The 144,179-nt window shown below is 44.3% G+C and overlaps 7 protein-coding genes and 1 pseudogene across 10 annotated transcripts in view; 2 read left to right on the top strand and 6 right to left on the bottom strand.

Moving 5' to 3' along the window:
• Window positions 1-1,414: 1,414 nt before the first annotated feature.
• On the bottom strand, window positions 1,415-2,347 carry LOC136509600 (MYB transcription factor 69-like). The gene has a single exon (XM_066504348.1). It carries the CDS (start codon window positions 2,345-2,347, stop codon window positions 1,415-1,417), a length of 933 nt encoding a protein of 310 aa, XP_066360445.1.
• Window positions 2,348-33,140: 30,793 nt separating this feature from the next.
• On the bottom strand, window positions 33,141-38,124 carry LOC136509561 (MYB transcription factor 69-like). The gene is made up of 2 exons (XM_066504325.1): window positions 37,957-38,124; window positions 33,141-33,920 (listed from the first exon to the last, which is right to left on the bottom strand). Exons 1-2 carry the CDS (start codon window positions 38,122-38,124, stop codon window positions 33,141-33,143), a joined length of 948 nt encoding a protein of 315 aa, XP_066360422.1.
• Window positions 38,125-65,537: 27,413 nt separating this feature from the next.
• LOC136506953 (uncharacterized mitochondrial protein AtMg00810-like) lies at window positions 65,538-66,041 on the top strand. The gene is made up of 2 exons (XM_066501829.1): window positions 65,538-65,744; window positions 65,871-66,041. Exons 1-2 carry the CDS (start codon window positions 65,538-65,540, stop codon window positions 66,039-66,041), a joined length of 378 nt encoding a protein of 125 aa, XP_066357926.1.
• Window positions 66,042-68,059: 2,018 nt separating this feature from the next.
• LOC136509378 (MYB transcription factor 69-like) lies at window positions 68,060-68,992 on the bottom strand. The gene has a single exon (XM_066504196.1). It carries the CDS (start codon window positions 68,990-68,992, stop codon window positions 68,060-68,062), a length of 933 nt encoding a protein of 310 aa, XP_066360293.1.
• Window positions 68,993-80,472: 11,480 nt separating this feature from the next.
• On the bottom strand, window positions 80,473-85,321 carry LOC136508680 (uncharacterized). Of its 4 annotated transcripts, none has more exons than XM_066503425.1 (8): window positions 85,095-85,321; window positions 83,313-83,411; window positions 82,975-83,100; window positions 82,743-82,885; window positions 81,508-81,644; window positions 81,258-81,407; window positions 81,122-81,181; window positions 80,473-80,917 (listed from the first exon to the last, which is right to left on the bottom strand). In XM_066503425.1, exons 3-8 carry the CDS (start codon window positions 83,040-83,042, stop codon window positions 80,741-80,743), a joined length of 735 nt encoding a protein of 244 aa, XP_066359522.1. In that variant the 5' UTR covers window positions 83,043-83,100; window positions 83,313-83,411; window positions 85,095-85,321; the 3' UTR covers window positions 80,473-80,740. The 4 variants fall into 4 exon arrangements, with proteins under 4 accessions (XP_066359522.1, XP_066359524.1, XP_066359525.1 ...); XM_066503427.1 differs by having other exon boundaries at window positions 82,975-83,091; XM_066503428.1 differs by having other exon boundaries at window positions 82,743-83,020.
• Window positions 85,322-87,250: 1,929 nt separating this feature from the next.
• LOC136506556 (uncharacterized) lies at window positions 87,251-90,039 on the bottom strand. The gene is made up of 4 exons (XM_066501470.1): window positions 89,635-90,039; window positions 87,893-89,520; window positions 87,505-87,813; window positions 87,251-87,422 (listed from the first exon to the last, which is right to left on the bottom strand). Exons 1-4 carry the CDS (start codon window positions 90,022-90,024, stop codon window positions 87,320-87,322), a joined length of 2,430 nt encoding a protein of 809 aa, XP_066357567.1. The 5' UTR covers window positions 90,025-90,039; the 3' UTR covers window positions 87,251-87,319.
• Window positions 90,040-114,689: 24,650 nt separating this feature from the next.
• Window positions 114,690-118,325, top strand: LOC136506531 (uncharacterized; annotated as a pseudogene).
• A 16,908-nt stretch (window positions 118,326-135,233) lies between these two features.
• Window positions 135,234-144,179, bottom strand: part of LOC136506952 (uncharacterized) — a 9,075-nt gene continuing 129 nt past the window's right edge. Inside the window, exons 1-2 of the mRNA XM_066501828.1 lie at window positions 144,135-144,179; window positions 135,234-137,258 (exon numbers count right to left, since the gene is read on the bottom strand). The exon at window positions 144,135-144,179 is cut by the window's right edge and continues 129 nt beyond it. Coding sequence (XP_066357925.1) covers window positions 135,234-137,258; window positions 144,135-144,179 — 2,070 coding nt within the window. The remainder of the gene's footprint in view (window positions 137,259-144,134) is intronic.

Raw genomic sequence — 144,179 nt, 5'->3', positions numbered from 1 at the left:
TTCCCACTGCAACTCAGTAAAGACAGTTGAGTTCAGTTTTGTCATTTCCTCTGCAGAGCTCCGGCCAACGTTGATGCTTGTGCTTTGTGTGTGCTTTATTCTCTCTTCTTTTTTCTACCTCTAGCCATCGTGTAGGGTCGGCAACATCGGTGAGCAGTCGGTTCACCCGTGTGGAAGTTCAGGGGCCAGCATTCTTTCTGCACTAAATTAATGTGATCAGGGACCATCTGCTTGCCGATCGAGACTGCAATTGCTTCGCCTCTCTGTAGGTTCGTTCTTCTATTTATTATTTTTTCCTTGAGTAGTACACCTCTCTGCAGCTTGTATATATCTAACAAAATAAAATAGTATGCTACTGCGTACTGCCAAAAGATACAAAAGAAGCGCGGCAACAAGTCATGGAATGCATGGTCTACTCCATGCTTGCTAGAGAAATGGAGCCTATCTCCCACTCAATTTTAAGTTCTTGTTGAGGTCAACTTGGGTACCTATTTCTTATTTTCTTGATTAAAAGGCCACCTAGTTTATTCAAGCTTGGTTGATTTTCCTTTTTATTACTCCATGCTCACCAGGCATAGGTATAAAGTATAAACTTTCACTACAGACATACATAATTAAGTAAATTTACATTTATTTTGTTTAGAAAAGGAAATAACTCTAGCTCTATCAATGGACATATACAAACAAAACACTCATTCAACTGATCTGAAATTCTGAATGCATCTCAGTTATGCACAAGGAAAATATCAGATACAAGTAACGTAATTACATCATCTTGACATGCTTACATATCATTTATTTGGTCATAATTGCTTATTCATGTTACTATCTCTTAGAGCATGACTAATAATACAACCACTGCTGGCTGGATGTACATTTACAACCCTAGCTGGTTGTAAACTTACATATCACTTCTCTTCTCTCTCCTACATCTTAGCATAAAGTCTACTTACAACCCTTTATCAGAGCCTATTTGGTTACAAGGGCTAATTGTTTAGCCAGCTAAAAATTAGCTAACATTAGTCCCAGCCCATTCAAACAGGAGACTAATATGTGGGCTAATTTTTAGCCAAGCCTTCAACTAGTTATTAACCAACTAGTTGGCCAACCCTAATTAATTTATGCTAATTTTTAGCTCCAGCTAATAACTAGCCAGGCCCGTATACTTGCTCTTATTTTTGTGACTTGTGATTGCCAGTGTCAAACTATCTACACAAGTAACATGTCACTAACTAGATGGCGGTGCCTCTTACTTGGGAATTTTGACTAACTATGCATGTATTGTTCTTGTCTCATGCTTGTGTAAAATAAAACGTATATGTAATAAAATTCTTCTAAAGTAACTTGCACCGACAAATTAACCTACCCAACTCGATCACGTGTATCGGCTATCATGTTCGCTTCTTTCTTGGAGCTAAAGCAGCATGCTGGGAACTGAGCAATAGCCGTCGGAGATCTCCATCTGCTCGGGGGCCTCGTCGAACAACCACTTCTCTATGGAGGACAGCTGCTGCAGCTTGGGCTTGTGGTAATCGCCGTGTCCCGTCAACGCCTGCTGCTGCTGCGGCGGCGGCATCAGCAGTGGCACGTCGTCGGAGATGGGTGGTAGTGCACCGCCGGACTTGTGATCGAAAGGGTTGATGTCGATGACCGATGAGGGCTTGATATTGGTAGCAGCGTCATCCTGCGTCTGGGAGCTCTTCATGAAGCCGTTGAGCAGCTTGGATATGTTGTCCATGCTGGAGGCGTACGGCGACGAGAAGGTGTCACCGTTGGTGGCAGCGAACGGCGGCGAGCACTGGCCGATGAATTGGGTGACCTCATCAGCTGGAGCTGGTGTGCTGCTGGCTGGGCGCGCGTAGCTGTCCTTGGAGAGGGTGATGTCATCATGATGGCAATCAGCATGGCCGGCGGCGGCAGTGGGTACCGCCACCGGTATGATGGAAGGTTCGGAGGGCGGACGTGGCGCGAAGATGGCGCCGATGGCTTGCTGCTTCTGGAGCTTCTTCTTGAGGTGGGTGTTCCAATAGTTCTTGATGTCGTTGTCTGTTCTCTGCGGGAGGTAAGAAGCAATGACGGCCCACCTGTTGCCCAGCAAGGACTGGAGGTGGACGATGATGCCTTCCTCGTGGGGGGTGAAGTTGCCGCGCCGAATGCCGGGGCGGAGGTAGTTGGTCCAGCGGAGGCGGCAGCTCTTGCTGCAGCGCATGAGGCCGGTGTTGATGGGCACGGAGCGCCAGTTGCCGGGGCCGTGCTCCTGGATGTAGGACACCAGGATGATGTCCTCCTCCGGGGTCCATGGCCCCTTCTTGATCCCCACCTTGTCGCAGCACGGCGGCCTGCCCATCGTCGATCCGGCCAGTAGCTTGTGTCTCCGGCGGACTCATTGCCGGGGCTATGCCGTTTTGTTTTCACTCATGTACAATGATTAATTGTTTTATGTAGAGAGAAGAGGGAAGAGGAGGGAGAACTTGACTCATGCAAGTAATAAGCTAGATATGGAAGCCTATACAGTGGTGGGCCTAGACATCAAATGAACATGAGGATTATTAGGAATGAGAAGGTACGACATGTGTAAGCAATAATAAAAAAATTATATAAGACAAATAAGATACAACTATTGTATAGCTTGATCTTACAACTTGACTTATAGCTAAACCCTCGGCTCTATTATTGGGCTTGCTTTATAAAGAGCGTACCCAGTGCAGAGAGCTCCCGCTCTGTGCGGGGTCTGGGGAAGGGTGTCAGTGGCAAGCCTTACCCTCGCCTGTACAATGCGAGGAGACCGTGACTCGAACCCGGGACCTTCCGGTCACAGACGGTAAGACTCTACCGCTTGCACCAGGCCCGCCCTTCATTGGGCTTGCTTTATATGTGTGTATATAATCATCCCTCCGTTCCAATCATAAGTCGCTTTGACTCTTTTGTACATCAAATTTTCTATGTATCTAGAAATAATGTATGTACATAACAAATTCAATATATAAAAAAAAGTCAAAGTGATTTATAATTTAGAACAGAGTGAGTATAATATTGCACATGCATGCTTTCCCTTTCTACAACACTTTGATGTTTAAAGCAAGGATTACCTAGAGGGAACTGTTTGATGTTGTTGACTATTACTGCTATTACTGTGTGTGAAATTTAAAGCTAGGGTTTCTAGACCTTTATTTGCACGCTCGATCACTCGAGGCAATTTATTCCGTCATGTATGAAAGAGGTCGCTAGAGTTGGATGACAGCTATATTCCATCTACATACTAATATATGGTTCTTGCAAATTCGTTTTTCACATTGTTATTACTTTGAAATGAAAACTTCATGATGTCCAAAAAAATAAAAAGATGGTTGATACGGTAGTTCCTTGCGGTTGAAAACTCTCGAAGTTTCTCCTTGTCTAGATTTTTTCATTCAAGCATTAACGATTATTACGCATAGTAGTATTTAGGGCCTCTTTGGCACGGCTTATGCCGGCTTCGGCTTTATCAATTTTGCGCAAATCGAGACACTGTAGCGTGAAGTCGTTTTGTAAACCGGGGTTAAAATGAACTAGAAGCCGCAAAAAACCAGTTTTTCTGGCTTCACCGGTTTTGGCTTCACTGGTGAAACCGTTTTGGATGAGCCGTGCCAAAAGGGCTTTAGTCGCAGAACATGAGCTGCAAGACTAGCTGTCAAGTGAATGCATGGACCCGGCCGGCCCACACACATGTGCAAGATCGAGTGCATGGCTTTGTCAAGTGATGAAGAAGTAGGTCCACCCTCATAACACGGCAATTTGCAGTGTATAGTAGGCCCACATATATACATCCATATGCATAATGCATTGGCATGCAATGCGCTTCCAGCCCACTGCAAATTATGTGGAGAAATTGATAGTTACTCTTATATTATATTATCTCCTACATACATTACGTACAGGTCAGAAATCGACACCCACACATGCATGCAAGATCTTTCTTCTTCTTCTTCTTATTCATTAATCATTTCTTACGTGGATCACAATAAAATCAATCGATCAGGATCTCGTTACTCTTGAATCTTGATGATGCCCTCCATTAATACTCAATGTGTGTGTGCCTCTCTCTACACACATATATAGCCCATAAAGTATAGACTATATATTATATACACACACACATGCTAGCAGTAACTGCTAAAAAAGCATCCGTAGAGACTTCTCTCTCTTTTTTTTAATAAGGACGGTTCAATCTAAAATAGTCTCTAACAGTAGTTTCAAAACAATCCTTATCTAGAAATCAATTTGCAGGGTGGCTCTAGATCCCATCGCTCCTATAGAAATCGATTTCTAGAGGCGGCTGGATCTATAACCGCCTCTGAAAATGAGCATTGAACAATAAAATTACATACTCCCTCCGTACTTAAAAAATAAAGTCGTTTTGGACGAGGCTTGGGTCAAACATTGAGAATATAAATCATGAATAACTTTTAAGTTGTTGAGTTTGAAAATGTGAAAGCCATATAAATAGATTTGTCTTGAAAAAATACTTTCATAAAAATATACATATATCACTTTTTGATAAATATTTTTATAAAAACAAGAAGTCAAAGTAATACTTTGTAGACCGTGTCGCTGTCCAAAATGACTTTATTTTTGAGTATGGAGGGAGTATTGAAATTTGAATTTTTTAAACAGTCTTGAACGGAGAAACTGCCAAAACGAAAGTTGAAGATCTCGAAAAATTATAGAACTTTGTAGTTGACAACTTTTTTTTATTTAAAATCATCTATCCATACAAAATTACGTTTGAAGTTCTCACATTTGAAATTTGAAATTTAAAACGACCTCGGATTGAGAAATGACCAAAACTAAAGTTGTAGATGACAAAAAGCTATACAACTTTATAGTTGACAACTTTTTTCATTTGAAATAATCAAATGAGTATAATATGAGAAGAAATCATATCTCATATGAACACAAGTGAGTATGGGGTGGAGTGGTTAGAAGAGTAATGCACAACGCGTGAAGTCGTAGGTTTGGACCTGCCGTGACTTTGTAACTTGAGCTGGGCAAAAAAAAAATGTCACGGTTCGATGATTTCAGAGATGGATGGGTAGGAACGGCCGCCCCAACCATCCCTACAAACCATCATGACCGTCCTAGAAAAGAAGTGAGCAGCGACGGCGCGGTGGGGCCAGAGAAGCGATGACGGGCATGATTGGACCAACAATAGCGATGGGCGCGGTGGAGTCTGCTCAGGTCCCGGCAATTGGAGCAGTATTTGTGAGGTTGTGCTTGATTGAGGTTGGCAAGTGCTAGCGCCCGGACGTTCGGATGGACACACGCATCCGTATGCCCGTGGCTGCTCTCCGTTTCCCGTTCTTGTTCCGTGCAGTGCACCCCAGTCGCTCGGATTCCGCGCTGCTCGGACAACTCGCCCCACCCACGCCGCCCGCTCACACGTGGGGCCGTATGAGCCCCTATGTGTCCCCGCCAAGCTCGAACTGCTATGGCGAGATGGAGGGAAGGGAAGGGAAGGGAGGGGAGGGGAGGGGAGGGAGAACAGAGGAGAGGGCGAGGCGCACCATGCGAGGTAGGAGCCGAAGCCCTGCTGCAGGCCGCTGTCCACCAGCCATCGGCGCAATTGCAACATGTGCAACACCTAATCTACTTTTAAAACATCATATGAAACATTTGCAACATACGTACGAAGACAGATGAAACACTTGAAATATGCATCTAAAACAGTTGCAAAAAAATTGAAAACACTTGAAAAGTCATTGCAAAACATACGCAACATCTAGATAAAATACTTACAACCTATGTGTGAAACATATGCAACATCAAATATTAAACATAACTTGCAGCATTCTTCTAAAAACACAGATAAAACATTTAGAACAGACGTACATGTATAGCCATTGCAACATATGCAACATCCCGATCTATCAGGATCTCGTTACTCTTATCTTGATGCCCTCCATTAATACTCACTGTAACTAGCTATATTGTAGTATATATATGTGTGTGTCTCTCTACACATATATAGCCTACAAAGTATAGAGCACGTATATGTAATAATATATTTATATTTGTGTATATATATAATAAACACACACATGTGAACAGTGCGACGGCACGGTGGGGCCGAGAGCAGCGGCTGACGGGCACGATTGGGCCAACAACAGCGACGGGCCTGGGCCCGCGGATTGGAGCATTATTTGTGAGGTTACGCACGATTGGGGTTTCACTTTCAACTAATTTACAGTTGTGATAGCGTGGACATTCAAAAAGTTTACTACCGCAGTCTACAGGAGGTGGCTCGGGATTTTACTGTTATTACGGTGATTCAACACGTAGTGAGCTAAATATATATTTTTTCTTTTGAAGCGAGGGTGATATATCCCCCATTTCCACTATTACTGGCATAACGGAAATACATCAGCAACTGAGACTGTTTATATATAGTGAGCTAAATAGTGTTATATATAAATATAAATATAAATATAATTATAACCCAGTGGATCCGATTCCGATCCACAGTACAGTGTGGTGTGGCCATGCCCTGCGACGGTACGTGTACGACCCTGCTGCAGTAGCTTGTGGGAGTTTGGAGTTCCACGTCCTCAGCCCAACCAGTCGCTTTCCTCCCATTTATTTATATAATCCCACGTGAGGTACTATTCCTAGTATTTACTATATATATATAGCTGTGTTATATACTCCCTCCTTTCTTCTCAACAAATAACTTTAACTATATATATATATATATATATAACATTAATATTTATAGTACATAATTAATATCATTAGATAGATATTTGAATCTACTTTTTAATAAATTTATTTAGAGATATAAATGTTGCATTTATTTTTCTACAAATCGAGTTAAATTTTCGGCATAGAAACCAACGGCGACACCTATCTGGGACAGATGGAGTATAGCTGTGTTCACACGGGAGAGAGAACATACACACACAGCCTCTTTCCAAGAAAAAAAATGCAATTTTAGGTATATTATAGGCTAACGTGTCTGAAGTTTGATCAGATATACAGATAAAAATATTAATATTTATGATATCAACTAAGTATAATATAAAAATATATCTTATGATAATTTAATGATACGTAGTTGATACTATAAATATTGATACTTTTCATTTGATATTTAGTAAAGCTCATGATACTAAAAACATGTTACTGTGTGCTAGAGTGGACGGAGAGAGTACTATTTTTCTTGGATAACCTTTTTTTTTTGTTCAAACTCGCTAACTTAGAGTTTAGTCAAACAATTTGAAATCATATATATATATATATATATATATATATATATATATATATATATATATATATATATATATATATATATATATATATATATATATATATATATACTACTCTGTAGTTGGTTACAAAATAACTTAGGCCCCGTTCGAGTGCCCTTAAACCCGGCTTGATCCGCTTCTTTTTTCATCCGGAACAGTATTTTCCTTTCACAGATTCCTCTAAAAGCCCTCCAAGCGAACGGGGCCTTATTCTATAGCCACTTTGAGTTACGATAATTACTATGTTAATTTACGAGATTATAGTAACTCATTACTAAGTGTTTTACTATAACGTTATGGTAAATATCCCTATGTGTTATAATAACCCAACTATCGTAAATATATATTGACATTATCGTAAATTAGTATATAAAATTATCGTAAATGGAGGTGGCTACAAAATAACTTATTTTGTAGCTGGCTGCTGAATATACTGTCCCTCTCTCTCTCTATATATATACACACATATATATGCACTTACCTGCCCAGCGCTCTAGTTAGCTAGTTATTATTAGCATCTACTTGTAATCAAGTTAGTGCAGCATGCATTTTTCGTAATTCATACTCTCTCCTAAGTGTGCTCATGTCGGATGACCTATATTTGGACCATACATAAATAACGAAAACGCTATCTTAGCTAACAGTTAGTCCATTCCGTCACACAAAACACAACTTTCGAGATACTATGGTATATACGTGCTATATCTATTCTAAATTATAAGGCATTTAGTTTGATTTTTCTAGATACATAACTTTTGTTATGTATTTACATATAATTTGGAACGGAACGAGTACAGTTGTGGGATTTAATTAAATTTGTCCTCCCAAAGAATGCAAATTCAGCCTCGATCTTGCTAAGTGGCGGGCCGGCGGCCCATGTTACACTAATTGACTATTACGATGTGTTTGGTTTGAGGAATGAGATGGTCTATCTTCTTCTCACTTCTCAATTTTTAATTTGGTTTGTGGAATAGAATGAGTTGATCCATCACCACATAATTTCTCACACGCTAATAATTAGTATATGCATGAGGAATAAATTGATTTCACCAACTTTCATGAATGAACTCATGATGCATCACCTCATAAAGTATAGGGTGACTCACCAAACTAAACACACCTGCCTAACATTGCACTTGTTTTAGATGGAGAGGGAGTATATATAATATATATATTCCTCAATATATTGCACTTCTCACTCCTCAATATATATATATTCCTTTAATCATTTGTCCTTATCGAAAGTACCAAGCACGCACATCAATCCACGCTCACTCCTTAACTATGTCTCCTTATTTTCGCCGCAAAACTAACCGTATAACAACTAGTAGCTACCTTGGTCAAATCATCGTACCTACATGTGTGCAACTTCGAAATACATCTACCTGTAAACATTAACCACAAAAGTACTACCTCAGGTCATAAAAATATGTCGTTGGGATTAGTCAAACATTAAGAACTACAATCATTAAATAAATTTCTGAATTCTTTAATTTGAAAACATGTAAGCTACATACATGTTTAGCACTGTATTGGAAATTGCTTCCAAACGTATTTAATTTTGATTAGAAAAAAGTTATACAAATAAGGTCTTGACCCTTAATTTGTCTTTTATAAGTTGTCATTTGCGAAAGAATCAGAATTATGCTAGTGGCATTTAAACAAAAATCATGCAAGTTTTATGTTCTAAACTTGTACATATAAGAGCATATCCAATAGTTAAAATAATTGATAAATCAATGAGTTTTCCAAGTGCCTAAAAAAAAGTTGGGAGCATATTTATTGGATTCCTTCAATAATTTTCAAAATCTCGTTCTTAAGTTAGAATGCAATTTTGTATAAGGAATCTTAGACTATTTTCAAATTACCCCAACCACTTTTATACTTTCTTTCTCTTTTTACATTTGCATTAGGAACCCTGTCCTTACTCGTTATTCTTTTGCAATTCCTTCCACCTCTAGATTGGCCGATTGATACATACACATATTTCCGCGTGATTGGATCAATTCTCCCAATTGCGGAAAGATTGAGAGTAGTTGAGATAAGGAGTTGTTAGAGAGTAGTTTTTTGTCAATCTTGCCAAAAAAAAAAGATTGGGAATGTGTTTTGGAAACTCTTAGAGATGCTCTAACATTGTTGGTTAAACTTTGTAAAAGTTGTATTTTTTCTATACAAAATATGCTTATGTTCTAGCATGGAGGGTGTATTTGAGAAGAAATCAATAGTCAAAGATACCCATAAAAAACCGTACAAAGTCAAACACGACTAACTAAGCTGTATATTTGAACGAAGCTAGTCCAAAATATATGTCGTTTTCATAATTCTTATTAGAAATTCATATTCTTTCGAATAAACCATTAGTGAAAGTGTTGCCACATACAGAACAGAACATGTACATTATCATTCAAAATGACATTCATTTTGAATCGAACAGAGTGGCGGAGCTTGAGGTTAAATTTAGAAGGAGCCAAACTGGAATGTACATGGTTTAGGGAGTGTAAGAGTGGCCAATTTAAATCTTCATTAGCAAAATATACTAAGATACGATAGCATCCTTTATAGAATTGCAAAAATGAGGAGAGGTCTGGCTCACTATGGCCCTAGTGAGCACAAAGCATGCCTCTAGACATACTTTAATTTTGTGCATCATATCTTGAGCACTAAAGGACCTACCACTAGGACCCGGAAATTGACGACAGAAATTGAGTGCAATATATAACAACTACCCCCTTCATCTATAAAAGAATACAACTATAAGTTACGTGTAGATCAAACTAGTCTAAACTTTGATGGAGTTTACAAGACCAGTCTCGGTGGGGGTTTCATGTTCCAGTTTTCAACACATCTATATTTTGGAAACAGTGCAGAAGAGTTTCATCCCCATGAAACTCTCTCTACTCCCATGAAACTTTTATTATTTCTCTCTTCATTAATACGGTGCCACATCAGTATATTTAATGCCCATAAAACTCTAATGAAACCTCCATAGAGACTGGCATAATAAATAGTATTAATATTTATGTCTTTAAAAATTTACTACGATAATACATCATTTCAACTTCAAATTATTTAACTTCCCAAAAAGCGAGAATTGTATTTTTTATGGACGAAGGGAGTATTTGATCTTTAACTCCTAGCTCTTTCTCACCAGTTATTAACATGTACTAACTCCGATAAACACGTTAACATGTAATTTATGTAACGCAAGCACGTCCAATTCTGATTTCAGAATCAAACTTCTATAAAAAAATATCAGTGAGCAGTCGACTCGTCATCTTAGGTTGTGAATGCCTGTGTGCATCGACTGAGGCGGTCAGGCGGACCTATCGATGGGAGAGAAAAGGGCTGATGCGCTAGAGGGCCAGAGGGGTATGGCATGACCGCGTGCGGACGAAAAGTCCCATAAAAAGCCTAGCTAGTACTCGTAGCCAATTACTAGTGTACATCATGTCATCTAGTGCTACTCTCCACAGTTAGGAACTGACTGTTAAATGAAAGAAAAGAAGTCTGACATGCCCTCCATTTAATCGCGTGTCATCGACCGCCCATACCCGTGCTAGCACTACTGCTGTTAGCAGATTTCGATTGCTTGTTGTTGTTGACCCTACATTGGTTATGTCATAGATATCATCGTCAACTAGTAGCTATGTCGTCGTGCAGGCTTGTGTTTAATCAATTTCTTCGTTTAATTAGACATGACTGCTGGGTTCTAAAAGTCCAAATAAAATGAACTACCAATAATACAGGTCTACCAGTCTACCTCTTTTTTTTTTTGAGGGAACAGGAGGGACTCGGACAGCATATTAGAAAGTAAACCCTTCGGACAGCAAACTTGTAACAGCTAGAACTCAAAAACCCTAAGTCCTATGGCTGTGAAATTTTAACACAAGGTGGATTAGTAAGTTATCTACAACTTTGTTATTAACAAGGTTTACAGTAGAGACCATTATCCATATGAAATCATCTAAACAATCAAAACTATACATGCAGTCTTGTATTTGAATGATAAAGCAATAATTAGTTATTTGTATACAATCAATGGCTTCTAAGCCTTACCATTGACATCAACAGTTATTATGCATCATAAGAACCATAGAAAACGTTATGCTTAATCACAATCTAATTATTTAATTGCCTTTCTTAATTTAATTAAATAATTAGGGTAAATAATAAACATATACCAAAGGTGCATCATAAATTCTCAAAAAATTTACAGTGGCTTACTAGTGCTACCAATAGACTACTGTAAAAGTTTTATTCCATTTTAGCAAGTAAAACATCCTATGCAAAAATGACAAGGCATAAAGGCATAAAATAGCATAAATAGAAAACCATAGTGAAAAGTGTCAAACAACAGATTTTATATTCTGATAAAATACTACACTTCCCAAGGAACACTACAAAATTTGGTTCACAAGATTTGGATCTCTACAACCCTACTTATCATTTTTTTCAAAGGTTGCAACAAAACTGAAAACAAATGAACTAGTTTTCTTCATCGAGTTACTGACAGCTAGAGCCTTTGGTTCAGTCGACCCCACACATCAGTTACGGCAATACAGAGCGCGGCGTGGGACAACCAAAGTTCGCCGACGGTGACCCTCTCCGGCGATGGCACCGACCCAACGGTGATCTCCATGACCTCCCACACCTATTGAGCTGACAAGTTGGACCTATTGACGGAGCTAAGCACGGCAGCGTCATCAATGGCGGCACGACAGAGCAGGACGACAGCGCTACACCGGCGGTGACCGCTACGACTAGATCTAATGAGTCTACGAGCTACTGCACATGATGGCGGTTCTACAGTACCAACCACTATGGCGAAAGGTGGTCGGAGGCGGTGCGGCCACGACGACTTACCGAGCGCGGTTAGTAAACAAATGTGGGCGCGGTGAGACTCTGGGATGATGGTGGAGTGGCCACGGTGCTTGGCGGAGTTGGCGCAGTGCTCGGTGGAGTTGGCGCGGTGCTCGACGGAGTTGACGTGGTGCTCGACCGAGGTGGCACGGTGCCCGGCGGAGTTGGCGCGGTGCTCGGTGGAGTTGGCGCGGTGCTCGGCGGAGTTGGCGCGGTGCTCGGCGGAGGTGCGACGTGACTGCTGCGGTGGCGGAGGAGCGACGTGACGCGGCACAAGGCGAGTAGGGTGGCCGGCAATGGTGACGGCAGCGCTGTCCACTGCTGCGTCTGCTGCGGGTGGGCAAAGGAAGAGGCAGATAATGAAATGGGAGCGTGGGGATGGAGCGGGTGAGTGCTGGGGATGATGAAGGCGTGTTGTTGCTCAATGTGGCCTGGCTGCTTAGATTGGTGGTGATGCACGGCTTCATTCCCTCCACGTGGCGGCCATGCTCTGCTGTCGGTCGGCCACTGAAGACCGAACGAGTTGGCCATCAGAGCCCCGAACCGAGCCTAATGACGTGATTTGAAGCAATTAAATCTCCTAATCCGTAGCTTGTTAGTGCAAACGACCTAAACAGAACTCGTAGCCCTAAGTACCAGCTCCAATTACTCTTAAAGAATCATGTGCTAAATCTCAACCAAAACCGAGTAATATCATCACCAATGTGAGCTTGTTAGCCCTGTCAGGGTTTATGACTTTGAAAATTTCTCTAAGTGCTTAAAACAATAGATTGTTGAATCTTGTGAGTCTAATTCAAGCATGTTAGGAGCTAAACTAGTCTATGACCCAAAAATAAACGTTGTTTCCCTTACCAAATACTACAACTTTGCTTTAGTGACCACCTCCATGCAAAGTATCTAGCACATAGTTCAAACTTGGTCAAACATGCTACATTTAAATGATGGTATACACTTAAACTTTGGCTTAGTGACCAAATTACCCTTAACCATGGATATCAAAGTTGTTCATAATGATCTTCTAAACATGTTTAAGCTATTTGTAAGGTTACACACTCATTTCATGCATTGGTCACACATAGAGCTATCCAGGCCCACATGAATAGCATCACTTAAGTACTTGATTAGTCAAAATGATCTTCATGAACATTGTTCCACTAGTCATCATAAGTGTAGCTAATATGCTTTAGTGACTCACATCCATCATTTACATGTATTCACTCATGATCATATGCATAGATACAGGGAAACATGAAATAATAAGCAATGTTGCAAATGTTTCCATTACATGTTCCAATTGTAAAAGCTTAAATATGAATGCCTGGTGCTCATGCTCATGCAATGCAAGTCAATTTATGTAAGGCTAACTCCTAGGGTGTTACAGCCCCTCCCCCTTATAAAAATCTCATCCCGAGATTTGCAAGACCTACCATTCTTGGAAAAAGGCGGGATAAACTTCTCGTAAATAATCCTCTTGTTCCCATGTAGCATCTTGTTCACTGTGATTGTTCCACACCACCTTATAGAACTTAATGATCTTACTCCGTGTTACTCTTTCCATCTCTTCTAACACTCGGATTGGCTGTTCTTCATAAGTCAAATCTGATTGAAGCTTCATGTTGGTGGGTGCAATAGCTTCTTCAGGTACACGAAGACATTTCTTCAACTGAGAAACATGGAAGACGTCAAAGATTGCACTCATCTCTAGTGGAAGTTGTAACTTATAAGCAACATTTTCTTTTCCGTTCCATAATCTTGTATGGTCCTACATATCTAGGCGCAAGCTTCTTTTTCATTCCAAATCTCTTCACTCCCTTCATGGGTGATACCTTCAAGTATACATAGTCACCCACTTCAAAAGTCAGTGGTCTTCTTCTTTTATCAACATAACTCTTTTGTCTCGATTGAGCTGCCTTTATATGTTGTTGGATAATACACACTTGCTCTTCAGCTTCATTGACAAAGTCAATACCAAAGTATCTCCTCTCATCGGGCTCAATCCAATTCAACATAGTTCTACATTTTCTGCCATACAAGGCTTCAAACGGAGCCATCTTGATGCTTGCTTGATAACTGTTGTTGTAGGAGAACTCAGCTAAAGGTAACCATTTCTCCCATGAACCCTTGGAAGATATAACACAAGCTCTTAGCAAATCTTCTAAGATTTGGTTCACTCGCTCTGTCTGTCCTGAAGTTTGCGGATGGTATGCCGAACTTCTGATCAATTTAGTCCCCAAGGCTTGGTGTAAGTGCTCCTAGAAACGAGCTATGAACTATGGTCCTCGGTCTGAGATTATGGTCCTGGGTACTCCATGTAGCCTCACAATCTGAGAAACGTACAACTCGGCATACCTCCTAGTTATATACCCTGTGTTAACTGGTATAAAATGGGATGACTTGGTGAGACGATCTACAACGACCCATATGGAATCATGACCTTGCTGTGTCAATGGAAGGCCTGTGATAAAGTCCATACTGATTTCTTCCCATTTCCAACCTGGAATAGGCAATGGCTGAAGTAATCCGACAGATTTCATGTGAACAGCTTTTACTCTGCTGTAGTTGTCGCACCTAGCGACATAGGCTGCGATCTCTTTCTTCATCTTAGCCAACAAAAACAGGTTTTCAAATCTTGATACATCTTACTACTACCTGGATGGATAGACAATTTGGACAAATGAGCTTCCTCTAGAATTTGATTTCTAAGTTCCCGGTCTTTCGGTACCACAAGTCGGTCCTCAAACCATAGTACACCCTTTTCATCTAATCTGAAATGTTTAGTTTCTTGCTCTTGCATCTTTCTCTTGATGTGACTTATACCTATATCCGTTTGTTGTAGCTCTATGATTTTGCTCTCAAGTGAACAACTGATAGTGATATTGTGCAGTACAACAGGATGTAACAAATTGAAGCCATCTTCCAACAATGCTTCCTCAGTGTGGCAATGAGATTTTCGATTGAGTGCATCGGCTACAACATTGGCTTTCCCAGGATGGTAATGTACTTCCAAATTATAGTCCTTAATCAATTCTAACCCTCTTCGCTGTTTCATGTTCAGCTCTGGTTGGGTAAAGATATACTTGAGACTTTTGTGGTCAGTATATATATGACATATATTGCCCAATAAATAATGTCTCCATATCTTTAATGCATGTACAACTACTGCGAGTTCTAAATCATGTGTAGGGTAGTTGACTTCATGTTTTCTCAACTGCCAAGAAGCATATGCAATAACTCTCCCTTCTTGCATGAGCACACACCCTAAACCTATACTAGATGCATCACAAAATACATCAAAAGACTTCTCAATGTCGGGCTGTGCTAAAATAGGGGCTGTAGTTAACAGAGTCCTGAGGGTGTGAAAAGCTGCTTCACACTCTGGTGTCCAATTGAACTTTTCATCTTTCTGAAGTAGCTTAGTCATGGGCTTAGCTATTTTGGAGAAATCCGAAATGAAATGACGATAATATCCTGCTAACCCTAGAAAACTCCGAACTTCATGAACCGAAGTCGGGGCCTTCCAATCCATGACCTCTTGTACTTTTGATGGGTCTACAAAGATTCCATCTCTTGATAAGATATGACCTAAGAAAGGTACTTTGCTCAACCAAAATTCACACTTGCTAAATTTTGCATATAGCTTATGCTCCCTCAATCTGGATAGAACAATCCTCAGATGCTCTTCATGATCTACCTCGTTTTCTGAATAAATCAATATATCATCGATAAACACGACCATGAACTTGTCAAGCTCGGGCATGAATACCAAATTCATCAGGTATATGAAGTAGGTAGGCGCATTTGTTAGTCCAAAAGACATAACCAAATACTCATATAAGCTGTACCTAGTGGAGAAAGCAGTCTTAGGTATATCCTCTGGCCTAATTTTTATCTGATGATAGCCTAATCTCAAGTCAATCTTGGAGAATACCTTTGCCTTTGCCAACTGATCGAACAAGATGTCGATGCGGGGCAACGGGTACTTGTTCTTGATGGCCACAGCATTGAGTGGTCTGTAATCTACACACATTCTCAAGGAATTGTCCTTTTTTTCACAAATAATGCTGGACATCCCCACGGAGATAACTAGGTTGAATAAGACCCTTGTCCAACAGATCCTATAACTGAATCTTAAGTTCTGCTAACTCATTTGGTGGCATTCTATATGGCCTTCTTGAGATAGGTGCCGTACCTGGCACTAACTCAATCTTAAATTCCACATCTCTATCAGGTGGTAAACCCAATAACTCATCTAGAAATACATCCAGAAACTCACAAACCACAGGGATATCACAAAGGGTAGTGGTTTGGATAGCACAAGCTAAGTGTTGGAGTTCAAAGTTGCGGGAGAGTGGTACTAGAAAAGCATTCCCTCCCTTGGGTTCTCTCAACATAATAGTACGAGTGCTAGTGTCAATGAGAACACCATGATCCTTCATCCAATTCATGCCTAAGATTACACTTATGGATAACCCGGGCAATATTATCAAATCTATTGTATACTCCCTCTCTAGAATAGAGATGAACATATTTCTGACTATCTTATTTATAGAAATAGTAGCCCCAGCCGAACTTATATTATAACCACCCTTGCTTACTTCAATGATTTTATGTTCATGTCTATATGCAAATGCTTGACTCATAAATGAATGAGAAGCTCCCGAATCAAATAAAACAATAGCGAGATGCTTGTTGACAAGAAACATACCAGCTGTGACAACTTTTCTAGCGGGCACTTCCTCAACCGCGGTATAGTGCACGTACCCCAGACGTGTCCTTGAGTTCGCCTGCCTCTGATTGTTCTGATTCTGATTGGCATTTTTCTTTGGGTGGGAGCATTCCTTGGCCCAATGCCCCACTTGATTGCAGTTAAAACAGGATTGATTACTCCTAGGTCCTATGGAGCTTCCCTGACCGCCATTTCCTTTAGGTAAGGCAATAGCGAATGCCTTACGGAATGCTTTCTGAGGCCTGCTGTTCTGAGCTTTTGGTGGTGGAGGCTTGAACTTAGGTGCAGGTGGACGGAACTATGGCCTAGCTGTGATAGGGGCTCTGGACTATGAAGATCCTGAGGCACCTACCTCAAATGCCCTTTTGCGACCCTTAGCTGTCGCATGCATGTTGTTATGATTTTCCTAGGTCAGAGCATCACTAATAAACTCGTTATAAGTGGTGCACTTGGAATTTGCCATGGTCTTCATCAGTTTGGTGCCCAGACCCCGCTTGAAGCTCTCTATCTTCTTCTCCATGGTATCCACAAAACCTAGAGCATACCTGGACAGGTTATTGAATGCATGCATATATTCTGTGAGGGTCTTGGTCCCTTGAGTTAGCCTCATAAATTTAGCTGCTTTCATGCGCATTAGGCCTAGGGGAATGTGATGTCCCCAAAAGGCCAACTTGAACTGCTCCCATGTTACTCGCGCATTAGCAGGTAGAGAGGACAAGAAATGTGTCCACCAGATCCCTACTGGTCCCTGCAACTGGTGGGATGCATACTCAGCCTTCAGGTGCTCGATGACTCTTAGCAGACGAAACTTTTGCTCAATGGTGTTGAGCCACTCATCCGCATGTAGTGGTTCCTCTACCACCTTGAAGATAGGAGGCTTTGTATCCAGAAATTCCTTGAATGTACTGTGCTGATTTGGCTTAGGCCCTTGTTGCTGTGGGTGGCCACGAGCGGTGTTCTGCGTGATGAGGTGTAGAGCTTCCTCCATTGTCCTTTGGCTTCCCAAGAATTGGGCAAAGAACTCCTGAGTAGACGGTAGTGGCGGTGGTGGTAAGTCACCATCGTTGCCATCATGGCTGCTACTAGCTCCTGCACGGGTGTGAGTCATCTGCAAAGTTGCAACAATAAGCGATTATTGGTTGATGTCAAAAGATTGCAGATGAATTTATAATAATGCCAAACTAAAATTACTGGAGACAATCTCAAATTCATACAATAAAAGTAGAGGCATAATAATTCATTCTCACAACATGACACCACCAATTTAATCACTTATCGGACTCATAACACGTTAATATTCAAAGCATGATCACTGATAAATCAACTGGAATTTGCATTAGCATTTAACCAAACGTGCGATACTCATGCAAATAACAATATTACATGATAATCCAGTCCCAACACCAAATTCAAACTACAGGTCCATTACATAACCAACGATGATACATTAAGCACTTCCACCAAGTACTACGCTATCTAATCCTCATCATGATCACTATCGAGGTCAGAGATAGGATCATCTCCTTCCTCAGGCTCCACTTCTTCCTCTTCCTCGTCCTCATCTTCCTCCATATTTGGACCATCTTCTTCCCCATCAAGGATTGGGTTCAGCTGGTTGTTCAGATAGTGCACCTCATGCTGAAGGTTCATCACTTGCAGTTGAGCCTATGCAAGCTGCTGACGTAAGCCCCTTTCGACATGGTCCTGTGCGCTACTCATGTTGTGGTGCCAATCTCGTTCTATCCTTACTGCAGCGACACGGTTCTCTGCTGCATCTCACTGGCGTCTAGCTATGGACACCTCAGCACGGGCGGCCTCCAACTGCTCCCATAGTCCTACAAGCAATGCTTGATAATTAGCCCTTGCTTCTTGGGCTGCTGGTCTCTATTGATCCACTTGCTCCATTTAGGCATGGAGAGTGCCCAAAGCTACATAGGCTTGGTCAGATTCCCATCGAGCTTTACTTGTGGCTTTCTTTTGCTTGCGCACACACTTCTTGAGTTTATGCTGTGCGGCTTTAGCTCTCATGAGCTTGTCCATGCAAGTGGTGTATGATTCCTGCCAGAAATCCCTAGTGTCCTGGCATGTACAAAACATCTTCACCACCGCAAACATTGCACTCATAGCGGGACTAGAGCTATTTGCCCGCTCATCCCGATCTCTGATCAATGCATTTTGGTTGCGTTGTTCCCATATTGTTGTGGACAGGTCCACCCAAGGAAACATACCCGCTGCACTGCCGGTAAGTGCATCCCCATGCTGCTGGCAGATTTGACTCAAAACCTCAAAGGCCACAACTTGGGCAGCCTCCCAAGGAGTTTTCCCTTCTGATTTCGCCTTCCACTCCTACCAGAAGGGCGTTTGTGTGCGGGCTGGTATAGTTAGCCGCACCTCGTACCATGGCTGTCCCTCCAAGTACTCTTCATTCCAATGATAAAGGGGCGGTTCATGGTACCCCGTAAAGTGCAAAACTCTCCACAGTAGGGTAGGCGTTCCAAAAACCATCAGGAAATTCTCACATCCAGCTGGTGCTGCCATCTGTACCATCAATATGTACAACTTTGTGTGAGATAAGGCCATAATGGATAAGATTTACATAACCGAGTAAGAAATTTATAAGGGGAGGAACAATGTAATTATGTGAATGGTAATTATCATGATGCATGCTCGTTCTGTACGTCCTCACAAACTTAGGAAGAATTATTTCTAACGACATATACGGTGGCATACATATGTTCTCTCATATATAGCGTAACTAGTCGAGCTACACGTTTCGTTGTTAGTGTACCTGCATAAAAGTTTCATTTCAGCCCATCCCATAATTAACTATGCAGAATGTAAATCTAAATACTTCCATATATGTATACCCATACATATACTTCCGTATCAAAGCTACCCGATAATATCTTATACCCACAATTAAATACACACCACATACACATGCAAGCATGCATACATAGTCGTACCGAAGCTAATTCTCCTCGACTGCACGCTCATATCTTGCGGTCATGCCACTCATCAACTTACCTTGGCGTAGAGGCATTTGATCCATACATTACCATTCAAGTGAATGGCATCCATACAATAGCACGCCGTATGGACGACGAAATTTAAAACCCCCAAGTTAGTACTTAAATAGCCACCTAATAGTCCTTAACTTGGGCATAAGGAAAGTGATCACTGGCACACTTTAGATTTCAATACCTATTTATATAGCTATTAGTTGCTAGAAAGGGTTTTGGAAAACAAAAACTTTTGTTTTAAATACACATGTGACAATTAACGTTGAACCTTGCTCTGATGCCAGCTATCGCAGAACCGACCAATTTATAAGAGTACAAGTACAATGGCAGCCCGTAAGCGGTCGTACTATCATACTTGAACCCATATAAACCCGGTAGTCCATCGAGTACCACGATGGGTCTCGATAAACAATTTACAACAACCAAGATCGTACATGATTCAACATACATGTCACATATTACATAAAGTTCACAGATACATTTTCATCATCAGAGTATGAAACAAAGTTATTACAAACCAAGTTTGATAAATAAAAGTGGAAGCAATTTAAGTTTGAAAGTAGCATTTGCCAACATAGTTTGATACAGTGCCAACATACGATCACAGTCCACAAAAGCATGTAGAGGGATTAATAAAGAAGCCTACCCAAGGCTTACTCCTCATCCACAGCGGGATAGAAGCAACTCTTACAATAACCATGATAAACAGTGCCATCTGCAACAATGGGAAATAAACCCTGAGTATGAGAAGGTACTCAGCTAGACTTATCCATCATAAACTAGAAATAAAATAACTCCAAGGATCATGCAAGGCTGTATAAATGGAGATAGCTTGACAACATTTTGCATAAAAAGCGATTAAATCCATTATACAATTATAATTCTGTTATCAAGTTAATTATGACTATCCATCTCTAAATTAACAACTATCCCAGGACAAACATGTGGTATATCATTTTAAGAGCATACACTAGTAACCATAGCCGGTATTGTAAATCCATGTTCATGCGAACCATCATATTCCATAATACAATTGCTACGATGTTGATACTAGCCAAGTTTCTCACTATCCGGAAGAGACGACGATTCGAATCGATTTCAACCAGCTAGGAATTTATTCCTAACACAAACCTAGGTAGACCAGATCAACGGTCACCCTAGGTCACCTTTGGTACAACTCAAGTACACATTTCGTGGGTTCGCCCAGCGCCGCACAATCAGGGACAACCAAATGCCAGAACGTTCAGGCCTAGCCTGCCCATGGGCTCAGTCTGGCTCCCCGCACATCCTTACTACCATCCAGAGTGCGCACTCTTACAGAGCGGGGCCTGGCCTAAGTTGAGCTACTCGCTTTTACGGTCGAAATGAGTTATCCGGCCAGCTAAGTGATAGGCATGCGTTCAATCTTGTCAAACAGGGCCAACAACGGTGTGGTCCTTAATCGGCACAAACGGAATCACATGACTCAACCTACGCATAGACTCCGCCCGGCCTTGATTTTCTTTTACCCCATGGTTCTTTTTCACGATAGCAAATATAGCCAACCGTGCTTCGGTATCCACCTATATCTCGCAGGTGACAGGAAATCACCCGACTTCTACCGGTCTAAGCATGGCTAAGCATAGATTCGATCCTGGACCTATATAGGGTTAAAGGTAGTATTTCTAGACAAGGAATTTATATGCATCAAGTGGTTCCAATCAATTCTTATAACCTAATGCATCAATAATAAGGACTTGAGTAATATTTTATAAAATACTGGGAGACTTAGAATGCTCCGGGGCTTGCCTTTCAGAAAGAAAGTTGGACGGTGATCAGGGCACTCCGGAAGCTCTTCTAGGGTCTGCTCCTCGCCTTCGGGAGCTGCAGCTTGAGGAATCTCCTGCTGGTCCCCTTCTTCTTCTTCGTTGAACTCCAGCAACGTTATCTCCTCCGTCGATCCTAGATGCATGAGTGTGACTTGAGATAGTGCGAATGCATTCATGTTGGCAAGTATAGTATGATGATACATGATGAATGGATTCTTGCAAGCATTCTTAACAATGTGGTGTTAAATAAATAACAAGTGCATCACATTTACTGAGCATGTGCATATCTCTTCTTGATTATTTAATCAACTAATTCAACAATGCATTTACTATATCACAAAACAGCAGCTACTTGTTTTACTCGTAACTGAAGTTCTACTTATCCAAATATGGTGATCTTGGACTTTCTAGAAAGCTTATAAAATTATCTATAACTTTCCTTTAATACTCTCACTGTGATTCAAGAGTTAAATTGGGCAAACAAATCATTCAATCAAATCTGTCCAGAAAGTAAACCCTTCGGACAGCAAACTGGTAACAGCTAGAACTCAAAAACCCTAAGTCCTATGGCTGTGAAAATTTAACACAAGGTGGATTAGTCAGTTATCTACAACTTTGTTATTAACAAGTTTTATAGTAGAGACCATTATCCATATGAAATCATCCAAACAATCAAAACTATACATGCAGTCTTGTATTTGAATGATAAAGCAATAATTAGTTATACAATCAATGGCTTCTAAGCCTTACCATTGACATCAGCAGTTATTATGCATCATAAGAACCATAGAAAACATTATGCTTAATCACAATCTAATTATTTAATTGCCTTTCTTAATTTAATTAAATAATTAGGGTAAATAATAAACATATCTAAAGGTGCATCATAAATTCTCAAAAAATTTACAATGGCTTACTAGTGCTACCAATAGACTACTGTAAAAGTTTCATTCCATTTTAGCAAGTAAAACATCATATGCAAAAATGACAAGGCATAAAGGCTTAAAATAGCATAAATAGAAAACCATAGTGAAAAATGTCAAACAACAGATTTTATTTTTTGATAAGAGTCTATCTACCCAACAACCATGTGTTTTATATAGTTTCAACACATGAATTTTTTTACACCATAGAAATAAGATCCAACAACCTCCACTCTCCTTCTACCTCCAGTCTTCTTCTACCTCCAGCCTTCTTCTATCTCTAGACAATCACAAATCATAAGATCACAAATCCACATATCACAAGAAACAATTTTTTTTCTATGCAAAGACAAGAGGACAAGCGAAACCGGCATGACGTTGCAAAACGGCCCGATTTGGACAACCTTCCAATACGGTTGGCCCATCGGTCCATTTTCCGTTGCTGTAGCATCAGGAATCCAGCCTGGGAATTCTGATAGCCGGGACACGCCCTCTGTAGAATTTCCTCAACACGTATAGTACTCGGCTACTCGCTCCTGTGACGAATGTACCGAAACCATCGAGGGAGACAGTTGAAAGAGAGAGAGAGGGAGAGAGGGAGAAAATTCATGTGTTTTTATGCTAAAAAACATGTGTGTTATATAGCATTTCTGTTTGATAAAATACTACACTTCCTAAGGAACACTACAAAATTTGGTTCACAAGATTTGGATCTCTACAACCCTACTTATCATTTTTTTCAAAGGTTGCAACAACACTGAAAACAAATGAACTAGTTTTCTTCATCGAGTCACTGACAGCTGGAGCCTTTGGTTCAGTCGACCCCACACGTCAGTTACGGCAATACAGAGCGCGGCGTGGGACAACCGAAGTTCGTCGACGGTGACCCTCTCCGGCGATGGCACCGACCCAACGGTGATCCCCATGACCTCCCACACCTATTGAGCTGACAAGCTGGACCTATTGACGGAGCTAAGCACGGCGGCGGCGTCAATGGCGGCATGGCAGAGCAGGACGACGACGCTACACCAGCGGTGACCGCTATGACTAGATCTAATGAGTCTACGAGCTGCTGCACACGACGGCGGTTCTAGAGTACCAACCACTATGGTGAAAGGTGGTCGGAGGCGGTGCGGCCACGACGACTTACCGGGCACGGTTAGTAAACAAATGTGGGCGCGGTGAGACTCTAGGATGACGGTGGAGTGGTTGCGGTGCTCGGCGGAGTTAGCGCGGTGCTCGGCGGAGTTAGCGCGGTGCTTGGCGGAGGTGCAACGTGATTGCTGCGGTGGTGAAGGAGCGACGTGACGAGGCGCAAGGCGAGCGGGGTGGCCGGCAATGGTGACGGCGGCGCTGTCCGCTGCTGCGTCTGCTGCGTGTGGGCAAAGGAAGAGGCAGAGAACGAAATGGGAGTGCGGGGATGGAGCGGGTGAGTGCTGGGGATGATGAAGGCACGTTGTTTAAGCAAATTCACATATATAAATTCACAAAACCCTTAATCGTTAATGTTGTTAACATTTCATGCAACATATGAAACATCCTATATGCAACATATGAAAGCTATTATTGCAATATGAAATGCATTTATGACATGACATTTGATGCTTATGCTTGATGATGAATATGATTAAGGTTTTAATTGCTTTTTAACATATAGGATGTTACAATCCTCCCCCCTTAAAGAAATCTCGTCCTGAGATTTAAGAAGCACCTAAAGCCTGGGGCTAGTAATGTAAAAGGAAATGTGTCAAACACATTAATTTGCAAGAAGTTCATAAAACAACAGGGATTGGTTTGGATATGACAACCGAGATCCAAAGTAGGTTGTAATTAACAAGGGATTAGTAGCCTCAGTAGAAACCAGGAAAATAAATTGCACAGAAGAGATCAAAGGAGTGAGAGCACATTAATTGTAGACTATAGTGGATCATGACCATAGACCTCGATATCAGCGAGCGCCCAACAACATTTCCTTATGGCTGCAGTCCACAGGAGACCCTAGGTTTCGACGCTACTTCGTGATCACGGATCACGATACCACAATAGGGCACAATTGTAGTAACTCTCGACCAACACATGTCGGGTTTTAGCGAAGTCAAGGAAATAGCACGTGTCATGGCAGAAGAAACCAAGACACGACATGCACAAGTTGAGGAGTCATGGATTAGTCCCAGGTTTTCGTATTGAGTTAGCATAGTAAATTAAGTGCATCCAGAAGTTCCCAAGGATTTGGAACTTATGGAGCAAGGATAATCAAATGGAAATTTATTAGCAAAAACCTGGCACATAACAAGATTTATTGAGATAAAATAGCTATAACAATTAGTAGCCGTTCCTTGAATGAAAGGAGGGAGTTTTTTAACATCATTATATTTCAACCTTATACGGATGATTTGGTGCATGCTCGTACAACGTTTGACAGAACGACCTCACCAAAAACAAAACGATAAGAACATACATGATGGCACATACATATGAGTCACTCTTACTATTATAAGATCGCTCAGCACTCTTCTTACTCGCAAGTTAGTATACCTGCAGAAAATCGTTGCCTCACAGCCCACCCCAACATACATCACCACTTGATATAGAAGTGGCGCCCATGCGATTAACGCTGCATGGACAACGCTGCATACGTGACTAACAATATTCACTTCCTGTACCTTCGCTTTACGGGACATGCACGGGTAAACACACCCCGGCTGTGCGACCATGACCACCATCGCATGGTAGATACTTACACCCTGTATGTTAAAAGGGCGTACCCAGTGCAGAGAGCTCCCGCTCTATGCGAGGTCTGGGGAAGGGTGTCAGTGGCAAAGCCTTACCCTCGCCTGTGCAATGCGAGGAGACCGCGACTCGAACCCGGGACCTTCTGGTCACAGGCGGTAAGACTCTACCACTTACACCCTGTATGTTACCATACAGAATCCACCCCGGCCTGGATCTGCCGCAGCCGCCTCCATTTCCACCCACCACTCCCGCCTACCCGCCTCGGTCTGGGGCCAACGGCCATGGGTGGCTGGGCGCGCGCTGCTTGGCCATGGCGGCCAGTGCGGCCGCGACCATGGCTGGTGTGGCCAGTCGCGCCTGTCCTCTGCCTGCTCTCGGAGTCCGGATTCGTGTGGGGAGCAAGCTGGCGCCGCCTGGCGGCACAGACTTGCAGCGTCGGCGACCAGATCGGGGGTTAGCCCTACAGTGGAGCAGGGCGCGCAGTATGGCCATGGGCAAGCCGACGGTGAAGCAGCGTGCCCACTTTCTTCTTTGCTCTCATTTTGTAGGGGCCCGCAGCGGCGCGGTACGCATAGTTTGGCCTCGGGCTTGCATTTTGCAGGGGCCCGCAGCGGCGCGGGGCTGCGTGTCTGTGGGCGTCGTGCCGGTGTGCGCCTCCCACCGTTTGTGGGTGAGTCCGGTAACGGCTCCGCGCGGTGTGGCGGCGACTGTCACATGCTGGCTGGTGCGCGCCTCCCACTATCGCGGGTGAGTCTGGGAACGGATCCGCGTGGTGTGGAGGCGACCGGCAACCCTCCTCCGTCTAAGGCATGATTGCTTGCCGGTGCGCGCCTCCCACTATCACGGGCGAGTCCGGGAACAGCTCCGCGTGGTGTGGCGGCAGCCGGCAAGCCCCCACTCCCCCCTCTGTCCAGGCGTGGACGTTTGCCGGTGCGCGCCTCCCACTGTTGCGGGCGAGTCTGAAAACGGCTACGCGCGGTGTGGCAGCGGCCGGCGCCTCCCTACGCTCCGTGCAGGTCAACGGGAGCACTGGCAAAGGTTTCTGGGCGAAAGCTCAACTCAGATCTGTCTGGGCTAGTGACAGAGTCTTCTTCTTGAAGGCGTCATTGAAGAGCCTTTTCATGCCGTCTCCTAGTTCGACCCGCTCAACACCTCGGCACAAGGATCGGGCGAAAGCCTTGCCAAGCCCCTGCCGAGTCTCCCCTTTCGACTTGGCTGACGATGATTACGTTGTGGCTTCATTCACCTCCCTGGAGGCATCGTTAAAGAGTTCATGTGACTTGGTGTTGTTCTTTCTTCTCTTTTTGCTGTATGTGCCACCGTTTGTACAAAATGTCTTGTAAAACTAAAACTATATAATGGGCCGTTTTGGGCCAATATATAAAATCTGGTGGGGAACGCCTCCCCCGTTGATCTTCAAAAAAAAAAAAATCAGAAAGTGTGTCATTCTGATCTTTACACTCTATTTGGGTCTCATATTCATCCAAACGGGTATGAACCCACACGTCAGCTCTATATCTTATCTCTCACCTCTCTCGTGACCATGGCTAGTTCATCGCGGCGTGCCGCTGTTCTGCCCGTGCCGTCCCGTGCGGCGGCGGCAGCGGCGGCTCGCCTGCGCGTCGGTGCTTGCCCGCGGACGACATCCCGTCCTCCTCGAGCGGCAGCAGGCTCGAGTGCCGCACCTTCCCCAGCACGCGCACCTCCCGCTCGAAGTCCTCGCGCGACCGCACCATGTTCGCCGCCACTAGCTTCTTCACCGCCACCACCCGCCCGTCGTCCCGGCCCGGGTTCTGTCTCCGTGTCCCTGCATGCGTTCCTGTGGCTGTCAGTCGCATGTGGATGTGATACGATCGATCCAATAGAAAACTCCGCGGCCGCATTGATCTCACATGCGGCCGAGCCGAGGCGAGGCCACTGGGCCGGATCGATCGCCAGCCGACCAGCCCTACAGCTACAGCTACAGTACTACAGTCAGCAGCACAGCACAGTACAGTTGATCAGGAGGCTGATTAGCTTGTTGATGAGAAGCGGAGAAAGAAGTAGCTGTGCTGATTTGCTTCTGAATGACCTTGTCCACGTACGGTGCAGTGCAGCGAGAGACGCTGTGCTGGACGCCTGGACGCTGGACAGCATGAGGAAGCGGAGCGTCGAGGGGAAGGCGGACGGGAGCGGGCCGAGAAGGCGTTGCCGGTGAGATCGAGGTAGCGGAGGGAGACGAGGCACGCGATATTGTCGGGGAGAGGGCCTGAGAAGGCGTTGTAGGAGAGGTCGAGCGAGCGGAGGGAGCCGAGGAGGCAGAGCGCGCCTGTGCGCTGACAACAGTGGCGACGATGAGGAAGAAGATGATCATTTTCAAAACAGTCCCTCATGAAGTTTGTAAATATTTGTGTAATTTATGTGTCTGGACGATTTTTTTTATAACCCCTCACCAATCTTTTATTTTATGCAATCGAGTCTTATCTTTGCACGTGGGCATGAATCTATACCCGTTTGGATGAATATAACACTCAAACTGAGTTTAAGGACCCAAATGACATACTTTATGAGTTTGGGGACCAGGATGACACACCTCTACAAGTTCGAGGACCGGCCATGAACTTTACTCTAAAACTAATGTAGAGATTGTAATATCACTTCTTGAACTTTACTCTAAAACTAATGTAGAGATTGTAATGTCACTTCTTAATCTCACATCATTCTCAGCACTGATTCAGGTCACTGTAATTTCAACGGCTGTGCAAGTTTTTCCATGGCAGTGACTTGCTGAAACTGATGCCCAAGCATGTGTAACCAGCAAATGCCATTTTTTCATGTGGTTGGTTGCGCATAATGAGTGCTGGACTGCAGATCGTCTTGCTCGGTGTGGTCTTCAGCATCACCAGAAATGTTTGCTGTGTGATCAGGAAGAGGAAACCATCAATCACCTGCTGGTTTCTTGTGTCTTCTCTAGGCAATTCTGGTTTGAGCTCTTACAAAAATTTGGACCCCAGATCCTCACTCCCCAACCAGCTGAGCCGTCCTTTGAAATTTGGTAGTCCTGATCTAATGAGATCGTCGCTGATCAGGATAGGCAGGGTCTCAATTCTTTAATTATTCTTGGAGCATGGTCGCTTTGGACCCAGGGGAATCGGTGTGCCTTTAATGGGGCTTCACCAACTCTGCAGGGTATCCTAACTTTAGTCCACGAAGAATCAAAGTTATGGGGTCTAGCGGGTGCAAAGGGCATAGCCTTGTTGACTGAACGGATACTTGATGTTGCCTAATTGGTTGTCTAATTGGTTGGCTAATTGGTCGTTCAACCCTTGTTTGTGAGAGTGTGTGTGGGTTTGTTGTCTCTGTGTGTGTTTGGGAGTTTGTGGGGGAATGGCTCCCGGTATTACGTCATACTGACGGCCGAACCTGTCTAAATCTTGTGTCTTGGTGCTTGTATTACCATCTCGCTCCTGATCTCGCTCACCTCTACGACAAATCTACCATCGTGGGACACTCCTCGGTGGACTGCCGAGCATCTTTTGTCGACAGTTGACGCGCCAGGTAGGGGCTGTGCGTGCTGTTTCCTTGTCGGGTGTGTTAGTTTGTGTGGGCTTGTTGTGGCCGTGTGTGTCGGGTGTGTTGAGGTGTTATCTTTGTTGTTTTGGGGTTTTCTCGTACCCCTTTTTCTTTCTTAATATAAAAGATATATGTAGCTCTCATGCGTGTTCAAGAAAGAAGTTTTTCCATGGCAGACAGGGTTGGGTCAATGACTGATCACTGATTCTTGGAAACAAGTCGTGACACGCAGACATACATATGTATATATATGTCTATGCACATAAAGATACTCACACAGCTAATAGGTATAAATACATGTTTGACTGACAAAATGAGAATAAAAACAGAATCTGTGATGTGTTTGTATGATACATTAAGAGAGTAGTTTCTGAAAAAATTGTTACATCAAGCCACTTATAACAGACTAAAATCCTTTTTGAATCAGTGCTATTTTAAATCATACGCCTGTTTTCATCACACCATAGACTTGCATCATAAACCTCGTAGTAGTTCTACATAGGGATGGCAGTTGACCTAGTGGGTGCAGGCGTGGGTGCCAAATCGCATCAGCGGTCTCATTGGGTCGGGGGCCAAAATGAAGGAGGGTTGGGTGTGGGTGCCAAATCGCATCAGTGGTCTCATCGGGTCGGGGCCCAAAATACAACAACAACATCAACAACCTTTTTTTTGTTACATCATCTGCCTTTTTTTTTTGGGAATAACATCATCTGCCTATTAAAGAGCAATTAAATAATTGATAATGACACTATCCTTATGTTATGGATGCACTTTCAGATGCATTGTATGCTTCTTCTGAGGACTGAGGGTATCCTCTATTAGGGGCCAACTGGTGTTAATTAAGGTTAAGCTTTGAGTCCATTGCCCTTGTGCAGAAGTAAGAGAGATAACAACTTATGTCTGTCAGTTGACGACTTTGTATGGAATGTGCATCTGTACATAAAACCAATGCAGGCTTCAGCAAGAAATAGTATATAGGTCTGCATGAAGAGAAGAAAGTTGAATCCTCTGCGCATAAAGACTCAATTTTATGTTGGTGTTGATGAGCTGTATGGTTAGCTTTGCACTATAGACTTCTGAATTGTTTAGAACTGATGATAAGTGGTCATACTGAACTGCCTGTTAGCATGTACTTCAAAATTTTGAGGAGTTAATGGTTTTCAGACGATTTGAACTTCAGAACCCAAGATTGAGTTTGCCTGTTATCATTAGTTCAGAACAGACATGTAAACCATTTTTTGATAAAACTGACACCCAACTTATCTAATTATATGTATCACTATGCTGCAAGAAGTTTCCTTAAAGGCAGTGTAGCTTGCCTATGGGCTATGGCGTCCAGAAGTAACATAAATTGACCACTCATGACTCATACTAAATTCCTATCTGCGGATTGGTTGTGCACTTGTGTTGGCACATTCCACTGGGGCAGTCAGTTACTACACGTTATGCATATTTGGTCCTGCCTAGGTCCCTCCTGTACTCTGATGTCTCTCTCTTGATTGAGATGTATGCTTCTAATCTATGCTTACTGTGCTCTCTGCAGGTACGAAGTTGTTGGATGCTTTGCATGGATAGGTTAAACATGCAGTTATGATGGCCTTGCCTTCAGTGGCGGAACTTGACTGGAAATTTAGAGGGACCACCACTTAATATAGTGAGAATACATGAGAAAGAGGGGATCAGTTCCATGCTTAAGCTTCAATTTAGCCTTGAGGCCTAATGCTTCCCCCATGGATTAGGAAAAGTGATGGGAGCCATGGCCCACCCTGGCCATCACTAAGCTCCATCCATGCTTGCCTTTAATCAACATACAACACATACACATGAAGATCCATCAAGTTCAGCTATTGTTTCATATTTTAGTTTGAATAACTGAAGAGTGTGGAAGGATTGCCTTTTCTGGCTTGGTACAGATGGCCCTCACCCCCTTAGTCGCTTATTTCTGGCAATGGCAAGAACACAGAAGGTTGCCGTCCTTCATTTGGTTGGAGACTTGATCATATCAGTTACCTAGACTATGAATTGACTTAAAATTCATGTCTGTGGTTGGTGCAGAACAAAGCCTCAACGGTGCATGCTGATATGATATCTGGTCCATGCCATCTGATATTCTGATCTGAGACATCTAGCTGCACCAAGCGAGCTGGGTCAGGTACTCTCATCAGGTGTGTGACATTGGGATTTCAGAGACAGGCTAGACGGTTGTACAGGCAGCACAATCAAAGCTTGAGATGTCGTCAGCCTAAGCTTGCTCTGTCAGGTCAGTTTTGACCTCATCTAACGACCTAATATACCTTATAAATTGGACATTTTTAACAAAAGAAATATACCATTGATTTGTGAAGTTTACACACGGCATTTTGTTGCAATTATTTATGTCAGTAGCATGCCAGACTCAGTGTCTAGTGGCAGCGGTTGTGGGTTCTGGCTTATGCTGTCTTTCAATCAGCAGTATGTGATAGCTTGTCTCTGTTTCTTGGCCAGTAGGTTTAGTTGCCTGTTGTGGATTGTAGGTTACTTAGAACTCATTGAGATATATCCATGGACTTTCGGAGTTTTTTTAATTATTTTTTTATTAAGCTCTCGGAGAGTTTTATGTTGTTCTTCAAATGACATAAAAGGGACATATACTGAAGGACACATCAATAATGTCTTAGTAATGGAATACTGTCATATATTCTCTGAGATACTGACGTCAGCGGTCTGAGTTACACCTTTGGATTCAGTTTGACATGTATCTAACTAGCAACGCATTTCTACTTATGTTGATGACTTGCTACTAGCTAGGCGACATCCATGCCAATAGTTTGCACTTTGCACAATGGTTTCAAGTATTCGTATTTTTCATTGCAAGTTATTGCATAAATGCTTTAACACTTGTTCAATTTTGCATGGAAGCATTGAACATTTGAAAGGAAAAGGAATGATTTGCACTAAATGAATGTGGGAGTGTGGGTTAGGTGTGGGAGAGTGGGGAGGGGCAGGGCAGAAAATAATAAAATAAAAATCAGAAGCTGGCAGGCTTTCTTTCTGCACAAAATGTGATCAGGGACCATCTGCTTGCCGATCGAGACTGCAGTTGCTTCACCTCTCTGCAGGTTCGTTCTTCTATTTATTATTTTTTCCTTGAGTAGTACACCTCTCTTCAGCTTGTATATATCTAACAAAATAAAATAGTATGCTACTGCGTACTGCCAAAAGATACAAAAGAAGTGCGGCAACAAGTCATGGCATGCATGGTCTACTCCATGCTTGCTAGAGAAATGGAGCCTATCTCCCACTCAATTTTAAGTTCTCGTTGAGGTGAACTTGGGTACCGATTTCTTATTTTCTTGATTAAAAGGCCACATAGTTTATTCAAGCTTGGTTGATTTTCCTTTTTATTACTCCATGCTCACTAGGCATAGGTATAAAGTATAGACTTTCACTACAGACATACATAATTAAGTAAATTTACATTTATTTTGTTTAGAAAAGGAAATAACTCTAGCTCTATCAATGGACATATACAAACAAAACACTCATTCAACTGATCTGAAATTCTGAATGCATCTCAGTTATGCACAAGGAAAATATCAGATACAAGTAACGTAATTACATCATCTTGACATGCTTACATATCATTTATTTGGTCATAATTGCTTATTCATGTTACTATCTCTTAGAGCATGACTAATAATACAACCACTGCTGGCTGGATGTACATTTACAACCCTAGCTGGTTGTAAACTTACATATCACTTCTCTTCTCTCTCCTACATCTTAGCATAAAGTCTACTTACAACCCTTTATCAAAGCCTATTTGGTTACAAGGGCTAATTGTTAGCCAGCTAAAAATTAGCTAAAATTAGTCCCAGCCCGTTCAAACAGGAGACTAATATGTGAGCTAATTTTTAGCCAAGCCTTCAACTAGTTATTAGCCAACTAGGTGGCCAACCCTAGCTAATTTATGCTAATTTTTAGCTCAAGCTAATAACTAGCCAGGCCCGTATACTTGCTCTTATTTTTGTGACTTGTGATTGCCAGTGTCAAACTATCTACACAAGTAACATGTCACTAACTAGATGGCGGTGCCTCTTACTTGGGAATTTTGACTAACTATGCATGTATTGTTCTTGTCTCATGCTTGTGTAAAATAAAACGTATATGTAATAAAATTCTCCTAAAGTAACTTGCACCGACAAATTAACCTACCCAACTCGATCACGTGCATGTTTGCTTCTTTCTTGGAGCTAAAGCAGCATGCTGGGAACTGAGCAATAGCCGTCGGAGATCTCCATCTGCTCGGGGGCCTCGTTGAACAACCACTTCTCTATGGAGGACAGGTGCTGCAGCTTGGGCTTGTGGTAATCGCCGTGTCCCGTCAACGCCTGCTGCTGCTGCTGCGGCGGCATCAGCAGTGGCACGTCGTTAGAGATGGGTGGTAGTGCACCGCCGGACTTGTGATCGAAAGGGTTGATGTCGATGACCGAGGAGGGCTTGATATTGGTAGCAGCGTCATCCTGCGTCTGGGAGCTCTTCATGAAGCCGTTGAGCAGCTTGGATATGTTGTCCATGCTGGAGGCGTACGGCGACGAGAAGGTGTCACCGTTGGTGGCAGCGAACGGCGGCGAGCACTGGCCGATGAATTGGGTGACCTCATCAGCTGGAGCTGGTGTGCTGCTGGCTGGGCGCGCGTAGCTGTCCTTGGAGAGGGTCATGTCACCATGATGGCAATCGGCATGGCCGGCGGCGGCAGTGGGTACCGCCACCGGTATGATGGAAGGTTCGGAGGGCGGACGTGGCGCGAAGATGGCGCCGATGGCTTGCTGCTTCTGGAGCTTCTTCTTGAGGTGGGTGTTCCAATAGTTCTTGATGTCGTTGTCGGTTCTCTGCGGTAGGTAAGAAGCAATGGTGGCCCACCTGTTGCCCAGCAAGGACTGGAGGTGGACGATGATGCCTTCCTCGTGGGGGGTGAAGTTGCCGCGCCGGATGCCGGGGCGGAGGTAGTTGGTCCAGCGGAGGCGGCAGCCCTCGTGGGGGGTCCGCCCAAGTACTATGGATTCTTGTTATAGTTTGAATAAAAATTCTGCTGATGTATGGCATTCGAGGTTCTGTCATGTTGGTTTTGATACAATTGCTAGAATGTCCAGATCTGAGTTAATTCCTAAATGTGACATAGTCAAGAATTCTAAGTGTCAAACTTGTGTGCAAGCAAAACAACCTCGAAAACCTTTTAAGGCATTAGAGTCTGAGAAGAATCTGGCACCACTAGATTTGATCCATTCTGATTTATGTGAGATGAATGGTGTTTTGACTAAAGGAGGAAAAAAGTATTTTCTTACTTTTATTGATGATGCAACACGTTACTGTTATGTTTACTTGCTGAAGTCTAAGGATGAAGCGCTGAACTATTTTAGAATATACAAGGCAGAGGTTGAGAACCAGTTAGAAAAGAAGATTAAGAGACTTAGAGATGATCGGGGAGGAGAGTATATCTCTAATGATTTTTCTAATTTCTGTTCTGAGCATGGGATTATCCATGAATTTACACCACCCTATTCACCACAATCAAATGGTGTAGCTGAGAGGAAAAACCGGTCACTTACAGATTTGGTGAACGCCTTATTAGAGAGTGCCGGTATGCCAAAGATGTGGTGGAGGGAAGCAATCTTGACTGTAAATTTTGTGCTCAATAGAGTTATCACCAAGAGAAGTGACATAACTCCATACGAGGCATGGAGGGGCAGAAAACCCAATGTCAACTTTCTACGAACGTGGGGATGTTTAGCGAAAGTCAACATTCCAGAGCCGAAGAAAAGGAAACTTGGGCCAAAAACAGTCGATTGCATTTTTATAGGATACGCTCAGAATAGTCCTGCCTATAGATTCTTGTAGTTAAATCCGATACTCCAGAGATTATAGTAGATACAATAATGGAGTCTAAGGATGTTACTTTCTTTGAGGATTTCTTTCCTATGAGACCAAGTAGCAGTACTTTAGAAAATCTAGATGCAACCATTCCTAACTCTGAACAAGTTGAGAACATACCTCTGCGAGAGAATAATGAGGAGGATAACAATTCAGACATCACTTCACGCAGGAGTAAGAGACAAAAGGTTCAGAAATCTTTTGGAGATGACTTTATTGTATACCTTGTGGATGACGTGCCTACGACTCTGGCTGATGCTTATGCGTCTTTGGATGCTGACTATTGGAAAGAGGCAGTCCGTAGCGAGATGGACTCCATCATGACAAATGAGACTTGGGAAATCACTGAACGTCCTGTTGGGTGCAAACCTATTGGATGTAAGTGGATTTTCAAGAAAAAGATGAGACCAGATGGCACGATTGAAAAATATAAAGCGAGGCTTGTGGCCAAAGGCTTTACCCAGAAAGAAGGTGAAGATTATTTTGACACCTATTCACCTGTGGCCAGGTTAACCACCATTAGGGTGCTCATTGCATTAGCTGCTTCCTATGGTCTACACATTCATCAAATGGATGTAAAGACAGCTTTTCTTAATGGAGAGTTGGAGGAAGGAATCTATATGGAGCAACCTGATGGTTTTGTGGCTAAGGGACAGGAGGGTAAAGTTTGCAGATTGTTAAAATCATTATATGGCCTAAAACAAGCACCCAAACAATGGCATGAAAAATTTGATCAAACCTTAACCTCTGCTGGTTTTGTTGTAAACGAAGCAGATAAGTGTGTATACTATCGCCATGGTGGGGGTCAAACAGTGATCTTGTGCTTGTATGTGGATGATATACTCATATTTGGGACTAACACTGCCGTGATTGACGAGGTTAAATCATTCTTATCTTCATGCTTCGACATGAAGGATCTGGGTGAAGCAAGTGTTATCCTGAATATTAAGTTGATCAAAAATGAGAATGGGATTATTCTAAATCAATCTCATTATGTGGAAAAAATAATGTGTCGCTTTGGCTTTGAGAATGCCAAAGTATCCCCTACGCCCTAAGATGCTAGTGTAAAGCTAAGGACAAATAAAGGCGAAGGGTTGGACCATTTGAGATATTCACAAATAATTGGGTCCCTCTTGTATCTTGCTGGTGCAACACGTTCCGATATATCTTTTGCTGTGAGCAAATTAAGTCGTTTTACTTCTAATCCAGGGAAGGATCATTGGGATGCACTGGAGAGAGTGCTACGTTACCTAAGAGGTACAATCGAATATGGAATTCACTATACTGGTCATCCATCTGTATTGGAAGGATATAGTGATTCCAACTGGATTTCTGATGCGGATGCAATTAAAGCCACGAGTGGCTATGTGTTTACACTAGCAGGTGCTGCAGTTACATGGAGGTCGTGTAAACAGACCATTTTGACGCGGTCGACCATGGAAGCTGAGCTTGTAGCACTTGACACGGCTACTGTTGAGGCCGAGTGGCTAAGAGAGCTACTCATGGACTTGCCACTGGTAGAGAAACCAGTTCCGGCAATCCTTATGTACTGTGACAACCAAACGGTATTGATCAAAGTTACGAGTACTAAGGATAATTCGAAGTCCTCGAGACATGTGAAGTGGAGGCTTAAATCTGTTAGAAAGCTGAAAAACTCCGGAGTAATTGCTGTGAATTATATTCGCAGTGAGAAAAATCTAGCAGATCCTTTACAAAAGGGCTTGCACGGACAACGATTTCTGTTGCAAACATGGACATGGGGTTGAGACCCATTTAGTTGCAAAGTAATGGCAACTCATTTCCTTTGATAGGAGATCCCTGATTTGGAAAATGAGAAAAACAAGTTACTGTTGTAACAGGGAGTACAGACTGTTTAAAAAAATTAAAATTACTCATGTTCCATGATATGTACTCTCTTCTGTATGGAAGGCTGGCTATTATGCCTTAATGTATTCTAGTGTCCACCGAGGGAAAAGGTATCGTCCTACAGGATACCTAAAATGAATACACCTATGTGAGCTAAACTGTTAGGTCGCAGTTCATGAGAGTGGGGTACTCTTTGGAAAGCTCATGAGAAGATCGAGGAGCAAGACCTTTAAAAGCTCCGTTTGGACTTGGCGTTCTTGCAGCCTAGTACCAGTTGGATCTTCAAGAGAAATCTGACAGCAAAAAGCTATGAATTCAAGGCTTAGTCCATTCACAAGCTGCTGGAAGATGGACCTGGTTGATCTCGGTGTAAGTTAAACCCATACGGGACTTATACTGAAAATCTGGTATATATAAAGAATGTTCAGTACAGCAGCTTTGGAATTGGTGGGGGATTGTTGGATTTAGGCCCATGTTTGGCCTAATCTGAAAATTCCAAAGCATGCACAACCTATAGTCCTATATTGCTAATTCAAGGAGAGGTTGCCTTGCTTAAATATTGGAGTCTCCTCTCTATGCAAAATAGGTGAAAATGAGAGAGAGGGAGACTGTTGCTACACGCACGTGCAGCTCGCGCGCATTTTTCGCGTGAAAAATCGCGTGACTTGTGACTTGCGACGAGCGCGACGCGTACGTGTACAGTAGGCTATTATTTGTGCAGTTTCTATTTTTTATGCTGAGCGTAATAGCGCTTCAATGTGATTGAAACTGCCGTTTTAAACAGTAATAAGGTATGTCAGTTTCTGCTGTTTGATTGCAGCATTTTCTGTCATTAAATTGGGCAATTTTTACTGCTTGATGAAGGGAATTGATGCACTATGAAGGCCTATAAAACCAGGAGACGTCCTGGTTGAAGGGTACGGATTCACACGCTCATCTTCCCACTCGCTGTGCTGAGCTTCTCGCTGCTGCGCCTCGTCGACCTTTGAGTTCGGCGTGCACCGGACTTGAAGAGAGCGGGATCTCCGAAACCACTGCCGTGAGACTCCTGCACGGGGCGGCAATCAGGTTTTTGGGCAGCGTCTACACGCGACCGCTTGGTGATCTGCAACATCTACTTCAACACGTTCGACTACGTTTTGCGCGGAATCGTTGAGTAATTTCCTTGTGCAATCCTGTTCTAGTCAGCCTGTTTACTTGTGTTATATGCTTGCATCATTTTTTATCTATGAGTTTTTCCTCCAAACAAAATCTGAAATGTATATTAGGCACATATTTCCGACAGCTCTTGCTGCAGCGCACGAGGCCAGTGTTGATGGGCACGGAGCGCCAGTTGCCGGGGCCGTGCTCCTGGATGTAGGACACCAGGATGATGTCCTCCTCCGGCGTCCATGGCCCCTTCTTGATCCCCACCTTGTCGCAGCACGGCGCCCTGCCCATCGTCGATCCGTCCACTAGCTTGTGTCTCCGGCGGCCGGTGCCTGGCTAGCTACCTGCAGCTAAGCTTCTGGAGTTGTGCCCATGAAGTGTGACGGTACGTTATATATAGGAGTAGGACGACTCGACGAGAGAGCTGCGTTGGAGTAGTGACGCTGAAAACCGCTGAATTTTTTCAGGGACACACAGGAGATTACGATCTTTTATAATGGCACACAGGGAAAAGTCTCATTTGTTTTCACCTCATGTCTAAGAGCAAGTACAGTAATGGTTTTGTTTTCACTCATGTCTAAGAGCAAGTACAGACGTACAGTAATTGTTTTGTTTTCACTCATGTCTAAGAGCAAGTACAGTAATGGTTTTGTTTTCACTCATCTCTACTATAAGGGACCAATCAAAACTATACTAGGTCTCCAAAAAAAAGTTCCCCACTGAGAGACTACAACCATTGTGCACCATCGAAATTGTACCCAAGATTACCATATCATTAAAATCTATGGATCCTAATCCTTTCTCACAGGATTCAACTTGATCCGATGGCCAACATTATTTGGATCTCCCCCGCCCAGGCTTCAACGCACGCCTCACACATCCCGCAGGCTACGGTAAAATGGAAACCAATGGAAGTCAATCAAGGCAAATAGGAAGGAGAGATCCGTGACTCCGATCAAGGCAATTTCCAGAATTGTCATTATAATGGAAAAACCCACGCCGAGCCCGACCCCATCTGACGCGCCCCTTCCAAAACTCTCCGTGCCGTTCTGGTATTGCTTCAATAAGGAATGGCGACAAACCTGCCAACATACCCACTCGCATGTTTTCGTCAAGAACACGTGGGACCTGGTTTGGTGACCCCACGTGTCAGTAGGAGCAGTGGAGCGTCTGCAGCGTGGCTAAACCTGGAAAGGTCTACCCCTTTCTTCTCATAAAATACCAACGGCGGCACCCTGGACAAGGAAGCAAAACGGGTCACTTAGGGCCCATAGAGTGGAGATCGATGAAGAGGTTTAGCACATTTGGTATCAAAGAGAGGAGTTAGACCACTGTGTTATAAAAGTAACACACTACACGCCCCGACCGAGTTTACAAAATAAACGAACCGACTTGACATGTGATTATAAAAATAAAAGGCCATTATGAAATAGAACACGCAACCTAGAGACAATTAGTTTTGTTCTAATTTAATTTAAAAAAAGATCAAATACATTTTTTTCTTTCATTTATCAAAAGTGAATTATAGAGTTACTTTAAGAAGCTATATCTACTTTAAGAAGCTTGGTACGACATCTTTTATTATTTAGGATGAAGTTTGCATGAAGTGGCCATGAAGATCTCCAAGACATGTTTAAGGACTTAGGCATATTGTAAATTATATGGTTAATGCGAGAAATAACTTTATTATGCCTTGTTACATGTAAGTGTTTCCCGGATTGTATATACATGGTCATATACAATTGTGTGAAAGTTGAACTCTGAAAAAAAAATCGTTGTTTGGTTGTTTCCATGTACATCCCTGAATGAAGCCGTAGCGTTAGCACGGACACTATACTAGTGTACAATAATTAATTGTTTTATGTAGAGAGAAGAGGGAAGAGGAAGGATAACTTGACTCTCATGCAAGTAATAAGCTAGATATGGAAGCCTATACAGTGGTGGGCCTAGACATCAAATGAACATAAGGAGAATTAGCACCCTGTTCGCTTGATCGTTTCTGTGACTTATAAACCGGCTGATGCTGTTTTGTTGTGAGAGAAAAACACTGTATCATGACTGATAAGCATGGCTAATTAGTATATGCATGAGGAATAAGTTGATTCCACCAACTTTCATGGATGAACTCATGATGCATCACCTCATGAAGTATAGGGTGACTCACCAAACCAAACACACTTGCCCAACATTGCACTTGTTTTAGATGCAGAGGGAGTATATATAATTATATATATATATTCCTTTAATCATTTGTCCTTATCGAAAGTACCAAGCACGCACATCAATCCACGCTCACTCCTTAACTATGTCTCCTTATTTTCGCCGCAAAACTAACCGTATAACAACTAGTAGCTACCCTGGTCAAATCAACGTACCTACATGTGTGCAACTTGGAAATACATCTATCAGTAAACATTAACCACACAAGTACTACCTCAGGTCATAAAAATATGTCGTTGGGATTAGTCAAACATTAAGAACGACAATCATTAAATAAATTTCTCAATTCTTTAATTTGAAAACATGTAAGCTACATACATGTTTAGTACTGTATTGGAAATTGCTTCCAAACGTATTTAATTTTGATTAGAAAAAAGTTATACAAATAAGGTCTTGACCCTTAATTTGTCTTTTATAAGTTGTCATTTGCGAAAGAATCAGAATTATGCTAGTGTCATTTAAACAAAAATCATGCAAGTTTTATGTTCTAAACTTGTACATATAAGAGCATCTCCAATAGTTAAAATAATTGATAAATCAATGAGTTTTCCAAGTGCCTAAAAAAAGTTGGGAGCATATTTATTGGATTCCTTCAATAATTTTTAAAATCTCGTTCTTAAGTTAGAATGCAATTTTGTATAAGGAATCTTAGACTATTTTCAAATTACTCCAACCACTTTTATACTTTCTTTCACTATGCATTGCTGGCTGTGTCGCACAATATACATGACATTAGTCTAGAGGTGAATTTCGCGGCCATTCCTGACTCTTCTTCAGTAATTCTGCTTCCCTTCTGTCAAATCTTTTTTAAGTTCTCCTTGCCTTTAATAAAACGCTGACCGAATGGTTGTCAACCTAACGACCAGCAAAACCAATTTTGCAACGCCTAACTCGTGCCTTACTGTATTTGGGTCTAACGATGATGTCCAATCCAATGTCAATCATGGTTGACAGTTGCCGGCTAACTGTTTTTAGCTATGTGGATGCATAAATGTCAGTTCTGTGAACAACTGAATCTTTGATGATGACTTGACATCCACCTACACATTGTCTTCTGGTACTCAGTCCTGCCCTCTTGCTTGATTTTCTTGTTGGAAACAGGCGAAGGTTATTATCTGTTCTTCATGTCAGATAGCATCAATTTGATTGCTAGCAGTAAAGAATTTCGCACCAAATAAATGTCGGTTCTGTGAACAGCTGAATCTTTGATGATGACTTGACATCCACCTACACATTGTCTTCTCGTACTCAGTCCTGCCCTCTTGCTTGATTTTCTTGTTGGAAACAGGCGAAGGTTATTATGTGTTCTTCCTATCAGATAGCATCAATTTGATTGTTAGCAGTAAAGAATTTCGCACCAAATCTTTAGCCCGGAGCTTTGGCTACGTAAAAGTTTCATGATTTTTTAGTTTGTCTCATACTGTAACCACACTTCCTTGTTTATGTTACTTTCTTCATGAAGATAAATAGATATCAAATACGATGAGTGTCAAACGTCTCTACTCTAGAATTCAATGATACAGGATCATTCTACATAAATGTTTTTTATGAGAAATCTTATGATATATGGAAAATAATGATAACCGTTCATCAGTCGAGATCTAATAATGGTTAAGAAGTGAGAGGTGCCTATTACAAGGTGCCTAATTGTTGGAGGATACTTAAAATTTGTGGACCAGGAACCAGTTCTAAAATTTGTGGAAAAGGAGGCACCTAGTCCATTTGACCCAAGTCCCAACGCTGCCAGCGCTGCACCTACTGTCACCACCTGGCTCCCGACGCTGCATCCCTGCATGCATGCGCTGCCACATCCCTCTCCCTACCAGCGGTGCCCCATCTCTCTCCTGCAGTCCTGCTGGCTGCTGCATTGAGGGATAGAATGGAATCACCTGCTGGCAGGGGCGGATCCAACGGGGAGGTGGGGAGGGCTCAAGCCCCCTACCCATACTGGAACAGTGGAACCCCTATGGAGCCTCCATGAATTTTTAGACAAAGTTCTATAATGTAGAGGGGCTGAGACTTAAGATCGAGCAGCAGTGTTGTTCAGCCCCTCCTAAAATATTTCCTAGATCTGCCGCTGCGTGCTGGAGCATGGAGCGTAGGCGGCACTGCAACGGTGCAAGATCAGCTGCACGTCTGGAGGGGAGCAGAGCAGCAGGGCTCAAATGGAGGACCAGCTGATCTGCCATACAGTTGATTCCTCATATGGCTGTTATCTAAGGCCTGTCTTTGGTTTTGTCTGATGAGATGGTTATAGTTATTCCGTGGGCTCATTCTTGTGGTTCAGATGAGATAAATTTGTGCGTTGACCTTTTGACCTTTGCTGGGTGATGCCCTTTTGACTTTTTGAATAATACCAATGCTTCAGTATTACAAGAAAGCATACAAACTTGAAACATGCATGCAACCGCATCAAAGCCCTGGATGATTATTTGATACAGCAATTTGATTGATGCTCTTTGTTGAAACTAGCGGTTTCGGACAGAGTGAGGGAGACAGAGGCCTCCGCCCGCGAGGTGTCGCCCTCGGGCGGAGGCTCGGGATAGGCACGACAGGTGAGCTTATGGGAAGATGGCACGAAAAGCTAGGGTTTCATTAATTCATTCACCAACCATCTGCACGGTTACAAGTGTTCCCTATTTATAGGGCTCAACTACTTCCTGACGGAATTTATTACAATGCCCCTCAACTGCTACGGTACATTCCTGGAATATTCCGCCACTGGTCTCTTGTTTGCGGGGCAATCCTGCCACACCATTTCCAAGTGACGGGCCTTCATAGGCGGCCGGCCCACCGTGCCTCGATCTTTGGCCCAAAGGCCTGGGTTCCCGATGCTGGCCTCCGTCTTCGGGGGCGCGCCGTCGCCTTGGCGGGTCTTCGCCGGTCCGGTCGGAGACATCATCCGTATGTCTCTGCCCGGCCGCGCGGGGGCCGTGGTTCCCGATGCTGGCCTACTTCTTCGGGGGGGCGCCGTCGCCTTGGCGGGTCTCCGCCGGTCCGGTCGGAGACGTCTACCGTGGGTCTCCGCCCGGTCGCGCGGGGGCCATGCTGGCGCGCTCGCGCAGACCACGGGCGCCTGCGCTTGAGTACCTGCACACACTTAGGCAAGATTGTTTGTTTAATTAGTTCAGAGGTAAGGCGGCCTCCGCCCTCATCGTCGGAGACGCCCGTGAGCTGAAGCGGGGCGGCGTTCGCCTAAGCATAGGTTGGAGATGTCTGTGCCTGGCCTGGGCGGAATTCGTGACAAGCTCGCTGAGCCTCGTGCAGTGCCCTACGAGCATAGCCAGGAAAGTTCCTTTAGTCAGCACCAGGTCTCTGCCCTAAGACGGTCGAAGACGTCTTGGCGACACCTCGCTGTCGGAGGCCTTCGCCACCCGCCGAAGCCGTGCTACAACAGTTCCCCCCTTTTGAGACCATGGTTCACCGGAGCGTGCCGTGAGCTCAAAACGCCTTGACCAAAGGCGTCCGCGGGGGCGGAGGCCACATTCATTGGCGTCTTCGAGCGAGGCCCCGCTACTTCCCCCCTGGCCCACTCTGGCGTGGCCGCTAGTCTCATTGAGAGTAGCCATTGGGCAGCAAATCTAGCCGTTGTCCTACGGTGTGGCCGTTTATGCCGTGTCAGTTTCCGTTGCATACCTTGCGACTTTTTCGGAGATGACCGTTGCGCGGCAGGCAAATTTTCCGAAGGTGACCGTTGTATGGCGGGAGCCGGATCGCCTGCCCGCTGCCTATATAAGGGTGTTGTTGGTGGCGCCCCCCCCCCCGCATTGCTCATTCGCTTTCGTTGCATTTGAGAAATTGCTCTCTGCTCTCTTCGCTTTCCCCTTTTGCCGCCCTCACGCGTTCTGTCTTTCTGCCTGCGTCTCGTGCTTAGGCTGCTGTCGCGGTGGCTTTCCTTTCCGCCTCTGCCCAAACTCGCTGGCCCGCCTTTTTCGTACCCTACCGCCACCTTCTCGGCGTTAGGGCCATCGGCTGGGGTGCGCGCTTTGAGGAGTGCATGCTTGCCTCTGCTTCCACGTTGGAGTTTGAAAAGCTGGTGGAGGAGGATTTGGGGAGTGTCTCTGCGTCTGTCGGAGACCTGATCGCTGTGGATTCCAAAGATATGGCGATAAAGTCTTGGGACTTTGGCCCCTCCTCTATTACTGAAGAGGCTATCACAGAGATGTTGAAGGAATCCTGTTTTCCTTCTTCCAGGGTAAAAATCCCTTCGCCTGGCCAGACTGTTCCGGAACCGGAGGAGGGATATGCGGTGGTCTTTCGGGACTTCTTCACCTGTGGCCTCCGCCTTCCTTACATCCCCTTCCTTCGCCGGGTGTTGGAGACCTTCAATGTCCAGCTCCATCATCTGACTCCTACTGCCTTCCTCACGCTTAGCAAATTTTGTTGGGCGTGCATTTCTTATGGTGCCGAGCCGGATGTGGACACCTTCTGCGCGTACTACGAGCTGCAGAAGCAGCCGAAGAAGAAGAAGGAGGTGCGAGAGGGCAAGGAGGTGGAGGTGACCTACCAGTACGGTAGTTGCACCTTTATGTCTAAGAGGAACCAAGGCGCGGACCGCCTGGAGATCTCTTTTTGCCAGAAGGGCAAGTGGGACCGCGGCTGGCTTGAGCAATGGTTCTACGTGAAGACCTACGGGGTCCGTAGCACTACCGAGGATGGTGCAGATGTCTCGGAGTATCCATTGACTTCAAGGATGGAGGAGATGGCGCCGCTCACGCGCGTGGATCTGCCGGAGGAGGTGTCTCCAGCGAGGGAGGCTTGTGATCAGGCTTTTGCAGCAGCGTGCCGCTACTCCGGTGGCCACGACCTAGTGGAGGAGATTATGTCCTCCAACTACTGGCCCCTGGGCAAAAACAACCTAGCCTTTCGGCTGGAACAGGTGAAGGTTCCCGTTTTTGGGCCGGAGGCCATGATTCCGTTCCCCCGCTTCGGTCAGTCTTTGGGGGAGGGGGTGACGGAGGACAATTTTGTCTCCGAGGTTGAGGAAGCCGCCATGGGGTTGGTTGGCAAGATTTCCGAGCGTGAGTACACATCTCGGATGGCCGTGGCTGGCACCATGCCACGACTCAATCGAGTTTTTGAGGAGGTCGGGATCGTCTACCGGGAGCGCGAGGTTCCCGCCGAGGTCCTGGCTTCGATTGAGAAGAAGAAGAAGAGGGCCTTCGCGAAGAATGTTACGGCAGAGGCCAAGTCTAAGAAGAGGAAGGGCGCCGTTGTTGCTCGGGTGCCCACAAAAAAGAAGAAGAAGAGCGGTGCTCCATTGATCGCGCCGGCCATGTCTTCTGCCGGTATTGCGGGCGTTGCCTCCGCCGACAGTGAAGACGTTGAGAGCTCTTCCGTCCCGTCAGTGGACACATAGGTTGCGAGCGGAGGGGATCGTGGCTCTCCTATAGCTCTGGTGTGCCCTATGAGCGGAGCTGTGAGCGGTGCTGGGCGTCTAGAAGCCAGCACTGCCCTGGCGCGCTCCTCGCATGGTGCAATGAGTGTTGGCGAACAGCCGGAAGGTAGCGCCGTCGAGCCTATGCCCGACGTTCTTGGTGGGCTGTGCTCAAGCTCTGAAGAGGACACGGAGGCCGTCTTGCGGTACGCTCCTTCGTCTCCTGCCGTTGCCACGCCTTCGCCCGTGCCGGCGGCCAACGTCGGGCAGCTGGAGGCCGTGCTTGCTGAGCAGGCCCCGGTGGCTCGGCCTTCTTCGTGTCCTCCACCTGTCAGGCCGCTGGCTGAGGAGGTCTGGCCCTTTGGGCCTTCGCCGCACGATATGGCGGAGACTTCTGCCCAGGGGGCGCGGCAAGCTACCCAGCCTGGGCTTTTTATGAGTAAGTCTGTTTGGCGTGCATTTTTGTGTTTTACTGTCTTCGCCTGGTTCAATTGTTTACGTATTGTACCAAGTGCTAATACTGTGTATATGTTGCTTTGTAGGTGATGTCATGGCTGGACTCCTCACCCCGGAGGAGCGAGCAGCCGCTGCCGGCGCTAGGTTTGGTCCGGGGCAGCCGGTGCTAATGGCGTCGGGTCCGAGTGAGTATAGAATGTTTTTATTTTGATCATCATTTGGCCTGTTGTTATTGTCTGTTTCTAATCTGCCCTCTGACCTGAGCTGTTGTTGTTGTTGTTTTTTTACGTATGCTCCTCCGACACCTCTATCTCAGGTTGGGAGGAGTGTTATCTTGCTGTTCTTGGAGACATCGGAGGTGGTCTTTGGCTGTTGGTGTGTTTAACGTGAGATTTGCTTTTCTCACCTTATTGTTTTGTGTTTGTTTATTCTTCTTTGAACAGATCGCTTCAAACAGCGTCTGAGGGACATGGATTTCTTCCAACTTCTCCGTGTTCATCTAGAACACCAGAGCCTGGTGCGTCTTCGGCGGTTTGCCCCTTTCCTTTTTTTGTGTATGTTCGCTTCTAGACTTGTTTTTGATTCTGTTGCTGATCGCTTTGGTTTTTCTCTCTCTGGTCGCAGGGGTATCACACGGCCGTTGTTATGGAAGAGCGTTGTACTCGCGAGGTCTCCGACCGAGATGCTGCGATTCAAGCGCTCAAGGCGGAAATCGAGCGTCTGGAAGGTGAAAAAGGGGGTATGTTCGACTCCCTTGCAGCTCTCCGCGTGTCTCTGGCGGAGAAGGAGCGAGAAAAGGATGGTTTGAGGGCCGATCTCGCCAAGGCCCGGGATGCAGAGGTTTTGTCCGTTGAGCAGGCCCATAGGGCGAACGAGCTGGTCGAGGGTCTCCGGCGAGAGCTTGCCTTTGAGAAGGAATCCGCAGCTGCGGTGAGGGAGCAGCTGTCTTTGACGACGAGGCGTTTGGACTCGGTCAAGGGAGTCCTTGCTGCAACCATTGGCCACTACCAGGCCACCGTCGCCGAGCTTGGAGGCGAAACCTCCGCTCCTCCAGAGGAAGATAGCGTGTACACCCTCACCTCCTGGCTAAAGCGTCACCTTGCGAAGCTCCCCAGTCTGATCAACGGCTGTACGAACTATGGGGCGCTAGCGGGAGTAGCGAATTATGCCAAGCTTTTGGCACACGGCGGGTGTACGCATACCGAAAGTATTTAGGAAGGAGCGCTGCCTGGTCCGGAGGAGCTCGGTGAGACTTCTCTTGGTTTATGAAAAACCTTGAGAAATTTCATTGGGCACTTTTGGGCTCCATTTGGGAGATCTGCTGCCCGGAAACTAGCGGCGGACAAGAGGGCGAAGGTATTTGTAGTCTTTGTAGCCGCCCCCTTTTCTTTTTGTTTTTTGTGAGGCTGCAAAGGCTTTCGTTGCTTGTGCCCCTGATACTCTAGCCTATGCTGCAGGATGCACAGAAGAGTCTTGCGGGCAGGCCTCCGTCAGTTCCGCGCTCGGCGACTGCAGTCGGTGCCTCCGCCGCTGGTGGCGCTCCGGTGGGATCTACGATCGGCGGCGGTGGTTGTCGGAGGCCGCAGGCGCCGTGCCCGCCCACAGTTGATGCGGGCTCTGTTCCAGGGACTTCCGCTGCGGCTGATGCGCCGGAGGTCTAGGCTCTTTGTAGCACTTAGTTGTTTTGGCGTGTATATTGTAGTCCAGTTGGACTTTCGTGAATAAAGTTTATTTTGTTCTGAATGGTTTTGTGGGAAATTTTAACCTTGCGCAGGTTTCGAATCGGGAGCCTGCGCAAGATGTTGCGCCTTTGACTCTCTACAACGATGGTATTTACGTGAGCGGAGAGCTTTGGGAGTATTGGCGTTCGGCCTTTCCCCGCAGCGTTGCGCGCGACGTGTTCGAGTCAGTTAAGTTTGACATAGACGACGAGCGCGTTGGGTTTACTCGCGCGCTCGCTTGGCGCGGACCTCCGCCACAATAGTTAGGATTTTATTGCAAGTTGGTGTCCTGTAAGAATGCTTCTTGACATTTTATGGAATACAAGACATGTTCACTTTCTTGATTGTTTGTGCGGTGGCTTGAGCCTGTTGTGCTAGTTTACATATCTCGTCTAGTCCCGAGCTTGCACACCATTGTCCTTTGCTTGGGCGAACGTGCGCGATACAGAGGTGGTGGCCAGGACCTTCACCCCATGTTTTCTCCTTCTCTGTGCTTGCTTGATGGCTAGGGTAGAAGTCTCCGTAGTTTTTCGACCGGCGGAGGCGTACTTGAAGTCCGCCTGGCGAGGCTTGCCGAATCGGTGTTTGATCTGACTGGAGGTTTGGCGCAGCTTGTGCAGACGGCGAAGACTTTTGATATTTCTTTAGCTGGGTGTTTTAGCTGTCTGGAGGTATAGGTCTCCGACGCTGCACACCCGTGGGACATGGTTGATTTTTGGAGATGGCGGGTTAGGTCTCTGGCATAAGGGGGATGTTACGAGATTTCGTGCGATATCCCCCTTCTTTCGTAGGCCTTTGCTGTTCATCACCGTGCCGTAGGTCCTATCTCTTTTCCCACTGCCTCCGACTGTCTACTGTTGCCTCCAATTTTATGAGTTTTCATACAATATCTATGGCCGACTTGGATATCTAAGGAGACCCCTGCCTCCATGGCTGTTGCTGTGGTTTTTGTCTGTGCTATGCCTTGCTCCCCCCTTGCGCCCTTGCGCCCTATGCTGACTGAGTTTTTAAGGGCATGGGGGAATCCGTTTTTATAGTGGGGTGGTGGCTTTTGGGTGTTAACATTTTTGTATGTTTTTAGTTGGAACGTATCTTGGCTTTAATAGCCTGTATCTTGCTTGAATTATTCGTTCCTCTTGAGATCTTTTGAAGTAAAGAGGCCTCGCGCCGTAGTGGTGGCAGCGTTTTGTCAGACACTTTCTGTTTTTGCTGTTTTCGATGGCGGAGACCTTCTTCCTGGTTCTAGTGCCACAATTTTGTTGCCCCTAATGCTAGGGGTGTTTTTTGTTAAGGTCAGAGGCCTGTTTTGCCGATGTTGTTTTTTCCTTGGCACCTGAATTTGTTCAGGTCTTCTTCGAGGGTCGGAGGCCTTTTTGGCCCCCCTTTTTTTTGACCTTGCTGCCTGACTTTGTTCAGGTGTTCGTCAAGGGTCGGAGGCCTGTTTGGCCAATTTTTTTTTACCTTGCTGCCTGACTTTGTTCAGGTCTTCGTCAAGGGTTGGAGGCCTGTTTGGGTAATTTTTTTTGACCTTGCTGTCTGACTTTGTTCAGGTCTTTGTCAAGGGTCGGAGGCCTGTTTGGCCAAATTTCTTTTGCCTTGATGCCTGACTTTGGACAGGTCTTTGTTAAGGTCGAAGGCCTGTTTTGGCTATGTTTTGCTACCTTGATGCCTGACTTTGGACAGGTCTTTGTCAAGGTCGAAGGCCTGTTTGGCCATAGAGGTCGTTTCAAATTGCCCATGCCTATGGCTGGCGCTTTGAAAGGATCTGTACTTTTTGTTTACCGAATATTGCGGCGCTAGAGCTGGCCGCTTTCGGTTTTGGGTTTTTCGAGCGTTCTTTTGGGGAATTACCTCTTTATACTTTTAGAGGATTTTTACATTGAGCCTGCCTCATTAAAAACCTCACCTCCGCTTGGAGTTCCCCTGTGAGGAAAAGAGTGTAGGCTCTTTTACATTTTGTTTTGATTGAAGTAAGAAAAAACTTAAAGGTAAATAAATGGAGGGTCCTCCGCTTATATTTTGCGGAGGTTGCCCTTTGGTACATCGCCTAGATGTAGTATCTGCGAAGGCTGTCAATATTCCAGGTGTGGGTTGTCGTGACACCTTTGCTGTCTGTCAAGTGGAAAGAGCCAGGTCGGCCTGCTGCCGTTGCTGTGTATGGGCCTTCCCATTTCGGTTGCAACTTGCCGACAAGTTGTGCGTTGGGTTTTCTTCTAAGTACGAGGTCTCCGTGTTTTATGTCTTTCCTTACCACCTGGAAGTCACTCCACTTTTTGGTTTGGGACTGATATTTTGCAATGTTTTCGACTGCTTCCAGTCTTATTGCTTCTATTGTTTCTTTTGCATATTCTTCATCTTGCAACATCAGCTGACTTGTTGTGCGGAGGCTTTCCTGCTTGATTTCTTCTGGCATCATGGCCTCTTCTCCATAAAGCAGTTTGAATGGTGTGAATCCTATTGTTCTTGAGACGGATGTATTGTGTGACCAAATCACTCTAGGTAATTCATCTACCCATTTTCCTTTGCGTAGGCCCAGCAATGTTTTTGATATTACTGAAAACACTATTCTGTTTGCTCTTTCCACAGCACCATTGGACTCTGGGTGGTATACTGAGGCGAAGGCTAGTTTTGTCCCTATGCTTTTGTAGAATTCTTTGAAGTTCTCTGAATTGAATTGTTTTCCATTGTCTATTGTCGAAATCCTCGGTACACCGAATCTGCAAATGATGTTTTGCCAGAAGAATTTCCTGATGGTTTCTGAGGTTATCTTCGCCAGCGGCTTTGCCTCTATCCATCTTGTAAAATATTCCACTGCTACTACTGCGAATCTGTTTCCTCCTTGGGATGGCGGTAATGGGCCGACCAGGTCCATACCCCATCTTTACAGCGACCATGTCGGAGGTATAAGCTGGGTCTCCGATGATGGTTTTGACTGCCCTGGAGAGAATGTTTGGCATGCTTTGTATGTTCTGACTATCTGCTCTGCGTCTTGTATGTGTGTTGGCCAATAAAAGTCTTGCCTTATTGCCTTTGCTGATAATGCTCTTGAGCCAATGTGTGACCCGCAAATTCCTGAGTGTATTTCTTGAAGCAACTCTATGCCTTCACTCTACGATATGCACTTGAGGAGAGACTGGACTACTCCTTTCTTGTACAGTACACCATCTAAGATTGTGTAATTCCTTGCTCTGGCATGTATTCTTGCTGCTTTTGCTTCATCTTCTTCGCTGGTTTTGCCTTCTAGGAATTCTGTTATCGCCTTTCTCCAATCTTCATTTTGCAGATGTAGTATTGCCTTTGGTGCCTTAGGTGTCTATGCAGTTGCCGGAGACTTCAAGATCTGTTAAAAAGTGTTTGGTGGCAGTGGCAGGTTGTTTGCCGCAGCCTTTGCCAATTCATCTGCCTCTACATTTTCTGATCTTGGTATGTGCTTCAGGGTGAAGCCCTCGAATCTCCGCTCCAAATTTCTGACAACGGATAGGTATTTGATGAGTTCCGACTCTCTTGCTGTGTATTCTTTCTCTACTTAGCCAGTGACCACTTGAGAATCTGTTTTGACTGTCAATGTTTTTGCCCCTAGGGCCTTTGCTTTGCTTAGCGCTAAGATCAGCCCTTCATATTCTGCAATGTTGTTTGTTGATTTGAACTCTAGCCTTGCTGTGTATTTCATTCTAACGCCGGAGGGTGCCGTTAGGACGGCAGAGGCTCCTGCTCTGGCTTGGCCCCAGGCTCCATCCTTGAATGCTGTCCAGCCTTGGATGGTTGGTTGTACCTTGGTCTCTGTCGGAGGTGTCCAATCTGCAACAAAATCGGCTAGTGCTTGTGATTTGATTGTTGTTCTGGGGACATACGAGATACCAAATTGTGATAGCTCTGTAGCCCATTTGCCTATTCTGCCGGAGGCTTCTTTGTTTTTGAGCAGGTCTTGCAATGGCAGCGATGTTGGAACTGAGATTTCGTGGGCTTGGAAATAATGCTTTAGTTTTCTTGATGCCATCAGCACTGCGTAGGCAACTTTTTCCACCTCCATGTAGTTTAGCTTGGCTCTAGACAGTGCTTCTGAGATAAAATAAACTGGCCTTTGAGTTTTCCCTGATTCTTTTTCAAGCTCGTGAACTAGGACTGCGCTGACTGCATGGTCGGAGGCCTCCACGTACAGCAGTAGGTGGCTTTCTGATTTTGGGACGGAGACCACCAGTGAGCTTGCCAGATACTCTTTCAAGTTATGAAATGCTTCCGACTGCTTGGGCCCCCACTCGAAGTTGTGTCACACCCAATTTTAAGGATAAAATTGAATGCACTAACTCGTGTGTGCCCAGGAATCAATCACACACACAAGCTGACAAATTACAATAGTATCATCACAGTGTCTCATACATCAGAGTTATAATAGAACTTAGTCTCATACATCACAGCGGAATAATAAAAATAGAATGAACTCTCGTGGCCGTCATCACAGGGAAGGTCAACTGGTTGACCACAAGCCTAATAATCCTCCGGGAAATCCTCATACCCGTTGTCATCTGTTACCCATCCGGAATTTTTATCCAAGTAAAGAAAATAAACAAGTGTAAGTACATTCCGTACTTAGCAAGCTAACATGGGGTTATGAAGCTCAAAAAGGATAGACTCTGGTTTACTGCAGTTAGCATTTTTAATTGGTCAAACTTTTATTCTCCAGTATTATCAAGTTATGCTTAAGCTCCCATTTAACCCATAAGAACATAAAACAAGGTCAGGTTTACCATATTTCATCATAGAACAACTTAATTGATCATCATCAAGTATTCAGTTATTCTGTGAGTTTTCCCGGCCGCTCGTAACCGTGAGCACGGCTGTTATAACAGTTTGTTACCCTCTGCAGAGGTGGTGCACATTCACCGTGAGTCGTGATCCCCATACGCCCGGGTTAATTACTCCCATGTCACTACCAAGGTGAGCGGGCAGGGTACACTATGAAGCCATTTCATAGGTTTCCCTAACAGGTTAGGGCTGCTAGGTTTCCTTGGCAGGCAGATGTAGGGACCCCCCTTTCCTATGGCACAAATCCATCGCGGCTATACTCATAGGAACAGAGGCAGCCCTATACCCAAAGTGGCAAGCCCCATTTGCGCCAAAAAGGTAACCTCTAACCAACTAGGAAAGGTCCTATTACTGAGCTAAAGTCAGAGCCATATGACTCTCCCGGTTGCACTGTCAGTCCCAGCTTTTGCCGACAGCTAAGTCCTTATGGAGGGCCGGGAGCAACATGAACAAAGGTCATTTGCACTTTCGCCCTATGGAACAGTTGTTATAATTCATGTTACTCACTTTGTTCCATAGTATCATTCATCTATAAGTATATCAATGTTCAGTTAGAGCACTAGCAATCTACCCATATGCATTTAACCCATAGGAGACAAGAAACAGGATAACAATCACTAGGATGTCCTTACGGGCATCAAATTTAGACACATGCAAATGAGTAATTGATTAAAGTGAAATAGGACATCAAGGAAGGCCCATGTTATACTTGCCTTGGTTCACAAACTCGTGCTGGTCCTGCTGGTCGTCGAAGAGTTCTTGGTCTCCAACGTTTTCCTCACCGTCTGAACGCGACCAACACGGCAACATACAACATTCCAAAAGCATTCATGCAAAGCAGACACTCCTATCATTAGAACAGTACACCAACAGTATTGAAATCAAAATAAAATGTTTGTAAAACTAATCTACGTTTCGCTACGATCACGCCAACGCGAAGTTCACGAAAAACGGAGCTAAAATACGAAAGTTATGATTAAAACGGGTTTTCCAATAGCCCTATATTTAATTAATTCTAATCATGTAATTAAAAAGTTCCAAACTTGACTAACAGTAGCTCTAACATGTAGCTTATGAAATTACGAAGCTAACGCGATTTGAATGGATCAATTTGGAGTTAAAACGACAATTCTATAAGCGAAACAGTTCGAATGGCAATTATGTAAATACTAAAAGCGTACTTTTGACTTAAGCCGATGACCTTACGCTTTCAAAACAAGAATGCGTAATAGGGGAAATGCGCTTTGGACTGTGGGTTCTATTACGCGAAAACAGGAGGGCTCTTTAGCAAAACCACCCGCGAAGGGGTATCGGCCAACGGTGGCCGTTAGATCCAGATCGGACGGCCCAGAACAGATGGGAGGGAGAGAGAAAGGGGCGCCGGCGGCCGGCACAGTGACAGCCACGGCGGCGCAGCCATGGCCAGCGGCAAGGACACGCTGGAGCACGCGGTTCCGGGGCTAGGGTTCGCCAATCGAAGAACTGAGAGCACCGGGGTTATCGGGGGAAGCAGGGGGGGTACGGCTAGGCCAAAAAGGTGGCCGGAGGGGAAGGTTGGAGCGGCGGCCGCCATGGCCGACGGCATGAAGCTCGCGGGCGCTTGCGGAACGGGCGCTAAAAGCCACGAAACTCGAATTGAAACGCATGGGGAGAGAGAGGGGGCCACGGCGAGCTCACCACGGGCGAAAAACGGAGGTGGAGACGGCTCGGAGACGACGGCGACGCGGACGGCGAGGTCGGAGGTCGGCGGGGCTCCTCCGTGCGGCAGTTGCGGCCAGGACGGGGCAAAAACGGAGCGGGGCAGCAGGGGGCGCGCGAGGGGGGGGGGCTCGGCTGCCATTTAACGAGGCCGAGGGCAACGGGAGGACGCGCCCACGACGCGCGTCGTGGCGGCAGTTGCCGCAGCGCCAGGAGCGGGCGGTTGGCGAGCCGCGCGGGGTAGGGGACGGCGCCGACAGGTGGGGCCCGGGCGTCAGCTGCTGGGCGCGGCAGTTGCCTGGTGCGGCGAGGCTGGGCCGGCACGGTGCGCGCGGCTGGGCTGGCGCGGGCTGGACCGAGCGGGAAAAGGGGGAGGCGAGCTGGGCTGCTGGCTGCGGTGCTGGGCCGCGGGGAAAAAAAAAAGAGGGCCAGCGGGCCGAATGTGAGGAAGGGAGGAATGGAAGGAATTTTCCCTTTTTCTTTTTATAAATAAAATTTTCAAACTCATTTTCAAAAGGTTTTTAGAATCTTTTAGCATTTGAATAAAACACCCGTCACAAAAATAAATACGCAATAGCATGAATGCATCACATGTTTCTATTCTTGTATTTTTCTTTTAATTTCATAAAAGAAATATTATTTCCTAAATTTGAAATGCACATATAATTGCATATTTAAATCAAATTTACTATTTAAAAAAAAGAATTCAAATTTTAGGGTGTTACAATGTCACACCCAATTTTAAGGATAAAATTGAATGCACTAACTCGTGTGTGCCCAGGAATCAATCACACACACAAGCTGACAAATTACAATAGTATCATCACAGTGTCTCATACATCAGAGTTATAATAGAACTTAGTCTCATACATCACAGCGGAATAATAAAAATAGAATGAACTCTCGTGGCCGTCATCACAGGGAAGGTCAACTGGTTGACCACAAGCCTAATAATCCTCCGGGAAATCCTCATACCCGTTGTCATCTGTTACCCATCCGGAATTTTTATCCAAGTAAAGAAAATAAACAAGTGTAAGTACATTCCGTACTTAGCAAGCTAACATGGGGTTATGAAGCTCAAAAAGGATAGACTCTGGTTTACTGCAGTTAGCATTTTTAATTGGTCAAACTTTTATTCTCCAGTATTATCAAGTTATGCTTAAGCTCCCATTTAACCCATAAGAACATAAAACAAGGTCAGGTTTACCATATTTCATCATAGAACAACTTAATTGATCATCATCAAGTATTCAGTTATTCTGTGAGTTTTCCCGGCCGCTCGTAACCGTGAGCACGGCTGTTATAACAGTTTGTTACCCTCTGCAGAGGTGGTGCACATTCACCGTGAGTCGTGATCCCCATACGCCCGGGTTAATTACTCCCATGTCACTACCAAGGTGAGCGGGCAGGGTACACTATGAAGCCATTTCATAGGTTTCCCTAACAGGTTAGGGCTGCTAGGTTTCCTTGGCAGGCAGATGTAGGGACCCCCCTTTCCTATGGCACAAATCCATCGCGGCTATACTCATAGGAACAGAGGCAGCCCTATACCCAAAGTGGCAAGCCCCATTTGCGCCAAAAAGGTAACCTCTAACCAACTAGGAAAGGTCCTATTACTGAGCTAAAGTCAGAGCCATATGACTCTCCCGGTTGCACTGTCAGTCCCAGCTTTTGCCGACAGCTAAGTCCTTATGGAGGGCCGGGAGCAACATGAACAAAGGTCATTTGCACTTTCGCCCTATGGAACAGTTGTTATAATTCATGTTACTCACTTTGTTCCATAGTATCATTCATCTATAAGTATATCAATGTTCAGTTAGAGCACTAGCAATCTACCCATATGCATTTAACCCATAGGAGACAAGAAACAGGATAACAATCACTAGGATGTCCTTACGGGCATCAAATTTAGACACATGCAAATGAGTAATTGATTAAAGTGAAATAGGACATCAAGGAAGGCCCATGTTATACTTGCCTTGGTTCACAAACTCGTGCTGGTCCTGCTGGTCGTCGAAGAGTTCTTGGTCTCCAACGTTTTCCTCACCGTCTGAACGCGACCAACACGGCAACATACAACATTCCAAAAGCATTCATGCAAAGCAGACACTCCTATCATTAGAACAGTACACCAACAGTATTGAAATCAAAATAAAATGTTTGTAAAACTAATCTACGTTTCGCTACGATCACGCCAACGCGAAGTTCACGAAAAACGGAGCTAAAATACGAAAGTTATGATTAAAACGGGTTTTCCAATAGCCCTATATTTAATTAATTCTAATCATGTAATTAAAAAGTTCCAAACTTGACTAACAGTAGCTCTAACATGTAGCTTATGAAATTACGAAGCTAACGCGATTTGAATGGATCAATTTGGAGTTAAAACGACAATTCTATAAGCGAAACAGTTCGAATGGCAATTATGTAAATACTAAAAGCGTACTTTTGACTTAAGCCGATGACCTTACGCTTTCAAAACAAGAATGCGTAATAGGGGAAATGCGCTTTGGACTGTGGGTTCTATTACGCGAAAACAGGAGGGCTCTTTAGCAAAACCACCCGCGAAGGGGTATCGGCCAACGGTGGCCGTTAGATCCAGATCGGACGGCCCAGAACAGATGGGAGGGAGAGAGAAAGGGGCGCCGGCGGCCGGCACAGTGACAGCCACGGCGGCGCAGCCATGGCCAGCGGCAAGGACACGCTGGAGCACGCGGTTCCGGGGCTAGGGTTCGCCAATCGAAGAACTGAGAGCACCGGGGTTATCGGGGGAAGCAGGGGGGGTACGGCTAGGCCAAAAAGGTGGCCGGAGGGGAAGGTTGGAGCGGCGGCCGCCATGGCCGACGGCATGAAGCTCGCGGGCGCTTGCGGAACGGGCGCTAAAAGCCACGAAACTCGAATTGAAACGCATGGGGAGAGAGAGGGGGCCACGGCGAGCTCACCACGGGCGAAAAACGGAGGTGGAGACGGCTCGGAGACGACGGCGACGCGGACGGCGAGGTCGGAGGTCGGCGGGGCTCCTCCGTGCGGCAGTTGCGGCCAGGACGGGGCAAAAACGGAGCGGGGCAGCAGGGGGCGCGCGAGGGGGGGGGGCTCGGCTGCCATTTAACGAGGCCGAGGGCAACGGGAGGACGCGCCCACGACGCGCGTCGTGGCGGCAGTTGCCGCAGCGCCAGGAGCGGGCGGTTGGCGAGCCGCGCGGGGTAGGGGACGGCGCCGACAGGTGGGGCCCGGGCGTCAGCTGCTGGGCGCGGCAGTTGCCTGGTGCGGCGAGGCTGGGCCGGCACGGTGCGCGCGGCTGGGCTGGCGCGGGCTGGACCGAGCGGGAAAAGGGGGAGGCGAGCTGGGCTGCTGGCTGCGGTGCTGGGCCGCGGGGAAAAAAAAAAGAGGGCCAGCGGGCCGAATGTGAGGAAGGGAGGAATGGAAGGAATTTTCCCTTTTTCTTTTTATAAATAAAATTTTCAAACTCATTTTCAAAAGGTTTTTAGAATCTTTTAGCATTTGAATAAAACACCCGTCACAAAAATAAATACGCAATAGCATGAATGCATCACATGTTTCTATTCTTGTATTTTTCTTTTAATTTCATAAAAGAAATATTATTTCCTAAATTTGAAATGCACATATAATTGCATATTTAAATCAAATTTACTATTTAAAAAAAAGAATTCAAATTTTAGGGTGTTACAAGTTGTCTCCGCCCCTTAGGGCTTGGAAGAAGGGTAGGCTGCGTTCTGCTGATTTTGAGATGAATCTGTTGAGCGCTGCTATTCTTCCCATCAGCTTTTGCACTTCTTTCTTGTTTTTGGGTTCTGCCATTGTCATTATTGCTCTGGTTTTGTCTAGGTTCGCTTTGATGCCTTCGTTGCTTATGATATATCCGAGCATCTTCCCTTTTGTGACTCCAAATATGCATTTTTCTAGGTTGAGGCGGAGGCCAGCTGTCCTGAGGTTGGCGAAGGTCTCTTGTAAGTTGGAGACATGATCATCCTTGCTCTTGCTCATGACCACTATGTCATCGACGTAAGCTATGATGTTTCTATCTAGTTGTGAGCCCAAAACTTCCTTTGTCATTCTGGCAAAGGTTGCACCAGCATTTTTAGGCCTTCCGGCATTCTGGTGTAGCAATATGTCCCGAATGGAGTTGTAAAACTTGTCTTGTCTTCGTCTTCTTTTTTCATCCAGATTTGGTGGTAGCCAGAGAAACAGTCGAGTAGAGAGAACCTCTGGCATCTGGTTGCCTTATCGACGAAGGCATCTATTCTTGGCAATGGGAAAGGGTCTTTTTTACAAGCTTTATTCAGATATATGAAATCTATGCACATTCTCATTTTGCCATTTTTCTTTGGTACCAGTGCTACGTTTGCAAGCCATTCTGAATACTTGACTTCCCTGATCACTTTTGCATCTAGCAATCTTTGCACCTCCGCCTTTGCTACCAAGATTCTGTCCTCCGATATTTTTCTCTGTTTCTGCTTTCTTGGTCTCATGTTTTCATTGATATCCAGTTCATGTTGTATGATGTCCCTGCTGACTCCTTGGAGGTCGGAGGCTGACCAGGCGAAGATATCCTTGTTTTTTGCTAGAGTTTCCATGAGCTCTTCCTCCTTTGCCTTGCTCAATTCTGAGTTGATTGTTACTTTTCTATCTGGTAACTCCTTTTCTAGAGGGATCAGCTTTGTCTGTTCTTGACCTGCCATATCTGTTTTTCCTCTGGGCATATCCGGAGGTTCTTGTTCTTTGTCTGCCAACTCGACTGCATTGATGTTTCTTTGGGCTCTGTAGATAGCTTTTTCTATGTTTCTTGCTTCTTTTTGGCTGCCTCGGACTGTGATAATACCATGGAGTGCTGGTATTTTCATGCACAGGTAGGCCATATGTAGTGCTGCGTTGAATTTGGTTGTGAATCCTCTACCCAAGATGGCATTGTATGGGTAATACAAATCGACGACGTCGAAGGTTATGTACTCGGTTCTAGCATTTGCTTGGGTTCCGAACGACACTGGGAGTGATATTTTTCCTAGTGCTTGTATCTGCTTGCCTCTGAATCCTATTAAAGGGGATTCAGAGGGCTGTAATTGATTTCTGCTGAGCTTCATTTGGTCAAAGGTATTTGCGAAGATGATATCTGCTGAACTGCCAGTGTTAATCAACACTCTGCTTATCTCCCATGCTGCTATGTTTGTTTTGATCACCATTGCGTATGTGTGAGGGTAGCTTTCTAGCTGGAGATCTTCTTCTATGAAGGTGATTGGGACTCTAGACCAATCTGTGTATTTTGCTATGCCTTGGACTACTACATTGTTTACCAGGCGGAGGTGATTCTTTTTCTGCTTTTTTGTTTGAAACTCCATTGATGATCCTCCGGCGATTGACAGTATCATACCTATTGTTGGCAGTGCTCCATGAGGGTTGACTTGGTTTTCTAGGTTTGGCTCATTTTTTGGTGTTGGGGGTTGGTTGTGAGGTGGTGGCGGAGGCAGTTGTTGCATTTGCTGCTGTTGCGGCAAATACTCGAACCTGCTTTGGTTTTGTGGCGGTTGGTTTGTTTCAAGGTAGGTTATGTGGGGAGTTTTTGGGTTTATGTAGGCCAGGCTTGCCTCCGACCTATAGTTGCCCGCCGGAGGCTGCTGCGAGGGCGCTGACCGCCATGCTGGTAGGAATTCTGGGTAATAGGCGGAGGCCAGTGTGGAGGGATGTATTTGGTTTGCGTTTAGAGCTGGGTACATCGGGCAGTACTGCTGGTGGCCAGTTGTGTAGGTGGTGTTGACCTCTCTTGCGTTCTGCTGTGCCGAAGGTTGGACGGTCTGCTTGTTCTTCATTCTTTCCTGTGTCTCCTTTGTCTCCGGACAATCTTTGGTGCTGTGCCCTGCGCTTTCGCCGTGAAAAACGCAATATGGCCTGCGTTGTTTCTGGTTGTGGTTTTTGTTCTAGTTTTTGCCTTGGTAGCCTTGCCTACCTTGGTTCCTGGTCTGGGTCTTCGGCCCTACTGGCCCTAGCAGTTGCCCTTGTTCGGGGTGAGGTTGACCCTCGATGCTGAGCACCTGCCCCTGGCCTGGTTTCTGATTTGATGCGTTCTGGTTCGCATAGCTCTTCTGTGAGTTTTTGCTGTTGTTTTGCTGTCTATTTTGACCCTGCTCCTCCAGCCTTTTCCGGAGGTCATTGTCTGATCTGCAGTACTTCTTGAACTCATCGTACAACTGTTGTATTGAAGTTGGTTTCTTTCTTGCTAGGTGTGTTGCGAATGGCCCGATTCAGAGCCCTTTGATCGCTGCTTCAATGGCGATCTCTTCTGGGATGTCTGGTGCCTTCGCCTTTAGTTGCACGAATTTCCGAAAGTTGTCGTGTAGTGTCTCTCCCTGCATTTGTTTGCACTGGAATAGATCTATGGATGTCAGCGACTGTGCTGCTAGCCCCTTGAAGTTTGCCAATATCTTGTCCCGGAGATTTTCCCAGGAATAGACTGTGCTTGGTTTGAGCATGGAATACCAAGCCAACGCGTCACCTTCGGCAACAATAACAAATGACTTTGCCAAGACGGTGTCGTCTCTACCGGCGGAGGCTACTGCTGCCTCGTAACTCATAATGAACTGATGGGGGTCTGTCTTTCCGTTGAACTTTGGTAGTGTGATTGGCTTGTACGCCATTGGCCATGGCGATTGTTGTATGCCTTCAGAGAGTGGGGACTTGGGGTCGATAGGCCTCCGCATCGCCTGAGATGGCATCGTGGTTGGGCTGGTCACTGGCGGAGGCATGTTTGCGGTTGGTGTTGCTACGGAGGCTGGGATCGCGGAGGTTGATGCTGGTACTGCATGCTGCATACTTAGCATCTCAGCATATAGGACTGCCAACTGCTGCCTTATTTCTGCTGCTTGTGCTGATGCTTGAGTGGCTTGCTGATTAGCTACGAATGCTGCTGCCATTCTGTCCCTCTCTTGTTGTGCTCTTTGCAACTGTGCTTGCAGCTGTTGTAGTTCTTGCTCGAGTGTTGTACCTGAGTTTGGTTGGGCCTCCGGATCTTGGATCTCTGGATGTTGGGGTTTCGGTTGTTGACCCTGGGCATCTGCTCTGGTGCCATCCTCCGCTGGCGAGGTTGCGTAGGTGCTACAGGTGGTGCGCCTAGGCCTTCCTCTCTGACCCGTGGTCGTTGCTGCTCTGGTGGTGGTTTTTCTTTTCCCTGCCATAGTTGGTTTGTCTTGGCCAAACCACGGTGGGCGCCAATGTTGAAACTAGCGATTTCGGATAGAGTGAGGGAGACAGAGGCCTCCGCCCGCCAGGCGTCGCCCTCGGGCGGAGGCTCGGGATAGGCACGACAGGTGAGCTTGTGGGAAGATGGCACGAAAAGCTAGGGTTTCATTAATTCATTCACCAACCATCCGCACGATTACAAGTGTTCCCTATTTATAGGGCTCAACTACTTCCTGACAGAATTTATTACAATGCCCCGCAACTGCTACGGTACATTCCTGGAATATTCCGCCACTGGTCTCTTGTTTGCGGGGCAATCCTGCCACACCGTTTCCAAGTGACGGGCCCTCATAGGCGGCCGGCCCACCGTGCCTCGATCTTTGGCCCAAAGGCCTGGGTTCCCGATGTTGTCCTCCGTCTTCGGGGGCGCGCCGTCGCCTTGGCGGGTCTCCGCCGGTCCGGTCGGAGACATCATCCGTATGTCTCTGCCTGGCCGCGCGGGAGCCGTGGTTCCCGACGCTAGCCTACGTCTTCGGGGGCGCGCCGTCGCCTTGGCGGGTCTCCGCCGGTCCGGTCGGAGACGTCTACCGTGGGTCTCCGCCCGGCCGCGCGGGGGCCATGCTGGAGCGCTCGCGCAGACCACGGGCGCCTGCGCTTGAGTACCTGCACACACTTAGGTAAGATTGTTTGTTTAATTAGTTCAGAGGTAAGGCAGCCTCCGCCCTCATCGCCAGAGACGCCCATGAGCTGAAGCGGGGCGGCCTCCGCCTGAGCATAGGTCGGAGATGTCTGTGCCTGGCCTGGGCGGAATTCGTGACAAGCTCGCTGAGCCTCGTGCAGTGCCCTACGAGCATAGCCAGGAAAGTTCCTTTAGTCAGCGCCAGGTCTCCGCCCCAAGACGGTCGAAGATGCCTTAGTGACACCTCACTTTCGGAGGCCTTCGCCACCCGCCGAAGCCGTGCTACAACACTCTTACAGTATTTTGAGTCAGTAGTGTAAGTTGCAAGGTGTTCTCTTATAATGTATGCTCATGCTTGATGCTCTTACAATGGTATCGATTTTCTGTTGTGCATATTTCTCTTTTGGTGGCACATTCCTGCACAGTTTTTGTCTTTATTACAACCTTGAATTAAGTCGTTAAAGGTCATATATGTACTTTTGCAATTGTACCTCTTATAGACCACGTTTAATTGGAGGTAGAGTCAGGCCTGCTGGGTACCTAGAACACTATTGGATGATCATTCTAGTAAAACTAAGGTGCATGGCTGGTCCTTGAACTTGTTAAGGTGTGTTATCCCGGTCCCTAAACTCAGAAAGTGGGTCGGAACTGACGAAAAACACTAGTTGAAAGGAGGCCCCCTGTGGCAGAACCACCCAAATTATGCTGGCCCACATGTATCTGTCATTGTCTTGAAGACCTCTGGCTGCTGTATACGAAAGCCAAATAATCCGGTAGTCTGTCGGGTGTTCTCGGGAACCCCGAATCATCCACATTTTACAACTCATACAGGACCAACAATGGGGTTACCACAACATTACAACATTGATACAAAAATTTCATACATCGGAGTTGCGGAAGATTTACAACATTAGGTTACAAAACTTGTTATGTACCTTTAAGTGACATTGGAGTTCCAAAAGTTGAGTAGAACTACGAAAGTAACTTAAGTGAAGTACCTAAGATAGAAGAGACGATCAGATCATGTCGAGCCCACCGACATAACCTCAATTAGCCGCACATGTCAAATCCTGCAACAGGGTTTAACAAACCCTAAGTACTTGAGGGTACTCAACAAGACTTACCCGACTAAAAGAAAAGACTCCAAGGGTATGAAGGCCTAAAGGAAGGTCTGAAGCAAGAGTAACTTTTGCAAAAAAGCTTACTACGAGTGAATCCTTACTTTCAATGTTTTAAAGATGTATTAAGTCCATATCAATATCCAGTTTGCACCTGATCTAAATCAATCACTTCTTTAAACATCTCAACTCATTTTCTTCTCATATCCATAAGTCATCATGTTTCATTGATTTACTACGATGCAGAGCAGTGATCCGGTTTCTTATTATCCGGGAGAGACGGCTATTCGAATCGATGTACATCTCAAAGTCCATATTCAAAGTGACGGGAGCCATACTCTGATGTCTCTCTCTTGATTGAGATGTATGCTTCTAATCTATGCTTACTGTGCTCTCTGCAGGTACGAAGTTGTTGGATGCTTTGCATGGATAGGTTAAACATGCAGTTATGATGGCCTTGCCTTCAGTGGTGGAACTTGACTGGAAATTTAGAGGGACCACCACTTAATATAGTGAGAATACATGAGAAAGAGGGGATCAGTTCCATGCTTAAGCTTCAATTTAGCCTTGAGGCCTAATGCTTCCCCCATGGATTAGGAAAAGTGACGAGAGCCATGGCCCACCCTGGCCATCACTAAGCTCCATCCATGCTTGCCTTTAATCAACATACAACACATACACATGAAGATCAATCAAGTTCAGCTATTGTTTCATATTTTAGTTTGAATAACTGAAGAGTGGAAGGATTGCCTTTCTGGCTGGGTACAGATGGCCCTCACCCCCTTAGTCGCCTATTTCTGGCAGTGGCAAGAACACAGAAGGTTGCCATCCTTCATTTGGTTGGAGACTTGATCATATCAGTTACCTAGACTATGAATGGACTTAAAATTCCTGTCTGTGGTTGGTGCAGAACAAAGCCTCAACGGTGCATGCTGATATGATATCTGGTCCATGCCATCTGATATTCTGATCTGAGACATCTAGTTGCACCAAGCGAGCTGGGTCAGGTACTCTCATCAGGTGTGTGACATTGGGATTTCAGAGACAGGCTAGACGGTTGTACAGGCAGCACAATCAAAGCTTGAGATGTCGTCAGCCTAAGCTTGCTCTGTCAGGTCAGTTTTGACCTCATCTAACGACCTAATATACCTTTTAAATTGGACATTTTTAACAAAAGAAATATACCATTGATTTGTGAAGTTTACACACGGCATTTTGTTGCAATTATTTATGTCAGTAGCATGCCAGGCTCAGTGTCTAGTGCCAGCGGTTGTGGGTTCTGGCTTATGCTGTTTTTCAATCAGCAGTATGTGATAGCTTGTCTCTGTTTCTTGGCCAGTAGGTTTAGTTGCCTGTTGTGCATTGTAGGTTACTTAGAACTCTTTGAGATATATCCATGGACTTTTGGAAAGTTTTTTTTTTGATAAGCTCTCGGAGAGTTTTATGTTGTTCTTCAAATGACATAAAAGGGACATATACTGAAGGACACATCAATAATGTCTTAGTAATGGAATACTGTCATATATTCTCTGAGATACTGACGTCAGCAGTCTGAGTTACACCTTTGGATTCAGTTTGACATGTATCTAACAAGCAATGCATTTCTACTTATGTTGATGACTTGCTACTGGCTAGGCGACATCCATGCCAATAGTGCACTTTGCACCATGGTTTCAGGTATTCGTATTTTTCATTGCAAGTTGTTGCATAAATGCTTTAACACTTGTTCAATTTTGCATGGAAGCATTGAACATTTGAAAGGAAAAGGAATGATTTGCACTAAATGAATGTGGGAGTGTGGGTTAGGGGTGGGGGAGTGGGGAGGGACAGGGCAGAAAATAATAAAATAAAAATCCGAAGCTGGCAGGCTTTTTTTTTGGTTAAGTAATCTGCTGCTCTCCTCTACGCGCGGCAGGGGCAGGCGCCGAAAGGGCTCCCCTGCTGCTGCACTGTAGCCGCTGCAGGGGCAGGCGCCGAAAGGCTCCCCTGTCGCACTGTATCCACAACAGGGGCAGGCGTCAAAGTCAGCCCTGCTGTCACATCTAATCGCTGTAGCAGCATGACAGCCGGACATTTCTATGTACTAGGATTAGATTGATAGAGTTGTATATATAGTTTCCCATAGCAACTCAGTAAAGAGAGCGAGTTCAGTTTTGCCATCTCCTCTGCAGAGCTCCGGCCAACGCAGCTGCATGTGTTGCGGACTGATCACGATGACGAATTCACTTCGGTGGAGTTCGCTGTGTACTGCGCGGATCAGGGTGTGGTGCGACACCATACCGCGTCGTACTCACCAAAGCAGAATGGCGTGGTGGAGCGGTGGAACCAGACGGTGGTCGGCATGGCTCGATCCATGATGAGAGGAGCTTGTCGTCGGCGTGTATGTGGATGACTTGATCGTCACCAGCACGCGTGCGGAGGATATCGATAGCTTCAAGCGTGACATGGCGGCTCATTTTCGAATGAGCGATCTCGGCGCGCTCACCTACTACCTCGACATTGAGGTGAGACAGGGGAAGGAGGCGCTCACCCTCGGTCAGAGCGCGTACGCCTCAAAGCTGTTGGAGCGGAGCGGCATGGTTGAGTGCAAGTCGTGCGTGACTCCGATGGAGGAGCGGCTGAAGCCGACGAAGGCCAGTACCGCGTCGAAGGTAGATGCAACACTCTGCCGGAGCATCGTCGACGGTCTGCGCTACCTAGTCCACATGAGGCCGGACATTACGTTCGCCGTGGGCTACGTCAGCCGCTTCATGGAGGATCCCTGAGAGGATCACTAGGCCGTGGTGAAGCGGGTGCTGCGCTACGTCAAGTGGATGGTGGATCAGGGGATCATCTTCCCCAAGACCAGCGGAAGTAGGCTGCAGTTCACTGTATTCAACGATGCAGACATGGTGGAAGACATCGACGAACGGCGGAGCACCTCTAGCGTGCTCGTCTTCCTCGGGTAGGCTTCAATCCCATGGCTGTCTTTGAAATAGAAGGTGGTGGCGTTGTCCACGTGCGAGGCAGAGTACGTGGCGGCGGCCACAGCGGCGTGCCAAGATGTGTGGCTGCGTCGGCTGCTGGGCGAGCTGACCGGTGTGGAAGCTCACCCACCAGCACTGATGGTGGACAACCAGCCCGCCATCGCCCTCGCGAAGAATCCGGTTCTCAACGACCGGAGCAAGCACATCGACGTCAAATTCTACTTACTCAGGGACTGTGTCGATGGAGGGCAGATCGTCATCGAGTTCGTCGAAACTGGTCGGCAACTCGCGGACATCCTCACCAAGCCGCTCGGCCGTCTTCGGTTCACGGAGCTGAAGAAGATGATCGGCATGGTGGAGATTCTAGGGTTAGCAACAGGATTAAGGAAAGAATTGTTAAGTAATCTGCTGCTCTTCTCTATACGCGCGGCAGGGGCAGGCGCTGAAAGGGCTCCCCTGCTGCTGCACTGTAGCCACAGCAGGGGCAAACACCAAAGTCAGCTCTGCTGTCATATCTAGTAACTATAGCAGCATGGCAGCCTGACATGTCTGTGTACTAGGATTAGATGGATAGAGTTGTATATATAGTTTCCCATTGCTACTCAGTAAAGAGAGCTGAGTTCAGTTTTGCCATCTCTGCAGAGCTCCGGCCAATGCTGATGCTTATGCTTTGTGTGTGCTTTGTTTTCTCTTCCTTTTTCTACCTCTAGCCATAGTGTATGGTCTGCAACATCGGTGAGCGGTCGGTTCACTCGTGTAGAAGTTCAGGGGCCAGCATTCTTTCTGCACTAAATTAATGTGATCAGGGACCATCTGCTTGCCGATCGAGACAGCAATTGCTTCGCCTCTCTGTAGGTTCGTTCTTCTATTTATTATTTTTTCCTTGAGTAGTACACCTCTCTGCAGCTTGTATATATCTAACAAAATAAAATAGTATGCTACTGCGTACTGCCAAAAGATACAAAAGAAGCGCGGCAACAAGTCATGGAATGCATGGTCTACTCCATGCTTGCTAGAGAAATGGAGCCTATCTCCCACTCAATTTTAAGTTCTTGTTGAGGTCAACTTGGGTACCTATTTCTTATTTTCTTGATTAAAAGGCCACCTAGTTTATTCAAGCTTGGTTGATTTTCCTTTTTATTACTCCATGCTCACTAGGCATAGGTATAAAGTATAAACTTTCACTACAGACATACATAATTAAGTAAATTTACATTTATTTTGTTTAGAAAAGGAAATAACTCTAGCTCTATCAATGGACATATACAAACAAAACACTCATTCAACTAATCTGAAATTCTGAATGCATCTCAGTTATGCACAAGGAAAATATCAGATACAAGTAACGTAATTACATCATCTTGACATGCTTACATATCATTTATTTGGTCATAATTGCTTATTCATGTTACTATCTCTTAGAGCATGACTAATAATACAACCACTGCTGGCTGGATGTACATTTACAACCCTAGCTGGTTGTAAACTTACATATCACTTCTCTTCTCTCTCCTACATCTTAGCATAAAGTCTACTTACAACCCTTTATCAGAGCCTATTTGGTTACAAGGGCTAATTGTTTAGCCAGCTAAAAATTAGCTAACATTAGTCCTAGCCCATTCAAACAGGAGACTAATATGTGGGCTAATTTTTAGCCAAGTCTTCAACTAGTTATTAACCAACTAGTTGGCCAACCCTAGCTAATTTATGCTAATTTTTAGCTCCAGCTAATAACTAGCCAGGCCCGTATACTTGCTCTTATTTTTGTGACTTGTGATTGCCAGTGTCAAACTATCTACACAAGTAACATGTCACTAACTAGATGGCGGTGCCTCTTACTTGGGAATTTTGACTAACTATGCATGTATTGTTCTTGTCTCATGCTTGTGTAAAATAAAACGTATATGTAATAAAATTCTCCTAAAGTAACTTGCACCGACAAATTAACCTACCCAACTCGATCACGTGTATCGGCTATCATGTTCGCTTCTTTCTTGGAGCTAAAGCAGCATGCTGGGAACTGAGCAATAGCTGTCGGAGATCTCCATCTGCTCGGGGGCCTCGTCGAACAACCACTTCTCTATGGAGGACAGCTGCTGCAGCTTGGGCTTGTGGTAATCGCCGTGTCCCGTCAACGCCTGCTGTTGCTGCGGCGGCGGCATCAGCAGTGGCACGTCGTCGGAGATGGGTGGTAGTGCACCGCCGGACTTGTGATCGAAAGGGTTGATGTCGATGACCGAGGAGGGCTTGATATTGGTAGCAGCGTCATCCTGCGTCTGGGAGCTCTTCATGAAGCCGTTGAGCAGCTTGGATATGTTGTCCATGCTGGAGGCGTACGGCGACGAGAAGGTGTCACCGTTGGTGGCAGCGAACGGCGGCGAGCACTGGCCGATGAATTGGGTGACCTCATCAGCTGGAGCTGGTGTGCTGCTGGCTGGGCGCGCGTAGCTGTCCTTGGAGAGGGTCATGTCATCATGATGGCAATCAGCATGGCCGGCGGCGGCAGTGGGTACCGCCACCGGTATGATGGAAGGTTCGGAGGGCGGACTTGGCGCGAAGATGGCGCCGATGGCTTGCTGCTTCTGGAGCTTCTTCTTGAGGTGGGTGTTCCAATAGTTCTTGATGTCGTTGTCTGTTCTCTGCGGGAGGTAAGAAGCAATGGCGGCCCACCTGTTGCCCAGCAAGGACTGGAGGTGGACGATGACGCCTTCCTCGTGGGGGGTGAAGTTGCCTCGCCGAATGCCGGGGCGGAGGTAGTTGGTCCAGCGGAGGCGGCAGCTCTTGCTGCAGCGCATGAGGCCGGTGTTGATGGGCACGGAGCGCCAGTTGCCGGGGCCGTGCTCCTGGATGTAGGACACCAGGATGATGTCCTCCTCCGGGGTCCATGGCCCCTTCTTGATCCCCACCTTGTCGCAGCACGGCGGCCTTCCCATCGTCGATCCGGCCACTAGCTTGTGTCTCCGGCGGCCGGTGCCTGGCTAGCTACCTGCAGCTAAGCTTCTGGAGTTGTGCCCATGAAGAGTGTGACGGTACGTTATATATAGGAATAGGACGACTGGACGAGAGAGCTGCGTTTTGACTGGACGAGAGAGCTTGCTAGCAACTACGTGAGCACAGCTAATTTGTTTTCACCTCATGTCTAAGAGCAAGTACAGTGATGGTTTTGTTTTCACTCATGTCTAAGAGCAAGTACAGACGTACAGTAATTGTTTTGTTTTCACTCATGTCTAAGAGAAAGTACTGTAATGGTTTTGTTTTCACTCATGTACAATAATTAATTGTTTTATGAGAACTTGACTCTCATGCAAGTAATAAGCTAGATATGGAAGCCTATACATTGGTGGGCCTAGACATCAAATGAACATGAGGAGAATTAGAAATGAGAAGGTGCGACATGTGTAAGCAATAATAAAAAAATTATATAAGACAAATAAGATACAACTATTGTATAGCTTGATCTTACAACTTGACTTATAGCCAAACCCTCGGCTCTATTATTGGGCTTGCTTTATATGTGTGTATATATAATCATCCCTCTCCGTTCCAATCATAAGTCGCTTTGACTATTTTGTACATCAAATTTCCTATGTATCTAGAAATAATGTATGTACATAACAAATTCAATGTATCAAAAAAGTCAAAGTGACTTATAATTTAGAACGGAGTGAGTATAATATTGCACATGCATGCTTTCCCTTTCCACAACACTTTGATGTTTAAAGCAAGGATTACCTAGAGGGAACTGTTTGATGTTGTTGACTACTACTGCTACTGTGTGTGAAATTTAAAGCTAGGGTTTCTAGACCTTTATTTGCACGCTCGATCACTCGAGGCAATTTATTCCGTCATGTATGAAAGAGGTCGCTAGAGTTGGATGACAGTTATATTCCATCTACATACTAATATATATATGGTTCTTGCAAATTCGTTTTTCACATTATTATTACTTTGAAATGAAAAATTCATGATGTCCAAAAAAAAAAAAAAAAGATTGTTGATACGGTAGTTCCTTGCGGTTGAAAACTCTCGAAGTTTCTCCTTGTCTAGATTTTTTCATTCAAGCATTAACGATTATTACGCATAGTAGTATTTAGTCGCAGAACATGAGCTGCAAGACTAGCTGTCAAGTGAATGCATAGACCCGGCCGGCCCACACACATGTGCAAGATCGAGTGCATGGCTTTGTCAAGTGATGAAGAAGTAGGTCCACCCTCATAACACGGCAATTTGCAGTGTATAGTAGGCCCACATATATACATCCATATGCATAATGCATTGGCATGCAATGCGCTTCCAGCCAGTAGCCACACTGCAAATTATGTGGAGAAATTGATAGTTACTCGTATATTATATTATCTCCTACATACATTACGTACAGGTCAGAAATCGGCACCCACACATGCATGCAAGATCTTTTTCTTCTTCTTCTTCTTATTCATTAATCATTTCTTACGTGGATCACAATAAAATCAATCGATCAGGATCTCGTTACTCTTGAATCTTGATGATGCCCTCCATTAATACTCAATGTGTGTGTGCCTCTCTCTACACACATATATAGCCCATAAAGTATAGACTATATATTATATACACACACACATGCTAGCAGTAACTGCTAAAAAAGCATCCGTAGAGACTTCTCTCTCTTTTTTAATAAGGGCGGTTCAATCTAAAATAGTCTCTAACAGTAGTTTCAAAACAATCCTTATCTAGAAATCGATTTGTAGGGTGGCTCTAGATCCCATCACTCCTATAGAAATCGATTTCTAGAGGCCTCTAAAAATGAGCGTCGAACAGTAAAATTACATACTCCCTTCGTACTTAAAAAATAAAGTTGTTTTGGACGAGGCTTGGGTCAAACATTGAGAATATAAATCATGAATAACTTTTAAGTTGTTGAGTTTAAAAATGTGAAAGCCATATAAATAGATTTGTCTTGAAAAAATACTTTCATAAAAATATACATATATCACTTTTTGATAAATATTTTTATAAAAACAAGAAGTCAAAGTAATACTTTGTAGACCGTGTCGCTGTCCAAAATGACTTTATTTTTGAGTATGGAGGGAGTATTGAAATTTGAATTTTTTAAACAGTCTTGAACGGAGAAACTGCCAAAACGAAAGTTGAAGATCTCGAAAAATTATAGAACTTTGTAGTTGACAACTTTTTTTTATTTAAAATCATCTATCCATACAAAATTACGTTTGAAGTTCTCACATTTGAAATTTGAAATTTAAAACGACCTCGGATTGAGAAATGACCAAAACTAAAGTTGTAGATGACAAAAAGCTATACAACTTTATAGTTGACAACTTTTTTCATTTGAAATAATCAAATGAGTATAATATGAGAAGAAATCATATCTCATATGAACACAAGTGAGTATGGGGTGGAGTGGTTAGAAGAGTAATGCACAACGCGTGAAGTCGTAGGTTTGGACCTGCCGTGACTTTGTAACTTGAGCTGGGCAAAAAAAAATGTCACGGTTCGATGATTTCAGAGATGGATGGGTAGGAACGGCCGCCCCAACCATCCCTACAAACCATCATGACCGTCCTAGAAAAGAAGTGAGCAGCGACGGCGCGGTGGGGCCAGAGAAGCGATGACGGGCATGATTGGACCAACAATAGCGATGGGCGCGGTGGAGTCTGCTCAGGTCCCGGCAATTGGAGCAGTATTTGTGAGGTTGTGCTTGATTGAGGTTGGCAAGTGCTAGCGCCCGGACGTTCGGATGGACACACGCATCCGTATGCCCGTGGCTGCTCTCCGTTTCCCGTTCTTGTTCCGTGCAGTGCACCCCAGTCGCTCGGATTCCGCGCTGCTCGGACAACTCGCCCCACCCACGCCGCCCGCTCACACGTGGGGCCGTATGAGCCCCTATGTGTCCCCGCCAAGCTCGAACTGCTATGGCGAGATGGAGGGAAGGGAAGGGAAGGGAGGGGAGGGGAGGGGAGGGAGAACAGAGGAGAGGGCGAGGCGCACCATGCGAGGTAGGAGCCGAAGCCCTGCTGCAGGCCGCTGTCCACCAGCCATCGGCGCAATTGCAACATGTGCAACACCTAATCTACTTTTAAAACATCATATGAAACATTTGCAACATACGTACGAAGACAGATGAAACACTTGAAATATGCATCTAAAACAGTTGCAAAAAAATTGAAAACACTTGAAAAGTCATTGCAAAACATACGCAACATCTAGATAAAATACTTACAACCTATGTGTGAAACATATGCAACATCAAATATTAAACATAACTTGCAGCATTCTTCTAAAAACACAGATAAAACATTTAGAACAGACGTACATGTATAGCCATTGCAACATATGCAACATCCCGATCTATCAGGATCTCGTTACTCTTATCTTGATGCCCTCCATTAATACTCACTGTAACTAGCTATATTGTAGTATATATATGTGTGTGTCTCTCTACACATATATAGCCTACAAAGTATAGAGCACGTATATGTAATAATATATTTATATTTGTGTATATATATAATAAACACACACATGTGAACAGTGCGACGGCACGGTGGGGCCGAGAGCAGCGGCTGACGGGCACGATTGGGCCAACAACAGCGACGGGCCTGGGCCCGCGGATTGGAGCATTATTTGTGAGGTTACGCACGATTGGGGTTTCACTTTCAACTAATTTACAGTTGTGATAGCGTGGACATTCAAAAAGTTTACTACCGCAGTCTACAGGAGGTGGCTCGGGATTTTACTGTTATTACGGTGATTCAACACGTAGTGAGCTAAATATATATTTTTTCTTTTGAAGCGAGGGTGATATATCCCCCATTTCCACTATTACTGGCATAACGGAAATACATCAGCAACTGAGACTGTTTATATATAGTGAGCTAAATAGTGTTATATATAAATATAAATATAAATATAATTATAACCCAGTGGATCCGATTCCGATCCACAGTACAGTGTGGTGTGGCCATGCCCTGCGACGGTACGTGTACGACCCTGCTGCAGTAGCTTGTGGGAGTTTGGAGTTCCACGTCCTCAGCCCAACCAGTCGCTTTCCTCCCATTTATTTATATAATCCCACGTGAGGTACTATTCCTAGTATTTACTATATATATATAGCTGTGTTATATACTCCCTCCTTTCTTCTCAACAAATAACTTTAACTATATATATATATATATATATAACATTAATATTTATAGTACATAATTAATATCATTAGATAGATATTTGAATCTACTTTTTAATAAATTTATTTAGAGATATAAATGTTGCATTTATTTTTCTACAAATCGAGTTAAATTTTCGGCATAGAAACCAACGGCGACACCTATCTGGGACAGATGGAGTATAGCTGTGTTCACACGGGAGAGAGAACATACACACACAGCCTCTTTCCAAGAAAAAAAATGCAATTTTAGGTATATTATAGGCTAACGTGTCTGAAGTTTGATCAGATATACAGATAAAAATATTAATATTTATGATATCAACTAAGTATAATATAAAAATATATCTTATGATAATTTAATGATACGTAGTTGATACTATAAATATTGATACTTTTCATTTGATATTTAGTAAAGCTCATGATACTAAAAACATGTTACTGTGTGCTAGAGTGGACGGAGAGAGTACTATTTTTCTTGGATAACCTTTTTTTTTGTTCAAACTCGCTAACTTAGAGTTTAGTCAAACAATTTGAAATCATATATATATATATATATATATACTACTCTGTAGTTGGTTACAAAATAACTTAGGCCCCGTTCGAGTGCCCTTAAACCCGGCTTGATCCGCTTCTTTTTTCATCCGGAACAGTATTTTCCTTTCACAGATTCCTCTAAAAGCCCTCCAAGCGAACGGGGCCTTATTCTATAGCCACTTTGAGTTACGATAATTACTATGTTAATTTACGAGATTATAGTAACTCATTACTAAGTGTTTTACTATAACGTTATGGTAAATATCCCTATGTGTTATAATAACCCAACTATCGTAAATATATATTGACATTATCGTAAATTAGTATATAAAATTATCGTAAATGGAGGTGGCTACAAAATAACTTATTTTGTAGCTGGCTGCTGAATATACTGTCCCTCTCTCTCTCTATATATATACACACATATATATGCACTTACCTGCCCAGCGCTCTAGTTAGCTAGTTATTATTAGCATCTACTTGTAATCAAGTTAGTGCAGCATGCATTTTTCGTAATTCATACTCTCTCCTAAGTGTGCTCATGTCGGATGACCTATATTTGGACCATACATAAATAACGAAAACGCTATCTTAGCTAACAGTTAGTCCATTCCGTCACACAAAACACAACTTTCGAGATACTATGGTATATACGTGCTATATCTATTCTAAATTATAAGGCATTTAGTTTGATTTTTCTAGATACATAACTTTTGTTATGTATTTACATATAATTTTGAACGGAACGAGTACAGTTGTGGGATTTAATTAAATTTGTCCTCCCAAAGAATGCAAATTCAGCCTCGATCTTGCTAAGTGGCGGGCCGGCGGCCCATGTTACACTAATTGACTATTACGATGTGTTTGGTTTGAGGAATGAGATGGTCTATCTTCTTCTCACTTCTCAATTTTTAATTTGGTTTGTGGAATAGAATGAGTTGATCCATCACCACATAATTTCTCACACGCTAATAATTAGTATATGCATGAGGAATAAATTGATTTCACCAACTTTCATGAATGAACTCATGATGCATCACCTCATAAAGTATAGGGTGACTCACCAAACTAAACACACCTGCCTAACATTGCACTTGTTTTAGATGGAGAGGGAGTATATATAATATATATATTCCTCAATATATTGCACTTCTCACTCCTCAATATATATATATTCCTTTAATCATTTGTCCTTATCGAAAGTACCAAGCACGCACATCAATCCACGCTCACTCCTTAACTATGTCTCCTTATTTTCGCCGCAAAACTAACCGTATAACAACTAGTAGCTACCTTGGTCAAATCATCGTACCTACATGTGTGCAACTTCGAAATACATCTACCTGTAAACATTAACCACAAAAGTACTACCTCAGGTCATAAAAATATGTCGTTGGGATTAGTCAAACATTAAGAACTACAATCATTAAATAAATTTCTGAATTCTTTAATTTGAAAACATGTAAGCTACATACATGTTTAGCACTGTATTGGAAATTGCTTCCAAACGTATTTAATTTTGATTAGAAAAAAGTTATACAAATAAGGTCTTGACCCTTAATTTGTCTTTTATAAGTTGTCATTTGCGAAAGAATCAGAATTATGCTAGTGGCATTTAAACAAAAATCATGCAAGTTTTATGTTCTAAACTTGTACATATAAGAGCATATCCAATAGTTAAAATAATTGATAAATCAATGAGTTTTCCAAGTGCCTAAAAAAAAGTTGGGAGCATATTTATTGGATTCCTTCAATAATTTTCAAAATCTCGTTCTTAAGTTAGAATGCAATTTTGTATAAGGAATCTTAGACTATTTTCAAATTACCCCAACCACTTTTATACTTTCTTTCTCTTTTTACATTTGCATTAGGAACCCTGTCCTTACTCGTTATTCTTTTGCAATTCCTTCCACCTCTAGATTGGCCGATTGATACATACACATATTTCCGCGTGATTGGATCAATTCTCCCAATTGCGGAAAGATTGAGAGTAGTTGAGATAAGGAGTTGTTAGAGAGTAGTTTTTTGTCAATCTTGCCAAAAAAAAAAGATTGGGAATGTGTTTTGGAAACTCTTAGAGATGCTCTAACATTGTTGGTTAAACTTTGTAAAAGTTGTATTTTTTCTATACAAAATATGCTTATGTTCTAGCATGGAGGGTGTATTTGAGAAGAAATCAATAGTCAAAGATACCCATAAAAAACCGTACAAAGTCAAACACGACTAACTAAGCTGTATATTTGAACGAAGCTAGTCCAAAATATATGTCGTTTTCATAATTCTTATTAGAAATTCATATTCTTTCGAATAAACCATTAGTGAAAGTGTTGCCACATACAGAACAGAACATGTACATTATCATTCAAAATGACATTCATTTTGAATCGAACAGAGTGGCGGAGCTTGAGGTTAAATTTAGAAGGAGCCAAACTGGAATGTACATGGTTTAGGGAGTGTAAGAGTGGCCAATTTAAATCTTCATTAGCAAAATATACTAAGATACGATAGCATCCTTTATAGAATTGCAAAAATGAGGAGAGGTCTGGCTCACTATGGCCCTAGTGAGCACAAAGCATGCCTCTAGACATACTTTAATTTTGTGCATCATATCTTGAGCACTAAAGGACCTACCACTAGGACCCGGAAATTGACGACAGAAATTGAGTGCAATATATAACAACTACCCCCTTCATCTATAAAAGAATACAACTATAAGTTACGTGTAGATCAAACTAGTCTAAACTTTGATGGAGTTTACAAGACCAGTCTCGGTGGGGGTTTCATGTTCCAGTTTTCAACACATCTATATTTTGGAAACAGTGCAGAAGAGTTTCATCCCCATGAAACTCTCTCTACTCCCATGAAACTTTTATTATTTCTCTCTTCATTAATACGGTGCCACATCAGTATATTTAATGCCCATAAAACTCTAATGAAACCTCCATAGAGACTGGCATAATAAATAGTATTAATATTTATGTCTTTAAAAATTTACTACGATAATACATCATTTCAACTTCAAATTATTTAACTTCCCAAAAAGCGAGAATTGTATTTTTTATGGACGAAGGGAGTATTTGATCTTTAACTCCTAGCTCTTTCTCACCAGTTATTAACATGTACTAACTCCGATAAACACGTTAACATGTAATTTATGTAACGCAAGCACGTCCAATTCTGATTTCAGAATCAAACTTCTATAAAAAAATATCAGTGAGCAGTCGACTCGTCATCTTAGGTTGTGAATGCCTGTGTGCATCGACTGAGGCGGTCAGGCGGACCTATCGATGGGAGAGAAAAGGGCTGATGCGCTAGAGGGCCAGAGGGGTATGGCATGACCGCGTGCGGACGAAAAGTCCCATAAAAAGCCTAGCTAGTACTCGTAGCCAATTACTAGTGTACACCATGTCATCTAGTGCTACTCTCCACAGTTAGGAACTGACTGTTAAATGAAAGAAAAGAAGTCTGACATGCCCTCTATTTAATCGCGCGTCATCGACCGCCCATACCCGTGCTAGTACTACTGCTGTTAGCAGATTTCGATTGTTTGTTGTTGTTGACCCTACATTGGTTATGTCATAGATATCATCGTCAACTAGTAGCTATGTCGTCGTGCAGGCTTGTGTTTAATCAATTTCTTCGTTTAATTAGACATGACTGCTGGGTTCTAAAAGTCCAAATAAAATGAACTACCAATAATACAGGTCTACCAGTCTACCTCTCTTTTTTTTTTTTTTGGAACAGGAGGGACTCGGGAAGCCCCTACTGGACCAGTCTACCTCTCTCTTTCAAGCGGCTGGATATAGGATTATTATTAAATATAAATAAACCTGTTGTGACTTCTAACTTGTGATTACATGTTTATATATTTTACTTAACTCTCTGGTTATTCTAGCACTAGGACAAAATATATTTAGACATAACCAATATGGATCAACATCGTCGGATGGTGGCTCTCCTCTGTCCTGAACTCATTGTTAGTCAGGAGTAACAAAGACAGCTTCGGTAAATAAAAAAAAGAACAACTAGCCAACAAAGCGTGGTGAGCCTATTGTAAGGGCCTATCGAGCTCACCGGAGGCCCATGAAGCCCGCTCGTGGATATTGTCATAGCTTGCCGTTTCCCTCAACCACCAATCCACCAACCCTCACCCCTTCTTGATCCCTACCATCACCATTGAGCCTACTCCCACCTCAACCACCAGATCCACCACCATCTAGCCCACTCCTGCCTCCCCTTGCCAACAAATCTGGAACAGAGAGAATGGAGAGAGAGAGAGAGAGAGAGAGAGAGAGAGAGAGAGGAAAAGGGAGAGGTGCGCTCTAACTTATCGAGCTTGTGTGCCGTTGTTAAATCTAGAAGGGGGTGTGGGGCTAGTGCGCTGCCACAGGATGTTGTGTCATTGGCTATGCCCTCTTTAGTGCTCTCGGCGCTGCCCTTGGGCATACCCTTGGCCAAGGCTACTACCGCCACTACACCCTTCGCTAGAGACAGAGAGAGAAGAGGTGGCTGATGAGGGAGAAAGAGAGAACGATGAAACCTAAACCCTAAGTGCATGTATGTATATGTGCCCATAGTGTTGGGTGGTGCCTAGGCTTCAGGCCTATTTCCCGAGGCAGATCTTTTAAGATATCCACCTATGAGAATACACTATTTTAGAGGCGGACATCTTAAAAGGACCACCTCTATTAATACATTTTTATGTGTCTCGATAAATGAGCCGTCTGCCTCTAAAAATTGCAAGGTATTTTTGGAGATAGAGAGATTTTTTACTTTTTACCACCTTTGTTAATAAAAGAAGCTATCTTCTAAATTATTTTTATATCATCATACACGAGTCCATTTTACTACAATCCTATATCCTATACATTGTATAAAAGTTGCAGCCATATTGAGCCACACCATCTGCATTTCACAACCGTTGGATCACCACACTAAATTTCAAGGATCTAGCAGCGTCCATAATGTTCACCTTTCCCTATGTCCTTTTCCTGCAGCTCTCGCTCGGCAGACCACACTACAGAAGCCCGAACAACAGACAAGAGATGAAATAGCAAGGCTCACCCCTGAGCCCATAGAAGAAGGAACGATCACAAGATCGTGCACCACTTGGTGCCTGTGCTTCCTCTCCCTCTCGCCCGCTTCCTTGTGCGTGGAGAAGGCTCGTTGGTTCTCCATGGAGTTACCGCACTAGAAGCTTGGGTTCGAACGAATTTACATTTCCACACTTATTTGCATTCCTTAGGTTGCGTGTTTATCTTTCTTAGTCTAACTTGCTAGGTTAGTCGATAGAATTGGAACCTAGAGTGCAAAGCTATTTTGCATTAGAGATGGAAACACTTAGCAAAAACATAGTGCACATTTGGATAGAATCATGCAGATATAGGTTTTGATAAGTTGGTTTTAGTTGACCAATTAGTTTTAAGAAGCCTAATTCACCCCTATTAGACGTCACAATCTCTTCAACCGTCCTATACATTCATTTTCTTAGGGCCACCAAACCCTAGCCTCTGTTGAATGTCCTCTAATTATCCAGTGGTAGTGTCTTCCACTGACTTCACTGGTCGGACTCCACAGTACGTGGGTGCATTTATCTTACCACCGGGCAATCTTGTGATTGCATCATCAACTATTCTTGCCTCTAACTTATTCTCATGAATTCTGATTGAAGCGAGACTTGTTTCGTTGGGCTCCTTGTATTAAGCCTAAGCTCTTTGGACCAAATGTTCACCAATATTGCACCACCATTCACACTTGAACATTAGGACAAGCTTTAGCACACTTGACTCCCATGTATTTTTTTATCCTAACTCTTGAAAAGTCTTCAATTCTTGAGTCCTACCATGCCGCACTTGACTCCTTCATGGATCTCCTACTTCATCCTTGAGTTCTTGATCGTCTTTGTTATCAACCATTGGGGATATCTTCATTCTTCATACATTGTGGCTTAGCATTGACCCTTGATTCTCCAATCCTTGTGCTAGCCACACATGCTAAGCTTGTCCTCATCTTGCTTCTTCACATCCAGGCCACCAATGCTGCCTCCATTGCGGATTGGTGGGAGGTTGTGGCAAAGGTAGTACAAAGGAGCAAAGAAGCGCTTTCAACGTTGTAGCCAATTATGTTACGTGGAATTTGTGGGGAAAAAAGGAATCGCTGACTTTTCAGCTTTGGCCATGGCCCTACGAGCAAAGGAAGATATTGACCAATCATGGCGTGTTTACAGGTTTCAGTAGTGAAATGTCCTTTTTGTCTTAGGATGTTTTGTTCTCTACTTGTGTTTGGTGCTACCCTCCAAGCAATTTGTCTGCTTCCTCTGTGGCTGTGCGGCCGCAGGGCTGAACTTTCTGTTGTACTGTTTTGCTTCTCCTTTCTCTAATATACTCCTACAAGGTAGATCTCCTGCCATTTCTCAGTTAAAACAAAATCATGCACCCATTAAAAGCAGCTCAAAAAAAAAACCAATCAAAGATTTCACAGCCTTTTGAGGCCAAAGTACGACACGATTAGCCCTCAAGGGCGACGACCTGACCAAATCTGGAGGAACTAGCCTAGGCCGAGATGTATCTGATACTTACAATCTCACTTTTACCCCATGCAAGGTTTGGAATGCGTTCCCCTAAAAATGGTCTGGAGAAACAAACTGTTAGGAGTCAAGAAAAATAATAGTCAGCAAAATCCAAATTGCTGACTAGAATCATCAAATGCCAGGCACAATTATAAACAGATAATCTATCTGGAATCATAAAAAATAAGTTTTACATTCTGCAATAACTTGATAAGTCCACTCTGATTCTCTTACATTCAGAAAGACTTATCTTTAGGTAACTTGCATTTCATGCCCGCATATATGAAATGTGAGTGTAAAGCCTTTCTTTTTAAGGCAACGACAATTGTATTTGTCGAAGTGTACATAGATTGTCATCGTATTCTGAATCTCTGAGTTGGAAAATACTGTATCCCAACGTCAGATATGGTCAAGCCTTTACATCAAATGACCAGCGTAGCATGCTCGGGGATACTCTTGCTGCAGCTGGGGCCACTGCACAAAGAACTGGTCAGCTATACGTAGCTTGTACAACAGCAAACCACTCAATGACAGCTTCTTCACTCTTGCAATGCTTTCAATGTAGAAAATGGAGGACCATCCCAAACCAAGCACCTAAAGAAAGACAGCAATCCTAAACTAGTTAGGTACTGGTAGAAAAATTGGCATCAACATGAAATTTGGGATGAGGAAATTAGCAATCGCAATATCCATTTATCCTCCAAGATCAATGGCACAAGTTTCATACTGCATCAAGTAAGCAAGCGTAGATGTAGGCTGTTTTGTTTTTAATAACTGAAGCTAGGCTGTGAGGGCTACCTTCAGAAGGAAAGCTGAGATGCATAGAGGAAAGCATGTCCCTGGACCATTGCAAAATATCTGGAGGAATATCACAAAACATTAGTATTTGAACTCATGCTGCAAATAGCTACCATAGCTTGAACTAGGTACACACCACTTGTGGTCTGATTCTTATTACTAGCCACATAGCATGCAATGTGGCTAGCAATGTTGTTGCAATGGATGTAATATAAGACTGGCCTACTTCACGACTACGATATATCTGCATGAAATGAGCGTTCTTGGCAGTCTTCATTCCGTCGCTCTGAAAAGGCACTAAATATAATCATATTCCATATTTTAAATAGCCTAGCAAGTTCCCAACATAATCATTGGTTCCATGGAACATAATAATTGACCTCCACCTGAATAAGTGATTGTTCATAGACCTGTGCCTTTTGAAGACTCATGTTGTCAGTAAGTGCAGCCACATAGTATCTTGGTGTGAACCTATCCTTCTGAAGTGTTGTTACAATATTCATCATTTCTGCAGTATGCCCTCCTAACAACCAGAACACAAAATAATGCATGTTTCATCAAGCTACATATCTTACACCTTAGACACTTGCTAACTCAAAGAAAAACTACCAAATGTTCTGGCAAGAGTGTGCACAGGAGTCCAGTAAAATATTATAAATACTAGTGATATGCTATTTGATAGTGATCCAATGTGTTAAAATAGAATAGAATTTCTCAATGGAGAAAAAAATCCAAGAGAAAACTAAAGCATAAATATACCTATTACTAAGAGATACAAGTGTGTTTTGTAATTGTATACTGTAAAATAATAAGATCCTGACAGTTTCAGTACTGCTATTAAACAAGCCAATACATGCTAAATAGGGCGAGAATGAATATGCAACTAAGACAAGATACTGTGATACTAGCAAATTGGCAACTAAGAACTAAGATAGCATTTGCAAATGAACAGAATAAACTGAAGAAAGTCAACCAAAGCGCAAAAAGATTATTAAAAAAATGCACCCTTCTTAGAATAGACACCGGAGCTGAAAAATGTCTAGCAGAGGCTACAAAAAGGGAACTACTAACTCAGTTTAGGGTCATCAGAGTTGCACAAGGAGCATGATGATTCCTTGTGCTGTAAGTAAACATCATATATAAGCTATCTTAGTTGACACATCTTTAGTTTGATCTGCCTTATGAACTTTACACATGGCAATGAATATATGAACCAAGTTTAAATTTAAACATGCACCAAGTTTGTATAAATTGTGAGTTTGTGACAATGCCCTCTAGAAAGCAGAACTGCTGCGGCACAAATGTTACGGTTGCCTGGGAGCAATAATGTTTCTGGACGAAACAAGATTTTGTCCCACGATCTCTTTGTGACAGTCTACCATGATCAAGTCAGTGAAAAGCCAATTCCCATATGCAGAGACCAAGAGTTGTGCTTTCAGTACCATAGAAGATCAACTAGCATATGAAGTTGCAGTTACCAACAATTATTCAGTATTGCCACATGTTGGTACTCATGTATGCGCTTACACCTTTGAGTACCGTTTTATATACCAGGCAACCATATTTAAAACTTGTCCATAAGGTATTTGACAGGCAAGACAAGACTACAATATGTACTCACCGGAGCCAAGGACGATGAGACAACGCGATCCGGTGGTGCGTGGCCTTGATGCTGGTTGGTCACTGTGCCACAGCACGTAGAAGATGCGGACTGTGAGCACAGAGACGAGTACCGGAAGGGCGTAGCAGGCGGCCACCATCAGCCTGTTTGGGAGGCCGTAAACGATCGTGGATTATTTACTGCTGGCTGGTTTGGTGTGAGAGAAAAACACTGTTCCCGGCTGAAAATTTACGATCGTTTACGAGCAAGCGAACAGGCTGCATGGCGTTGAGATCCATCTGTGTCAAAGTAGCAGAGCATGGAACAAGAAGTTTACACATCTATCCACAATATTTACTTCTTGTTTGGCCTGTGTCACCTAAACCAAAGCACGATTATGTAAGGCACGAAGAATTCATGTCAAATTCAACGCTTCATCTAGTCATTCATGTGACTTTTTCAACAGAAAAAGAGCAAAACCACATTCCATATTCAGTACAGATAACATGTTGGCAGCCATGGTAATCTAGTCAATTGCCATGGCCGATTGCTTAGATTCACACAAACAAAGCTCAGAGGGGACAAATTCACCTTGCTCAGTGTTTCTTGAATATCAGCGCTCTTGAAGGTTGCATCTGTTAGAATGAAGGTCCAGACATAGTCGCTTACCCTATAGGTGTGCAGATGACCCTGTACAGCGACAAGGAAAGCCATCACAGATCTAGTCTGATAAGGTTTCAAATATCAAAAATGAAAAGAAATACTGAGTACTGAGCTGGGAAAGCTAACCAGTCTGAAACTATACATGTACAAGATAGTAATGACAGGATCACAGGAGAAATAATAACAAGAGAACTAATAACAAGAGAACAAATGAATGAAAAGCTCCTATCTTTTCTTTTTCCCATCGCTGGGAGGAATGGAATTGGTTCCGAAGTTTAAAATAAAGCTACCAATTTCCAGCTGCGCAAAATAACTAATTTAATGCATGACTGAAGTAACGCGTTGCATTTTTCTGTTTTCCAATCAGTGAATAAGTGCACTTATATCAGGTAACAAAGGGAAATCTGTCAAAATTTTAAAGTAAGAAAATGTTATGCCCGTGCATTTGTAGGTGGTACCAGTATTTATTTATTCCATCCGGGAACATGGGACAAACTGGCCCATCCCTTTGAAGGATCCAGATAACTTTGCCTAGTATCCAGGTGGCCACAAATGGTAACGCCCATATTTCAGATGAATGTAAAGTGGAGCTTTCCACAGCAAAACTCAGGAATGAATACAGTACAGATGAGTTAAATGAATTGCTCAGATTGGTGCTTAAGGTTGCTAAATACAACAAGACAGCAATCTAAATAAGACCAGTACTCCCACAACTAGTGCAACTAAATGCAACTAAAAGAGTTCATTCTTCATCGTGCTGCCCAGTAAGTAAATTTGAAGTTAGCACAAATGGTCCTTTGTAGTGATACTGATACCAGCTGTGTCTTTGTAACTTAGGAGCTATACCATGGTCAATTGATTTAGCATGAAAATGAAAAGTACAATAATAACTGTAAAAACAGTATGACAGAAGAACACAACTGAAGTACCAAAATTCACAGCAACACAGATGTGTGAAAAAGAGATCCGGAAAATATTAACAGGCTTACAGGCATGTACAGCCATATTAAATGGTGCTAGTAATATTGCTACGGTTCATGGCCTGAAGAAGCACAGCTGTAGCAAGCTGACTATAGCACCTGTAAATTGGTGTACGAAATGCAGACAAAAAAGAGGCACTTGAGGATTCAGCTGATTGAATTAGCAATCACCTACTGCTTTACATTAAGACAGAGTAATGCAGGTCTGTCCAATGTGCAGCACCAAACAGATCCTACCAATACAAGCCACAGGCCTGCATCTCAGGATTAACCGCAAAATACACAACCATGGATGATAACTAATGATCAAATGCCTGTCATATACAAAACATTACCGGTAAAATTTACAGCAAACCGGGGTCATTCATTATTTCAGGTATATGAGTCAGCCTCCACCAGGAATCCTCTCGACCAAACAAACAAGCAAAAAGCTCAATCAACGGCGGGCGGTAACATATATAATAATCTTCTTGACCGGGCTGAGTTGGGAATCCTGTTATTCAGGGCAGGGAAATCAAGACTAGGGTGGCAGCGGCGGCGGCGGCGCGGTGGTGGCGCCGGGGCAGTTAGGCCGGCCAAGCTAGGGTTGGGTTTAGCGAGGGGGCGCGTGGAGGTGAAGCAGCGGGCCGTGGGGGACGGGGGAGGAGAGCTGGGAGGAGAGAGGTGGACGAGCCCACGGGCATGGAGTCGCGATGGGGGAAGAGGATTCACGATAAGGGAGCGGCCGTACCTGCGGTCACCGGTCAGTCGCCGGCAGCGGAGAGGAGAGGCAGACGGATCTTGGTGAGTGGCGGACAAGTGATGTCGAACTCTGAATTACCGGATCGCTCTGAGCTACTCGGAAGCAAGATCTTCTTTGCTTCTACATAATTGCTCATGGAACTCCGATACAAGCTGAAGAAGAACACCAGCCAGCATGGTTGGTAAGGCTGCATGCCCAGATGCAACGCCGGTGTAGTTGAGAAAATGGTGATTCTGCCATTATGAAAACCGGGCTTCGCAATTTTGCCATCCCATAAATGGGATTCGCCCGTTTACCATTCTCAAACGATACACACCCGCAAATATGCCCTGTGGAGGATTTGTTGCCAAATTAAATTTTTTTTTTGCTGCGGCATCTTTTTCTTCCCGTTTTGCCCCTGAGCCTTATCCCTTCGTTCCTTTTCATTCACCGTATCTTCACGGGAGAGAGAGCACGGAGAGAACGGGAGAGAGACGAGACGAAGACGAACAGAGGGAACTGCTCCACCGCCGCCGATGCCGCCGACGGCCGACAGCAGCCCACCTCCTCGGCCCTTTCCTTCCCAGCCACGGCCTCCGCGCTAGGCCGCCGCCGCGTCCGCGCCAGGCCGCCGCCGCCGCCCCGACGCGTCCGCTCCAGGACGCCGCCGCTGCCCCGACGCCAGATATGGGTGAGGCTTCGTCTAGTTCGTCGTTCATCCCAACAGCTGCCCTTTCTCTGTATCCACTTGGCCCTAGCGGGATCCCCCTCATTCCATGCCCAGAATGTGGTGATAAAGTAGTGGAATGCAAATCCTGGAAGAACAACGGCAAAATTTTCTTCAAATGCGTAAACTACGATGAATTTGTGAGTATATAATGATCTGTTTTTGTCATATAGAAATGGATGAACTAGGTACTGTGTCAAGATTTGGATAAATAGTTTGTGTTATGTATTGTCATTTCCACAGGCAGTGAAGAAATGTCCATTCTTTAGGTGGATTGATGCTTACAAGAAAGTAGTTGCAAAGAAGATTAAAGAAGACATGGAAAAGAAACGAAAAGAAGAAATGCAAGCTGCAGTAGCATACGAAGGTCATGGTGAAACTAAAGCCTTGGTCGAAATGAAGCCTAATTGCAGGATTTACGAGGAAGAGAGGATGGATCTCAAGATGGACAAGCTTATCGTTCTGGTGCAGCTGTTGGTGGTGCTATGTTTACTAATTGCAGTCCTAGTTCTTTTAGGTGTGGTAGTGCTTATTAGCAAGTGAAGTTGTTTAGTAACTGTGTTCTAGAAGTGTGGGGTATGACTCCTGGTGGTGGTCTATTTAGTAAATGATTTGTAGAATGTGTTGTAATGACATCTAAGTCCTATGAAATGAAGATGTTTTTCAGGAATCTATCAGGTTTGAATTGCTGGCACTTTCTAATAGCTCAGGGAAGGATATTGTATTTACAATCAACAATCTGACGAGATTGATCGATGTTTTCTCCAACTTCAGTTATTTTTGCTTTCTTGATTAAATTGCGTGCAGCTCTCCTGCATCGTTCAAAAAAAACAGCAATTTTGTTGTTTTAACCTCCAGAGGTTACTAAAACATATAACATTGTTGTTTTTCTTGTCATGAAATGTAATTAGGCTTATACTGATCAGAGATTTGCTTCAATCAGTGTGCAACCTATTATCCCAGGATGGAATTCTGGCCGAGGAACTGATACTGCTGCCCCCTTGCTGTTAAAAGGATTCCTCATGACCGCTGCATTCTTATTTGTAATCAGCAGAACCAGTAAACTCAGGTACATTCGGAAGCGTGTTGACCGTCCAATTCAAGCCAAAATACCTGCAGAGCCAGAGTGAATTTCTGCTGTCCTCATTTCTGAACGTTAACGACATCACAGTTTTGGTGATCATCATTTCATAGTTTTGCCGCGCAAAGCTTGTTCTGGGAAAATAACCCATCCCGGCCGGCTTTCAATAGAATTTGGACAGACTTTTGACACAATTTCATGATCACAATAACATTCCAGCAAAGTACATGTCCAGATAAATTCAAGATAGGTAGCATTTAAGTTACAATAACATAGGTCAAAATAAATTAAATAAGGTCCAGATACATAGATACATGTCCAGAGATACGTTTTCATAGAGATCTCCATTCTCATGATGGAGATACATGTCCAGATACAATTTAAGTTACAATTTCATGATGGACATAACATTCCAGACCGAAACCTTCAATTGGTTTTCAGTTTTCTTGGCTTGAGTTTTTTTGGTGGGCTCCTCTTTTGCACTGTCTTGTCTGGTGAGACACCTTCAGCTAGCAGGTTTTGCAGTTGGCTGCAATAAAAGTAGCACTATGAGTCACTTGTATGAAAGCAGTATACAAGTATAAAAGAATGAGAATTAATGTGTAGCATACCCTCTTGTAACCCTATTGGGGCTGTTCTGTATGATCTGGTCCCTTGTGAGCCTTGTGGGGCTGGTGAGTGTATTTGGGGCTGGTGTAGGCATTTCTTGGTCATGGAGAGAAGCATCTGGGGCCGGTACTTCAATTTCTAAAGCATGCAAATCATCTGGGGCTGGTGGTGCGATTTCTTGGTCATGGAAAGCATTTGGGGCTGTTGGTTCAGTAGCAGTATCCTGAGATTTCCCTCCCTTCTTTGCTCTCTTTGTTGGGATTTTTGCATTCTCACCATACTTTGTTGTATTTTTTCTTGGCTTTCTTTTCCTGCAAGTTTGGACAAAAAAGTATTTAATTTAGTTAGCAAAACAAGTCATGGCAGCAAGTACATATAGTTGGGTCTTACCTTTTCTTAGTCCCATTAAGATGGCATTTGTAGCTTGTTTCACCATGGCCTAATTCTCCACATCCCTTGCACTTTCTTTTGCCTCTAATCATTTTTTTCTTGCCCTTTTCTGCCTCATTTGCAGCTTGTTTATCTGCCTCATTTGCTGCTTCCTTGGCTGCCTTCTTTCCTTTGCTACCACCACCTTCAAGGAAGCTTTTGATCCTGAGTTTTCTATACCGTCCAGCAGTCCTCTTGTCAAGTGGTGCCCTAACCCCAAAAGGCAAATCAACATCTGGCCACTGTGTTCTATCAGGCAATGGCTCTATAAGTCTCTTATAAGCTGCCCTGAACCTCTCAACAGAGTAATACTCATGCACAAAGTCCTCCATATGTACATTACTAGACTGCACACTTGTAATCAAAGCCAAAGCATGCTGGCAAGGCTTACCAGTATGCTGCCACTCAAGACAGGTGCACTCATGTAGAGAAGACTTAACAACATGTCTACTGCGAGTGTTTGTGGTGTCCCAAATTTCAGCTGCAGCACTTCCACCATCTATAACAGTCAAGTGCCCAAGTCCTCTAGTTCTGGCTTTCAACTGTTGTATCACTGCTGGGAGGATCTTTCCAGTAAGCCTTTCTGAAATTTTTCTCCTTTTCGCCCATAGCACCATAATCATCTCTCTGAGCTTGTCTGCAAGCTCAACAACAGGAAGGTCTTTCCAGTCCCTGATCCAATTGTTGAACACTTCAGCAAGGTTATTAGTGATATAATCACATTTAATCTCAGGATTGAAGCCAGATCTCATCCAAAGCTTGTAATGGTGAGCCTCCATCCAAACCAACACTTGAGGACTAGCATCAATGACTGACTTGTAAAAATAATTGAAAACTGATTCTCTATAAGCTCTAGCTGCAGGATACATCTTAGAGAACACGTCACCACCAAACCTTTTAATGAAATTGTTCATTAGATGTCTAAAGCACTCCCTATGTTCAGCCTGCGGAAACACATTCTTAACTGCATTTTCTAGACCTTTGCACGCATCTGACGAAATAGCTAAAACAGGAAGATCTCCTATGGCCTTGTGCAACTGAGTCATAAACCAAGTCCAGTTATCTATTGTCTCACCATCAATGAACCCAAAAGCAACTGGGTACATCCAGTTGTGACCATCTATACCACAAGCTGCAGCTAAATGACCATTCCATCTACCATTAAGTGCAGTAGAGTCTATGCTAAGGTATGGCCTGCATCCTTCTAAAAAACCTTCAATGCAAGGTTTCAATGCACAAAAAAATCTATGGAAATAGAAATTGCCATCTATCTCCTTGATGCCAATCTCAATAACACTACCTGGACACCTCTTCAGGACCTCTGCCCTCCAATTGAATAGCAGCTGAAAGCTCTCTTCCCATTTGCCATACAATTCTCTCAAAGCAATTTGCCTACCTCTACAAATAGTATCATAATGAATTATACACTTGTGGTCATCCTGTAAAGTTTTTTGCAGTTCCTTAGGGCCCATAGCTGTTTTCTTCCTAAGGAGATGTATTGCCTTTGAAGCAACCCAAGCACTGGTTGGTGTGGTAGTCTTCCTCCTAGCACTTGATTCACATGTATGCTTATCAACAACCACTGTCACCTGCAACAACAAAAAAATTAGTCAAGGCAACTAATATAGAAGGGCAAAAAACATTGGCAGCCTTAAAATTATTGAAGGGAAAAAATTAATGGAACGCAAAATGAAAGTTAGTACCATAACGGTGCACCCATCAGGCTGTCTACGCCCAACAAGATGCCAAGGACAATCTTCTCCCCCCTTGCAACCTCCAATATATCTTTCAGGATCTGTTTTGACAACGTGTAGTTCAAACTCTTTATTTATAGCAAATTGTCTCACCGCCAATCTAAACTCCTTCATGTTAGAATAAACTGTGCCAAGATCCATATTGGGCCGATTTGGATCGTGCACCACAGTCCTCTCCCCTGGTAAATAGTCATCAACTTCAATGACTGCCCCAGTTGTATCAATTTCTTCAGTCCTCTGACAAGTATCGGTGTTCTGTTGACTGCTAGCTTTACTGGCTGCCTTTCTTGCCTTATCAGCCTCCTCATCGTCAGCCCTAAACCCCAACAGCTCATACATCACCTCATCATCAACAATCTCAATTCTTCCCTCTTCATCTCGATTGTCCTCGATGCGTAGGCTATCCCAATCAACAAGAGGTGCCTGCATTTGCTGTGCAGGAGGTTCTACTAGTGCTAAGCTAAGGTCAGGCTCCCCATCGAGCCTAGTAAAGAAATAAAAAGGTGGCACAGTTAGATTACCACCACATCTACACTTGTCGAGTCTCATCTACACGCTTGGGCACAGTTAGATTACCAGCAAAGCAAGAATACGTACCCTTGGAAGAGATCTAGCCAGTTCTCCATCCACCACTTGGAGCAGCACCGGCGTCGGCCGGCAGAGCCGGGACGCCTGGCTGGCTTCGGGGAAACCCAGGAGGTGCCCTGCAGTGGACCGTCGGCGGCGGCGTCGGAGGCGGCGGTGCTGGTGGCGGCGGGGATCCGTTCCCTCTCTCCCTCGCTTGACTTGGCGGCGTCGTCTGTATCCCGTGCGGAACGACCGTGAGTCTCCCGTGAATGAAGAGAAGAGACTCATGAAGAGAAGGCCTCCGTGATGCTTCAGGGAGGGGCAAAACGGGTAGGCAAGTTTGCCATGGTAAAAAAAATTTAATTTGGCAACAAATCCTCCACAGGGCATATTTGCGGGTGTGTATCGTTTGAGAATGGCAAACGGGCGAATCCCATTTGCGGGATGGCAAAATTGCGAAGCCCGGTTTTCATAATGGCAGAATCACCATTTTCTCGGTGTAGTTTGTTTGACAACACGAGTTCTTGCAGCTAGTTCCGTTCATAGTATCCCGTGTTTCTGAACTTTTTGATTCAGTAAAGACTCCAGAGCATATATACTGGTATTCGGAACTTCGTGGGGGCAACTGAATGTTGAGTGCTCCATCAAACAAACAAACAAACAGTTTTGCAGGTGTGACCATGGAATGCTTTGGCTCGGCGAAGGCATAGTCCAACCGTCCTACATCCATCTAGTTTGCAGTCTGTTCATAGTCGAGCTTGCGGTTCATGACAACAAACTTATCCTATTGTCTAAAAAAATGATAAACAACCTTATCGAGTTTGCATCAGGTAGGCCTCGTTCGGCTTAACCCATATTCAGCTCGTTCGTCTTTTTTTTCATCTAAAACGGTATTTTTCTCTCACAACAAATCAACCAGAACAGTGTTTTTTAGCCAGTTTCAGCTAAAATTCTGCCAACTGAACGGGCCAAGTAGGTGCAGAAGTAGCTGACAGCAGTTCAGAGTCTGCAGCATGCATGGTTCAGACTACATATCGGAGTCGGAGAAATGCTCGTTCCATGTTTCTCCATCTGAAAACTCCAAGCACGGTTTTAATTAACAAGACCTTTAGAACAGTCATTACAAGACCCTTTAGTACGTATCAGTTGCAAACCAACTAAACTGTGTAAACTTGGAAACTACCAATCAGGACTACTGGATGCTAATCCAATAAATGAGGTGAGAGGTGAATTTTTTTTGCGCTTAAACTCCTCACCCGCCGTTTTTTTTACGCTTAAGTCCCCTCGCCCTATCCATTACATCAACATCTAGTGGTTCTGATTGTTAGTTTTCAAGTTTACACAAGTTGATTGATTTACACATGATATGTTGTCATTTAGTAATAGCAGTGAATGCTTCTTTTTTGTGTGTGTTACTGTTTTTGCAAATGCACAAGTCTCACGCGGCGCACTGGTTGACTACGTGCTTTCTCTTGAAGCCGAGGTGCAGTGCAGTGCAGCTTCGCTCGATCTATGCATAGGAAACAGTAATAGCATCCCGTCATAGTTTTCTTAAAAAAAAATAACGGCACACTAGATGTGTCGTTTAGCTGAAAGTCACCTCGAATCTTAAGGTCCTAATCTGAAATTTCTTATCTGCGAGTCAGCGATGACAGGCACACAGTCGAAGCATATCTGCGGTTAAAAAATGTTTGCCCTGTTCGCAGGGGCGAAGCTAGAGCACAACGGTGGGGGTGCACCACTTAACCATAACTACAATAACCCATATGATGTTAAAATAAATAAGATAATTAATGCATAACTACCATATTTTAATATCAAAATTTGACTTCTAGCAATAGCGATGAGAGAGCTAACCAATAGTCCTCAATACTAAAATCATCAGGATATAGTTTTCCCAAGGTCATCAAAGTCTCCACAATGAAATCATGAAACGAGTCCCTTGGACTGAAAGCGGCCGAGCAAACAAGCAATTGAGAGCTTGTCACACTAAAGCGGCTATCAAGCTCTTGAACTAGCCAATCAATAACATCGCTAAAGTAATCCACTCTATCAATTTCATGCATATCACAAAACTCGTTCACTTCATTTAATAATTTCTCCCACCCATCTCTTCTAAGATCATATAAATGGAGTCTACATTTACAATGTAGTCAATATTAGATGCAAATAAAAGGCAAAGTCAAAAGATTTGAAATATACTAGAAGATTTGATATCTGATCTCTATTTTTTCAATCTCTATCATCCTTTTCAACAACTTGTGGCACTTCAACTATTGTAGAAAACATGTTGACTAAACTATTGCCGTTATGGCTTAAAAAAACTATTGCGGTTCTATACTATCAGAAATATATATTAAAAAAAGAGAGAGAAAATCACACTAACCCTAAACAGATTGAGGCTTAGCATGATTCAAATTCTGGATGGCTTGATGAGTTGATGCCTTGCCTTTTATTTTGGATCAATATCTGTCGCCGGCCACCTCGTGCCAGGTTGCGCCGACGGCCGCCGGGCACTCGGCTACTTGCCTACTCCCTGCGTAGAGCCGGACAGGGCACAGCCTGCAACCGCGTCGGCGTCAGGCGAACCCTTGCGGACTCGCGAGCGCGGGCAGCGGGCGCGTCTATTCGGGAGACATGAGTGGCAAGCGAAAGTGCGAAACGCCGAGGCTAGGATCTGGGAGGAAAAGCAATTCCTCCTCCTGGAAGGAAACTACGAGGTGGGCTTGGGCCTTGATCTTTTCTAGCTGCTGCTTGCTGGCCTGCGGGGGGTGCCTCATTTTGGCCATGGGGGGTGCACATAAGGTGAAATGTTGATAGTTACAAGGGAATTTTGATTTTTGCCTGGGTGCCTGGGCACCCACTGGGTCTAACTGAGCTTCGCCCATGCCTGTTCGCTTCGTTGAAAAAACAAACCGAAATACTGTTTCGCCTGATTTGCTATAAGAGAAAAATATTGTTCTAGCTAAAAAAACAAGCTAAAAAAGACAGATTACAATAGAAGCGAACAGGGCCACAAGATGTTTGGTCGTGTGCTCAGAAATCTAATTGAGATGCAGTCGTGGAAAATTTATCATAATAAAAGAGGAGTTATGGAAACGGAAAATCAAACCTTTGTGTCATACAAAGTGATCCCCTTAAATATCCATCCAAATTACCCATCTATACCGTTACGACCTTACTAATGATACAAACGGGATGGCTCAAATGGGATGATTTAAATAACGGTAGTGCTCTCCTCAGAGCGTTCGTCCGTTTAGACGCCACGTTTTCTAGGCCTGCGCGCTATCAGCCCAACAACGCCTATCTCTCCCACTCTCCACCGATAGTCATCCCCTCCACTCCACTCGTTCCTTTCGAAGCAAATAAGACCTGCCACCGCACCCGACCATCGCCAGCCATGGTTGGCGTTGCCGCAGGCTTCGCCCTCGCGCCGACAGTCTCCTGCGTGTCTCTTCGACCCGGTGCTGCCTTCCATGCCCTAGGCGCTCCTCGCCGGTGCGGTTTGCCGACCAGGCCGTGGGCGCGGATGCCGCCGAGGTTCGTGGTGATCACGCGGTACTCGCCCTCGTACGAGAAAGAGGAGGAGGAGGAGGAGAGGAGCTTTGGGGCGGCGGAGGCTAGGGGAAGGGGGGACCGCAAGCTTGCTGGCTACGCAGTTGCCCACAGGTAGGCCGGCGACGCTGTGTTTCAAGTGTTTCAGGCGTTTTAGACTCATGTTTCAAGTGTTTCATCTAGATGTTGCAAAAGTAGATCCTGAGATGTTGCATATGTTGCAATGACAATATATATGCATGTTGCAAGCCTATGTTTCAAGTGTTTCAGTTGTTTTCAGATGTATGTTTCAAGTGTTTCATCTGGATGTTGCAGAAGTATATCTGGATGTGGCATAATGTGCATGTTTCAAGCGCAAGTGTTTCATATGGATGTTGCAAAAGTAGATCTGGATGTTGCATATGTTGATATGGCTATGCACACATGTTTGAAGCATAGGTTCCAAGTGTTTCATCTGTTTCCGGTCGTATGTTCAACTGGATGTTTCAAAAGTAGATCTGAGGGAGCACATGTTGCAATAGCCCGGTGGCTGGGGACAGTAGCCTGCCGCAGCCGCCTGCTACTGCTGGCGGGCATCGCCGTGGGTCACCGTGCGGGCGCCTGAGGCCGACAGATGCCTCTACAGCATGCATCCGCAGGCGGGGTGAGCCGGGCACGCTTCTGTCTGTTACGGCCCTGTTACGCGGGTGCGATGTGTTCGAATGGGGAGCAGTGTACGGACGCCTCCTGTGGCTGTAGGCGCTAGCCCTTCCATTTAAATAAACTCAATCAAAAATAAAAACGAGTGCTTCTACTAGGCAAGATGCAACGATCTCCCCAAGTCTTAAAAAGAAGAACCGTCACAAGCAAAATGCAAGCCATTTCTTGGACCAACACAAGAAGTATTAGAAGCATGCCCACGATCATGTCGACTGAGCATGTATGTCACCTTGGTTATGCTTGATCTTTCATTCATTTGAACATCTTGTGCTATGCTTATGATGATGGGTGACGAGTGTTCCCGCCTTCGTGCACGCTAATTGGCCGGGTTTAACTAGTTTTTAGATATATGATGAATCTTGCTATTGTTGTTGCATTTGTATGATCCATTGCATGAGTATGGCCATTTGCTCTCAAGAACATAAACATGTTTTTAATTTAATATATCCAATTCTTCTTTTATAACGTGGTGATTATATGATGACCCCCAAAAGTTATGCTAGTATCTTTTGAGTAGCTCTACTATTGATCACTACCGGAATCCTCAAATTTGCTGAGTGTTTTTTTTGTTTGCCGAGTGTATTCCCTCGAGCACTCGGCAAACAAATTCTTTACCGAGTGTTACCCTAAAAACACTCGGCAAAAAAAAACACTTGGCAAATAGGAGGGTTTGCCGAGTGTCAAACAAAAAACACTCGGCAAATAGAGGTTTATCGAGTGTCATAAAGAAAACACTCGGCAAAAAGAAAGGTTCGCCGAGTGTCAAAAAGAACTCTCGACAAAGAAAAAAATGAATAAAAAAAACCCGCCGGCCCTAAACACGCACGCACGGGAGGCCCTTCCCCACTCGCCCTTTCCTCTCCCTCACTTACCCCACTGGCGCCTCTCTCTCCCTCACTCGCCCTTTCCTCTCCTTCTCCCCCACAGCAGCCCCGGCGATGGCTCCTCCCTCTCCTCTCCCTCTCCCCCACCGGCGTAGGCAGGGCGCGGACACCTCCCTCTCGTCTCGATCTTCGGCGACGGTGGCGCATGGCTGTCCCTCTCCCTCTCCATCGAGCTCTGTCGGCGCACAGGGAGGCCGGATCCGGCCTCGGCGCCGGTGGATCCGGCGACGGTGGTGCACGGGGAGGCCGGATCCGGTCCCAGCGCGGGCGGATCTAGCAGCGGCGACGGCACATCCCTCTTCCTCTCCCTCGACCTCGGTCGGCGCACGGGGAGGCGGGATCCGGCCACAGCGCAGGCGGAACTGGCGGATCCGGCGACGGTGGCGCACGGGGAGGCGGGATCTGGTCCCAGCGCGGGCGGATCTAGCAGCGGCGACGGCACATCCCTCTTCCTCTCCCTCGACCTCGGCCGGCAGACGGGGAGGCCGGATCCGGCCACAGCGCGGGTGGAACTGACGGATCCGGCGCCCCTTCCCTTTCTTCCCCGCCACTGAGCATGGATCGGGTCACGACGGCCCCTCGGCAGCGGATCCAGTCGCGCGCGGGGCGGGGCCTTCTTCCCCGGCGGCACCGGCGTGGTGGTGGTCCTGGCGGCGGCGGGCTTCGTGGCATGGCGACGGGAAGCAAGGGTGGCGGCCTGGTGCTGGCGGCTGTGGGCTTCGTGGCGTGGCGGCGGGACGCAAGGGTAGCGACGGTCGGCTTGTTTTTTTTTCGAAAAAAAGTTTGCCGAGTGTTTTCTGGGCACTCGACAACTTCTTTGCCGAGTGCACGACAAAAAACACTCGGCAAACTAGCGTTTGCCGTAAAAGGGTTTGCCGAGTGTCGTTTTGCTGAGTGTTTTTTGGGCTTCGCCGAGTGCCCCTGGCACTCGGCAAAGCTCCTGTATCCGGTAGTGGATATTGAGAACTCCTTATGGCCTGATAACTTAGAACTTTTTGAAAACCTTTAAGCTATGAACCTCTGAAACACTTATGCATTCTCTTGCTATGATCACACCTACCAGAGCCATATACTTTCTAGACAACAATATTTCACTATGTAGTTTCAGATTAATGTTGAGGTGAGTTGGGTTAAGATTTTTTTTTCTTGTTCGGTGTGAGACTTTTAGAAGCTGGTTATCCCTTCCCATCTCTATTAGTTTCTAACCTTTTTATCCCACACCGGGATAGATTTATGCAAACCTCGCTAGATATCCTCCCTGAAACCTAGATATCTTTGTTGGTTGTTACGTATTCCTTGAACACAACCGATTGATACAAGTTTATCTTTGAGCCATTGTGTGGAAGCTTATGAAGTATGCACACAATTCAAGAGTATCTTGCAAGGACAAGTATAGAAGAAAACAAGACAGCGCAGAGGAGCGAAGTGCACTGGATGACACACCTACGGTGTCGTGCAGCGCCTTTCCGGGAGTTGTTAATAGATATGTGGTCTGTTTCTGTGAAGCATATGAAGATTAAGGACTATTTCTGGAGAGAGAGTGAAAGGGCAAGCATGTTGATTTTTTTTTTTGAAAGATCCGATTGCCCGGCTTATCACTGATTAAGAAGAGAGAGTTTTCGGGGGCCAGGTGACCCCCTTACAAGCGCGAGAGGCGCTACCACTTACAGCAGACTGCGCGCTGTAGTGGTTGAGAACTCTAAGCTAATTACTCAAAAAACAAATCACGATCTAAAAGGGGCCTGAGAAGTCTCCCGCCAGCGACCAAAGAGAGCAAGCAACAAGCATCCTTGACTTCGGGGACCGTGACGTCTAAAAGGAAGGTGAATTAGGCAACTTAAAACTTCAACTCTAAACTATGACATCTTTTTCTATCCTTAGCAAAACCTATGCAAAAAGATAAACTATCTAAATGTGCAACTACGGTTTTGCTAGTGTGTTGCTATCGCTACCGTAAAATGAGTTATGCAAACAATATAAATGCGGAAGCTAAAGAGCAATGTAGAGATATGCAAACTCCCGTCGACGACTCCGGTATTTTTAGCGAGGTATCGAGAAGCGCGCAAGCTTCCCCCTAGTCCTCGTTGGAGCCCCTCACAAGGAATCCCTCGCAAGGGCCAAGCTTCCGGTCGGGTAACTCCGTGGATAGCTCCGGGCCTTCCCCACGCCCAAGTGGGTCTCCGGTGTGCCTTCTGGCAAGCCTCTTCCGGATGCTTCCCGCCGTCTTCACTATCAAGCTTCCGGCCGGACCGTCGCGGGCCGTGTTCCCTTCGGTACACGGTGACGGCCACACTACAAACACGGTTGGTGTGATCTCGCAAGACTACAAGCCCCTCGATGTACAACAATGGTGCGCACAAGCACCAAGTGATAAGAGGTGTGCAAACCTCACTAAACACTGGGCCTAAACCTAGAGCAAGCGCATAAGCGGTGGTCTAATCAACCTAAGTACTTTGCAAAGCACCTACGCTAATCACCTAATGAATCACTAAGCACTATGCAAGTGGAGATCACTAAAATGGTGTATCAACACCCTTGGTATGTTTCCTCAGCTCTCCACATCTCAAATGGCCGGTTGGGGGGTCTATTTATAAGCCCCACCGAGAAAGTAGCCGTTGGGGGCGAAACCTAGCTTTCTGCTACTGACCGGACGTTGCCGTCGTCCTGACCGGACGCGTCCGGTCGTCCTGACCGTTAGAGCGCGCGCGTTGATCGCACTCTAGGCCGAGTCCGGTCTCACTCGATCGGACGCCTCCGGTCGCGCTGGCGCCGCTCTGGAACCTCTCTGGACTCGATCGGACGCTGTACTTTGTGCGTCCGTTCGTCCAGTGCCGTTGCGTCCGGTCACGCTGAAAACATTGTCGTGACGAAGAACAGTGTCATCGGTGCGTCCGGTCACTGCTTCGCTCAGCGTCCGGTCACAGCTGCTGACGCCTGCTGTTGCCGAGCAACTGATCGGACGCGTCCGACCCCAATAAGGGCCGCGTCCGGTCACCTCTGCCGAGCTCGTTTCTTCACGATCTTGTGTCCGGCTTGGTTTCTATCTTCGTGCTTGGACTATGCTTGATATCTTGGGTCTTCTCTTGTGCTTCTAGGGTCTTGTTTAAGGTGTTGATCATCGGATCATCATGTCGCCTTCGTCCAAGTCACGTCTTGCATCCTATTGAACTACAAAACAATTACTTGCAAATTTATTAGTTCAATTTGGTTGTGTTGGTCATCAAACACCAAAATCCGAAGTAAATGGACCTAAGGTCCATTTTCCCTAGACCATAGATACTGCATGTGCCATGAGTCTTGATTCTCTGAATACAACTGCATTATGTTGTTTCCAGATGCACAAGGTGTGAATGTCATCTGACCCATCCGTCCATTGTGGCGGCCACGCTGCAACCTGACTCTACTGCATGTTGATTTTTTTGTGCTTTGTATTGTCCATTATTATGACTACCCTCACAAATGTTTGTGCAATGCACTCAATTTATTATTCAATCTTTGTCATAGGACCTTCACTGGTTTATTCTAAATTTCTACAACACGGTCATAAAAATCGTGATGAGTAAACCAGGATAGTTCTATTTTTGAATTGTTTTCCATTTCCTATAAAAGATGGTGTCCCTGTATCTATGGAATAGGCAGTCCTCCAAGCTCATGCCCTAGATCCGCCCCTGGTGTGGTGTGGACTACCAGAGGGTAGAAATATTTAGAGATGCAATGGATGAGAAGTATGTTTGCTTTGCTCAATGGTTTGTGATACGTGCATATATATTTTGAAACTCTTTTATCATCATACCTTATGTATCATTATGTGGATGTGATCATGTCTATCTCCTGTTTATGCTAGTTTAGATCTATTTCATGTGCATTTTTATTAGTTTATTTTGAGGATGATCTTAATCCTATCTTTTGACTTGGATAAAATCATAGAATCTTTTATATGAATGGTATTAGTATAGGCATTCTTCCCTCCTTTCCTCAAAGGAGAAGAGAAGCTAGGTGCCGGGTACTGATGCTTACATGCATGCTTTGCAGGTTGAATGGCAGAATTTTTTTTTTGTTTATCAATAAAGAGTACCATTAATTCCCAATGTCAAACATAGAATCGATCACCATGATTACCCTTGACTGGTTCCTCCTCGACTGCCAACAAGCCACATGCAGAAGTTCATTGACGTACTACATGCATGAGTGGATCTCTGAACTTCTGAAGGAGCGTCGTCAACTTGTGACGTAAACTTGCACTGTAAGTCTGTAACGCGACGACTGGAGCAAGATAGTAGAGCTAATAAGTAATAAATCCTCTTTATATATCTATGTCAACTTGTAACATGTTGCAAGATGCCTTCGGTGAAGTCTCAAATGTAGTCTATAGGGCTCCTAATATAATGGTCGATGGGCAAAGTTTGGTGCCTATAAATAGCTAGCAATGATCCATGATACAGGCACACCGATAGTCGATTGAGTTGTTTGCCCATCTCCAATTCTCCATCCATTTGTAGCATCTCGATCGTGTCATCTCAAGTTTCTGGTCCCATTCCCATCCAAGAAAGATATGGCTTCAGCTGTTGCTACTCTGAAAAAGGCCTTGCTCGTCGCCGCGTGCGTCATGCTGCTCCACTCTTCGATGGGACAGCAGCCACCCACGACGTCGCCTGCATCCACTCCCCCTTACACGGGCCAGCCGCCACCGCCGCCTGCATCAGCGGGTTGCCCTTACACGGGGCAGCAGCCACCGCCCTCGCCAACGCCGGTGGTGCCAGCGCCCATGCCGACGCCGACGCCTGCGTCGCCGGCGCCAGCACCAGCACCAGCACCCGTTAGCAATTGCACCTATAGTGACTGCGCCTCGCAATGTACTCCGTCTTGCGAAGCCGGTTACCACCCCACCAACTGCACCAGCTTGCTCGAAGGCGCCTTCAACGGGTGCTATGAGAGCTGCACCAACCATACCTGCCCTGGCAAATCCTGTGTCCATAGTGGCTGTGGCTTCAGCACCTGTTCCTGCGACAACCCCCATGCAGTCAGCTGCTGTGAATTTTGCCAGAAAAACGCTGTTATCACAACCGTGGGCAGTCCGTACCAACAGTGCCGGAGTTACAACGAAAGGTATATGGGGTACTGTATGATGAGCTGCCTGGACAGGTGCTCCAAGAACTGTACCCAGGGCGCGTAAGAGATGAGACGATATGCGCGCCGCGCGCTTGCATTGTTTCCATTGTTTCCCATCCGAAGGTTTGTGTGTGTTTGGATTTTGATTTCCCCGTTGGAACAATTTTGTTTCCGTACGTAGAGTTCTTCATCTTTTCATCTCATGTCTAATAATATTTATGTGTGGTGCCTAGCTAAGTGAATGTTACTGTATGTTCACGTTTCTATGCATTTTCATATGTACTCAGTTATTATATATAAGCCTTCTATAAAAAATAAAGCAACGTGAGCTTTGAAGAATTCTCTGTTTACTGGTCTTGTGTGTTTGTCCGGTGATCATCTGTCACTATTACAAAAACAAACTAAGGCGGCTCAATTCCTAGCCACACTTCTACTATGACCTCCATGGGACACAATAATTTATTAGCTTGCCCTTTCAAGCCTCCGAGAAGGGACATTTCAAAAGTGGTACAAGTGAGATTTCTATAAACGCACATTACTATTTACAGAGGCAGCTCTATTAACGAGGCCCAATATATAAAGCAGCCCCCCTCCTCTTCCTGGTTCTCGGGACAAAATTGTAGCCCGAGAAGGAATGATGGGGAAGCTCCAACAACCACGAAATTGCAAGTCTAAGGGCAAGGTGTTGTTCTTAATTTTTTTTTTTGAAGGAGGAAACTTATCTAGAAGATAAGGCATGCCATTCCTAACATCTTTTTGAAGGTTTAGCGTTAGACTACTTGATTAATTTGGTCCTTGAGTTTCTCTCTATTTGCATGGTTTGAGACAATTATAAATGAAATTAGACCAAATCTTTGAAGGTCCTAGCTAGGTTGAATTTAGTAGAGGAATAAGATCATACCCTGGTTTAGTGGCCATGTTTTGATTTTTATGGTCTATTATCTAGTTTTTAAATAGGGATTACATTCGGCTCTATGACTAGATCTAGGTCTAAAATTATTTTATTAGTCAATTAGTTTGTGATGAATACCTGTACCTAGGGTACCTTCACCCCCCTTGGTATAGGTGACTTCATACGCTACCGAGTTCGTACTCCGTGGAGTTTTGTATGTCGCGGAGAGTTCCACAAGACCCGTTCGGGCAGAGAAACTCAGGCCACAGGGTCCGCTAACTTTCGGCGATCGTTAGGCCAGGCGTCTGGGGGCGCTGCTACCCGAACAATCTCCATTGAGGGGATCTGGCCCCATGGAACTCAGCAACTCCCTCAAGGAGGGAGACGCCTGAGCATCACATACACGGGGAACTAGGCTGGTCTATCCTTCTACCAGATGGTCAAAAGGCTGTCGTCGTATGTAGTGACATTGAAAGCTTCTAGGTCCTTTTTGGGTTTTGATAATTAATGACAATACTTGTGGACTAACATTTTATGTGAGAAATAAAGGTTGTAAGTTAGGATCACAAGGATGCTTTGAACAAAACATTGGTTTCATGGTGAAAGATGGCATGGATGGATGGTGAAGAGATCAAGGAAAAGATATATGATATGGTTTATGTTTCACTGGCCAAAGGTGACAGTCAAAAGAGAGATGCTGGCTCCGGTTACTGATATTAATTTGTTGGTTGAGGTTTCCTTTGGAACGCAGGAATTGTATAGGAATTTCACAGAAATCAGTTCATGTTCCATAAAAAAAACATAGGAATAGGAAAAAATCATGTGTTCCAAAGGGGGCTTGAATGGTAGAAAAAGTTTTGGTTATCACTAATGAGTAGTGTTCCGATCCCGATCTAGAACAGAGAATCAATCACCGCACCAGTGGCCGGCCCATGCCCCATGGTTTAACCCTTGACTGGTTCTTCCTCGAGTTAACCATGCATGCACAGGTTCATTGAACAGTACTGCACGTTTCTGAAGGAACGTCAACTTCTGACTTCTGACGCAAACTTGCAACGCAACGACTGGAGCAAGATAGAGCTAATAAGTAATCCTCTATACGTCAACTTGTAACATGCACGTTGCGAGATGCACGTGCCTAGAAAACATTTGTCGTTTGTATTTGCCATTTTCTAGAAATATGCGATCAGACTAATCCAGAATTGATCTTGGGCTATAATTTTAAGTGAGACATAGATGTTTTGCATGTAATATTATAATAAAAGTACATATATATGAGATAGGAATACTCGTTTTGTATTTACATAATCATTGGGTGCGCATGTACATTTGTATAAATCACGTTTCCTAGTGTTCTTTGCTCCAACGGAGTCTTGAACTCCCAAGGAAAGTGATGAGATCAGCTATCCATGGTCCAACATTTTGGTGCTCTAAATAACCTCAGGCCATTCCTGCATTTCCCGCAAGAAAATTTTGTTTGTACAATAAATATTTTTGTTTCTAGTATTATATCTCCGAAAGTAAAATAAGATTTAATAAAAGTATTGAATGTACCGGTATCACATATCTAATACAACTGTAAAGACTATTTTTTTTTTTGCCCTTTCCACTGGGGTCAACATCCTTATTTGTGTTGGTCAAAACCCATGTGCTCTTACGAGAAACACCTCTTGACAATGCTATATACAATTGGCCATGGGAGAAAACTTGTTCAGGGAGATAAATATCAACATTTGGTATTGTCTGACCTGGGCTTTATTTATTGTCATTGCAAAACTCAATCTTATTGGGAACTGCTTTCGCTTAAACTTGAATGGCAATGTAAGGTCTTCAGAGGGGGACATGGGAATCCTTGGTATGAATACTCTGGTTCTGGCATGATCTCCATTAACTATTTCAGCATCAATTTAATTGTTCTAGAATCCTCTAATGACCAATCTAGTGCCGTTGCAAAGACCGTTGAGGATCAAGATTACGTAGTAGGATAACAGGTCAGTCTTTTTTAACCTTAAGCTCATGAGGAGGCAACCCATTAGGTGTAATAGAATTTAGAAAATCAAGAGGGTAATTATTCCTTGTATCATCATCCACTGAGTCGAAACTGTAGAATACCTTCTCATCTCCAGGAAACTTCTCAATCATTATTGTATTCATTGCATCGACATGCTCATTTGTAGTAGAAAGAATCGCACGTTCGCGCATATAATCTACAGAGGTGCAATTTTCCTTGAGTTTGGGAAACACCTTTTTGGTAAGGTTGTCAATTGGACTATCTTTTGAACTTATTTTATTTGCATTCTTACTGGAATCTTGCCTCCATTCCACGATGATATCATCAGGCAATTGAACATAATTATCACCAAATGTTTTTTCTATTCCGTTCCCAATTCTTAACAGGTAATCTGCAAACCAACTATCGTTTTTAGCTCACATGTTTTGGGTAAGCCAATCCTTTGCACATTGTCCCATATATATGACTTTAGTAAAGTAGCATCAGTGATCTGTGCTCTTGTTCCTCGTGTCACAATGGGAAGTACTTGCCTAAAGTCACCTCCGAACAACATGACCTTACCACCAAAAGGTTGATTGCAACCCATTATATCTTGTAATGTTCTGTCGACTGTTTCTACTACTTGTCTCTTTGTCATGGCTACTTCATACCATATTACCAAGGCAGCCCTGCAAAGTAATTCGGCAGCACCACTTTTGCTTTGTAAAGCTACACATAGTGTTATTGTCTAGCTTGATGGGAATCTTGAAGCGGGAGTGTGCAGTACGTTCACCGGGCATGATACTTGCTGCAATACCAGATGTGGCTATATCAATTGCTATAAGATTCATGGAGCGCACCTTTGCAAGCAAAGCCTTATACAGATATGTCTTGCCAGTTCCTCCTGGTCCATCAATAAAAAAAAATACTTGGCCAACTTTCTTGTCCACATGATTCATAATCAAATCGAACCCAGCTCTCTACTCAACATTTAGTGTTTCTATCATCTTTAGATGTTCTTCTTCATATCCAATATTCAATTCTTCTGTAAGCTCTCTATAATGGTCTCTTGACACTTCTTCTAATCAAATCAAATAAACTGTAAAGGATCATTGCAAAATTGACGAATAAGAAGCATTAATTTTTTTAATAATATTGATTGTTGTGTGTGATGTTAAGGTAAATACAATGTTTATGAATCAATTTACCTGAGTCATCTAGTTCAGGAAGTCCATAGTTTGTAATGTCTCTACCCATATCTTTAACATGTATAGATATATCTCTAAGCACCATTTGTTCAACCATTTTGGAGCAGCTATTTGAGCGACGATAATCCTCAGACATTGAATCAATATGTTTGTCCCATAGTGCTCGGACATTATTACACTCGCAGAAAACTATGATAGTTGCGAATAGCCTCCTTAGAGCACAAGGCATCTTAAATTGTGCAGATTCATTGAGATAGTAATCTAGGCTATTGTCAGTTTCCACATAGCCCAAGGCCGCACAAGCATCTCTAAATGTTGCATATGTAGTTCCATGTTAACTTCTAAGATGCTCGAATGAAGTTGCACCCCTCACATGGTTTAGAAGCACACAGAGATAGTATCGCTCACCTTCAACAGTATGGGCATACACCAATCTTCCAATCTGACCACTTTTTTCTCTAGGTTTCCAAAACTTTTTTGACTTTATCCAAGTGAAGTGCTCAAGAAACTCTCTATATAAATACTTTTGTGCTTCAGAATTATACATATTTGTGCTGAAATACTCTATAAGCATGGACCTTTGAGAGTTAGGATTTTGCACAACATTGTTCAGATCATCCCTAGCTTTGTAGGCAACCATATGCTTTCCTGGAAGGTGAACTTGCATTTGTAACACAGAAGGTGACATATGAAAGCTCTAGTTTGGTTTTGGTGAATTGATGAAACCCTAAGTGCTAATCTAGTTTATCAAAGTGATTATGAGATAGGTAGCATTATTCCAAGTGGTGAAGCAACGGTGAAGATCATGATAATGGTGAAGCCATGGTGATGATCAAATGCTTGGACTTGGAGAAGAAAAAACAGAAAAACAAAAAGCTCAAGGCAAAGGTGAAACTTGATAGGAGCTTTTTCAGTTTAGTGATCGAGACACTTAGCGAGTGTGATCACATTTAGGATCGATAGCCATACTATTAAGAGGGGTGAAACTCGGATCAAAATGTAGTTATAAAAGTGCCACTAGATGCTCTAACTCGTTGTATATGCATTTATGATCTAGTGGAGTGCTAACACCCTTGAAAATGTTTGTGAAAATATGCTAACACACATGCATGAAGTGTTACACTTGGTGGTTGGCACATTTGATCAAGGGTGGTGAAGTTTGGGGTCGAAAGGACCTATTTCGTATTGATAAGACTTTGCCTTGGGCAGTGACTGGACTCTGACCTTGCATCCGGTCAGTGGTGCGCAGTGAAGGCCACCCTCGGTCCTTTGACCAGACGCGCTGGGGGTGCATCCGGTCAGGCTATGACATACGCTGACGCAAGCATCAGAACAAGCTAGTGGGGACCAGACCCTGAGCTGCGTCCGATCACCTGTGATCGGACGCATTCGGTCGCAATTTTTCCTCTTTGGGAGCTCTTTGGAAACGACCGGACTCTAACGCGTGGTGCGTCCGATCAGTTGAACAGGAGTGTCCGGTCGATGGCCAGTGAGCGCGCGCGAGTGAGCCATTGCGCACCAACAGATAGTTTCAAACGGCTAGGACACATGGTGGTCAGGCTACGACCAGACGCAGCGACCGAACACGTCTGGTGCACATGACCTGCGCGTCCGGTCGTCCCGCAGTCAGCCCAATAATTGAGCCAACGACTCTATCTCGAGGGGACGCTTATATAAGGTGTTTGGCTGGCTCTAGCTCACTCTATTGGCCATTTGCATTGACATAGCAACCTTGTGAGCTTAGCCAAATCCCTCCCACTCATCTCCATCATTGATTCATCATCTTTGTGAGATTGGGAGTGAATCCAAGTGAATTGCTTGAGTGTTTGCATCTAGAGGCACTTGGTGTTCGTGTTTCGCTACGGGATTCGCTTGTTACTCTTGGTGGTTGCCACCACCGAGATGGCTTGAAGCAGCGAGGATCATCGAGCGGAGGTTGGTGATTGTCTCCGGCTCCGATCATAGTGATTGTGAGGGGTTCTTGACCTTTCCCCGACGGAGAGCCAAAAGGTACTATAATGGATTGCCCGTGGCTTATGTGATCCTCATCTTATGTTGGTTGTGTGGCACTCTATTGAGGGTTTGGCGTGTGATGCCAATTAGCGTGTGAACCTCCAAGTGAGTGAATCGCCACAATGAGGACTAGCTCGCCGATAAGCAAGTAAACCTCGGTAAAAAATTATTTTGTCATCATTTGATTCTGAGGTGATTGGTCTTCATTGATATTCATTCTTGTGATTGATTGGTTCATTCCTCGACTTGGCGGTATAACCATCTTACTCTCTCTCTTTACATTACCACAAACTAGTTGTCAAGTTCTTTAGTGTAGCTAGTCGTGAGAGCTTATTAGTTTGGTTAGTGTGTCTCTTTAGTTAGCCTTTGAGAGCACACTAACTTAGTGTAGTGATATAGCCATTGTGTGGATAGAGACTATAGAAACTAGAATTGTGGTAGGTGGCTTGCATTTTTAGTAGGCTAGCACAACACTCGCTTCACCTAATATTTGTCTAATGGGTTTGCTAAGTGTTGTTATAGAAATTTTAATAGGCTATTCACCCCCCTCTAGCCATTAGGACCTTTCAAGTGGTATCAGAGCCGAGGTCACCGTGATTTGAGGCTTAACAACCTTCGGTGTAAAAATGGCTCAAATCAACAACACCAAGAAGCCACTCCAATTTGATGGCACAAACTACCCATATTGGAAGTCAAAGATGACCGCATATATCAAGTCAATCAATAGAAGGGTGTGGAAGGTGGTAGAAATCAAAATTGAAATTGCCGATCCGAAGAATCCCACCACAGCCGAAGAAATGCTTCTCCAAAACAATGGCATTGCTCTAAGTGTCATTCATGATGCAATTGATGAGAGAACATTTGAGAAAATCAAGAACATTAAGATGGCTCATGAGGCTTGGTAGAAGTTGGAAGAATCATTCGAGGGCACCAAAGCAATAAAGGGTGCAAAGGCATACATTCTCATGGAGAAATTTGCTAGCTTCAAGATGAAGGAAGATGAGAGTGTGCCGGACATGTTCCATTGGATGGAAGTGCTTGTCAATGATCTCAAAGCACATGGTGAGAAGGTGGAGGACAAGGACTTCTCTCATAAGTTTTTGAGATGCTTACCCGCAAGATTTGGCATGTTGGTCACCTTGCTAGTGAGGACCGGTTTGGACACAATGACACCAAACCAAATCTTGGGAGATATCATGACCGATGATGCTTATAGAGATGATGAGGAGGAGGAAGAAAAGAGGGAGAAGAAAGATGACAAGAAGAAGAGTGTGGCATTCAAGGCCACATCATCCAAGGGCAAGGCAAAGCAAGAATCATCAAGTGAAGATGAAGACTTGAGCTTTGATGAGATGGATGATGAGAAGATGGCTCTCTTTGTCAAGAGATTTGACAAGTTCATGATGAAGAAGGGCTACCGTGCTAGAAGAAAGAAGTCTTCATCCAAGAACAAGGAAGAGTCAAGAAGGTGCTTCAATTGTGGAAGCAAGGATCATCTTGTTGCTCAATGCCCCTACAATAGCGACAATGATGATGACAACAAGAAGAGCAAGAAGAAGGACAAGAAGGCAAAGAAAGAGAAGAAGGACAAGATGACCATCAAGAAGAAGAAGAAGGGTGGTTCATATATGGTCACTTGGGATAGTGATGTTTCCTCAAGTGATGATGATGATAGTGATAATGACAAGACCACAAAAAAGAAGGCACTTGCAAGCATTGCTATCAATGAGAAGCCTTCTCTCTTCAACACTCCATCATGCTTCATGGCTAAGGCCAATAAGGTACAAACTTGTGATGATGGAAGTAGTGAGGAACATGATAATGATAATGAAAATAAAAATGAAAGTGATAGTGATGATGATGAACCAACTAAGGATGAACTACTTGACATGCTAAATGATGCTAAAGAGCACATTGACATTAAGAGAAGGGAATGCAAAAGCTTGCGTAAGGAACTAAAAGCCCATAAGCAAGCCTTTGATGAGCTCAATGCATCTCATGAGAGGCTAGAGGAAGTCCATGAGAAGCTCGGCAAGGCTCACAAGAAGCTTGAAAAATCTCATTCCTCTTTGCTTGATGAGCAAAATAAGAAGAAGCATGTTGAGACATGTAATGTAGGCTTAACTTGTGACTTATTTGATGAATCATTCTATAAGCCTATCATTATTGCTCCCACTAACCCTTCTTGTAGCACTTCCACTTCCACCTCATCTAGTAGTGATGGTTTCACATATGATGCCTCACTAATGGTTGAGAATGAGACCCTCAAGAAGGAGGTCAATGAGCTCACTCACATCTTGGCTAAGGTCTATGGTGGTGAGGACCGCTTGCTTATGTGCTTGGGTAGCCAAAGAGCTTCTCTCTATAAAGAGGGATTGGGCTATACCCCCAAGAAAGGCAAAGCGGCCTTTGCTCCTCACATGACTAGCTTTGTGAAAAACAATGATCGGTTTTGCACTAGTTGCAAGCAAGTTGGTCATAAAGAGCATGAGTGTAAGAATAAGAGCAAAAATGCTAATGTATCCTCAATTAAGATTAATTCTTTCTATGTGCTTACTAAGGGTACAAATGGTGTGAAAGCTAAGTTCATTGGTACACCATGGATGGGCTCAAAGAAGAAAGTCATTTGGGTGCCAAAGAGCTTGGTCACTAACCTTCAAGGACCCAAGCAAGTTTGGGTACCTAAAAAGAATTGATCTTCTTTTGTAGGTCAATTACAAAGCCGGAGGAAGGCATTGGGTTCTTGATAGTGGGTGCACTCAACATATGACCAGTGATGCAAGAATGTTCAACTCAATCAACACCAATGGCAATGATGGTTATGATAGTATTACATTTGGTTACAATGGCAAAGGCAAGGTCAAGGGGCTTGGTAAGATTGCAATATCTAATGACATGAGCATTTCCAATGTGTTGCTTGTTGAACTTCAATTTGCTATCCATGGCTCAATTATGTGATCTTGGATTCAAATGCATATTTGAGGTAGATGATGCAGAGATCTTAAGTGTAGATGGCTCTAACTTGATCTTCAAAGGCTTTAGATATGAGAATCTGTACTTGGTTGATTTCAATGCTAGTGAAGCTCAATTATCTACATGTTTGTTCACTAAGTTTAGCATGGGTTGGTTATGGCATAGAAGGCTTGGTCATGTTGGAATGAAACAATTGAATAGATTGGTTAAGCATGACTTGGTTAGAGGCTTGAAAGATGTTGTGTTTAAAAAGGATAAGATTTGTAGCTCTTGTCAAGCTGGCAAACAAGTTGAAAACACCCATCTTAAGAAAAACATGATGAGCACTAGTAAAGCATTTGAGTTAACGACCACGACCGCCGCCATGACGACATGCCAGAAAGCTCGAGGGCCGGACAATTTTATTGCCGTCGACCAGACATTATGTCTAAAGATAAGTACCTTTTTATATATGAATATTTAATAAAGTTTTTGCTATGTTGTTTTTTCATACTATTCTCTACATGATTATTCTCCAAACGACTTTTCTCCATGTATACCATCTTAAAGATGGCATACGCTTTCGCCTCAATAGCTCCTCGAACAACCACGTTTACGCTTGTGCTCTCTAGAGACGGTCATGTCTCTGGCTTCTCCCTACACGTGCACGAATGCCTTCCCTCTGCGTTATGGGTGGTCGGCAGCGGCTCCTCGGTGATGCTTGTCTTCCTACATGTCCACGAGCTCCAGCGCTCCGTGTTATGATTTATGGGCTACCCAGGGCCAGGGGGCTCAACCAACAAAGTAATAGCTCGGGGTAGTTTATATTAAATATAAACACATCTCCAAAAGAAAACTTAATGTTTACAATATATTTAAAATATTCTTCATCAACTCGCCAACCAGCCACGATCTCACTTGCGTTACCAGAAATAGCCCTGTTCTCGATCTCACTCCTACATATGCACGAGTGCCAGCCCTCTATGTTATAGGTGGTTGGCAGTGGCTCATCGGCGACACCTGTACTCTTACGCGTAAACAGGTGCTAAGCACTCTACGCTATAGAGTATGGGCTAGTCGGGGCTGGTGATGCGATACAGAACCAACTAGCAGGAAGTTACTCATATTTAAAATATGAACACTTCATACAAACATAATGTCTATCTATTCCGCTCTGTTGCCTTCATCGTCGAGTTCATATATTTATTTTTACATCATGTACTACTCATTCTACATATTTATTATAGGATCATCGTCCGAGTGGTCACACCACCTGGCCTTCGGACTTCTTTGCCGATCAACTGGTCGGACCGCTAGGTTCATGGACTTCATCGCCGACCAGTTGGTCGTACTGTTAGGCGTTCACTTCTACTCGGCGCTCACTTCATCGCCGACCAGTTGGTTGGTCTATTCGGTGCTCGATTCTTCGCCAACCAACTGGTCAGATTTTCCGTCGCTTCATCGTCAGCTACGATGGGGGCTCGCCAGCTAAGCTAGGGACTCCTCGACGTCTGGATTGTTAGTCGCTTCATCGTCAGCCACGCTGGGGGCTTGCTAGCTAAGCTATGGACTCCTCGGCGTTCAGATTCTTTGTGCAAGCGTCGCCAGCTAAGCTGGGGACTACCTTGGCGATCGGATCTCGTTACGTCTCATTGGTGTGCTATCAACTTGCTCCATGCTGTTTGGATCAGGGTGCTGATCCTGGGTAGCATGTCTGGGGTCTTGATACGCACATGACAGATGATGTTGGCAAGCTTATAGGCTTATTTTCTTTAACCCTGCTACAAGATTTATTTCTTCATCTTCCAGCAGGCTCAGGGACTAAGTGGCTACACTTCACCTAGCAGTAAATATAGTGCTCTTTTCTTGATTTACCCTCCTTATTGACTAAGTCATGGATGATTCCTCGCAAACGGAGTCTAAGTGGCTGAAAGGACCAAGATGCCCAAGAAGGGGGGGGGGGGTGAATTGGGCTAATTCTAAAAATCTTTGCAATAGTTAAACCCTACACTTAGCCCACTTCACCCCTTGTCCCTAGAATGTGTTCCTATTGTTCTACCGCATAAAAGTTTTGCGCCCTAGGTTCCAATCCTACTCTAGCATGACAATTCTAAGAATGTAAAGACAAGAAATAAATTGCTCAAATGTAAATGCTTAAAGTAAAGAGAGGAGAAGAAACGCGGCGATGTTTTGCCGAGGTATCAGAGAGTTGCCACTCCCCACTAGTCCTCGTTGGAGCACCCGCGCAAGGGTGTAGCTCCCCCTTGATCCGCGCAAGGATCAAGTGCTCTCTATGGGCTGATTCTTTGACACTCCGTTGCGGTGAATCGCCCACAACTGCTCACAACTTGAGTTGGGTCATCCACAAGCTCCACTGGATGATCACCAAACTTCCGATCACCACCAAGCCGTCTAGGTGATGGCGATCACCAAGAGTAACAAGCACGAACTCTCACTTGACCACAAGAAGCCTAATGAGAAGGGTGGCTGCACACTTGCTATCTCCTTGCACTAATGAGGCCTTAATCTTGGATTCTCAAATCTCAATCACCTCACTAGGCTCTTGCTCTCCTTTGCACTCTCAAGGGTATTTCTCAGCTGAACAAATAGGCAAGAGACCTCCCTTGAACGAGTGGAGTAAGTATTTATACCCCCTCATTCAAAACATAACGTTTGGAGGTTGAGTCATCACTCTGCGGGGTGACCGGACGCTCCGGTCAGTTATCCCCGCCACTGTGTCAGAAAGAGACGTTAAGTTCTGACCGGACTCTGATCTGTGTCCGGTCAGCACTGACCGGACGCGTCCGGTCACAAAAAATGCTCTTTGGAACCTTACTGATGTTGACCGGACGCTGGCACCCAGAGTCCGGTCACTTTGCTGTTCAGCGTCTGGTCAATTACCAGATCTTGACCAGCGTTCGGTCAGCACTGACCGGACGCGTCCGATCAGGAATCTCCCTCTCTAGAACCTCTCTGGAGTTGACCGGACTCTGTCACCCAGCGTCCGGTCACTTTTCACTCAGCGTCCGGTCGCAACCAGACGGCTTCAGTTGATCAAATGAACTGACCGGACTCACCCTTCATTGTCCGGTCACAGCCAGACCAGCTTCCGGTCAGTTATTTGACCCTCCATTCACTTCCAACTCGAAATCATATGTGAATGAAGCTTGCTCCAATTGATCTTAGGGCTACTCTGGAGCTACCTAGTGCTAGATTTGACAAGTGTGCACCACATCTAACTCACTAGACTCACCTAGGTCAAGCTACTAGTCCATACCCCCCTTAATAGTACGATCAAAGGAAAAACAAAGTCCTAAACTACTCTAAGTGTCTCTTTAACACCAAACGACACTTAGAGCTAGTCCATCCTTAACCATGTCGTTCATCCTTTGAAAACCGAAACGATTTCCATCGTAGGGGCATGACAACCATGATTGCCCAATCAATTGCCATTACCATGACCTAACTTAAATTGCCTCTGCAAAACACACGTTAGTCATAGTAATCTCGTATTGTCATTAATCATCGAAACCCAACTAGGGGCCTAGATGCTTTCAGTGGCTACACTTCGCCTAAGGTGGAGAATTTTCAAATTTTTACCTTGAGCCCCTTACATCCTTCTGGTAAGCTTTACTTGGCTAAGTCCGAGATCTACGTACCAGTTGAACCAGTCGACTTTGACTTTCACCACTCAGTTCACCAGTTAAACTGGTCGGCTTTGACTTCCACCGCTTGGATCACCGGTTAAACTGATCGGCTTCACGTCAAACTGCTCGGACTTGTTCAAGACAGCGTTGCTCAAAGGATACAAGGCACTCAGGGACTAGCTGTGGGGGTATGGCCCCCGGTACCCACAAGAGAAGACATGGGCCACACCCCAAAGGTGGCCCAGCCCACAAGATCAAGACGTGCACCGCAAGACTACATGAATATGTGATTTATTGTATAATACCAAATATGATATTTTTCTTGTAACTATACCCCTCTAGAGTATATAAGGAGAGGCAAGGGTCCCTTAGACGGGATATCGAATCTGATACACAATCAATACAAAATAACAGATCACAGGATGTAGGGTGTTACGTCAAGCTGACGGCCTGAACCTGTATAAATCTTGTGTCTCTGTTACCATCTGGTTCGTATCACGCGTACCTCCACCGATTCATCTACTATCGTGGGTATACCCCTCGGTAGACTGCCAACCAGATTTCATCGACAGGGCGATTCTAGATTAAACCGCTCCTATAAATGGAAATTATAGGGGCGGCTGGTGTTACAGCCGTCTCTACAAATCGATTTGTAGGGGCGGCTTGAGAACCACCCTATAAACCCTTGATTTATAGAGACGGTATGGTAGGGGCGGCTGGCAAAACCGCCCCTACAAATCATCGCCAGTCGCCCCTACAAATACTTAGTGTAGTAGTGACTTAGTTTAATTTTCACTTCAATCCACTTCAACATATATGGATTGAGCTAAAGACATGGGTATCAAAACAAGCCCTTAGAGTTAGCAACATTTGAAAAGGTATTGAAAAAGAAAATGGTATTAGCCAGGCCTGTTTCAGCTAGAAAATCTGGATCAGCCCCCTTTTGTCCATATTTGCAGATTGGTTACATGGTAGAAAATGTTTTGTTTACCACTAATGAAGAGCGTTCCCGACCTCGAACTGAGAATCAGTCACCGTACCAGTGCCCAGGCCCATGCCCTTGACTGGTTCTTCCTCGAGTACCAACAAACCATGCAGAGGTTCACTGAACAGCACTGCATATGTGTGAATCTGAAGGAACGTCAACTTCTGCATTTATGTCAACTTCTGCAAGATGCCTTGGGTGAAGTCTCAAATGTACCCTATATCTTATAAACTAGCCATATCTAGGGCTCCTAATGCTAATGGTCGATGGATCTTCTAGTTCGGTGTGTACAAATAGCTAGCACCGAAATGATCATGTCATGGTACTGCAGGCACCAATTGTCAACTGAGTGTCTGAGTTGTTTATTTGCCCATCTCCATTTATATATATAGCATCTGATCTTAACTCTGTCTACATTGTAAAACTAGTTCATTTGTTCTACATAGATCTCAAGCTTGCTTATTAGTACTAGCTTATTGCTGTGCCATCCAAGAAAGACGTACATGGCTTCAGCTGCTGCCGCTAGCGCTGTTAAGGAGGCCTTGGTCGTCGCCGTGTGCGTCGTCCTGCTGCTCCACTCTTCGGCGGGACATCAACCGCCCAAGTCGTCGCCGCGGCGCCTGCACGGGCGCATTGCCATCAGCGACGGAGCACGGCACAAAATCAAGGGGGGGCCAACTTGACAAAAACACAAGTGAAATATGTTGACATCAGAAATAAAACCATATATACTATGATAAATTTAACTAATCACATATCAAGTGACTACAGAGACTGTCTGACTACTCTTAACCAAGTTATGGACTAAAACTAGCTAGTTATATATATTTATAGTTGGGTCACATTTCACAAAATGCAAGTGACCACAAACTATTAAACAAGCCAAGCCAAAATATGTGTCCAACGTCATAGGACTATCAAATCCTAAAAGTCTGCTCTTCTGTTCTTCAAATCCTTGAAATCTGAGATTATATCATCATAGGTGTAGTGTTCTACAATTTCACCTTCGACCTGAACAAGCAAACTGTTGGCAAGGTATTGATCTTCTATCTTGTTGCGCAGCCTTGTCTTGACGATCTTCAAGACAGAGAAAATGCGTTCTGCAGTAGCTGTTGAAACTGGAAGAGTAACAAGCAAACGGATCAATCTATCAACCAAGTTAAAGATTCTATGCCATCCTGTCTTAACAAAGCCTCGACATAGGTCCACCAAGGTAGAAATATTTTTCATGTCTTCATTGGTAGAAGCATCAATAGTAAAATGGTTTAGCTGACGCTCTAACCCAATCATTTCTTGCTGATTGAAATCCAACGGGTAGTACTTCTCAACCATTCTACATATCTCTTTTGTTTGGAAATATGCAAATCCATTTCTTGGTACAAGTGTAACACTAATGGACAAAAGATCCATCACCTTCTCATTGAACTTCAAGTTTAATTCAGCCAACTGGGAATCAATGGTTGCACGAAATATCTCCACTCGATAGTAGCGCTCCTTAGTAAAATGTTCAGGTTGACGACGAGCACGGCCACCACGCAAAATGTATGTTTCTTCCATATTTGGAATAAGAATGTCATGATTCATGCAAAACTCAACAACTTGACCAAAAAAAGTTTCCCATCCATCATCAGATCTCATTTTCTCAAGAAGTACTTTTTTGGTTTGCACAAGGCGAATAGCATTTACTATATCTTGTGATTTCTTTTGTAAAGCTTGGCCAAGTTGTTCAGTTATTTCTAACATTTCCCTCATCATACACAGCACAAACACAAACTCAAATGATGTCAAGTACCTGAAAGAAGTATCTCCATCAGCACGGTTTGCACCATTTATATCAACAAATCTGAAAACAAGTGCCATTTGCTCTCTCTTTGCCACATCACATGTTTCATCCACAAGAATAGAGAACTTGGCATCACCAATTTCTTCACGGATATGCTTCCTAACTTTCATTGCAAAAATACTTAAAATCTCTTTTTGAATATCTGGTGAAGTGTATTTGCAATATTTTGGGGCATTCTCTAAAATTACACTTGCAATTTCAGGATTGAACTCTCCAAGAAGCTTTAGCATTTCAATAAAGTTACCTCTGTTTTTTGACTGAGGTGTCTCATCACGACCTCTAAAAGCACATGACTGAAATGTTAGCCACTTAACAGCTGCTATTGATGTTCTCAGACGTAGACGATTTATTTCCTTCTCCCTATCAGTTGCCTCTTCCAAAATATTTTCTATATGATTTGGTTGATTCAGTATAGCTTGACATTCTCTTACTGCATTATTGTGTTGTGAGCAAGGTGTGGATCCGACATGAACTAAGAAGCCACACTTTTTCCCATCATTAACTTTCTTCCAATTATCGAAACCTTGTGCTGTAAAGACATCAAAACCACCTCGCTTCTTTATATTTTTGCTACAAAGGAAGCAGAAAAAACAATATGCACGGCCGCTGCTCTCGGAATATTCCAACCAAGACGAAAATTGACTGAACCAAATAAAATTGAAACGGCGTTGATGCCCTTGGGGTCCAGAAGGCTTGTATTTCTTCAATAATGGTTGCATGGGACCTAACTGCAAGTATGCTCGCCGCACTTGATCTCTCTGGTCATTTGGATATTGCCAAATTTGTGGACGCAATGCAGGATCTCTCTCCAAGAATTCAATGCCTCGAAACATGATGTGTTCATTTCTTTGATTTTCTTCTTCCTCAGCTTCGGCTCCTTCCGTATCTTCTTCTGCTATTCCAATTGCTTCTTCCTGGACTTCTTGTCTTTGTGGCTCTAAATCATCTAACTCATTTGCAACTGCAGCTTCTTGTTCTCCTTGCCTCAGTTGATCCAATTCATCTAACTGAGCTGCTGCTGCTTCCTCATTTCCTTCTTGCCTTTGGGGTTCCAAATCACCTAGCTGAAGTATTGGAGGAGCTTGATCTTCCTCTTCCCCAACATCTGATTCATCTCGTTTTCTTTTGTAAAAAGAATGGAGAGACACAATTTTCATGCGAACCATTGTTGGTACCTAATAAAAAAATGCATCCAGTTATTTTTTATTTCAATCAAGCATCTAGCAAAAGTGCAAAACCACCTGGAAAAGAAATAGAGCACCTCCGGTCAAATGCTCAGGCCTCAGGGAGTCAGCCGTCAGGGACTCAGCCACTCAGGGTATTCGTAAGGCACGGGACCAAGCCACCGCGACTGATCTCCGCCGTACCAAAAGCTGCAATCGTTGCTACTCAGCTACAGCTTAGACAAATCAAATGCTGTTTACCCTTTCTAATGAAGCAAATAGGACGGACTGCACCTGTTGGCTGTTGTTACGCCGTTACGGGCGCCGCGCGCGGCAGCGCGGAGAGCGTCGGCCTCGGCAGCTGCGGCGGCCTTCCTGTCCTCGAGGCAGCGCGGAGAGCGTCGGCCTCGGCAGCTATGGCGGCCTTCCTGTCCTCGAGGCGGCGGCGGAGGCGGGCGCCTAGGGGGCTATTGCCTGTTGGCGAGGGCCTTGACGGCGGAACTGCAGAAGAGTCCCCGAGTCGGCACTCTGCTCAGCTATTGTTGGGCTGTCTGCCTGTCTGGGGTATTCAGTATTGGGCTTCGTGGGCAATATTTGATATTTTTGTTTTGGACAAGGGGGGGCCGGAGCCCACTTTGGCCCCCATTGCGCTCCGTCCGTGATTGCAATTACACGGGGCCCTCGCCGTCGCCGACTCCGTTGCCAGCACCAACGCCGACGCCGACACTGCCACCACCAGTGCGCCGCCGCCGACGCTGCCACCGGTGCCACCGCCCTCGCCGACGCTGCCACCGGTGCCAGCACCAACGCTAGCACCAACGCCGGCGCCCGTCAACTGCAACTACAGTGACTACGCCTCGCAATGTAGTCCGATCTGCCAAGTGTGAGAGCGACCACGTCACCAACTTCAACGGGTGCTACGACAGCTGCACTAGCCACGTCTGCCCCGGCGACTCTGCGTCAACAGCGGCTGCGGCTATGGTCACTGCCCCTGCGACAACGCCAACGCAACCAGCTGCTGCCAAGGGTGCTGGAGCGGTGTATTACCCCAGTACTTTAGTTGCCGGAATTACTACGACAGGGCTGTGGAGTACTGCATGAGGGACTGCCAGAACACCTGCTACAAGAACTGACCCAGGGCGCGTAGAGTTTTTGGTCTTGTCATCTCATGTGTCCAATCATATATGGTGTCTAGCTAAGTGTGTCAGTCCTCACTCTAGTTAGTCGGAATTTTTTAATGAAATAATATTATTTAAATAAATAATTATAGATTTAGATGACGTGGCAGCCGACTAAACAGTAACAAGTACTGAGAACCGACTGGAGACTTGTCGGCGCCTTGGCAGTCCGATTGGAAGTATCGGTTCATGGTGGGCCGGCAGGGACCCTAACTTGCCTTTTTTTTCAGCTTATCGGATCCAAATCAATTTGTACACTGACTTGTATATCCTATTGCCACTAATCCAGATACCAAGAGGCATATTCCACGGGTATGTTATTCTAATACGATGATGTACACTACTATAAAAAGCATTTCTAGGGGCGGCTGATAACCCTTTGTAGGGGCGGTTTGCCCAACCGTCCCTACGCAAGGGTCTCTACAAATCATGTATTTATAGGGGCGGCCACCCAGGCCGCCCCTATAAATTGATTTGTAGGGGCGGCTGTAGTACCAGCGGCCCCTACAAACAGGTATTTGTAGGGGCGGTTCAATCTAGAACCGCCCCTACAGTACGTTTTCCCACAAAAAAAAATTCAAATTTACAATTCAAAATCGCGTTGCCGAACGTCCCACGACCAACGTTCCGAACCGCGTTCGCGTTGCCGAACGCCACGCGACCAACATTCTGAACCGCGTTCGCGTTTGAAAGCTCTAGTTTGGTTTTGGTGAATTGATGAAACCTTAAGTGCTAACCTAGTTTATCAAGTAATCATGATATAGGTAGCACACTCCAAGTTGCGAAGCAAACAAAGATCATAGCATGATGAAGATGATGCCATGGTGATGATCAAAGTGCTTGGACTTAGAAAGAAGAAAGAGAAAAACAAAAAGCTCAAGGCAAAGGTATAAACCATAGGAGCTATTTGATTTTAGTGATCAAGACACTTAGAGAGTGTGATCACATTTAGGTTTGATAGCCGTACTATTAAGAGGGGTGAAACTCGTATCGGAATGCGGTTATCAAAGTGCAATAGATGCTCTAACTCATTGTATATGCATTTAGGATCTAGTGGAGAACTAACACCCTTGAAAATGTTTGTGAAAAATATGCTAACACATGCGCACAAGGTGATACACTTGGTGGTTGGCACATTTGAGCAAGGGTGAAGAAGTTAGAGGTGAAATAGAGTTGGTCGCAAAGATGCTGGCGTCGATCAAAGGACCGGATGCTGGGTCGCTCAGCGACCGGACGCTGAAGGGCTGCGTCCGGTCGTGTTGTCGGTTAGCACTGTAAGAAGTCACAGTGTGACCGGACGCTGGCAGGGTCCGGTCAAGCATGACTGAACGCGTCCGATCGGCAAAAACACGTTTTGGGCCCTTACTGTAAACGACCGAACGCTGAGGGTCTAGCGTCCGGTCAGCTCTGTTGGAGCGTCTGGTCAACATTTCGACCGTTGAGATCAAACGATCATCGTTGAACGCAGGAGACACGTGGCCGCCATTGGGCGACCGGACGCTGAGGAGCAGTGTCTGGTCAGTAGGACTGGAGCGTCCGGTCACCCCGATCAATACCCAATGAAGGGGTACAACGGCTCTATTTCGTGGGGGCTTCTATTTAAGCCCCATGGTCGGCTCAAGCTCACTCTCTTGGCCATTTACATTGACATAACAACCTTGTGAGCTTAGCCAAAGCCCTCTCACTCATCTCCATCATTGATTCATCATCTTTGTGAGATTGGGAGAGAATCCAAGTGCATTGCTTGAGTATTTGCATCTAGAGGCACTTGGTGTTCGTGTTTCGCTGCGGGTTTTGGTTGTTACTCTTGGTGGTTGCCGCCACTTAGACGGCTTGGAGCAGCGAGGATCGTTGAGCGGAGGGTGGTGATTGTCTCCGGCTCCGATCGTGGTGATTGTGAGGGGTTCTTGACCTTTCCCCGACGGAGAGCTAAAAGGTACTCTAGTGGATTGCTCGTGGCTTGTGTGATCCTCATCTTGTGTTGGTTGTACGGCACCCTATTGAGGGTTTGGCGTGTGAAGTCAATTAGCGCGTGAACCTCCAAGTGAGTGAATCGCCACAACGAGGACTAGCTTGCCGGCAAGCAAGTGAACCTCGGTAAAAATCATTGTGTTCATCATTGATTCCGAGGTGATTGGTCTTCATTGTTATTCATCCTTGTGATTGATTGGTTTCTTCATCTACACGGTGGTATAACTTTCTTGATCACTCTCTTTAATTTATCGCAAACTAGTTGACAAGCTCTTTAGTGTAGCTAGTTGTGAGAGCTTGCTTGCATGGTTGGTGTGGCTCTTTAGTTAGCCTTCGAGAGCACACTAACATAGGGTAGTGTCATAGCTATTGTGTGAATAGACACTATCTAAACTAGAATTGTGGTAGGTGGCTTGCATTTTGAGTAGGCTAGCACAACACTTGCTTCGCCTCATAATTGTCTAACCATTTTGTTAAGTGTTGTTGTAGAAATTTTTATTAGGCTATTCACCCCCCTCTAGCCATTAGGACCTTTCAGCGTTGCCGAACGCCCGCGACCAGCGTTCGCGTTGCCAAACGCCCCGCGACCGCGACTACAAGCACAAGAGTATTCTATAAACTACAATTACAAGTCTAATTCACAAGAATATATACAATCCATCATTAAATATATAAATTCCATACACATTGTTATCAACGTCCTAGAGCTAGCCTTTCAGTCTCACGAAGGTGTTGGTACTGAGGATTTGTACCTAACTCAGACTCTCGATCATGGTAGGCGCCTCTGACGTGTACAATCTAGTCCAATATGAAGTTGCAAAGGTCGCCGACGAGCTCTAAGAGTTGGTCATTCTTGTATGGGTCTCTTTTCATTCCTTTCTCTTCTCTCCACTACAAGAGAACAAGTTTTGGTTTAGTATTTCATACCATTTACGAAGTTTTTATACTACGGGTGAAGAGGTTCAAACTTACCCTTAAGGGGTGTCTCCTGTAGGCACTGGTGTTACTCATTATAGAACATATATAGTATCCACAATGTACACTCCCAGGCTTCTGCTTCGGGCACTGTGTATTTTGCATATGAAAATGTTAAGTAATGCTTTTGACAGCCATGTAATGGAGTACTGAAGAAGTAAGTTACACTTACCGCACATAGTGTTTTTATAGCCAGCTTTTCCTTCCTTGCTGGATCATGCCTTCCATGATGATTAGTGACATAGAACCTAAATGCCCTGTTCGAATTATTTTAGCAAATACAACTTGTTAGTATCCAAAAGTGAACGTTACAAGTATGTATACAAACATATAAGCTAATGAGGATTGTCGATATGTATACATCTTGAGAATCGATATGAAGTCTTTGTATGTCACCGTGTCCTTATCTAATGAATCAAAGACCCATGCCATGCTCCTCCCGACATCGACAGCTATACAAATCCAGTGATTGCTGCATGGATTTAATCATAGAACTAGATAAGCTCTTTTGCATCGAATAAAATATATCGAACAAAGCTTTAAGTATAGAGTTGAGCTTACTTGAAGTTGTATGGTAGCCATATAGTAGAGTGTTGTTGGAGATTTTTGAAAGCCAGGGCAATGTATGCCGCAACCTTAAGGGACTCTTCCCTTAGTTTCGCCGTACGGATGTGCTCTTTGGCATCCAGTGTCCACCGTTTAGGGTAATTGAAATTTGTTTGGGCTATAGCTTGAGGGTCCACATACCCAGCTTTCACACTTGGCATTTGTTTGACAATGTGCACTTGCATTCTACAAATCATGGCGTGGGTTAGTTACAACAAAATTCAAAGATTACATTCATATCATATCGGGAGGACAAGGACTTACGGGCACCACGTGCGAATTAGATTCATCTCCATTTCTCCTAGGTGAAAGCATGTTTGCATGTCATTGAAGTCAAAGATAATTTTCCCGACTGGGCTTCCAAATGTGCCGGTGGGGAAGCATGCTTGTATGATATCTTTGCTCTTTGGGAGAACACGCAAGTACCAATCATGGAACCTTCTCATTCCAAGTGGTAGGCGTTGGATGTCCTAGTTTGGTAGGAAGGGCTTGCCTCTTTCATATGTTTTCGGGCAATCTTTTGACCATTCGATGGCATCAACATTTGGATACTGCTTTGCAATTTGGTGGAGTTTGCTAGTGACGGCCTCCTCAGAACCCCGTGATGGGACTTTTTTTAACTTGGTTCTTAGGCTTGAATTGGTCATGGGAATACCACTTAGACACCGACGAGACGTCTTTGATCGGAACATAAACTGGCCTTATGGTGATTGGATGCTTCTTTTGAAGTTCCCATTCAGGCACGTCCTCATCTTCTTGTGCTGTAGCTTCTTCAGGAGGCACTCGTTGTTCATGTATCGGCTGTGCTTGTTGAGAAGACTGTGGTATCTCATGATGCACTTGCTCGGTATGAGCTGGAGAAGGCTGTGGCATCTCATCAGGCACATGCTCGCTAGGAGGCGAGGAAGAATATGGCATCTTAGGAATGTGGGGGTCACGAGACGGTGAAAATATCTCCCCGACCTCAACAACTCGCTCCAAATTTAGGAGAGGGGGAGGCGGCGAAGAAGCAGTCAATATAATGTCCCATTTGTGCTAGAGGATGAACTTCCCCATAATGTCTCCGAGTAACACCAGCCCCTCGGGAGTTGCATAGTCTATCCTCCACTGCATGAACTCGGGCTTCACTGTATGCACCTCGACCCTAGTATAGTCCGGAGGTATCTTATTATTGTGGTGTAAGCCACTGAGAGGATGTGCCACACCCGTTGCCACCTCCATCACAGTGTTCTGTCGGCCGCTGAGAAACACCAAGGTGCAACTAGTTGGTTCCCGTATGTGATCGACTGGGGTTGTGGCTGCAGTGGAACCTTGGCTGCTAGGAACTTTCGGAGGGCTGCCAACTAATGCCACTTCTCCCGGTGGCATCACTAATATCCGTGGCTCCATAGATAGTCCTTGCTCCTCCAGCGCCTTCGCAACTAGAGCCTTCACTTGGAGCTCAAGACTAGTCTCCTGATCTTAGCCATGTTTCTTGTACATGTGTCTGTCCTCTTCGAATCCTTGCTTCCAGGTCATCCTTTTCCCTAGCCCCCTGGTGTGGCATGTGTGCTCCTTATTTCCCAAGCCAAGGCTAAGCTCATCCCTCTCTCTGGAGGATTGAATGAGCCCTTCTCCTTGTCTTCAGCATATTTTAGTATCCTTGATACCGCCTCTTGGGTCTTTGGCTTATCAAATTTAAGATTACTGCCGGATGATTCTGTACTCCTCACATATATCCAGTTCCTTGAGCGTACCTTCAAATTTGTCACATCGATATTCCTAGCAGCTGCGGCCTCTTTGTCCATCTTCCTAAACTGCTCTTCCTTGGCATAGTAGCCACCGGGGCCTAGATGATGGTGGTGTTTGTTCCTCTTCGCCAGCTCGGTGTTACGGGCACTGAGCTCCAATGCCTCCGGTGAAGTCTTCTGAGCCACGACCTCCTCCCATTGACTAGGAGTTATTTTGTCGAACTTGTTGAAGGGAGTTAACCCCTTTTGGATATACTTCGTATTGAGCTCTGACCTCCAACGTCGGAATGACTCTCCCATCATCCTGATAGCATTTTTTACCAATTCGTGCTTACCCTCCGGAAATCTAAAATTGACCTTCAGCTGCCTATCCCATAGTGCATTCTTTGTGTTCTCTGGTACCTCTTTCCAGTTAGGGATTGCTGGGTTCAATTTATCTCTTACTAGGGCCCCGATCGCATTACAGGATTTTTCTCTTAATTCCTTCGGCTCAAGGATCTCCTCTGCTAGCCCGACCTCTGTTATCACATAGCATGCCTTATCTGGATATAGATTTCCTTTTCTATCCCCTCGTTTCCTCTTAGGCTTGGTAGTCGTGGTTGTGTCTTGAGTTTGTGGAGCAGAGGCATCATGATCCATCTCTGTGGTTGTTGCCTCTGCTCTCTTTTCCTCTACGTCGTCTTTTCCGAGTTTTAGGAGGGACCTGTATATATGACAGGTCAAAGTGTTAGTAGAGGTAACATAGCCAAAGCTTTAGTAAAATTTACAAGCTAAGGCTTTTTCCCTACCTCCTTGTTTGGGTCAAAATCCTTATCCTAATCTTCCTCCGTTGGCCTCCTTCTGGCTTCACGTGGGAAAGGATCCTCCGGACTTTCATATCCCTCTTTTGAGTCATCATCATCATCATCCTCTTCTTCTTCACCTTCAGCAGCCTCTCCTTCGGGGCCTTCCTCCTTGTCACACTACTCCAGAGTAAGCATCACTTCTAGATCCTTTTCTACCTCGTTATCGAACTATTCCTGAGTAAGCTGGTCCTCTAGTGCTTGCTTTTCAACGGTTGGTTGCTCATCATGCTTAGGGCATCGGGCTGCACTGTCTGGTGTCCGCGACATTATTTTGCGCTTTGTTCTAATAGATGCAAGAAAGTGTGCTTTAGGTACGCGAGAAGGTATAAGAAATAAAAAATGTCTATAAAACAAAGTAGTCCTATAAAACAACAATATGTCAAAAAAACGAGAAGTAGCAGTAGTAGAGGCCTCAGAAACATGTCAATCATCATCTGATCTTGAACTTGGAGCATCAAGGCATCATAACAGAGAAGAGAGGAGAAGGTAATGTAGGGGCGGCTGCTAATGATGCCAAGTTCCTCACAAGTTCTTGATCATCAGCTCATATTCCATATAATGTATGGACTTAGACAATTTCATCATCGGCAAAACAAAGGAGAGGAGAGGAGAGCAGAGATTTGGCAAAAAAAAGCAATAGCTGCTTAACAAACATAGAGAGGAAAATGTGTAAAAACAAGCAGCTGCTGCTTCCCAAACATAGAGGATAGAAAAAATAGCCAAAAAATAGTTGACTACTGCCACATGGTTGGAAGACCCCTGCAGATCAAAATCTGGTAACTTAGATAGCCAGCTAGTAGTAGTAGGAGAGTAGCTAGCAACAAGCAGAGTAGCTAGCAGCCAGCTAGTACCAGTAGTAGTTTCTAAGAGTATAGGGAAGAGGGCAGAGCAACAACCAACACTAGAGTAGTATAGTAGTAGTAGTAGGACAGTAGTATAGTAGTAGTAGAACAGCCAATGTGTTCCAGGAAATAAAGCCATTAATAAGAACAATGTGATAGAATACAAGCAGCAGTAGTACCATGTTGACAATGTGATAGGAAATAAAGCCAATTTGTTGACAGTTTAAATGAGCAATGGAGGAAATATGATTTATTAACTTGCAAGAAGACTCACTGTGCATATATAAAACAGTGGGCATATATTAAAACAGTTGGCATATATAAAACAGTCTATTTTCAAGAGTTCAAGAGCCATCTAAGTTTCATGCTGGAATTAATAATATAGCAAAAAAGCACACAAGCTGATGACCGCATTGCCCACTATTTCACTATCATATCTAAACAAGCTCAAGCAACAATGCACATATCTAAAAGTAGTGGGCATTTCTAAAAACAGTGAGCCTTCTTGCAAGTTGCACTAACTGACTCAAGTTGCACCATGGAGTAGGATGTGGGGGAGAGGGTTGTGCTCTAGGGTTCTCGTAGATGGTGCTCGTCGTAGCAGCGAGTTGATGTGGCCAGAGCTGAATAGGCAAGCCAAAGGGCGAGGGGCAGGCCAGCCAAATCACCGCAAAGCAGCAAAAGCGTGTAATAAATCCTAGGGCAGCTCTATATTTTTGTTTTATCAAGTAGCTTAGAACAGAGGGAGATCACTACATCTGGAGCAGTTAGATTCTAGTCCCATGCTAGAGCAGGAATTTCCCCTCCATGTTCTGTTTTTAGCACAACAGAATCACAACTGAAAGTGTGTGTGGAGCAACAGAAAGTTAACTTCAGAAATGTCATTACTTGAAATAACTCCTGCTAACCAGCTATCCAATTTCAGAGGGTTTATCAGAGTAAGATACTGTTGAATGGGACAACAGACAAGTACTTAACATGTGAAAGTGTGTGTGGAGCAGCTATGCTAACTAAACCACTAATTGTTTCCCAATCTGGACTCTAATCATTTGTGTATTGCCAAGCTGAAAGCAGTGCTGAATTTGGATTCATGGGTTTCTTGGTTCCTATTTTTTACTGCTGAAAAATGTGTTACTGAACACCTCCTGTTTCTCATCACTGAACTATGAATGAACTGGAGAAGAACTAACAATACAGTTCTATCATAACAGTTGTTTATGCATGGTTCTGGTACCATATTCAGGAGAAATTGGTGACATATGTATACATCTAGGTCTAGCAGAATCAGAATGAGAAAGACAAATTAAATCTATGTCAAGTTCATTGTTTTGAGCAGTAAAATGTGCTCAGTTCTCATGTGTAATTGAGTACTAAAAACATGCTATAGATCGACACCTGAAATAGCTTGGTAAACAGAACAAAGCAAAGAAATTTAATGCCAATAGGAAGGGGGTCAGAACTATTTAATAAACTTAACAAAGCAAGCTAACTGAAAGGTGGCTTTCCTTCAAAGTTGAGAACTAAGACCAAATAGTACTAGCTTCTGATGCATATGAGACCAAACAGTACTAACTGAGTACTAGCTAACTGAAAGGTGGCTTAGTTTTCAAGCTTCTGAAATGATCTGAACACATATAGGAAAAGATTTCTACAATTGAGTTATCGATTCATTTCTGCTGATGCATATGAGACTCTGTTATTTCATTGACAGATCAATCAAGGAACATGTTAGTGACTAACCTGCTATCATGCATGGCGATGTGCAGTACACACTATAGAGACACACGCCCTTAGTTTTGCTCTGATCCTCGAGGCTCTGATCTATAGACACATGCACATTTTTTAGAGTTCTTACCTAGACAAACAGGGTTGCATGCCAACTAGAAACAATGATTCATACATGCTACCGATCCTTAATGAAACCAACAAGTGCAGGTGCTTTACATAAAACATTTTAGACATTCACTAAACGCGCTTAAAGTAGCCTATTAGAAGAAAGTCGTGTTCCCCACACAAGTTACAATCTGCTAATAGCTGGCACTATACCACAATAAAAACTCATTGACAGCTAACCTGCTTTCATACAAACATGTAAACTGAAATCAAGAATAATCCAACCAGACATGACATCACATCATTGTTGGATGACTCCAAACAAAATACTACTTCAAAAGGAAGTGGAGAGATTTTTATTTCAGTTTGCTTTCTTGAGGGTTCCCTGACTACGGTGAAGGTGTGATCCACTTCAAACAAAGCTGGTAAAATCCACCAAGAAATCTAGAAATGAAAACCTAGCATCTCTAGTAATCCACTAATTGGAACCAACCCAGCATCTAGAAAGAAAAACAAAGCAAGTTTTGGATCTTCAGGGTCTCAGGGAAGGGGAGGGTGGAAGGAGACACCTTTTGGATATGTTCGGTGATGATTCCGACGGTTGTCCTAGGGCGCACATGCTGTCCTAGGGTGGCCGGCTGGCCGGGGCCAACCACCGGGACAGGCGGTGTCCGGGGCCGGGCAGCCGGCGGGGACGGTGGTGTGGAGGCGAGCGGGCGGGCGTCGGCGGCGGGGACTGGAGGTGGAAACCCTAGGGAGGCACTGTAACACCCCGGGTGTTTAAATACTAAAAACAGGACATGTCATCATATGCATTGCAAGGCATTTGGTCATATTGCAAACTTTGATATGCATTCACTAAAACAAGTTTACATTTATGTGGTATGTGTTGAATTGTATTGTTTGAATCAAGTTAAAAATTTGGTTTGGATTTGAATTTTCTAGAAAACCCTGATTTTCAGTATTTAAATCCTACCCTAAAAACTCATTTCAAAATCTAAGCATATTTTGGGGTTGAGCCCAAAAGCAAAAGTGTAGAGCTTGTCAAGTTATACAAAGTTTGTTTTTGGAGTTTTCAAAGTTGTTATGAAAAATTTGAAGTAATTCGAAAAGGCGTAATTCGTTAAATGTCCCCTATTTGAATTCAAAAGTTCATTTCAAAATGTAGACCGAATTAGGGGTTGGTTATAAAAGCAAAGTTGTAGAACTTTAAATTTTGAACAACTTTTATTTTTGGAGATTTTTGAGTTGTTATACAAATTTGGGAGTAATTTGAATTTGAAAACAAATGGCAATTCTGTAATTACTGTGAACAGTGTCCACCGTCTAAGCTACACCGCCGGCGACCTTCGGCTTGCTTCCTGGCACGTCGTGGCCGTCTGTGGCGTCGCGCTGGCACGGGGAAAGGCTCCGTCGTGGCTTCCTTATGCTTCTGAGCCGCGTTATAAATACCGAGACGCCGTCGTCGTCGTTTTTCTTCCTCCTCTGTTTTCACCGCCGCCGCAGTTGCCATAGCTCCGTTGAGCTTTTGCCGTCGCCGTAGCGCCTTCCAATCCTCGGTAACGCTTGCCATAGCTCCGCTGGTTCTTTGCATGCTCAGCTGAACCATCCTTGACGCTTGACTCCACCGGGAACTCGTTGTCCACGCTCTTCTTTCTCACGGTCGGCCGAACCACTGTCGACCTTGCCTCACCGTGGTCAGGCCACTCCAGTCTGTCTCCGCCTTCACCGAGCATACCGTCGTGTTCATGGTGAGTTCCTGAGCGTGATGCTCGCTCTGCTTTAACCTCTACTACATCGTAGCCAGAGTTGTGTCATGTGCCGCCGTGTCCACGTCACTGTGGCCGCCATGGCCGGCGTGGAGCTTCCTCCGATGTGCCTACTGCTATTCTAGAGGTCGGGGTAGATTCGCGGGGTGGTGTTGGTTGTGTAGGTACCGTCTGCCTCGCCGAAGCCTCACCGCCGATGCATTTGGCTGGCCGGAGTCGGTAGCGCCGCCGCGTTATCTCTCTGTGTCGCTGACATGCGGGTCCTGCCTGTCACAGAGAGAGGGAGAGAGAACAGGGAGATTTCTTATTTTCTAGATTTTAAATAGTGCAGCAACTTTGGAAATTCATAGGAAAATAATTACGGCTCCAAAAATTCTAAAAATTTGTGTGTAGCTTCTATACATGTTCTATTATGGTTTAAAAATATGAAACTTAAAATTTGAATAAATTTTTAATGTTCCAAAATTTAGTCAATTAATTGATAAATGTAATTTCCATAAATTTTGTAGAGCACTGTATAACTCCAAAAATTATGAAATTTATTTTGATACACTAATTTGTCATGTGGAAGCTTGCATATAATTTTGAGGTCATTTGGAACAAGTTCATTTTGAGCTTATTTTCCAAATTAATTCAAAATTGAATAAAAGCAAACCCTAAGTGTTAGGTTAGGGTTAGGGTTTGATCTTGTTTTGGTCATGTTTTGTGACCAATAGGGTTTCAAGATCAGTTTGATCAAGTCACCTATGTCATAAGCCCTAGGTCGTTAATAAGTTAACTTGTCGTAACCCTAGATATTAGTGTCAGTTGGTTTTGTTGGCTTGCAACTGTATCGCGAAGGAAAGTTGTATTCCAGTTGTTAACTTTTGCATCTATCATCAAGCATCATGTTTCATATTCCGCATCATGTTAAACATGGCATTGTTACTACGTGTAGTGAACGAAGGTGAACACGTGGTAGTTAATCAAGTTGCGGAGGAGGTTAATCTGTCTGATGAGGTCGGATCGAATACTTGTGGAACGTCACAGGAACCGGACTTTTCCGTCAACGAAGGCAAGCCCCGGATGCATTTAACCCTACCTTGTGTTTTACAAATTTTATCGCTTTTGCTTTTATATACTGTATTAAGTGATTAGGAGTCAAGTGGAAACCTAATTGGTGCATTACCAACCTTGCTTTTCCATATCTACCTTGATTACCTGTTTTATTCGTAAATGACTAGTTATGCTTTGTCATGCTTAGTCGGGTGATTACCTGTCACCTGTGAGTTTTAAATGGAACTTTGGTTACTTATGTTATCATGAAATATGAGAATGTGAAGTAATAAATCTAGACCAGGCGGACTTGGTGTGTGAGAGCCACAAGACATGGAGGTCTTGTGAGCGGCTTCTTTCCGCCTATGTCGATTAAGGTCTGTCCGTTGTTGAACTGTGTGCGGTGAGACTTTGTAGTACTAACCACATACTCCGATAAGCCTTAACTTGGCGATTCTATTATGAGAATGGCTACTCGCGCACTAGGAGTGGAGAGATGGCGGGAATAGCGTGTACCCACGTGGCAATGGGCTGGATTGGTGGAGTACTGTATTCTTAGGTGGCGCGGACCCATTCTTGTTTTAGAGGATCCGAGAGTAGGTTGGTATATGTAGGTCGGGGACCTGCATATGTCGTGTGGTCTGGAATTCCCAGCTGGGTTTATAATCGGTTCGAATCGTTGTTTCTCCTTGGTTATGGAGACTCACTTCTCTGTTCATCATCGTAGTTTAATAACTAAAATTTGAGAAGGTGTTGGATATGAAGTTTCATGATCTCAATAAGAATTGTGTCATCTTTGTATATGATTTTATGAAGTTTTAAATGTTGAATTAAAGAATTTTGTTAAAGAGCTTTTACGCAAAATAACTTTGATTATTGCTAAAGCTATACCTTGAATCCCTAAGCCTGCATTACTGAGTTTATTAGTTCTTATTTCAGTTAAGTCTTGTTGAGTACTTTTGTACTCAGGGTTCGTTGACCCTTGTTGCAGGTGAGCCTCATGAGCAGATCTGTTTTGGATCGTGCTGCATGACTATTGTTCGATCTAACGATGAGAAGTAAATGCGTGGCCCTTGGGCAGGGCAACTTTTTGTGTGATCTGTAATATGTTATAATGCCACTCCACTACTACGTTTTGTATTAATTATCGAACTTAGTTTGTAAGGTTTGAAACCCCTGGTTTGTAAACTAAGTTATTGTAAGACTTCCGTTGTTTTTACTCTGATGTATATATTTGAATAAATGTTGTAATACTGCAATGACTCTGTAATATGATCCTACTCAGAAATCGTGGATGATTCGGGGTTCCCCGAGGACATCCGACAGACTTCTTAAGTTACCAGGAACATATGCATAGTTGTCAAAGGTCGTTGGACAGTGACAAGTGCATGTGGGTCCTATAATTTAGGAGGTTCTGCCACAGGCACGCCGTCGGATGGTCGGAAACCCTAGGGCGGGGAGGAGCAGGCACGTGGGTGCGGGGAGGGGGCGCGTGAGTGCGGGGAGGGCGCGCACGGGGCCGGCGTCGGGACAGGTCCAGGAGGCAGCCTGACGGCATCGGAGAAGAAGAGAGCGCCCAACAGGCAACTCCCGTGTGCGGCCTTGAATATATAGTCAGGATGATTTGTAGGGGCGGTTCCTGATCTAGCCGCCCCTACAAATGCATTTCTAGGGGCGGTTCCTGATCCAGCCGCCCCTACAAATGCATTTGTAGGGGCGGTTCCTGATCCAGCCGCCCCTACAAATAGTTTCTATTTTTTAAATTATAAATTCTATATTTTTTATATCATAAAAACACAAAGTAATATAAAAAAATTGTGTATATGCACAAATATAATATTTTGTATTATTCTATATATGAAGAAATATATATATAAACAATTGTGGTCAAAACAATATAGAAAACAAAAAAAAACAAAAATTAAAAATTTGAATTTTAAAACTTCGACTACAATTTTTTGACATTAAATGAAATAAAATGAAAATGTTGTAAACATAAAAGTTGTATAACTCATCAACATGTATAACTTTTATTTTGGTCATCTTGTCATGTGACTTTGTTTGAACGATTTAAATTTTGAAATTCAAACAATTTCAACTTGAAACAATATTTTGAAAGAGTAAATGATTTCAGATGAAAAACTCACGAACTCTCACTTGACCACAAGAAGCCTAATGAGAAGGGTGGTTGCACACTTGCTATCTCCTTGCACTAATGAGGCCTTAATCTTGGATTCTCAAATCTCAATCACCTCACTAGGCTCTTGCTCTCCTTTGCACTCTCAAGGGTGTTTCTCAGCTGAACAAATAGGCAAGAGACCTCCCTTGAACGAGTGGAGTAAGTATTTATACCCCCTCATTCAAAACATAACGTTTGGAGGTTGAGTCATCACTCTGCGGGGTGACCGGACGCTCCGGTCAGTTATCCCCGCCACTGTGTCAGAAAGAGCCGTTAAGTTCTGACCGGACTCTGATCTGTGTCCGGTCAGCACTGACCGGACGCGTCCGGTCACAAAAAATGCTCTTTGGAACCTTACTGATGTTGACCGGACGCTGGCACCCAGAGTCCGGTCACTTTGCTGTTCAGCGTCTGGTCAATTACCAGATCTTGACCAGCGTTCGGTCAGCACTGACCGGACGCGTCCGATCAGGAATCTCCCTCTCTAGAACCTCTCTGGAGTTGACCGGACTCTGTCACCCAGCGTCCGGTCACTTTTCACTCAGTGTCCGGTCGCAACCAGACGGCTCCAGTTGATCAAATGAACTGACCGGACTCACCCTTCATTGTCCGGTCACAACCAGACCAGCTTCCGGTCAGTTATTTGACCCTCCATTCACTTCCAACTCGAAATCATATGTGAATGAAGCTTGCTCCAATTGATCTTAGGGCTACTCTGGAGCTACCTAGTGCTAGATTTGACAAGTGTGCACCACATCTAACTCACTAGACTCACCTAGGTCAAGCTACTAGTCCATACCCCCCTTAATAGTACGACCAAAGGAAAAACAAAGTCATAAACTACTCTAAGTGTCTCTTCAACACCAAACGACACTTAGAGCTAGTCCATCCTTAACCATGTCGTTCATCCTTTGAAAACCGAAACGATTTCCATCGTAGGGGCATGACAACCATGATTGCCCAATCAATTGCCATTACCATGACCTAACTTAAATTGTCTCTGCAAAACACACGTTAGTCATAGTAATCTCGTATTGTCATTAATCACCGAAACCCAACTAGGAGCCTAGATGCTTTCAATGGCTACACTTCGCCTAAGGTGGAGAATTTTCAAATTTTTACCTTGAGCCCCTTACATCCTTCTGGTAAGCTTTACTTGGCTAAGTCCGAGATCTACGTACCAGTTGAACCAGTCGACTTCGACTTTCACCACTCAGTTCACCAGTTAAACTGGTCGGCTTTGACTTCCACCGCTTGGATCACCGGTTAAACTGATCGGCTTCACGTCAAACTGCTCGGAGTTGTTCAAGACAGCGTTGCTCAAAGGATACAAAGCACTCAGGGACTAGCTGTGGGGGTATGGCCCCCGGTACCCACAAGAGAAGACATGGGCCACACCCCAAAGGTGGCCCAGCCCACAAGATCAAGACGTGCACCGCAAGACTACATGAATATGTGATTTATTGTATAATACCAAATATGATATTTTTCTTGTAACTATACCCCTCTAGAGTATATAAGGAGAGGCAAGGGTCCCTTAGACGGGATATCGAATCTGATACACAATCAATACAAAATAATAGATCACAGGATGTAGGGTGTTACGTCAAGCTGACGGCCTGAACCTGTATAAATCTTGTGTCTCTGTTACCATTTGGTTCGTATCACGCGTACCTCCACCGATTCATCTACTATCGTGGGTATACCCCTCGGTAGACTGCCAACCAGATTTCATCGACAGGGCGATTCTAGATTAAACCGCTCCTATAAATGAAAATTATAGGGGCGGCTGGTGTTACAGCCGTCTCTACAAATCGATTTGTAGGGGCGGCTTGGGAACCACCCTATAAACCCTTGATTTATAGAGACGGTATGGTAGGGGCGGCTGGCAAAACCGCCCCTACAAATCATCGCCAGTCGCCCCTACAAATACTTAGTGTAGTAGTGACTTAGTTTAATTTTCACTTCAATCCACTTCAACATATATGGATTGAGCTAAAGACATGGGTATCAAAACAAGCCCTTAGAGTTAGCAACATTTGAAAAGGTATTGAAAAAGAAAATGGTATTAGCCAGGCCTGTTTCAGCTAGAAAATCTGGATCAGCCCCCTTTTGTCCATATTTGCAGATTGGTTACATGGTAGAAAATGTTTTGTTTACCACTAATGAAGAGCGTTCCCGACCTCGAACTGAGAATCAGTCACCGTACCAGTGCCCAGGCCCATGCCCTTGACTGGTTCTTCCTCGAGTACCAACAAACCATGCAGAGGTTCACTGAACAGCACTGCATATGTGTGAATCTGAAGGAACGTCAACTTCTGCATTTATGTCAACTTCTGCAAGATGCCTTGGGTGAAGTCTCAAATGTACCCTATATCTTATAAACTAGCCATATCTAGGGCTCCTAATGCTAATGGTCGATGGATCTTCTAGTTCGGTGTGTACAAATAGCTAGCACCGAAATGATCATGTCATGGTACTGCAGGCACCAATTGTCAACTGAGTGTCTGAGTTGTTTATTTGCCCATCTCCATTTATATATATAGCATCTGATCTTAACTCTGTCTACATTGTAAAACTAGTTCATTTGTTCTACATAGATCTCAAGCTTGCTTATTAGTACTAGCTTATTGCTGTCCCATCCAAGAAAGACGTACATGGCTTCAGCTGCTGCCGCTAGCGCTGTTAAGGAGGCCTTGGTCGTCGCCGTGTGCGTCGTCCTGCTGCTCCACTCTTCGGCGGGACATCAGCCGCCCAAGTCGTCGCCGCGGCGCCTGCACGGGCGCATTGCCATCAGCGACGGAGCACGGCACAAAATCAAGGGGGGGCCAACTTGACAAAAACACAAGTGAAATATGTTGACATCAGAAATAAAACCATATATACTATGATAAATTTAACTAATCACATATCAAGTGACTACAGAGACTGTCTGACTACTCTTAACCAAGTTATGGACTAAAACTAGCTAGTTATATATATTTATAGTTGGGTCACATTTCACAAAATGCAAGTGACCACAAACTATTAAACAAGCCAAGCCAAAATATGTGTCCAACGTCATAGGACTATCAAATCCTAAAAGTCTGCTCTTCTGTTCTTCAAATCCTTGAAATCTGAGATTATATCATCATAGGTGTAGTGTTCTACAATTTCACCTTCGACCTGAACAAGCAAACTGTTGGCAAGGTATTGATCTTCTATCTTGTTGCGCAGCCTTGTCTTGACGATCTTCAAGACAGAGAAAATGCGTTCTGCAGTAGCTGTTGAAACTGGAAGAGTAACAAGCAAACGGATCAATCTATCAACCAAGTTAAAGATTCTATGCCGTCCTGTCTTAACAAAGCCTCGACATAGGTCCACTAAGGTAGAAATATTTTTCATGTCTTCATTGGTAGAAGCATCAATAGTAAAATGGTTTAGCTGACGCTCTAACCCAATCATTTCTTGCTGATTGAAATCCAACGGGTAGTACTTCTCAACCATTCTACATATCCCTTTTGTTTGGAAATATGCAAATCCATTTCTTGGTACAAGTGTAACACTAATGGACAAAAGATCCATCACCTTCTCATTGAACTTCAAGTTTAATTCAGCCAACTGGGTATCAATGGTTGCACGAAATATCTCCACTCGATAGTAGCGCTCCTTAGTAAAATGTTCAGGTTGACGACGAGCACGGCCACCACGCAAAATGTATGTTTCTTCCATATTTGGAATAAGAATGTCATGATTCATGCAAAACTCAACAACTTGACCAAAAAAAGTTTCCCATCCATCATCAGATCTCATTTTCTCAAGAAGTACTTTTGTGGTTTGCACAAGGCGAATAGCATTTACTATATCTTGTGATTTCTTTTGTAAAGCTTGGCCAAGTTGTTCAGTTATTTCTAACATTTCCCTCATCATACACAGCACAAACACAAACTCAAATGATGTCAAGTACCTGAAAGAAGTATCTCCATCAGCACGGTTTGCACCTGCTGTTGAGTCGGCGCCTAGATTCTGTAGGACTGAACTTACTGCCTTAAACATGTTCATAAGGCTGGAAATAGAGCCTAGGTGAGAACCCCACCTAGTATCTCCTGGACGTCTCAATGAACGGATTTGGTTTTCTCCTTGACCTGTCTCGAGCTCATCAACAGCAAGCAAGCGTGCAAGTTCAACCATTTGGGCATCATGGAGCTCATCATGACGCTTTGATGATGAATCAACCGTGTTTACAATAAAGAGAAGATGTTGAAAAAACTGGGTAACAGGAACCACATCCTTTGCTGCAGCGACAAGAGCAAGTTGCAAGCGATGTGCATAGCAATGGACATAATATGCATAAGGACATTCTCTAAGAAAAAGTGCTTGCAGTCCATTCAACTCTCCCTTCATATTGCTTGCACCGTCATACCCTTGGCCACGAAGGTTTTGGATGTCAAAGCCATATTTGGACAGTACAGTACATAGTTCCTCTTTTAATGTCAATGCTTTGGTGTTCTTTACATGTATCAAGTCAAAGAACCGTTCTTGTAAAACACCATTTATATCAACAAATCTGAAAACAAGTGCCATTTGCTCTCTCTTTGCCACATCACATGTTTCATCCACAAGAATAGAGAACTTGGCATCACCAATTTCTTCACGGATATGCTTCCTGACTTTCATTACAAAAATACTTAAAATCTCTTTTTGAATATCTGGTGAAGTGTATTTGCAATATTTTGGGGCATTCTCTAAAATTACACTTGCAATTTCAGGATTGAACTCTCCAAGAAGCTTTAGCATTTCAATAAAGTTACCTCTATTTTTTGACTGAGGTGTCTCATCACGACCTCTAAAAGCACATGACTGAAATGTTAGCCACTTAACAGCTGCTATTGATGTTCTCAGACGTAGACGATTTCTTTCCTTCTCCCTGTCAGTTGCCTCTTCCAAAATATTTTCTATATGATTTGGTTGATTCAGTATAGCTTGACATTCTCTTACTGCATTATTGTGTTGTGAGCAAGGTGTGGATCCGACATGAACTAAGAAGCCACACTTTTTCCCATCATTAACTTTCTTCCAATTATCAAAACCTTGTGCTGTAAAGACATCAAAACCACCTCGCTTCTTTATATTTTTGCTACAAAGGAAGCAGAAAAAACAATATGCACGGTCGCTGCTCTCGGAATATTCCAACCAAGACGGAAATTGACTGAACCAAATATAATTGAAACGGCGTTGATGCCCTTGGTGTCCAGAAGGCTTGTATTTCTTCAATAATGGTTGTATGGGACCTAACTGCAAGTATGCTCGCCGCACTTGGTCTCTCTGGTCATTTGGATATTGCCAAATTTGTGGACGCAATGCAGGATCTCTCTCCAAGAATTCAATGCCTCGAAACATGATGTGTTCATTTCTTTGATTTTCTTCTTCCTCAGCTTCGGCTCCTTCCATATCTTCTTCTGCTATTCCAATTGCTTCTTCCTGGACTTCTTGTCTTTGTGGCTCTAAATCATCTAACTCATTTGCAACTGCAGCTTCTTGTTCTCCTTGCCTCAGCTGATCCAATTCATCTAACTAAGCTGCTGCTGCTTCCTCATTTCCTTCTTGCCTTTGGGGTTCCAAATCACCTAGCTAAAGTATTGGAGGAGCTTGATCTTCCTCTTCCCCAACATCTGATTCATCTCGTTTTCTTTTGTAAAAAGAATGGAGAGACACAATTTTCATGCGAACCATTGTTGGTACCTAATAAAAAAATGCATCCAGTTATTTTTTATTTCAATCAAGCATCTAGCAAAAGTGCAAAACCACCTGGAAAAGAAATAGAGCACCTCCGGTCAAATGCTCAGGCCTCAGGGAGTCAGCCGTCAGGGACTCAGCCACTCAGGGTATTCGTAAGGCACGGGACCAAGCCACCGCGACTGATCTCCGCCATACCAAAAGCTACAATCGTTGCTACTCAGCTACAGCTTAGACAAATCAAATGTTGTTTACCCTTTCTAATGAAGCAAATAGGACGGATTGCACCTGTTGGCTGTTGTTACGCCGTTATGGGCACCGCGTGCGGCAGCGCAGAGAGCGTCGGCCTCAGCAGCTATGGCGGCCTTCCTGTCCTCGAGGCACCGCGGAGAGCGTCGGCCTCGGCAGCTATGGCAGCCTTCCTGTCCTCGAGGTGGTGGTGGAGGCGGGCGCCCAGGGGGCTGTTGCCTGTTGACGAGGGCCTTGATGGCGGAACTGCAGAAGAGTCCCCGAGTCGGCACTCTGCTCAGCTATTGTTGGGCTGTCTGCCTGTCTGGGGTATTCAGTATTGGGCTTCGTGGGCAATATTTGATATTTTTGTTTTGGACAAGGGGGGGGGGGTCGGAGCCCAGTTTGGCCCCCATTGCGCTCCGTCCGTGCTTACACACGTACATAAATATATAGTCTCACACGCATGCATAAATGAAGTCTTACAAACACACACTTACACAAACACTCCACGTTCAACAACTAGCTAGCCCGCTGTAACGTCTTTCCCCTTGACACCTTTTCGTTCCCATGGCAATATGTCTTTGGGGAGGTTCTTTTCCACAACAATAATCTTCTTAGGAAAGTCTGTGAATACTGGCATCTCATCATAGTTATTGTAAGCTTCAACATCATCCACGCCATCAACTCCAATAATGTGCTGTTTCCCAGAGGCAACCACGTGTTTTATCTTCTTCTTCGGGGGGAGGTTACTTTGTGGGTCAAACATATAGAAAACTTGTGCGACACGTGAATCGAGCACCCAAGGGTCATCTTGGTAGCCTAGATTCTTGAGGTCCATGACTCTCAATCCGATCTCGTTCAGTTGGTGTTGTTTGATCCAGCGGCATCGAAACAGGGCCACCGTTATATCCCTTCCATAGTCAAGTTCCCATATCTCTTTAATGATGCCAAAGTATTGGATCTTTCGCCCCAATCCATCGAGAGCCTCTATTCGAACGCCGCTGTTTTGGTTCACATATTTACTATCCTTTGCGTGGGTATAGTACGTATACCCATTGATGTCATAAGCATTCCAAGATGTCACCTGTCTCGATGGCCCCTCTGCCAACCTACTGATGGTAATAGAGTCTATGGTTTCTCCAGGCGGTATGTTTTGGTCCTTCAACCATGTAGTTAGTCATTGCTTGTGTTGTTTCATGACCTAATCATCCGAACGACCATTTCTCTCCGCCATAATGGTAGCCAAGTGGTCATCAATGTACGGTTGCATCAGTTGTGTACTCTGCAAGACACTGTAATGCGCCCGACTCACCTCTTTGTAATCATGGTCGATGAACACTTTTCTACCACTGGTGCCCTTCCCGGCCAGCCTACCCTTGTGACGAGAATCGGGTTTACCAATCCCTTTCTATACTTTTAGTTACTCTTGATAGCACTCGACGACTTCTTCAGTACTGTAACCCTCTATTATGGAGCCCTCTGGGTATGCTCGATTATGCACGTATCGACTTAGAACCGACATGAACCGCTCGTAGGACCACATTTCATGCAAGTAGCAAGGGCCCAGCGCTTGTATCTGATGAACCATGTGAATCATGAGATGTGGCATTATATCAAAAAAAGCAGGAGGTAAACACATCTCCAGTTGGTTTTGTGTCTCCACCACAAATTCATGTAGGTCACTCAGCTCTTGCTTGCCAATCGTCTTCTGTGATATCTTTGAAAAGAAGTAGCACATGCGGGTGATGGCCATTTTCAAGAACTCTGGCTTTATAGCCCTGATTGCAATAGGTAGAAGCACTGTCAGCATTACATGGCAATCATGAGCCTTGCAGTGTTTATTTGACAAGTCCTTCATCGACACTAGCTTCTTAACATTTGCTAAAAACCCAGTTGGGACTTTAATCCCCCTCAGGAAAGTGCATATAGCTCTCTTCTTGTCTGGTGTTAGGTTGAAGCACGCTGCGGGCAGAGTGTATTTTCCATTAGCCTTAGGTACTGGGTGAAGCTGTGGCATCATGTTTAGGTACACCATGTCTTTTCATGCTTTCAGACCATCCTTTAACTTGCTTGTGTCCATCAAGCTAGCAATGAGACTCTCAAAGACATTCTTCTGCACGTGCATAGCATCAATGGCATGGGGGACCTCCAAGTCTGGCCAATAAGGCAGATACTGAAAAAAGATCGATTATTTCTTGAAAGGTACGCTTTCGACAGGAGGTGTGCTTCTATCTCTATTCGTCCCATCCGGATTCTTCTTTCCATAGACGACGCGTATGTTTTTCACCATTCTGTACACGTGTTCTCCGTTATGACGTCTCTCCGGAGGGGGTTCAATCTCCAAGGCGTTGTCATAAAATCTAAAGAACAATTTACTGCAGTACTTGTGACTTGTCTTTAAGAAGCGTCGGTTCCTTAGGTAAACTATCTTCTTGGATGCATCTAGGTACACCCATGTAGTACCATCCAAGCAAACCAAGCATCCCGTCTTTCCTTTGATCTGTCCAGACAAAGCAAACAGCGCGGGATAATCATTGGTAGTAACAAATATTATTGCTCTACATATGAAGTCCTCCTTTTGGAATGCATTGTACATCTGCTCCCTATGCCTCCATAGCCTCTCCATTTCTTGCATCAAAGGCTCGACGAACACGTCTATATCAATGCCTGGTTGTTTAGGGCCAGAAATAAGAATAGTGAGGAGAAGGTAATTCCTCTTCTGACACAACCATGTTGGGATGTTGTACATGGTCAAGATCACTGGCCATGTGCTATGGTCTCTCATCCTCTCATTGAAGGGATTCATTCCATCGGTGCTCAAGCCAAACCATATATTCCTTGGGTCATCGCTGAATTCTTTGTCCTTCTCATCAAACCTTTGCCACTGACTACAATCAGCCGGGTGTGCAATCTTATCATCATCCACCTTGCGCTCATCATCCCACCATGTCATGAGTGCGGCTTCTTTAGGGTTTAGGAAGATATGTCTCAAGCGGTCGGTCACTGGCAGGTACCACATTACCAAGGCAGGAATTCTCCTCTGCTTTGCATCGTTGCCTAATGGAGTGTCCTCTGGGGGCTGAGATTCTTGTGCCACCTTTTTTGTACCCTTCTTATTCCTCTTTTTCCCCGTGGAGGGTTCATCCCCACCGTAAAGGTCATTGTTCTTGTACCGGCTAGCCCCACACCGGGGACATTTATCATGTAACTTGAACGTTTCGCCACAAAAAAGTATACAGTGGTTGGGGCATGCATGGATTTTTTCAACCCCCATTGTCAATGGACTTATGACCTTCTTCGCTTGGTATGTGTTGGCGGGAACTGAGTTTGGTTGTGGCAGCACCCATGACAGGAGATGCAATAGATCATTGAAACTACAGTCTGACCAGCCGTACTTAACCTTCAGGATGAGCAGCTCAAGCACAAAACGTAGCAATGTCCAATGTGTCGAACAACCCTTTTCAACACCATACACAGTCTCCTTCGATGCTTTTATCACCTTTTTCAAATTTTCTAGACCTTTTGGGCTATTTAGTAAAATCCCTGGTCCAAGGGCTCGAATCATGTCCTCCAAATCATCTTCATCCCAACACGTGCTCCACCATCATTATTGGCACCACCTTCGTCGTTACCATCCCAACCACCAGCATCACCACCTTGTTCATTGCCAAACTCGAAATCCATTCGTGCATCAAGCTCTGCTGAATATTGGGACAGAGATTCTATGGTTTCGTCGTCGTATTCGTCCTCATCCTCGTCATTAACAATAACCGTTTCACCATGATGAATCCACACTATGTAGTCCTCAACAAATCCTCGCATAATCAAATGTGATCTGATGATAGTCACATCTGTCCATGCTATACGGTTCTTGCAATCTTTACATGGGCAAATAATTGTATCCTTATTCTCTTTCAATGTCGTTGCATGTTTCTTTGCGGCTTCAATAAATTTATCCACCTCTTCACGTAAACAACAACAACAAAACAAATTAATAAACCATACATCCAAGAGTTCCTGTGCTCCATCTTTTACAACAACAACAAAACAAACATTAAAGGACTACTTATTCAGATATATATAAAAATAAAACAAATTAATAATTACTTGAGAATAATTGTATATACTTCAGATATATATGAATATAAATCTAATATAATTACATGAAGCATACAAACACACCATGGTAGAGGAAAATTAATTAATGACCCATTTATCCATAAATAATTAAAATACATATTTATTGATTACAATAAATAATTTCAAAGACAATAATTAGCAACAATTATACTTTACCCAATATCTTTCATACAAACCCTAGTCCAATTTCATCAAACATAAATTTACAAAAACAAAATTAATAAAAAAACCAAACCCTAGATCTAGATTCACATGCACATGAAACATCCATAAAACTAACTAATTGTTCACTAAAATCAAAAAACATGAACCAAATAAGGTACTGATCTTGTTCTCCTCCCTAATTTATCCTAGTATATTTAAAACTTGGCTCTAATTTGCTTTATAAGTAGCTCAAGCACCATAGAAGAGAGAGAAAAACAAAACTCTAATTACTCACTAACCAATCATTAAAACTTCAAAAAAAGTGTGGAATAATATTTTCTTACCTTCTACAACCTCTCCACCAAAGGATTTGAGACCAAAACATTTCCCCCTTAGTAGAGCAATTTTTGGGAGGTGCCCAATGCCTCCCACCTTTCTTTCACGGGTTGGAGTGAGTGACCCGAGGAGGAAGAAGTGCTGCAGCTGTTTTATATGTGGGTCATTTGTAGGGGCGGCTGGTGATTGAGCCGCCCCTACAAATCCGAGCTATATATACGTGGGCATTTGTAGGGGCGGCTCAATCACCAGCCGCCCCTACAAATAGAAATTCCAGGGGTGACTTGTGATTGAGCCGCCCCTACAAATCAGACCTCATTTATAGGGGCGGCTCGTATCACCAGCCGCCCCTGCTGTTCCATTTGTAGGGGCGGCTCCATCACCAGCCGCCCCTACAAAAAATTCGACCCGTTGCTAAAAATCGTTTTTTACGTAGTGGTACTCTCTCCTTATCCCATACATCCCCGCTTTATGAAAAGTCATCATTTTTAACTTTGACTAAATATATATAAGAAAATATTAACATTTATGGTACGTATTTGTTACCATTAGATAGATCACTAAATATATTTTTATAATATACTTATTTGGAGATATAAATGTTGTTGATATTTTTTATAAATCTAATCAAACTTAAGAAAATTTGACCAGCACGACTCCCATATTGACTTTTTTATAGGACGGAGGGAGTAATATATTATGCTTTCAACAGTTCTTTTAATAGTAGGCAATGTTCCCATCAACAGCGAGACACCTATGATAACTTCATCAATCTTGTCTTGAGAATTTGCCGGTCCAGTCTTCAAAGGTGCTCATAAGGGTAGGGTTTGCATGCGTTCATAATAGTGGGTGTGTGTGCGTCATACTATAATCTAAAAAACTATATTTGAGGCGTTTACCGTTTACCATTTACCGCTAAATAAAATAGCACTACTACACAGAGTTTAATGGAGGCGGTCAAAACAGATTAATGGAGACGGGCATTGCAACCGCCTCCAATCAAAGGCCTCCATTAATGCAGATTAATGAAGGCGGTTGCTTTGCCCGCCTCCATTAATCTATTAACGGAGGTTGGCGTCTTGCAAATGCCCACCTCGGTTAATGGTTTAAAAAAACAAAAAAAAACACCCAGAGCCCATCAGCGAACCCATTTTCGAGCCCACCGGCGAGCCCAATCCCTACCCCAGAGCCAGATCCACGCCAGTCGGCCGCCCTCCATGCTCCCATCACGGCGTCGCCCAGATCTGTCACCCTCCGTGCCGGCCGCCCTCTATGCTCCCATCACGACATCGCCCAGATCTGGCGCCCTCCATGCTATACCGGATCTACAAAAGGAGAGAAGGAAGAGGGAGGTAGACGAAGAGGGGAAGAGAGGGTAGAGTGAGGGAGACGGAGAGACAGAGGGACCTGTACCTTCCGCGCCGCCAGATCGAGTCCGCTGCCGCTGCCTGCGCCCTT

This window comes from Miscanthus floridulus, chromosome 15 (genome assembly GCF_019320115.1).
Source record: "Miscanthus floridulus cultivar M001 chromosome 15, ASM1932011v1, whole genome shotgun sequence".
NCBI lineage: Eukaryota > Viridiplantae > Streptophyta > Magnoliopsida > Poales > Poaceae > Miscanthus > Miscanthus floridulus.
Note: the sequence above shows the minus strand (reverse complement) of the source record. Positions and strands in the feature narration are given on the sequence as shown.

Excerpts from the sequence above, each read along its gene's own strand:
- LOC136509600 (XM_066504348.1), bottom strand. The coding sequence starts at position 2,347 with ATGGGCAGGCCGCCGTGCTGCGACAAGGTGGGGATCAAGAAGGGGCCA.
- LOC136509561 (XM_066504325.1), bottom strand. The coding sequence starts at position 38,124 with ATGGGCAGGGCGCCGTGCTGCGACAAGGTGGGGATCAAGAAGGGGCCA. Across the intron at positions 33,921-37,956 it reads GCAAGAGCTGTCGGAAATAT|GGCTGCCGCCTCCGCTGGAC; the intron begins GTGCCTAATATA and ends ACCCCCCACGAG.
- LOC136509378 (XM_066504196.1), bottom strand. The coding sequence starts at position 68,992 with ATGGGAAGGCCGCCGTGCTGCGACAAGGTGGGGATCAAGAAGGGGCCA.
- LOC136506953 (XM_066501829.1), top strand. The coding sequence starts at position 65,538 with ATGGCGGCTCATTTTCGAATGAGCGATCTCGGCGCGCTCACCTACTAC. Across the intron at positions 65,745-65,870 it reads AGGCCAGTACCGCGTCGAAG|GCCGTGGTGAAGCGGGTGCT; the intron begins GTAGATGCAACA and ends GAGGATCACTAG.
- LOC136508680 (XM_066503425.1), bottom strand. The coding sequence starts at position 83,042 with ATGCTCTGCTACTTTGACACAGATGGATCTCAACGCCATGCAGCCTGT. Across the intron at positions 81,182-81,257 it reads TAAGAATCAGACCACAAGTG|ATATTTTGCAATGGTCCAGG; the intron begins GTGTGTACCTAG and ends ATATTCCTCCAG. Across the intron at positions 80,918-81,121 it reads TCTCAGCTTTCCTTCTGAAG|GTGCTTGGTTTGGGATGGTC; the intron begins GTAGCCCTCACA and ends GTCTTTCTTTAG.
- LOC136506556 (XM_066501470.1), bottom strand. The coding sequence starts at position 90,024 with ATGTATGAGCTGTTGGGGTTTAGGGCTGACGATGAGGAGGCTGATAAG. Across the intron at positions 87,814-87,892 it reads CTTAATGGGACTAAGAAAAG|GAAAAGAAAGCCAAGAAAAA; the intron begins GTAAGACCCAAC and ends CCAAACTTGCAG. Across the intron at positions 87,423-87,504 it reads CCCAATAGGGTTACAAGAGG|CCAACTGCAAAACCTGCTAG; the intron begins GTATGCTACACA and ends CTTTTATTGCAG.